The 134,285-nt window shown below is 42.4% G+C and overlaps 2 protein-coding genes across 2 annotated transcripts; one reads left to right on the plus strand and one right to left on the minus strand.

Moving 5' to 3' along the window:
• The first annotated feature begins 10,614 nt into the window (after positions 1 to 10,614).
• vopp1b (VOPP1 WW domain binding protein b) lies at positions 10,615 to 50,245 on the plus strand. Its single transcript, XM_075452731.1, has 5 exons — positions 10,615 to 10,835; positions 28,974 to 29,032; positions 33,915 to 33,992; positions 38,872 to 39,005; positions 44,638 to 50,245. Exons 1-5 carry the CDS (start codon positions 10,785 to 10,787, stop codon positions 44,841 to 44,843), a joined length of 528 nt encoding a protein of 175 aa, XP_075308846.1. The 5' UTR covers positions 10,615 to 10,784; the 3' UTR covers positions 44,844 to 50,245.
• Positions 50,246 to 52,281: 2,036 nt separating this feature from the next.
• On the minus strand, positions 52,282 to 97,358 carry lancl2 (LanC lantibiotic synthetase component C-like 2 (bacterial)). The gene is made up of 10 exons (XM_075452355.1): positions 97,022 to 97,358; positions 96,058 to 96,264; positions 74,800 to 74,917; positions 74,076 to 74,283; positions 72,577 to 72,724; positions 64,072 to 64,218; positions 58,747 to 58,929; positions 57,036 to 57,212; positions 56,082 to 56,154; positions 52,282 to 54,928 (listed from the first exon to the last, which is right to left on the minus strand). The coding sequence occupies exons 2-10, from the start codon at positions 96,220 to 96,222 to the stop codon at positions 54,852 to 54,854; spliced, it is 1,296 nt and encodes a 431-aa protein (XP_075308470.1). The 5' UTR covers positions 96,223 to 96,264; positions 97,022 to 97,358; the 3' UTR covers positions 52,282 to 54,851.
• Between the last annotated feature and the right edge of the window lie 36,927 nt (positions 97,359 to 134,285).

Here is a 134,285-nt window from a genome sequence, read left to right on the forward strand (position 1 = left end):
TATATACATGAAATTATCTAAATATCTAAATGAAATTCTCAATAGCTTGAAAATAAATACTCGTGCCAAATAAACCCTCTGATTAGATAGATAGATAGATAGATGGATGGACAGACAATAATCATAGAACTTGCTATGATGGCATGCCATTCGGTTGTTTACAGTATATTTTTTATTCTCATGGTGGACATCATAACCTTTTTCCTATTCTTCCTATTGGTTGAACACTGATTTAAGTGTTTAAAGAGAAACTGACAAATTAGCAAAGAATACAAAAGTTGTTAAGCTCGGTAACACGCCTAAATGATACTAACTTTCAAGAATATATCTCAACGCTTTTCATCTTGTCTCTGTTTTTTAGGCTTTAGTTAGTTAGTCAGTTTTATATATTTCCAAGACGTCTGTAGAGCAATATTGTCGCCTATATAGTTGCGTATCCATACTTACAGTTGGCTCCAAGAGCTGATGATTACTTGTAGCCACCTTCACGCCACACCCACTCAGGCATGTCACACTAAATTGCAATAATAAAAGCCTGTGTCAAAATATATCAAAGAGTAGAAAAGTTTCTGGAGAGGAGTCATGACTTTGGGCACTAGAGTGGTACTTTGTTCAGCTGAGGGAGGGGGAAGAAAAGGATAAAAACATCTGTTGCATTTTCAGATCTAATTTTCCATCAATGACCGAAATCCTGTGCCAAAAAAAGACAAGAAACACAGAGGACAGAAAAGAAGTTAATCTATAGAATTTTTTTTATTGAAGTGAATAAGAATATCTAAACTCCACTGAGTAAAACAATCTTTAAAGTACAGCTCTCAAATAACATATTGCCATTAATAAAACCTACAAAGAGCGGTGCACCGTCAACACCGTGTATGGTGAGGGCGGGGCTCTGCTGACCTCAACTAGGGATGTCGTGAGTCGGTGGGGGGAATACTTCGAGGGCCTCCTCAATTCTACCGACACACCTTCTGATGAGGAAGCAGAGTTGGGGAGCTCGGACGTGGGGCCTCCCATTTCTGGGGCTGAGGTTGCCGAGGTGGTCAAAAAACTCCTCGGTGGCAAGGCCCCGGGGGTGGATGAGGTCCGTCCTGAGTTCCTCAAGGCTCTGGATGTTGTGGGGCTGTCTTGGTTGACACGCCTCTGCAGCATCGCGTGGACATCGGGGGCAGTGCCTCTGGACTGGCAGATCGCGGTGGTGGTCCCCCTCTTTAAAAAGGGGGACTGGAGGGTGTGTTCCAACTATAGGGGGATCACACTCCTCAGCCTCCCTGGTAAGGTCTATTCGGGGGTACTGGAGAGGAGGATCCGCTGGAGAGGAGGATCCACTGGAGAGGAGGATCCGCCGGATAGTGGAATCTCAGATTCAGGAGGTGCAGTGTGGTTTTCGTCCTGGCCGCGGAACAGTGGACCAGCTCTATACCCTCGGCAGGATCCTGGAGGGTGCATGGGAGTTCGCCCAACCGGTCTACATGTGTTTTGTGGACTTGGAGAAGGCGTTCGACCGTGTCCCTCGGGGACTCTTGTGGGGGGTGCTCCGGGATTATGGAGTGCCGGACTCCTTGATATGGGCTGTTCGGTCTCTGTATGACCGGTGTCAGAGTTTGGTCCGCATTGCCGGCAGTAAGTCGGACATGTTTCCTGTGAGGGTTGGACTCCGTCAGGGCTGCCCTTTGTCACAGATTTTGTTCATAATTTTTATGGACAGAATTTCTAGGCGCAGCCAGGGCGTTGACGGGGACCGGTTTGGCGACCTCAGAATCGGGTCTCTGCTTTTTGCAGACGATGTGGTTCTGTTGCCGTCGTCGGGCCGTGACCTTCAGCTCTCACTGGAGCGGTTCGCAGCCGAGTGTGAAGCGGCTGGGATGAGAATCAGCACCTCCAAATCTGAGACCATGGTCCTCAACCGGAAAAGGGTGGAATGCCCTCTCCGGGTCGGGAATGAGATCCTTCCCCAAGTGGAGGAGTTCAAGTATCTCGGGGTCTTGTTCATGAGTGAGGGACGAATGGAACAGGAGATTGACAGACGGATCGGTGCGGCGTCTGCAGTTATGCGGGCTCTGCACCGGCCCGACGTGGTGAAGAAGGAGCTGAGCCAGAAGGCAAAGCTCTCGATTTACCGGTCAGTCTATATTCCTACCCTCAGCTATGGTCACGAGCTGTGGGTAGTGAACGAAAGAACGAGATTGCGAATACATGCGGCCGAAATGAGTTTCCTCCGCAGGGTGTCTGGGCTCTCCCTTAGAGATAAGGTGAGATGCTCGGTCATCCGGGAGGGGCTCGGAGTAGAACCGCTGCTCCTCCGCATCGAGAGGAGTCAGATGAGGTGGCTCGGGCATCTGGTGAGAATGCCTCCTGGACGCCTCCCTGGTGAGGTGTTCCGGGCCCGTCCCACTGGGAGGAGGCCCCGGGGAAGACGCAGGACACGTTGGAGAGACTATAGCCCCTTTCACACTGACGAATAACCCGCGTTTAATCCGTCGCCTTTCGACCCGCGTCGGACCCTAGTCTTTTTGCCGAGTTTGGTGTGAACGCAATTGACGCGGGTCAGACGTGGGCATGGCGTGACGTGAGGAGTTTAAAAGACAGAATGGAGAGCTGATTCAGAACAACAGCGACAGGTGAGGACAAGTTTTACTCTGTTTTAGCCTACATCAAGTTCGAGACATTTTTTAATATGGCCAACTGGGGAGACAAGGAGGTCCGCGAGCTCCTCAGCCTCCGAGCAGAGGACGTTATTTACCGCCACATTTCGGGGACTATAGTGCTCTTGTATTCTCCGCATATGTTCTTCGGCGGCATCCCACGTTGTAACCATCCACACCCCGTAAAATAACATCTCCATGAACTGAATATACAATTGCAAAAACGAGTCCTCAAGGTGTATCTAACCCTACCTCCGACGCATGGCTTGGGCCTACGTCATTGTACACGCCCAGCATTTTATGTGTTTCGTGTGACGCTCTGCCACTAGGCAACGCCCCCTGAACTCGGCTTCAGGCGACACGGGTCACCAACACGCCAAGCGTTCACATTGCTCGACGCGGGTCGAAGGTGCAATTTGGACCCGCTAAGGTAGCGGGTCGCAGTGTGAAAGGGGCTTATGTCTCTCGGCTGGCCTGGGAAAGCCTCGGGGTCCCCCGAGAAGAGCTGGAGGAAGTGGCCGGGGACAGGGACGTCTGGGTTTCTCTGCTCAAGCTGCTGCCCCCGCGACCCGATCCCCGGACAAGCGGTAGATAATGGATGGATGGATGGATGGATGGATGGATGGACAAGAAGTTTAGCTGTGCGTTGCCGGCATTAAGCATGTGTAATATTTTAGATACACTTTAAATATTTTATTTAATAAATTGATGAATATCAAAGAAGTTGCTCCTCAGGTAAACCAACAAAAATTTCATTTGGGACTTAAATCTTAGAAATGTCTTCTATAAATATAGTATAGTTGGACTATATATCATAGTTGGACACAGATTTTTTTTATAATTTTTTTTGTAAATTACAGCAACAGAATGATCTTATTTTCCCAAAAAGAGAGGATGCAAGAAGTTGCCACTCCTTGCACTGTAATGAATTGTGAGAAAGTTGGCATATTCACATAAAGAAAAAAACAGCCTTTTTTGTTTTTGTTGCAAACTTTCTTCTCCAAAAAGCCTCCATTCAATAGATGGAGGCTTTACTGACTGGAAAAAATGTCTCAGATCTGCTAAGTTCCCACCCCATGAAAGGGTGGGGGGGGCAAACAACTACAAGCCATGCTATTTCAGAAAAACCTCAAAGCCCTGTTTGTACATTGTGGGGCCCATAAACCTAATCTGGTCATAGCTGATGTAGCCGAAAGCTCTAAAGATGCCATAAGATTTTTTTGGGGGGAATCTTGCAGAAGCTATACTCACGGTTTTTAATATCTACACAGAGATGGGCTATCCTTGTAAAGCATGTGACCCAAAGTCACGGTCAGAAATGACATGGTAGAGCAGAGTTAAGGTTATTTAATAGAAAGGCAGGGCCGTTTCTAGCTTTGTGGGGGCCCTAAGCAAGATCCTGTTTGGGGGCCCCTAGTTTGTCAAACTACAATGAAGAGATTCCTAACCATTTAGATGGAACACTAAGATCTATTACACTTCATGAGCAAAACAGGCTAGAGTTTAAACTAAACATCTTAAGTTGAACCACTCAGGCAAGTTAAACTAATAAGAATATATAATACAAAGAAAACAATAAATAAAATATTTTGAGTTTTTTAAAAATATTAAACTGTAATGTACAGCGTCCCTTTAAAGATTGTACCCAATTACAAAGTAGATAGATACTTTATTGATCCCGAAAGAAATTCAAGCATCCAGTAGCAGACATAAAGCAATAAAAAATGTTTATACAATTATAAACACTTTAAAAACAATCTAAGAATTTAAAAAACTATTTAAAAAAAACAGTTTAAAAATCTAAAGTGACCAGTGAAATAAGACCAAAGTGAAATATAAAGTGACCAGTGAAATACAGAAGCGCCATCACTTAAAGCTGTTGTACATCCTGATGGCCAGAGGAACAAAAGAGTTTTGGAAGTTGTCACTTTTAAGAAGTTTCTGCATTTATCTACACATTGTACTAGTTAAAGTAATAAAACTAAGAATAATGATCCAATGCCACAATATTCTAAAATAATCAACAGGATGCCTAATATTTGTATTTCACTTAAAAAACTAACAGTAGAACACTTCTAATTAGAGGCCTATAAATAACACACCAAACTTAGTAAATGAATCCTAAGTAATGCCAAAATCGTGTAAAATACCTGAGAGACAACTTCCACTGAACAATGACAGAGCAGGACAACAACATGCCTCCCTCCCTGCTAGAATCTGAATAAACCAGAGTCAGTCAGTCATTCCCGTGGCAGGACTGACTGTCACACTCATCTTATTTAAGCAAACTTTCATGAGGCAAACACTGAAGCCGAGTTTATAACGAACAAATCCCAGCCAGCTACACAACATTTATCCGAGACTAGCTAGCAAGACAAATAAACACAAAGGTGGGACAAAAAACGTCCCACCTCCAGCTATCCAGCCCACATCACCCAACACATGCCTTACCTTTGTCCTCAGGACGTTTTTCTTCCTCCATTTTTCCACGCCACTAATATAACTTCTTTTTTATGCCATTACGGCGTTTGTCTTGTTAACTTTTCTTGCTTTTTAGGGGAATGATGGGTAGATGTCAATCATTCCCGTCACACCTGTTGGCGACCTGCTACGCCACTCAACGTGTGACAGTGCTGTACTTTACACAAACTCTACACACGGTCGCCAGCATTTAGTAGATTTTGTTCATAACTCCAAACTTTTCGTCAAATCCAATCGCTAACCAAGCCTAGGTTGCTGACGCAATATCACTGAACGTTGGGTTAGCAAAACAATTACACCAAAAACACGAACTTACCAGCAAGGGATGCACGAGCGTCATCTCTCCCTTTTCTTTTCTTTCTTTTGTCAGCGCCAGAATCATGTGGCCTTTTACTTGACATTCTAAATCTTCTTCACTGTTAACGGGCATAACTCGGAAAACGTCAGGTAGGAGGATGCTCCACCACCTCCGATGCGGTAACTTTGAAGACTGTACCATTTCAGGAAGGGGGGGGGGTTATAGAAAAGGTAAACACATCTAATTTGCCCGAATCGAGTAATAGGGCACAGAATTAAGAAAAACGCTGGGCCTGTTCATGACTAATTTATATAATTTCTTTCATGTAATAATATAATAACTATCATGACATTTTTTTTACAACCTTAAATTTGGGGGCCCCCGCCAGGTACTTGGGGCCCTACGCGCTCTGCGTACTCTGCGTATGCGGAGCGGCGGGCCTGTAGAAAGGCAGCAACTGTAAGAGAAGTGTTGCATCAGGTAAGTAACTAAACTCAAGACCTAGTCATGAAAATTTGGGCCCATTTCTTGGCAGTAGGATTATTTTAGTTTTTTCCCTCTAAACTCTTGAGAGAAATACAAAATCTGAGCATTATCAATGCAGTTAAAAATAATGCAACTGATGTGTCATTCAGCCTACTGAAAAATGTTGAAGCTGCTCTACAGAACTACAGAGCCTTTGGCTTTGTGACCTAAGACCTTTGGAAAAAAATACAATGTTTATGCTAAAGAGGCTCAGATCTACAAAGACACATGACTCTCCTGATGACTGCGGGACACCTTAAAGAATTTGGAGGTGACTTACTTTAATGTGGTTGTGTTGCCATCACAGCTCCGAAGGAGGGATTCCAAAGTCTTGGAGATGTAGAAAACAAGTTTTGTTTTCTGACCCACTTTCGAAGTCTTCCTCATCAAGGCATGATCGTCAAAGCAGATGCTCCTCAACACACCTTAGCTTGTGATGTACTGCTTGATTTACATGGAATGAAGCTTGCTCAGGATCTCAAAACCTGCCAAACTTGCCAGCTTGACTTCTCCAGATCTTCTAACATGTATGCATAAAAAGGGGTTTGGAAATGTATCCAAACTTGTGGGTTGCTCTCTGGATTCTGTGGCTTTACCAGTAACCACTTCCTCAGCAGAGAGGAGCTTTTCAAAGCTGAAGTTAATCAAAACCCATCTCAAGTCTACAATGTCCCAGGAACACCTCAGCAGTCCGGCTGTAATCAGTATCAATCATGAGGTTGTCAGTCATGTTTCATATGATGATGTCACAGGGGACATCATCATATGAATATGTTTGCAGCAAAGCAGGCCGGAAAAGTGAAAGTGTAATGAGAAAGACTCATTTGATATTTTATTCAGTGACCTTAAGTCTGTTTAAAAAAACTTCAACAACTGTGTATCTGTTGTAAAATAGCATGTATATAGTTGTCAGTTAAAATCTTATCATTATTCATTTGGCTTGGCAATCCAGTGCCATCTGTGTAAAGTCTGTTAAAATTAACCTTTGGGGATGATGTGTATGGAAGCCGAGAACAGCCATGAATTTTTTTCATTTTTGTGCACCTTTATCTCGTGATAACAACTTATTTCAAAGTTCCGAGAAAAAAAAACGACTTACTATTTCGTTATCTCGATTTAATAAAGACCCTAACTAAACCCTAACCCTACAAGAGCTGCCACAAACGGCTTACATACATACATCTGCTAACAGGTAGCCCCTAAACAAACCCAGTCAAGTAAACAAACTAACGTAAAGTGTAACTTACCGGTAGGCTACAGCCAGTGGCTACGGAAGCCCTTTGTTGCAGCTCTTGTAGGTTGAAATCAGGACGATCACATTAACCAGCGCGCAATCATCAGACTTGAAAATTATCCCACGAAAAAAAAAGTCGAGAAAATGATCTTTGTTATTTCAAGATGACAATATAATAAGTCTTTTTTTTCACAACTTTAAAATAATAAGTCGTTATCACGAGATAACGATGCATAAACATTTTTTTTAAATCCATGGCCGTTCTTGACTTCCGTAGAAGAGTGCATTTTGGGGGGACTTTATTTTAAATTAAATAAGAGTGTGTTTGTGTGCGCGTGGGGGACCACTGAGGTTCGCCTCGGGCTCTGATTGCCTTTGACCGACTTTCACTGACTGGGACTATCGAACTGTGAATTGAACTACTGCATTTAAATAAGGCTACTAATTTAGATAGGCGGGTTGTTCAATAAAACCGAACATTACTATCAGTGTGAAGTGTTGGCAACGTGGGTAATGCCAACAAATGCAATTTAGCTCTTTCAGAGAGGGAGAAATCACAGTGCTGGTTAGTTGTGGCTCTCAGAAATATATCAGATGTTGTTGGACCCACTGGCATTAAGTTAGTATTAAGGCATTATTATTTTTCTTCATGGCACGGGGGGTAGAACATTCTTTTTTTCCCCCATTTATTTCAATGATCTGTCCTTCAAGATTTTTATTTTTTTCTCTTCTTTGAAGACGATGGGTCCACTGTGATTCTTCCAGCTTTAATAATGGGTTGGACAGTCCCTAATCCAGTTTATGTAGTTTCAGCAGTTCCCATGGATGTTTTGTTTTGCAGACCCGTGATTTGACCCCTCAGGGTTGCATCTTTTCTATGGACACAGGATGTGTCCTCAGACATGGTTGTTTCAGGAATAATTGACATAATACCACAACATATTAATCCTAACAGGACATGATAATAGGGCACTGGAAGCAAGCAATAGTGGCAAGCAAAAGACTCTCAATGCAAAAACTCAAAAACAAAAAGCGCTGGAGAGGCAGGTAGATTTAAAAAAAAAAAAAAAAAAAAAGCTGGTTCAAAGATGTGGGTAACTGGAAAGATAAGCAGACAGGCTGAAGAGAAAGAAAGTACAGATGGACGAACAAAATGAGAAGGACAGACAGGCACATGGTTCTGATCAAATACTCCTTTTTTTATTTCTTTTTTTGCTTAAGAACCTTCCTAAATTAATTAAATGACCCAGGAATAGTAAAATTAACTGTTCAAATTTTCTCAATTCTAAAAAATAGATTAATATTATGTCCTTTAGCAGAGGAAACACCTGACCATCCTTAACTTTCAAAGCAACTCTCGATTGATTTAATCAATTTCTACTAACTGTGATTCGTGTGAATAAATATGAGGAAGAGATGGTGTGTGCACAGGCTATGACAGCATGTTTCACTGTTTGGCCTTTTCTTTCCTTTCATGATTAAAAAAAAACTTGTAAAAAAACATTTTATTTTATACTGTATATTACTGTATACTGTATATTGAATCAGATTGTATTAGATTAAGTATCTTGAGCTTTTTTTGTAGAATATTTATGGGCTATCTCTACTTTCCATGCTGCAAGCCTACGTCACAGCTTAGTATACTCTGACTCTCATTACAGCATTAATCTTTTCCTAGTTCCTTACCAATTTCTCCTGCCAAGTTTCCTTAACAACATCTCGTTTCCTAAGGAGGTGAAGGAAAAATACCCAGGACAGGGCAATAAGAGGTAATTTTCTTGACTATTGAATCGCACTGCAAATATACAGACATATGTCTGACATCGAAGGAAACAAAGAAGACAATGACAGGGCTGGCAAGCTGGGAGGTGAAAGCAGATACGACACAGCTAAGAAGAAAAATGACTCCTACAAAATAAAACAGGAAATAAGGCTACTTAGAAAACATAACATGGCAAGATAACAATTAGCTAAACAAAGAGGCAGGAGTTTATTTGAAAAAAAACCAATTAAATAAAAAATAAATAGAATAGAAAGAAAAAATAAACCCAAAACTAAATGAAATTAAATGAAAAATCTTTATTTATTCCAAAGGGAAATAATTTTTAAAAAATGGCAGCGCAGAGACAAACTTAGCTAGTTTTTTTTTGTGTTAGCTAGTTTTTGTGTTAGCTACTGTGAGATTATGGAAACTCAGTTCTGGTTCTTCTTAAAGGCAATTTAGGTGGTTGCACAGGGCGCTTTCTACAGTAGAGCGCTGCTGTAGCGGGTTTAATTTATCCTGACAGGTTTTCAAAATTAGGGAGTAAAAACCATTCGACTCCCATTATCAAAAACAACCAACAGAAGGAGAAGAGAGGTGAAATAAAGACAGAGGTAGTCTGTTTTATGTCAGCTGTTAGCTAAAGTGTTGCTATCTGCTTTACAGGTTCATTTTAATTTGAGAAGAAGTGTAAAAAGTTTGTGTTGTTATTTACATCCTAAACGAGGTAGTTAATTGCACTAGCTCCGCTCATTCCTTTTCTTCACAATTCTTGAGTTTGTTATATTTATTTAGTTGTTCCATTCATTCTGTGCACCAATGTCAACATTAATCAGGGTAATGTCATGATTGGCGTAAAAAAAGATTCATTTGAAAAATGTATGGAAGCCCATTTGTGCCACTTGCGAATTAAAATGCCCACAATGTATCTCATAATTATGAGATTTAAAGTCACAATTCTGACTTTTAATCTAATACTTATGAGATACGGTGTGGACATTTTTGGATTTACAAGCGGCGGAAATGGGCTTCCATATCAATGTGTTTTTAAAACACAAGGATCTTTCCCCAAAAAGTCACATGATCTCTTCGATTTTCACCTTAGCTGTAATTGATTTAATGTCAACTGAGCCATAAAAAACGTTGTGTCGCTGCCCTGTTCTTGACTAAAGAGACGTTATAATGTATCCCAACAGGAAACAAATAAAAACAATGTGTTATAATTACAATACAGACACACATCCGGGACCAGCTGAATGTTGGGATACTGCCCCCTGTAGGAATATATAGTTTGGTTCAATCTGACATTATTTAATGATTATATTAAATAATTCTGAATAAAGTAATTTATCAGTAGCGACACATTATTAATATGTAGGTCTAATATAGGTTTAAGTTGAGATCAGCATTGTGCTTGTTGGGGATGTATCTGCACACAGTGCAGTTGTGCCTCTGAAAAATGAAAAATGAATGCGAGTAAGTCACCAAAGTGATGGAAACCATACTATATGTGTTCTGTGTGTTTATATATAGAGTGCTCTGTGTGTGTGTATGTGTGTGTGTGTGTGTGTGTGTGGTGGAGGGGTCTGAGGAAAATGGGCGTGGAATAAAGCAACATCACAGGCTGATGCAGCCTCCCGCTACACCATTAATCTCCGTCTGAGGACCGTCTGAGCTGCTCTCGGTTTGCTTTCTGTCCGATTCCGTCTGAGAGCGGCTGGCCCTGCGGGTGTCTCCAGCGGCGGGATGAAAGCGTCTTAGGGGAGCAGGAGCATCTCCTCCGCGTCTCTCTCCTCTCCACAAGCGGAGCCCGGCTTCCAGCCTCCTCTCGGCGGAGATATGAGGAACCCACTGGCCGGTTTAGCCTTGACATTGTGGATATTTTTAGAGGTGAGTGTTGCCTGCCATTAAATTGCAGCTGAAGTAACGTCAGACTTTCGACAAGATATTTGGTTAGTCAGAGATTTATCCTGTTTTTTTTTTTTGCGGGTGGGTTCATCAGTCCGCCGGCACGCAGCCTCCATAAGTAGCGCTCCTTATTGTGTTCACCCGCTTCAGTTCCAAACTGTCATCACCCCGACATCCCCTCGCTGGAAGCCCTAACTGCACCCGCCACGAAGGATAAATGTGGCTTTTCGTGACGCGCGTGACACCGCCTGTCAACTTCGGGATGCGAGTGACTCCTCCGGGACGCGAAAGCTCTAAAAATCCGGACTCGCACACGGCTTGACGCTGCGCCCATTTCCACAGATGCGTAGAACATGAGAATAAAAACATATGTAAGATAAACAAGAGGTTTATTTATTTTCTGGTGGGGTGATGATAGCTCATCTTAATGGGGGAGAAGAGGGACGCACATCCCCACTCTGCTTTGTTTGGTGGGAACACACAGAGGGGAGCTACCTGAGATTCCGTCATCCTTTGTCTTTGTGCTCAGACCCTCTCTCCCCCTCAGTAGGTCACTGGGCCTCTAGGACACACACTCACACAGGATAGGGAGATGAATAAAGACCCTTATCCTTTCACAGTTTATCAGCTTACTTAACCCTTCGCCTGACACCACTCTGTTGGCCACCCTTGATTTTTTTCAGAAGCCCATTTTAACTCCCAGCCAGGGGAATGTTTTTCTTTTTTTATTCGTTTCACATCATTTGGGTTTAAAGGATTATTCAGGAGGAGTAGAAGGGCTCTATTTTTATTAGACAGAAAACTGCTCTCACAATCCCTGTTACCTCTGACCAGTCCTGCACCACCGACCCGTGTGTCAGTTCATGTAATATTAACTCTTGTCATTATTATTTTATTTCATTTAGCTTACTTAGTGAGAACATCCATTTTGAATGTGAGCCTGCTGCCGTGGGGGAAATCACGCCCTCAGACTGATTCACTTTGATGACTGGTCCTGAGTTGTGTTGTGTTCCGAATCTTTGACCTCAGACAAAGGACACGCCGAAACTCCCAAAGCAGCACTTTAGACCCCGGGATGTTTTTCACAAGTTAAACTGTCCTAATGAATTAAACAAAACTTTGTTCATCACAAATGGAAACTAGGCGGTTGCAGTGTATGTTATAGTGGATCCAATGTGGGGTGGGGGGGGCATGAAGTTAAATGATAAGAAGAAATTGTAGTTATCTCTGTGGACGGGACCTTATAGCAGCAGAGCGGATGAAGCCTCTGGCTGAAAACACTTCAGCTTTGTACACCTTTAAGAATCATCTGAGTATTAAGGTCTCTTCATAGTCTTCAGTCTTTTGGAATATGCATTCAAACAAATTTCCGTACTGCTCAGATATTGCAAGGTTTTCATCCATCCACCCATATAAGGGCGGCAGAGATGCTCAGACTTTCCTCTACGAGGCCACATTCCTCCTGCTCTCTTGGGTGGACGCTGATTCTTTCCCTTTCTGGCCAACAGCTGTCATCTAACCAGCATACGAGTACCGTATGAGGACTTCTGAATCTGCGTTACACATACTTCATATGCAGATGATTGGGGGGAGTTAGTTATGCAGCTGTGTGTAATCACATCTCCTTGCTGCTAGGAAACCCTTGCAGAGAAAGGCAGTCAATGGTGGAGCTGTGCTTTGTTATCGTTGTCACTGTGATTAAAGGGGAACGAGCGGAAAAAAAACATTGATCTGGAAACGGAAGCGTCTGCACTCGCTTATTGCCAAAAATCAGGTTTGTGCAAAAATTCTCAGCATCACAAACTAAAAACAGCGTTTGATTTGGGCGTAAACACGAAGGAAGAAGCAAATGTGCAGACTTTCCCTCGTTCGGTTGAATTAGCTTTAATCAGCAGAACTGAAAGCGTTTCAGAAATTAAATTAAATGTGCGCATCGGTTCATTAAACATCCTGTGCCTGATTATTTCTACATTCAAACACTATTGCATGTTCAAATAGTCCTAATCATGCTTTCAAAGAGAAGCACAGACTCATTATTTGATGCAAACACGTGTGATCTTAAAGTGGGGAAATCCTCCTCAGCCCAACTCCAGCCACTCCACCGAATCTTTGCTGGAGCGATGCTCTCGCTGTCTGTCACCGGAGCGCCGCTCATCTTATTGTCTGCTGAAGGTCTCTCTGTCTTTAATCGGGTCATTGAACTGCGGCTCGGTTGGAGTGGGATCAGGTGATTCATTCAGCCAGTCAGAGAAACTCCAGCTCTTCACCTCCCCACTGCTTCAGCAGTATTTATAGGACTGTCAGAACAGTCTGTGTATTTCATCTATAATGCACTAAAGTGAAGTGATTATCATGCTACAGCGTTTCTGTGACCCTCTATTCACCCTGTTGTATCTGACGAAGCATTGCACCAGATTTAATGATTACCAGTTATGTTGCTGTAGTGCTGAGTATTGCAACTCGGAGGAGTAGCTTTAGACACACGGTCCATCGGGCGAGTGATCTTTATGTTTGGAAGTAAACGATCAGACGTATGTGAGGTGTTTGTGAGTTTGATATTTTGTCTTTAAAGGTAAGAACTCTGGAGGATTTCAGCTCAGCAAAAACTGGACTCTGAGAGCTTTAATGCAGTTAGCAGAGCAGTGTCGGCTCTACATTGTCAGCGGTGGCTCACTTTTCATTAGTCCATGTGTGTCATCCCTGAACACGCCAACACTTCCGAGCAGAAGATGCACAGACAGAGGAAGCAGCTGGTAAAAATCCCACAGGTAACAGGGAAGATGACTGAGCATCTGTGTCTCCTGTGCGCATCCTCAGAATGTGATCGCACTGTCTCCCATAGCCTCGCTACTTTCTGTTGCATTTCGTTGGGTCGAACCTGCTTGAATATTTTAGTGGTTTCTCTACGGCCTTTCAGAGTCATTATGTACACATGTTTATAAGGAAGGAAAATACAGCAACGATTACTGCTGCATTATTAGTGTATGAGACGTTTAGTTGTTTCCTGGTTTTATTATTTTCCTTTAAGCATCAGTCAGTAGTTTGGTAACAGTCTGTGGCCAGTAAGCCAGACAAAAACCTGCGTGTAAACTGGCTTTTTCTTGGACACGTTTCCAGCTGTTCAACATATCTTAGTCAGGTCTGTGTAAATATCACTGTCTGACTTTTTTTGCAAAAGGTCATAATGTTTTGTAGAGAAACAGAAAAGTGTCTTTATCAGATGCAGAATTGCTAAATAAAGAACACAAAAAGCGGCAGTTAAAAGACAGCAGTCCAGTGGTTTCAGAGGACAAGCAGCATCTCTAAGCAGCTTTTTTAGGCAGAGAACAAAGTCACACATTCAAAATGGGCAAAGACATCCTGAACTTCAATTATGGCAGATGGGAAACATCGTCATTGAAAAATTAAACTCTGCGACTTTAGGCAGTAACAGAGAGGTGTACGTAACTAGGTAAATACGAGTGGGGTCGATCCCACGGTTAAACTTGGTGTTCTATTGAACTTGCTCTGATTCCACGCCGACCACAGAGAAGCAGCGCTCCATATGAAGGATCCACGGTTTAGCCTAAACAGACCTGAGAGCTTCACAAGAGCCACGCGAGGAAGAAAGGAAGACTAAGACGTGCTAAGTGTTGATAACTGACTTTTCCCCGCAGTCACCTGAACTCAAGGTTAAAGGTGCCGTCGGCAACTTTTTTTTAGTCATTATTAGCTTGAACTGTCATGGGATTCTGGAAGTTAGGGTGACCAGATGTCCCGAAAAATTCGTGACAGTCCCGAATTCTAAGCTTTTGTCCCGAATCCCGAATCTGGCTGTACTTGTCCCGAAAATTAAACTTATGCCAAATAATTACTTTTTAACCCCAGGTAAAGTACACATCTCAAACTAATGCTACTGCCGTCTGTGCCACCTAGAGGCTGCTTGCTTGCGCAGCCGCAAATGTTAAGTGGCTGCGTGCTGCTACAATGTATCTATTTTGTTATCTTTAGGACATTCTAATTCCATTCCATTGCAACAGTAAGCGCGAACAATGACCGGCGCGAAAATTCACTTTCACTGACACACAATAGCTAGCGAACTGGCAGACGAAGAGCCACACCACCAAGCAAAAACACAAAAGCGACAATGCAGGTACAGGAAGGAATGGGAGGGCAAATATTCATGGCTTACAAATGCATTGACGGATGAATTTAAGGCGATCTGTAAAGTGTGCAGGAAGGAGTTTGGCGTTTCCCACGGTGGAGAATATGATGTTAAACTGCATGCTAGTAGTAAACTACACTGCACGAATGCCATAACAGTAGGAAGAAACACGCCAATCTCAATGAGATGTAACAATAATCAATGTTTGAATAGCGATATAGCCTACAATTTAATAGGCTATAATGCGTTTTGATGTTTTGTACGTTCAGTTCGTCATGTTAAAAGTTAAAGTTAATTTTAACTTTCATGTTAATTTTATGAACCCCGGAATTTTGGACTATGTACATTATACCAATGCACTGGAACTTGCCATGATATTACCGGAGTGTGCGTCTTTTATTGCAATTATACCCAATCTACACTAGAACACCGACGACAAAGCATTTTATTACTGTACATGTAAGTCAGCCCACCCGCGTGCGCGCGCCCCCGTCCCAAATTTCAGCCAACCTCATCTGGTCACCCTACTGGAAGTAGAATATTAAATAGGCTGTTTAGGAAAAAATCCCGAATTCTGTAGCTCCCTCTGAAGCCTGTAATCGTGCTTGCAAAAACCGAGCGCTCCCGGCTGTTTTTAACCAATCACGTTAGGGGGGAGGAATCGCTACCTGTCAATCACAGCTTGTGCACACGCTGTGTGAACTCGCGTGCACAACCTCGTCCACGAAGGGGAGGGGTTTGGGGGGCGGTTTGGAGCTTGGTAGAGGTTGGGGAGGGACCTGAAAGTTGTATCAGTTCGAATTTTCCGACTTTAGACTCGGAATTTTGAAAACCTGCCAACGGCAGCTTTAAAGAGGATTTCTGGGAAATTTGAAGACGGAGAAAGCCAAACATTCCAGATATCATAAAAAACTCTTTGGAACTTTGTCACAGGGTTCATCAGAATTTGTGGTGCTGTCACATTGCTGTGTGATTGACACTTGAATAGTTAAATGTTGTGTTTATTTACTGGATAGTTAGCTGAGTTGGGACCGAGCTGTGGGGTAGGGAACCAGAAGCAGTTTCTTAGGCCTCTCAGAATAATTGACTAAGAAAGGCTATGGTGTATACTGTTAAATCTGCAAATCCACTTTGAATGGATTTATGGTTCTGTGTTACTCCAATAGGTCACTTATGTAAAAGGTTGTCTTTACTTTTTCTTTACTTTTTATGATGGATCTGCTTCCAACCTGTTGGTATGCATCCTGATGTGGTTAAAGGGACAGTTCGCCTCTTTTGACATGAAGCTGTATGACATCCCATATTAGCAATATCATTTATGAACATTTTCTTACCCCCTGCTGCGTCCTGTGACCCGAGTTCCAGCCTCGTTTTGGCGTTGACGAAGGTAGTCCGGCTAGTTGGCTGGGGCTTAAAAAATAAAAGGTCTTCCTTCTCAAAAAATTAACGGTCTGCGTTCAAAAGAGTAATACATTTGCATCACAAAATCGTTCATCCATAAAAAAATCAGACCTCACAATCGCTTGGCGCTATTTTTGCCTCCCTTCATGTCAATGCGTACAGCTACCTGCCGACAGCCACACCTGTTACGGTGTTTGCTGCTCGGTCTGCACTTCGGTCTGCACGGTCTATACAGCCTGTAGTGATACGAAGGTAGAGAGAAATAGCGCCAAGCGATTGTGAGGTCTGACTTTTTCTGGATGAACAATTTTGTGATGCAAAATCTCTTTTGAACGCATTTTGTTTTGAGAAGCAAGACGCTTTATTTTCGGGACCCCAGCCAACTAGCCGGACTACTTTTGTCAACGCCAAAACTCGGCTGGAACTCGGCTCACAGGACGCAGCAGGGGGTAAGAAAATGTTCATAAATGATATTGCTAATATGGGATGTCATACAGCTTCATGTCAAAAGAGGCGAACTATCCCTTTAAGGTTAGTTCGTGTTTACCGGCTGTGTTAAAGTATTCAGAAATGTCTTATGAGGTGGCACTTCCTGCCCTCTCCATCTTTATTTCAGACAAAATTTCACAAAAGTACCCTCTTGAATTTTGGCCTCCCATCCCTTACCGAGTTCCAGCTGCTACCGTCAGGACGCAGATTTATAGTCCTGAGAACTAGGACCACACGCTATAGGAACAGCTTTGTCCCTGCTGCTGTCGCTCTTTTAAATAAAACCTAACACACTTTAGATTTATTTTACAATTTGTTTATTACTTAATTCTATTTATAGAAACCCTGAGCCTGGTTTCAACCTTTATTTATTGTTCCTTGCCTTGTGGGCAATATCTACTTTTATCCTGTTCAGTGAGCATTGTGAGTACCTGCCATGTCTGTCTTTGTATTGTCTTGACCTGTCCTCTGTCAAATTAATGTCTGTTAATAAGGTGTGGGAGATGCCTTCTCCTATTTTCTGCAGAACAAATCTACCTACGGGTACTAATAAAGTCAACTGAACTGAACTGAACTGAACTGAACTTTCGTGAATACAAGGTCAGGATATGGTAGAAAAATGTAACTAAACTTTAAAACTTGGGTTGAAAAACCTTCAGTTAAAAATACACTGTGCACAGTTATAGCTGTAACATCACAACTCTGCTCATTGAGTCTGATATTAAATGTTGCTGTGACTCAGGGCATCATGCAGTTTAAGCAAAGTTGCTTTCTGTTACACTCCATTATTTTTTAATTTGTTAATTGTCCATCACTTCTCATCCATGTATGTTCAGGTGATGTTGTATTGTAAAGAATAATTGTTGCATACTTATGTGAAATGCCAACACCTGTTCTTGATGGGTGTTGATTTAAATCATTCTAAAGATTGTTGTCTGAAATGCACATCCTTAGTACATATCATCAAATGTATGCACCTAATAAGTGCTTGTAGGTCTATACTGAAGTTGAAGACGGTATGAATTAACATCTACTGTGCTACAAAAAATTAGGACATTGCAGAAACTGTCATGAGTGCATTCGTGTGGACTGGGCAGGATTATTTTGTGTTTATATTGAAGAAGGCTGCTAACATCGCACAAGCTCTGATTAGATTCCATTTATCTTTCTCACTGCACATAATTCCATGATGTAACAACTTGCATGAACAGTTATTGATTCCAGAATAGTGTGTGGACATGTACGTTGAATTATGGGCTTGCTTGTGTGTATCCATGTATCGGCTAAAACATCATTAAGAGTAGCTCTTCTCATGCTTCTCAAAACAGCTCTGACCAGTCAAGGTGTGACAAAACCATCTGGGGGGTGTCCTGGAGTGTGTGGCATCAGGATGTTAGCTACATATGCTTTGGACCCTGTGGGTTGTTGGGTGGGGTCTCTGTGGATTGGGCTTGCTTCCCACAGATGTTATCAGGTTGGTATCTGGGGAGAACAGATGGTATAATCCTGGACCTGTGAAGGAAAAGTTCTGTAACATTGAACTGCTTGTTGTGAGTATACTCCATATTATCTACTGATGAGAGTTCATTTGTGTTATTCTTGTAGCAGTGTATATCACACCCTTCGCTGCTGCCAACGCTGTCTGTGACATCAGAAGCTCAGTAGTTTCCAGGCTACCGGGAGATTTTTCCCTTTCTGCTACAAATCTAACCCGTGAACTGTTTGTCAAATGCTCCACACGAGGAAAAAAAAATTCATTAGGAAGACCAGGCCATGAAATGTGTTTCTATTCAGCTCCGTTGTTTTGTGCCAACCTGAGACCGTACAAACTATGGTGAAGTGGTCTTAGGAAACTGAGAAATCTGTGGTGATACTTCAAGTCCACAGACAGGAATGCCCTCTGTGAGCCTCATGGAGATGACATCACCATAACATGAGTGTGTGACAGACTATTACTCTTTGCGGAGAGTATGATCCCCAAAGAACAATGAGGTGATTCCCCAACTCCAAACTACAGATACAGAAAAAAAGCTAGAAAACAAATTCCAGGAGAACAATGTGAAAGATGTGTGGTCAGGGATGAAAAAGAGGGATGAAAGGGGGTCGTATATAGAAAGCATAAGGAACTGAAGTTCATACGCTCTGTGTCAGCAAGCCAGGTTGGAACAGAAACTAAATGTGCAGATATCACTGTGTGCTTTTACATATAAATTGTGGAACATGCTACTCTTTACTATTGATGTTGTTGTGACTCAGCTGATTCCGCGACGCCGACTTGATGTGGTTGGATTGATAACATATGCATCCAATTCTTTCTATTTTCATAAAATAAGTTATCTTTATTTATTTTTTTACTTCACTTTACCAATTCAGACAATTAAAAAAGAAAAAAAAAGAGGTAGATTTTACTTACAAAAAAATCCACCCAAAATCAATTTACAATACTGGTTGGAACTGAAAAAAAAAAACAGGCCAAACACCTACACAGGTTGGATGTGGCCTGTCTTATCTCTCTGGTTTATAATAAGCACAGCATGCCCCATTTCAGTTTCACACCATAGAGTGAATTTTAACCTTCTATAACAACTCAAACCTTATAAACGTATAAAATTTCGAGATAGCTTTCAAGCTAGAATGCAGATATTTCCATTGGCTCACTTTGGCAGCAGATGGTTGTTTTCTCTGGCACTATATTTTCTCAACAGAAGAATGTCAGTATTGCGAATCGTCATACGAAGATATAAGAGATTTAGAGACAAAATATGAAAACCTATAAGAAAACTACCTTCTGATCAGGGAGTTTTTGCAGAAAATGGTGAAAAAAATACTAACAATTCAATACACTGATGGTGGTGGTCTTTTCTCTACCCCATCTTTCTAAGGGAGCTAGAATTTCATTTCTGTCATGTTTCTTTTGGATTTATCCTGAGCTCTAAGGTATTGTTCAGGGTAGATTAGAAAAATGAAGTCTGATTAAGTTTGAAATCTCCCTCCTTACTAGAGAGTCAGAGCTACCGCACTGGTGGCAGTTAATTTCACAAAAGCTGTCAAACCTGGAAGTGTGGCTCTTCTGTATTCACTCAAAATGTGTTGTTGGACTTTTCTACAAGTGCTCTTGTTTGTGCCTTGGAACATAGTCACTGTGAAGCAATCTGAGATGAATGGTTTATTGGAAACTGGAAGTACGCTTCAGCTGCATTTACTTAAAATCTGTTAAAGGAAAACATTTCTAACAGGTTGTGGGTGTCTTTTTGTGCCTTTGAACAAAACTGCTCTCTAACAATCATAGATGAACATTTTACACCCACCCCCACTAGAGACATTTTACCCTGAAACTCTTTCATTCCTGAAAAGGTTCATGTGATCATACAGCTTTTGTTGCACATGCCATGGGCAGACATTGTAACAACAGAGCACTAATGCATTCAGGCTGACTGGCAAATTATGAGATGTAGTTGTTGTACAGAATGCCTCTCACTTTCCTCTCTTCTACTGTGTGAACACAGATGATGTTCATTGGCTGACTGCTACTCTCTAATATTGGAGGCATTTGTGTGGTCAGCCGAGATCAATAAGACAGGAAGCAGAGGAGGCTGAGTGGGAGATGAAAAAAAGCGTTGAACTATAAAGGAGAGGAAGAGATAAAACAGAATGTTAGAATCAAGGAAAGTAGGATGTTTTTATAGAAAAGGGAATACGGATATGACTTTTGTAAAGGGAGATATTGATTTTGTTGACATTTATAATCTCTCCATGGCTATTTACCTGTCTGGTCCTCATGAATGCATCATTTATTCCTGTTGCCAATAAATCGTTACAACAGAATAAACTGTCTTGAAATCCAGGATAGAAAATAAATATTTTCAAATTTTGTGTGTCGTATGATCAAAATATCCTATTAAAGGGGAACTCCGGGGCATTTGAAGCGTGTTTCCATTGCTAGAGGTTGTCAAATACTGATAGTAGGACACAGAGAGGTGCGTATCTGCGCTCCCTGTGTGGAGATCGCTCTGTCCGCACAGCATGTCATGCGAGGCTAATACGTGGTGGCTAAGGGGCAAGCGCTAACCCTTCCACGTAAAACAACAACTTAAAACATTACAAGAATATTACTGGGCATGTATTGTTGTAATGTTTTAAATACTTGAACGCAGTTTTTCTAGAGAAGATAATTGTTTTGTATATGGGATTATTCTCCATCGACTCTTTTGGGCTTTCACATGCGCGAGCCTACAACCAGCCGGTGAGTGACATGCTGTTTATAAAGTTGTTTTGTAACGTCCCCATGCCAGTAATGTAAGAACCATGCATATGGTTTTGATGGTAAGGCTTGTGACTTTATTGTCGGATGGTTTATAAAGTGGTGTGACGTTTCTGCAGTGTGCAAGTTGTTGTTTTACGTGTAAGGGTTAGCGCTTGCCCCTTAGCCACCACGTATTAGCCTCGCATGACATGCTGTGCGGACAGAGCGATCTCCACACAGGGAGCGCAGATACGCACCTCTCTGTGTCCTACTATCAGTATTTGACAACCTCTAGCAATGGAAACACGCTTCAAATGCCCCGGAGTTCCCCTTTAAGAAAGTATTGTAACACATTTCAAGCCAGCAGTATTACAAGGCACTGGAAGTCTTGCATCCAAATCCATGGAAAGTAATGTTCCTCAGTGTCTGACTTGTGACAGAGGACATCCTCAGTGACGTGTTTCCTTTCTCAGCCCCAACTACGGCATCCTGCAACTTCAAAGGCATAAATGCATCGGTTGCACTGCACAGACCCTTCACACTACTTCCAAAGGTTTAGACTCTGACCTTTTGAACTATTCATCCTCTAAAAACCCATCCGTGGCCAAAACCCAAGTGAGCTGCAGTGGCAGGAAAGCGCATTCTCTGGTTACGTAATGGTCATTTTTGTCCCACGGGAGCACAGAGAGACAGTTTCCTCTGCTGTCAGCTTTCACTGGGCTGTAATTATGGAAAGACAATGAACAGAGCTGGATGGTGACCATTGCTGGCAAAGCACTGGGGACAGGCTAAGTGAAGTCTAAATGAAACTAGATGCATGGAAATGAAGTAAAAAAAAAGTTTAAAACATTGTTTATTTTTATGTTCCTGTTTATGCATTTGTAAGTCGCTTTTTTCCAAAGCGACTTACAAATGAGGATGTAATATTACAGCTAACATCAAAGCTAACAATAAGCTACATAGAAGGAAAACCTCTAGTCAGACTGTCTGAGGTGACAGTGTAGAAATAGAGTGCAGGCGTAGAGGGAAGTACAGAAAGAGAAAGGGAAGTACAGGGTAGGTGCTAGGGTAGGAGATGCTCTCTGAAGAGCAGGGCCTTCAAGAGTTTCTTCAAGTAGATGGGAGCCATTCCATTAAGCACTTTGTAGGCTAATATTAATGACTTGAATTTGATGCGGGCGGCTAAAGGTAGCCAGTGGAGCTCAGTCCGCGCCGTCGTGTTCTGGCCCATCTGCAGAAGTTTCACAGCACTGGAGACCAGTTAGGAGAGCGTTGCAGTAGTCAAGGCGGGAGATGACCATAGACTGCACCAGGAGCTGGGTGGTGTGTTGGGTTAGGTACGGCCTGATCTTTCCTATGTTTAACGATGCAAAGCGGAGCGATGGAGCGACAGAGGTAACATGATCTTTAAAGGTCAACTGGTCATCAATCATGACACCCAAGTTTCTAGCTACCTTTGATTGAGCAAGAGATAGGGATTCAGTTTGGATGCAGATGCTGTGGTGTGTGGCTGATTTGGCTGGGAAGAAGAGCAGTTCAGTTTTAGAGAGGTTTAGTTGGAGGTGATGGGCTTTCATCCATGTCAATATGTCAAAGAGACAGTCTGAGATTCGTCCTGTGGACGTGTGGTCGTCAGGTGGGAATGACAGATAGAGCTGGGTATCATCAGCATAGCATTGTTATGAGAAGCCATGTGATCGGATGATCTGGCCCAGTGAGGTGGTGTATAAGGCAAAGAGAAGAAGTCCCAGTACTGAACCTTGGGGGACCCCTGTGGCGAGGTGCTGCGCTGCAGAAGTGTGACCAAGCCAGGACACTTGAATGACCGACCAGTGAGGTATGATTCATACCAGGAGTGTGCTCTCCCTGTGATGCTCTTGCTAGAGAGTATGGACAAATGGATACCGTGGTTGACAGTGTCAAATGCAGCCGATAAGTCAAGCAGGATAAGTACTGATGACTTGGCTGTCACTCAGGCTTCTTTTAAGGGTTCTGTTACAGCCAACAGAACCATTTCAGAGGAGTGGTGACTTTTAAACCCAGAATGGTTTGAGTCAAGGAGGTTGCTATTTCTTTTTCATTTCTATATTTAAAAGTTGATCTTTCTTACATATACTGCAGGTTTGGTGTGACAACAAATCTATCATTATTTATTGTGTTTACAGTCATATCACCATGCCAGAAGTGACATTCAGTGAGTCATATGAGGTTGTTAGCCTGAATATCGTGTGGTGAGAGGCTCAAGGTTATTGGAATCAGAGGAGAGTGTTCTTTTCAGTGCGTGGGCTCTCACAGAAAAGACTTCAGTCGCACTGAGGCAAGAGACAGCATTTAACAGCAGCCAGTAAAGTGGACACACTGATAGAGAGAGGAAGGCAGGTGAATGGATGATACATTGAGTCATACCATTGTCCTCTGTCAAGTACATTCAATCCTTATGCTAGGGGTGCGCGATCTGACGATAGAAAATCGTGACTGGCGAGGAAGAGTGGAGAATCGCAGGCGATCTACCAAATTACAGAAACCGTATAGATCGCCTTTGCCAATCAGCGCAATGATTTATTTATTTTTTTTAATGCTGGTTCCCGCTGATGCGGCAGACGAAGGGCGTCCTTAACCTAACCGACCAATCATAGCGAACTTTCTTACACGCCTCCATGTCGTGTTTGTAAAAACTTAGAAAACGCATGGACAGCCATGGCTGAAAGCCAAGCCGACGAGCTGGTGAAGAAGAGGAAATCCGCCTCTGTAATTTGGAATTGGTTCGGGTTTTCTTCTACCCTAACCCACTGCTGCTGGTCCACATCAGGAATGGGAACAGCAGCAGCGGCACCAGCCACAGCACATCCATAGCGGCGCACGGGAGAAACTCACGGCCAGCTCTAGCACTCTCGGGTCGGATGAGGAAATCGCTAGCACGTAAGCTAACTACGGTGCAAGAGAAAAGGGATGCACCGCGACCGTGACAAACATTACACAGTTGAAAAGTATTCCTTTAGGGCGCTCTGGTGATGGCAGTGCGTGACTGTGGCTGCAGTAAATGAACATGCAGCGTTGCTCATCTGTTGCTAAATGGCATCATGAGGTGGAGTCAAGTCGTCATCAGTGGTTCGTTTTTCTATTTCCGGTTGCTTCACTCGCACTGTGTCAGATGTCATTAATTAGATCATTATTTTTCATCTTGAATTGGGTTACAGTTGAATTACAATGTGTTGATTGCCAAATTCTTTCTTTTACTCCTTAGCTCTTCTGTGGTTCAGCATGTCGACTTAACTCTACTGTAATTGTTTTGGGTTTTTTTTGGATGGAAGATCGTGATTAAAAAAATCGAAATCGTGATTTTATGCAAAAAAATCGTGATACAACATTTCCATATCGCCCACCCCTACCTTATGCTTATTTAATAAGTGGTTGATGTTTAAGCATTGTGTGAGTATTAGCAGTGTCATATAGATGAGTTTGAATGGCAAAGGCCTTACTGTGTTTACTTTTAGCCATTATGTTTGAGCCATGCCAGCAGCATGGTCCCAGTACTGACATGCAACAGTGTTCAACAAGCACCATAACACCAAACCAGGGAGTAAGACAGAAAGATATTTGAGGTTCAAACTAAAAAGAAATGATGAGACCATTTAAATTCTCGGATCACTGGGAGCTGGAATCAATAGATTTATTTATGAATGAATGAATGACAGTGATCTAATTAGTAGTGGAGGACAAACGTAACGTAGCTGTCAGAGAGGGTTCCTGCAACTCTTACCATTACAGCTGTCATCTACTAAGACAGAACTGAAAAAGAGCAGGCAAGGAGAAAAGTGAGCAAAGGGGGCAGGAGGTCCAGCTATCAGAAGTAATTATTATGTACCAACATAGCACAAATGTTAGGTGCCTCAGTAAGCTGGCTTATTGGTTTTGGTTATGGATAGCCGAACAAATGTAACCTCGTTCAGTGTGTAGTTACATGACTGTCCTCTGGTCTCCATGTCCTCTTACTTTGGTTTTTCTTTTGCATGTTATGATTTTTCTGTTTGACTGATTTGGCATAGATATTATTTAGTTTTCATGCCAAATTATATCCAATACAAGTGCAATACTTTCATATCGCTATTCAAAAGGACAGAGACAGCAAACTAATAGAACAGTGAAATGGAAATATAAGTAATTTAACTCTGCCCCCAGCAGCTTACTTAAACTAAAAACATATTTATGTTTTAATACCTCCCTGCTAAATACACGGCCAAAACCATTTCATATTTGACTAAATAAAACAGTAAGTGGGAAATGCAAAACTAATTGTCAAGGAGGTTAATTCTTTTCAAAACAACATGTGACAGAAAAAAAAGGAGTTCATTGTTGATGTTGGAAATAAATGCGGCTAATGACGTAACCACCGACCCACTGGTACATATTGGCATTGCAAAATGCTTGAGAAACACTACAGCATCTAAATTAACACGAGTAAAGTGGGGCATGTAATGAACTGCCAGTTGTGCCCTTTGATTTTTCTCCAACTGCCACCATCAGGTAAAAAGTTGAGTTGGTCGTCTACTTTAGATTACAACTAAAGGCCAACAAAAAGAGCCCCAAAAAGAGAGCTCTGGACTTAGAAACTCAACTTTGCGTTGAGTGCTAATGAGCAAATGTTAACAAGGTAACACAGAACATCCTGCATTGGGATCAGATCGTCCATGATGCCAATGCGTTTTATGACTAAATCTGATGTGGAAAATATCAACAAAGCTGCTCACACAACTGCAGACATTTACCATGATAATGTTTTTCGTTAGCACATGTTAAGGCCAGCGTGACAACAAAAGCAGAGTGACATCAGCACAGAGGATGTGAGGACATGCTTCCTGTATGCTGGAAAAGATTTTCCTGCAGTTATAGTGGAACACAGTGTGGACAAGCAAAGTGGATGTATATCGTCTTTGTTAGAATTTTCCTTTGTTAACCGTCATCACTCCATCACTCTAATGTGTGCGTGTTCCTGCCATTTTTTCTTTGACCAAGTGTCACTCTATGGTCCCGTTCTCCAGCAGCCGCCTGACAAATAACCTATTGTTGCCATTTCATGAGCCACCAAAACAGCTTGACCTGTCACGCCACCACTCTGCTCTGCTCTTCACTCGGCATAAGGGTGGTGGTTGGATGTTGTCATGTCCCGAACATCTTACTACCTGCAGGAGAGGCTTTCTACTGCTGTTTGGCTCTTCATTCACAACTTCCCATTATTCAAATCCGTTTTTCATATTTAGTGCCTAATTATTATGAAAGTATGAACATATTACACTTATTATAAAATTATATTCAATTTCAATTCAATTCAATGTTTTTTATATAGTGCCAAATTACAACAAATGTCATTTCAAGGCACTTCAAAGATACAATCCAATTCAAGACATTCAGAATTCATTAAATTCCAAATTAGTCCAATTCATATATGCAGAGCCAAGCTAAGGAAACCAACAAATTGCACCGAAACTTCTCTTTAATCCAATCTCCTATCCTGAGCATGCACAAGGCAATTGTGGAAAGAAAAAACTCCTAGCAGAACCAAACTCAGGAAGGGTGGAAGTCTACTTCCACCAGCTGAGGTTTAAGAGGACAGAAAAGAGGGGACAACAAGCACCATAACACCAGACATGGGATACCTGCTGAGAAAGAGCCCCCCAGCAGTCTAGGCCGATAGCAGGCTCTTTTCAGGCTTTTTAGAGATTTTTTTGGACAGCCCAATAATAAAGAATTACAGTAGTGCTGAAGTCTTGAAGTCCCAAATACTGTACATGGACCACTTTTTCTGCATCACTCTGAGAAAAAATGTTCCTGATTTTAACAATAAAAAGGTGAAAGAAGGCAGTCCTGGAAAGCTGTTTTATATGGGAGTCAAAGGATAGATTCTGGTCAAAAATAACTCCAAGGTTCCTCACTGTGGTACTAGAAGCTAAGGAAATGCCATCCAGAATAAGTAGCCAATATAACTAGACAGTCTCTCTCTGAAGCACTCAGGTCCAAAGGCAACAACCTCAGTTTTGTCTGAATTTAGGAGCAGAAAATTCTGAATCATCCAGATCTTTATGTCATTAAGACATGATTGTACTCTAATGAACTAATTGGTTTTATCTGGTTTCATAGATGGTTATAGCTGAGTATCATCAGCATAGCAATGGGAATTTATACCATGCTGTCTAATAAGATTACCTAATGGAAACATGTATACAGTATAGTGAAAAAAATTGGTCAAAGCACAGAACCCTGCAGAACTCCATGTCTTACTCTTGTGCACGAGGGATTTTCTTAATTTACAAGAACCAACAGGAATCTGTCAGATAAATGTGACTTAAACCAGCCTAATGGGGCTCCTTTAATCCCAATAACATGTTGAAGCCTCTGTAATAGAATGTCATGATCAATTGTATCAAATACAGCACTACGATCTAACAGGACAAGCACAGACACAAGTCCGCTATTAAAGGCCAAGAGGAGATCATTGGTAACTTTCACCAGTCTGTTTAGGTTTAGGCATCCAATCTACTTAGTTAGGTTTCAGAAAGGATCATGACGTCAAAGGATTTCAGATACAGTACACAGTATTTGTTACAGACAACCCCTCGGAGGCAAGAAATATCTAATCAATCTCTCTGTACCTTCTAACATCTGAAAAGTTGATTGATGGTTCTGTGATAGAGTCACACATTTCCTCATCAATCAATAAAGTATTCATCTGTCTAGGTCCACTAAAGCCTCGTTTCCACTATGCAGTCCGGTACAGGTCGGTTCAGAACAGTACAGGTCGGGTCGGGTCACTTTGGGGTCAGCTTTGCGTTCCCACTGTACAAAGGGGACCCTCAGGGGTGGGTGGAGTGCGTGCCGAAGCGTAAATAGCAAATAACAGCAAATAACAAATAACATCCATAATTTCAAACCACCTCCAAGCTTCTTCAGCTTAATGCCACACTGGCTCGCGGTCCGGTTGAAACCACTCTCTGCCATTTTTGCGGCAATCAGCTGGAAAACTTTTTTGTTTCGCACAGCACCATCGAGCTCCCGCTGCACAGCCTCCTCACCAACAATGGAGAGCAGAGCCTGGAACCGGTCCTGTGTGCTAGGTACCCCAAGCAGAAGGGTTACAAAAATGGTAACGGGTTCCATGGGACCGGTACGCTTTCGTGGTAGTAGAAACACTGAAATAAGCGAACCGTTGTGAACCGACCCGTACCGGACTGCATAGTGGAAACAAGGCTATAGTGCCTACTTCATACCCCACACAGATGGCGTATGCTGTTGTGAGCATTTCTACATGTGCAACATGAGCTGACCACTAAAATCTGGTTGTTTGGCAGTTTTTTTTTTTTATACCACTGTGTTTAGTTTCTGGAGTTCATCCAAAAGCAGCAGTTACTGGTCTACAAGTACCGTATATGCAACGCCCAAGCAGAAGCTAAGTCATGTTGACAGCATAGGGTATAGTTTGAAAAGATTGTGTGTACAGCCAAGAACCTGCAGATGGGCAAATTCAGCTAATTATGACATTAAGTTTCCATGGCAGAATATCTGTTATTGCATTTACAGTATGAGCAGACCAAATGTAATTACAGCCAGTTATATTTTTGTTTTAGAAAAGCATGACATTTGAGCAAAGCAATAGGCAAGGCGGAAACTCAAGCAAGTGGACCAGTCGCAGTAGGTGCAGTCAGTGTCACTGTGATGTGTCTTTACACCTGGCAGGCTCTGCATTGATCAAACACAGAAGCATGAATCATCTGTCCCGTGCAAGTGTTTCTTGTGTGTTCATTGTATAAGTTTTTAATCACTACTGCAATCTGTCTTCTCTCTTTTACAGTGCGTAGACGCTAAGAAGTACTGCTGGTATTTTGAAGGTGGATATCCCATCTATTTCATGTAAGTTTACTTGATTTCCTTTCATTTGTAATCACTTTTTAACCCAATGAACTTAAATCTTCCCACAAAAACCTTGGATTCAGCTGTTGTGGTCACTAAGCTCAGATGTTACTAGTTTTTTCTTGTTTGTTTATTTTTTTTTAAATATAAAAAAGCTCTGATACTGAAACTATTAACAAAGAATGCTCACATATAAGTCAGAGCAGCCTGATAATGACCTAGCGCTTCTGCACTTCTTTTTCTCAACAAGAAGCACAAAAACTACCATTAAATTCCATCCATCCATTTTCTATACCGCTGAATCCGTCAGTCGGGTCGCGGGGGGGGGGGCTGGAGCCTATCTCAGCAGTCAATGGGCGAGAGGCGGGGGACACCCTGGACAGGTCGCCAGTCCATCACAGGGCCACACGGAGACAAACGAGACAAACAACCATACACGCTCACACTCACTCCTAAGGACATACCATTAAATTACTCTTTTTATTAAAGAGGAAGCATTGTTGCTCTGAAATCTATCAGAGAAGGCTACTGGACCAGATTTATTTTTTTGTGAGCTTAAAGGCCTATTGGATATAGTACACACATCTAGAAGCGCAAATTTCTAATCCAACTTCATAACTCAGTGAAAAATATAAAAAGCCTGCCGTACTGCCCCAAATTGATTAGTCTCTCTTGGACAATTTTGGTAACATGGTAGACAGAGGAGGAGGGCAGTCTGCTGAGTCGTTTCTACACTGGCAGATAATGGCTTGACTGATAACTTTAACAACTGGATTAATTTCCTTTAGAATGCTCAGTCTACTGCATACTAATTAGATGAAATTGAGCATCTTCACTGAGGGACTACAAAGGACAATCATCTAAGCTTTTTAATATTTAATCTTGTTTTTGGGCCACTAGCCTCAGGTTTCAGCCAGGATGTCTGAAGAAATAATACTCTTGTTGTAGAGAAGGAACACAAAATGACCCTTTATGCTGCTGACTTAGTGATATATTTTACCAAGGATATGCCCCTGGGTTCACTTATCTCTGTTCCTATCTCATCAGGTCCCTCTCCAATGGGCACCCTCTAGTTTTGAATAGCAGTGAATGTATGTAACACCCATATATGGTTACTTGTTTAAGTACAGTTTCCTTCCTCGCCAGGACCACTGTAAAGCCCTTTTTAGAGGGAAGCTCACCTTGCTTCTTTCCTGCTTCTTTTTTTATGTTTGTGAAAATAAGATCATGCCAACACTAGTTTGTCTATTAATCGTCCCCTCCGTGTTATATAATCAAAGTCTAAGCTCCCCTATCTGGAGCAAAAGGAAGCCTGAACTTAATATGGATAAACTCCAAATCACTGGCTTAGATAAGGCTACAGAAATGCCAAATGTATATCCATATCCATGCAGTGCATTGGTTTAAATATGACCCAACTTCAGGTCATCTGACCTGACAGTCAATTCACTCCATGCAAATACCCAGTATGGAATTAGCTATTTACGTGATCTGATCAAAGGGGGATTTTATTTATCTTTTTGTCATTATGTCATTATGAAAATGCCACATTAACAACCAGTATTACAAGTTGAAAAAGCTTCACGTGTGAATCTCAAAGTTACTGAGCTACTGTGCTGAGGAGAGTTTGGGGTATGTGAGAAGAAACTTTGCTGTTTTAGGTGTACCGGGGGTAAAGGGAATCCTAAGTGCCTCCTCCTTGATCTCTGCTTGGAGGAATATTCTGCTCTTCTTCATCTGTAATGTTAGTTTTGATGATTAGTTTCATAATTAAAGTCCAATGTTATCATCTACTGCACCCCCTTAATGCCTCTCTTGCACATTATGTGAAGAATATATTGGACCTTCGCTGACATATTGAATATTATTTACCAGCCTAGCTGCTCTCTGCGCTTGTTTTTTTATTTTTTTTTTAACATTTTTATTTTTTTTGTGATTGCAAATGGTGATGGTTGGAGATGGAGACAATGCCCATTTTTCTCTTCTCACGTGCATATATGGTCAGGTTGTGCTTTTGTTGTTTGTATAAAACTTAATTCATATATTCAGATGAAAAACCCCCCAAAACAGTTAGTTTGAGAATTTCAGGGAGTTATTATGATGATTTAGCAAGTAAACTGCATGTTCATATTATCCTAACGTGAACCAGTCGCATCTGACTAATTTCAGACCTACTGGAAGGAGCATCTGCTCTGTTTAATGAGTTTAATGTAGTCTTACCCTTGATTCCTAAATACTTCTTGATGCCAGACCTAAAATGAAAAAGATGACTGATGGTTTATGACCCTCTTCTGCACTCAAGTCAAAAAGTAAAAGGGAAAGTTAAATTTGCATTTCAACCATGTCTTTACCTTAATGCCAAATGAGTTTGTTGTGTGCTGACAAAGTTCAGTTTCATGTCCTTTGGTGATTTACAGTAACTCAGGTCTGTGGTGGAATTATGCATTCACCTGCTATTTTCCTGCAGACTTTTTCCTGAAGATTCGTGGATTCTCTGGAGTAACTTTAAATTCTCTCCAGCCAATTTAAACAGTTTAGTCTGCTTACGCAGGAAGGACACATTATTGATTCCATATGGACAGTTAATGAGAGGTGGAAAACTTCATTAGGCAATTTATAGGTGTGTTTCTATTGGCCTGCTTTGTGCACATTTTGCACATAAAAAAGCTTGTGAAAAGAGAGCTGATGACATCAGGGACCATGTTCCAGAAATGACTTGATTTAGAAATAAATGCTACGGAGGAAAAAATACTATGTCAACTACTGATTTAAGTTAGAAAGAAAAGGAGACTTTTAAGGCCTCAGTTGAAGCAGATCCGTCATGAAAACTAGGATTTATACGTGGCTTAAATGTTCCTGGAATCATATGACACTGTTAAACAAGTTTCATTCAGTGCTTCTCTTTGGCTTCTCTCAGCTTAAAAGCCATTGTTGTACAGGTGTGTTTAACTGTTTCGGGTATTCAGCAGGTTTCTCCAACAGTTCAAAATGTCACAAATTTCACTTTGCTTTATGGATGCCGGGCACACCTAGACTTGTGATAAGGAGAAAGGAAGAGAGCACCACTGAAGAGAGATTATCTTTGAAATAAAGAAAAAAAAACAACTCCCTATCCTCTCCACTCTTCTCTTGTCATCCTCCTCTTCTCAGCTCACAATTTCTGTTTCCCTTATCAGGTTCAAGGACACAGTGTGCAATAAAACTTCTGATGGTGTTTTCGACAATCAGCTTCTCTGAAAACACTTACAGAGGAGGATTAACCTTCATTAATATCAACAAACTCATTTTAAGCAGCACAATGAAACAAATAAAAAGGAAAACTGAAAAGCCTTCCTAAGTATATTATAAGATCTTCTTAGAGTCATTTGAGGGCAGTTTGTTCTCATTTAACAGTGGCTATAGTCATTTTACCAACCTTAACCCCAGTGCAAATAATACTGATGCAGTCTGAGCAGCATGGTGGGGACTGTATGTGGGACGGTGCAAAGGTTCCACATGCTGCAGATCCTGACACCTTCATCTATAGACTATCCATGCAAAAAAAGAAACTATGAGTCTGAGGCTTGCACTGTCATTCCAGCTATCCGCAGCCATTCATCACGCATCTCGCTCTCAGACTCACCCACACACACACACACACACACACACACTGTTATTGTTTCAGCTTTATTAATGCAGGTTTCCTGCTGCTCTCCACAGACCGATCCATCACAGTTGGCCTGGCTTCTGAATATTTGGCTCCCAGGCTGCTGGGTTTGCCATTTAAAATGGAACTTTGTAAGGTTTTGTTTATGAAGCAGAAACTTTGATTAATGCCAAGATTAAAATACATCTGTGTCCATTGCTGTGAGGAAATGTCAATACACCATTGTGAGGCTCTCTGATTTGCATTAAATAGTATAAGCAACTGGAGATTGCTTCTGTGATCCATTCTGAGCTACAGGTGGCTTTGAATAAGTACCACCTGATCTGTTGAAGATGCTTTTTAAGTTAAAGTGGTGCCGAAAGGTGATAAAGATTGTTCATCCAATCTGAAGAAGCCAGAATGGATCTGCAGGAAAGAATGAAGGTGATTCATGAGCAAAGCTGGTAGACGTACCCAAAAAGAATCAATGCTGGGACTCTTGTATGATGAACACTCACATAAGGCTATGATATGAATGTTCATCTAATAGACTGAATTGATAACCAATAAAGGGCTAATATAATAGTTGTTTTGATGCGAGAAGAATATTCAGAAGACTAGGAAATACAAATTCTTTTCATCTGTTCTGCGGAAATACTGTTAGTTCCTGAGGTCCTTCCTCACAGATTCTTTTATAAAAAGATGTTTAGGTCAGAGGTCTGTGAGGACCAGAGTGAAACCTTCATCTTGTTCCATACAGACATCTGCGATATCTGCCTTAAGAGACAGATACCACAGCAGGTGGCATAATTATTGATGGGTGACATGCCTTCGTGTTCTGTGAGGTAGAGTTACAGTTTTCTGTCTGGTGACTTTAAAGACGGTGATACCAACCAAAGTAAATGAGTGTCCTTTAAGCAACGAGCCTGCTTCCTACAACAGAAACTGACAAGAGAGTTTGTGCTCAAACTGCACTGGATAGCAATTTAGCTGGATTCTCCATGAAAAAGAAATTCCTTATTCTTCCGTTTCCCCTTTTCCAAACTGCTGATCCTACCAAATACAATCCTGAAAAAAAAATCTATAACCTTCAGTCCAAAATCACCATCCACGAAAGTTAAACCAACAGCTGTGCTGTTGTGCTGATGAGTCAGAAAGTTAGAAGAAACAGAATGTGTCCCCGACCCCCGTGACGTCTGATTGGTGTGTGCTCGCTTCCTGACTGCATGCACCCTGCGGTGTGTCTTTCTGTTGCAGATGCCGCTCCTATGAGGACTGCTGTGGAACTCGCTGCTGTGTTCGAGCCCTGTCCATCCAGAGACTATGGTACTTCTGGTGAGTTCCTGTTTTTGGCTGAAGAATTACAGAAATAGCGGACTTGCATGAAAACATGTTCATTACTTTGAAATGCTCTGTGGAAAGTATAAATGTGGTCAGTGACTAAAAGCTTTTGAACTAAAATGAACAAAGTTAACTTTGATGAGCAGAGTGATGACCTAACCAGCACTCACTCTGTGTTTCCTGTGTACTCTTCCTGGCATTTTGTCCATCGATACATTCGAAGAGGTCTCATTATGAAAAGAACGGGGTGACCGTCCCTGCGACCTAAGTGATCCATTATCATACAATAATCCTTTCATTTTGTTAAGATCAGATGTGACCCATTTATCTCTTTATGAATCTATTTGTGCGTTTGGTGGGCTGCACCGTGGTGTGGTGGTTAGCGCCATCACCTCAGAGGGTCAGCGGTTCGAATCCCAGCTGGGGCTTTTCTGTGTGGAGATTGCTGGTTCTCCTTGTGCATGTGTGGGTGTTCTGGCTTCCTCCCATCACCCAACAACATGCATGCTAGGTTAACTGGTGGTTCTAAATTGATCCTTGGAGTGAGTGTGAGCATGGATGGTTGTTCTGGGATGGACTGGTGACCTGCCCAGGATGTACCCTTCCTCTCAGCTAAAGGCAGATGGGATTGGCTCCAGCCCCCTCATGGGTATAGAAAATGGATTTATTTATACATTTTTTCATTTTCACTCAGAACATCTGTATTAAAACAATCTACTCCATCCCCCCGCCCTTTCAAGTCAGTGTCAGTCAGTGGGGTTACATGGCACTGAAAGGATCAGATTATTGGCTAAATCACAATAAAATTGAGTTATTAAGTTCATGTAGACACCTTAAAGGTAGGGTAGGAGATCCTGGATTTTGAGTCCAGCGAAGCTGCATTTTGAAAATACACAGGTAAAAAGTCCCAACCCTTTTCTTCACTTTCCCCCCGAAGGCACGCCTCTAGAGTACATGAACGCGCACAAGCACTAAGGTGCACGAGCGCTGTTCTGACAGCAAGCATCGATCGTTGCCGTATTTAGTATTTAGTATTTAGTATTTAGTATATGATAACTATACATTTAATAATGCTAGGTGCTAGCCAAGCTGGCTCTAGTTTAGCTTCCTGCCAAGCTTCTGGACGCGTAATTCGTTCACGGAGCAGGGTACGCGCACAGGGGGAAGGAGGGGGAGGGAGGAGCAGATTGCAGTTTGATAGACGGCATCAGTATCTAATCATTGTGAACGGTCCGTTCACAATGATTGGATACTGTTTTTCCTAGATTGTACGTTCTAGAGGCCACTAAAACTTTTCATATTTGTGTCAAAACTTTTAATTAATTGGTTGCAATGGGGTTGTGAAGAGTATTTCAAGCAATATGTAAAAAAATGTTCCAGAAAAAGATCCCCTACCCTGCCTTTAATCTGACAAGAAATTTGATCGAATCAAGTTACTCGCGATCGGATTAAGACCCTGAGATAACTCGGTTGAACGTGGTGAATTGGACTTTGCGTTCTGCGCATGCTCGAAATTTTTTCCCGGGGTCGTGACCCGGAAGTCAAACTAGACGATATTACTGTTGTTGTCACCGTCGTTGGAAAGAAACAAACAACACGATGGAGAATGCGCCGTGGTGCATCGCGTTTGTGCAACAAGCAGCTCATCACAAACGAAATGTAGAGGGACGTAGCTTCATCTTGCTCTTCGTTCGCCATTTTCTCGAATGCCTGAGTTTGTTGTTGTTGTTGTTGTTGTTGTTGTTGTTGTTAGTGAAGAGGTCAACCGGAAGTGGCTCTATTAGCAATAGTTGAAATGGGTACAGCGCCACCTATCGTATCGGGGTATAACATGCTTTGTGCCTCTGATTCCATTCATTCACCGTCATGTATCCAAGGATAATTGCCCTTTCTCAAATAAGGAGCATAATCCAACTATAGCTATAATGGAATTAATCTCATCATGTAGACCCACTGAGTGGCTCAGGATGTATCAGTCCATACTGTGGCCTACAGCACTGCTGTTGAACAGCAAACCCCTCGGACAAGTTCCCACGATAACCCTCACCATATCTACCACATACAGCCCCGTGCTGTTTAGAGCTAACAGTTTTCCCGAGCATTGCCTTTAATCTCTGTCCTGCCTGTGTTTGGGGCAGGCAGCTGGCACAGCGTTGCCAGTGTGTTGAACAGTGGGGGCCAGAGTGTGCCTGATATAGCTGAAACAAGTTTGATGTGTGACTGAAAGCCACAGGCACAGGGAGAACATGCAAACCAGTCACAGAAAGGCCCTGGATTTGGATTGGAGCTGAGAACCTTCCTGCCGTGACGTTACAGTGTTCACTACTGCACTGCACCACCCTGCTGCAGGAGATGATCAGTTGTTTTATTACTGGATGGCACTGCAATGTGCCCAGGTCCTGCAGCTTGAATTTGGCTGTATGTTTTTGTTGTGATTATGTTAATAATACTGAACTGACCTGAAGAGTTTTATTAGTAACACAATTACCATCAGCACTGAGATGTCACCCTCAACTAAAATGTCAAATTATTCATTCAAAATACAACTCTTGTGGTTTTAAACCTTTTCTCCTGAGATCCTTCTGACCGGGACTGGCAGCAGCTCGATCAGCACTTCACATGCAACAGCACGCACATGGTTTACATCATTCACAAACAACAGTACATATGTACATTGTGTTCACACTGTATTGATAAACGAAAGAGACGGCAACAAAGATGAACATGGAAACTAAGAAGCCTGCTCCTCAACAAAGTAACCAGTATAAACAGTGCATATGAGAAGGGGAAAAGATGGTGTCACTGTTTCTTAGCTCTCCAGCAGTGTGTTCACAAATGAGTTTGGAGCTTAATGTGAAAACCCAGCTTGACTCTGCACCACCATCTGCTAAACGTGTGATGCTGCAACATCTGCTGCTGACATTGCTGTGACTTCAAAATGACTCCAAAATCTCTTCTATAATCGGTAAAAACACACTGAAACTAAAGTGATGCAATTCTACCTTTACTTAAGTAAAGAAAAAAAATCCATTTCCAGTACTGGTGCTAAGTAATCTTTCTATGTTACCACGAGCAGTACACTCTCTGATTGGATTTTACATTGTACTGTAATAACCGCAAGAAAAAAACATCCCGAGGGTTTACTCACTGACATTTTCAGCACAGCTCTTGATGGCTGGAGGAAGCTTAGCCCGGTTAAAGGGGCCAGTTACGTCGCATTTTGTCTTTATCAACATAGGTTATCGATTACTTCACGGTCAATTAAAAGTGAAAGCAGGCACATCTACAATCATATGAAAAAAAAAATCTTTGGAATTTCAAGGTTTTACATATCAGGCAATAAAAACTCCTCACTATGTTTTAAAATGAGACAACTAGCATTTCAGATGAACAACAACACATGGCGTTGCATGTTATGTTCACAGCGCCACGATTCATTTATCAAAAAGCTTTAAGACCTCCTCTATCAACAATAACTCGAAGTGTTCATTTTATGGCTGACGTCATCAGTCTCTCACATGGTTGTGGAGGAATTTGGGCCCAATCTTCTTTCCAATGTTTCTTTAGATCATTTAGGTGTGCAGCATTTTCTAATTGAAATTTAAGTTCCCCCTGATTTAAAAAAAAAAAAAAAAAAAAAAAAAAGAAAAAAAAAAGAAAAAAAAAAAAAAGTAAGAGGATTCCTAACTGCAGCAGCGGGACTTTGAACACTGAACATGCTAACTGGGGCCTGTAGAGTCTGAGATGTTGCGCTTGGGTTTTTGACCTTGGGGTGAACTCGCTGGGACTTCCACTCCTGGGAAGATTGACAGCTGTCTGGGAAATGTTCCCCTTTTGGCTGAAAAAAATTCTATTTTCTCTACTTCGACTCCTTCCCAGATTGATAGGCAGCAACAATTGCTCTAAGATCATTGCTGATGTCTTTCCTCCTTGGCATTGTGCTCCAGACCAGCAAACTGACAAAACTCCTGTTTTAAACCGGCGCTCACACTGGATGATGAATGATTAAACTGCATTTAATCAGCAGCACCTGGCTGCTACTTAACCTCTTAATTGCTACGGAAGCAGTAAGGATGGACGTCGTTTTTCACACACTGTTCGTGCATTTAGGCTTAGATTTTGATAGATTTCATTCGGGGTCATCGGGTCTGATTAAGACCTGATAAGATCTAGACGAGCTTTCTTTTTTATATATCCTGACACATGAACAGAGCACTGTTACGACTAAAAGAGGTTTTTATTTTTTCTACGGCTGCACAGTGAGCGTGGCTCACAGCAATGCTTTCGATTACCTTGTGACATGTTTTTATTTCGAACTCATTGAAGAAACTAGGTCAGTGTTTAAATTCAGTCACCTAAGACCTGAAGGTTTTTTTTATATATACTGTCCACAGAAGCTTTGTTTCTCACCTTCTGAGGAAACTATGAACATGAAATATAAATTATTCTTCAGGATAAACCTTCTGTGTTGATTGTAAATGATACATTTTGCATTTCTGTGTATCGATATTTAGATTTTAAGCATCCAAATGTCGTTTCAGAGGCAGTTCACACATAATAGTGTCAAAATGGGAAATGCAACGTTATTATTTAATTGTGTTTTGTCAGATGCAACAATCCAGCACATCCTCAGTTATTGTCGAGCTGCATGTTTCGGATTCACAGATGAGGAGAGCGTATTTTATCCCAGATAACTACCGTATGATTCTGTTCTGCTGCTGTATGCGACACGCTGGTACTTGGCTTTGATTGGTCACTATGAGTCGGCTTCTTGTGTTTGTTGATCTTTGCCTCCCTCCACCCTCCAGCTTCTGCTCCACAGCCACTGATGATTGGGAGACATGTGAGCTGCGCTCTGTTTTTTTTCTCCCAGGGTGCTGCTAATGATGGGCGTGTTGTTCTGCTGCGGCGCAGGCTTCGTCATTCGCAGAAGGATGTATCCATCCCCTCTCAGAGACGAGCCAGCCTTCAATGTCTCCTTCACCAGGCACCCTGTCAACTCACCAGGTAAAGCAGCAGGATTCAGACAGGAATGCTGCAAAACTGCAGCTCCAACCACCTGCACTTACCTTACATTTAGATTTTAAAGTCTATTTGGTCTTGTTTTTAGTATTAGATACATCACCCGTGCTTTCTGCTGATAATTCTATTCAAATATGATTTGGTGTGACACGATAAGCAACTTGACCTTTATTTTAGTGTTTACATGTCTGTTTATGAGATGTTTTTCACCTGATGTTTCTAGATAGCGTGGTTGAAATTGACCAATGCTTATGTGCATTAGTAGCACATCATAGGTAAATTTCATGTTATGCCAATCCAGCATAAGGACTACTGTCATTACCGTAACACATATTTTTTTAATTGATTGATGGACATGATGTGAAAGACACAGAATCTTTCATTACTCCTGTTTAACTCCCACATCCTCACAGTAGCCGCTTTCAGCAGCAGGCAGGGGTCACCCAGGATGCTCTGACTGCTACACAGTAAGATGCAGTTCACTGTGGGTCCTCACCTTCGATCATAGCCAGCAAGGTTTTTTAACTGTTTGCAGTGGAATCTGACCACAAAGATGAAGCTTTCCCCCTATAATCATCAATGAGCCGTGAGTCTTCTTCACCCAGTCACTGGTTCACCATTTAGTCTTCCTTGGACCATTCATAGTAGGTTTTAATCACTGCGTACCCAGAACAGACCCGATTGAAAGGCCGTCCCAGAGACTTGTCACATATATCAGAGCCCTGTTCCTCAGAGACCTTAGAATTATAGAATTATAGATAAGGTTATTCACGTTCCCCTGTTTGTCGCAATCCTTTGGTGCTCAAAAGGCTCTAGGGCCCTGGTTGACCGTGTAATCCTTAACAATGAGCGACCAGTAAAAGCAGTTTCAATTATATCCTGATAACACGAGGAGCTAACTGAATGGTTGGTAATTTTGACACAAAGTTTGTAAATGTTTCTGTGTCTGTTGAATTCCATGTTCATACAGTTATTAAAGCAGCATGTGCAGTGACACAGCAGTGGGTGGTTTTGCACCCGCGGCCATTGGAACAGGTTCTGGAAAAACTAATCTGACAGGAACAGCCTCTGCTGAAGAACTGAACATATACAGATGAGACAGACTTTCACAAAGAGGATTTTCCTTTTGTGAATGGTACAAAGAGAGAATACAGAGCATTTTCTGAGAGCAAGGCAGTCTGATGAAAAGAGCTAATCAAAACTTACTGAAACATGAAAATTGCGTCTCCTCTTGAAAGTACTTTAGCCGCATCTTCCTGACCTTCAGCATTACTTTGGTTATTTTCCACTTACTTTAAATTCTAATTTTCAAACTGGATTTTATACAAGCAATTCAATTAATTTTCAATTAATTTTTATTTATATAGCGCCGAATACAACAAATGTCATCTCAAGGCACTTAGATAATAAAGTCCAATTCAAGCCAATTGGAATTCAATCTTTGTGAAACAGGGGTCCGTTTCACAAAGATAGAGATTCTGAGATAGAAAACTCTGAGTTTTCGGTTCCAGAAACACTGATTTGAGTGAGTTTAGTCAACTCTGAGTAGGTTCACCTTGAGTTTAGCGCGTGCACCACAACAAAGAGGAGGGGCTACGTTTTTCACCAACCTCGAATTGGAAATCTTAATGCGCTCATACGAGTTTCAACACGTTTTTAGAAATAAGTGCAACACCGCTGCAGCTGCAGCTGCAAAAGCGTAAGTTTAAATGTAGTCCTTTGCAATCACAATAATATTACAGGAGAAAACTGCTTGAATGGTAGTCTATTAATTTATTTAATTTAGATGCAATCCTGCGGGGGAGAAGCGCACTTGGCAGCAGTTTAAGATGAAATATAAAAACATTGTTCAAACAGGTGAGACCTCAGCATGGAGGTTCATTTTGATCATGTTTTACACTGTAAAGTAAATATTAAGTGGCTATTTCACTGTGCAGTTGTTTTATCCCCAACATAATGCTGTTTTCACACATAAATGTCTTCTCATCTATATCATGTTCTGTTAAATAATTAAACCTATTTACACTAACACAGACTTCTACTCAGCCAACAGAAAGAAGGCAGATGCCCGTAAAACGGGTGGTGGCCGGCACCGCCACCTCTAACGGAGGCAGAGGAGCTGGCCCAAAGCCAGAATATTGGAGGGCCAGTGGCTGAGGGAATCCCTGGAGGGAGTCCAGCCCCAAGACACAAGTGCCTTTAGAAAATATAATAGGCCTATATATATATTTTTTTCAGCCTATTCATACAAATATGTATTTGTCTTTTATTATGTATTTCTTTTTCTTTTTTTCTTTTGTCCCAACAAAATTCTGATGGTGCCGCTCAAAAAGATAATTATCTGTAAATGCTAAAACATCTATGATAAACATCTCCCGACGAATATTTAATGCTCTGCGCAATAATGTTGCACCTTCATCCACGGGATCGTTGTCAAAAGGACATGCCATGTTCGTGAAAAAAGTCGCCTCCTACTCTTCCTAATCGGCTTCTAGAACTAGAAGATCTAGGCTACGCCAAAACTCGCTCTGCTGACTGAATGAGGAAATCAAATGGCGTGTGTGGCTGAAAGAGGGCGGAGACAGAGAGAAACTCGAGGTTCCTTAAGTAAAACCTGGTCCCGACCAGGTTAGGTTCATAGAGTCTGTTACTACGGTAACTGACTGAGAGCTTAAGTTACCTCTCTTTGTGAAACAGGCTAGAGTTACCCCTCTTTCTCGGGGCTGAGTTACCTCCCTTTGTGAAAGGGAAAACTCAGAGTTTCCCTCATTTCAGGGTTAATAAACTTAATAAAGTGAAACGGACCATCCTTCATTTTAAACTTGACATATTTGGGGGGGGAAATGGGTCAGCAGATAAAACTGTGTCATAATTACATGAATGATTTTCTTGCTCTGTTATTCAGCCAAGCACAAAATGGAATGGAGGGCCAAGAATAACCGGAGTATAAAAGAATTTTCCACAGGCTGAGTAGATAGCGGGAAGGTGACCCAGAGGAGAGAGTTATTACTAGTTGTCTCCCTCTGATGAACTCTAAAGTAAAGTCATCATAACAGGCTGCTGTTTTAATCATTTTCTGACATTCCAAAAGGATTACTTAAGACTTAAGCCCTTCTAAACTCATAAACCATCACTGTACGCATACCATCGGAACAACTGACCTAATTAAGACATCCACTATACTGTTTACAGTGTGCACACTTTGTGTATGATGTAGCAGCAGAATTAATTCAGAAGTGTGGAGCCACAGTGTAACTGCTGTGTTAGTCCACCAATCTCCCTGGACCTTCATCCTACAACAAAATAATGATTCTAAACACAGTCGGCATCAATCGAGGCTTCAAGAAAGGACGGAACCTGGGAGATTGTGGACTGACAGGCAGTCATCAGAATGAAGACGTACAGGAAAAAAAAAACTTTTCAAACATCAGCAGGAAGACAGTGAAGGCAGTTTCAATGGATGAAATCATAAACACAGAAATATTTACACATGAACTGCATCTGAGAGCACAAACACCCACGACATTCACTGCACAAAGATAACAGCAAGCATCTTTCACCTCTGACCTGTTGCTTTCCACTCATTTGACTGTTGAACATATAATTATCATCAGCATTATTGTCCAGCCTCCCATCCACACCTGCACACATTCTCCAGGCCATAATCGGAGCCATAAACTATTTGCCAGCTGTTTTGATCATTTAATCATTTCGAAGAAAAAAACGTGTACTTTTCTCCAATTCTGCCCTCACCAATATGAAACTGTGCTCAGTTTTAACTCTCTGTAAATCAGTCCAACAACGCACTATCCAGAAAAGTTAAGATGTTGTTTTAATTGTAGATTAAAAACTGCAACAAATTGCAAATCAGTTACATCTGTATTTGATTAAAGGTGGAACAACCAGCTGACGGGCAGTAGAGCAGTGGAAAATCTCTCTGTCTCATGTTGAATCACACGATCCCGCTTTGGGCATGTTGTTAGTGAGGTTATGGACCACTGAACCATTGATGAATAGTAGAATTGTTCTGCGTTTTGTCATGTCATGTTTGCTCAGCACAGTGCTTCCACTGTGGACAGATGGCAGCATGTGTGACATGACAATAAAGAGATCATTACCCTTTGTTTGTTTTTATTACATTACGGGGATTCAACCGAAGCGACTGATCATTGGGGAGTTTTCTTAGTGACTTTGTACTACAGAATTCAACTCCAGTCAACAGAGAAACAAAGATCAATCTTTAAATCAATTCTCACAGTTAATGAACTTGATTATTCATTAGTCATAAACACGAGTTTATGCGCACAAATCACTTATTTGTGTCACAAATTGTGTGCCGGATTCAGTTTGTATCATTTAAAAAGATAAAGATAAAAGCTAACCATGCCATGGAAAAGTATGGTTAGCTTTTAGGTTTAGTAATGCAACAGACAATCAATCAAAGAAACAAAGCTGAAGAAGAAGAAAAATCATGTTTGGGAATCACCGTGTCGCCCAAATGCTGAAGTGAAGAAGGCTGTTCAGTCGAGTCATCCAAATGCAGTTAGGTTTTATCAGTTAGCAAGTTGTTAGCAAAGTACAAAAGTGTTGACTCACGTTTGTAATTGATAACTAACCACCTGTAACTTATATACACATGCTGTGACCATGTGTGACCACAGGCGTCACTAAACCAAACAGGACTGATTCTTTAAAGGGGTAGTTTGCCTCTTTTGACATGAAGCTATATGACATCCCATATTAGCAATATCATTTATGAACATTGACTTACCCCCTGCTGCGTCCTGTGAGCCGAGTTCCAGCCTCGTTTTGGCGTTAACAAAGGTAGTCCGGCTAGTTGGCTAGGGTCCCGAAAATAAAGCGTTTAGTTTCTCAAAACAATATGCGTTCAAAAGAGTAATACATTTGCATTACAAAATCGTTAGCCAGAAAAAGTCAGATCTCACAATCGCTTGGCGCTATTTCTCTCCCTTCGTATCACCGCGTGCTGTGCAGACCGAAGTGCAGACCGAGCAGTCCCCTGCTTCTGAGCAGTAAACACCGTAACAGGCGCGGTTATCGGCAGGTGGCTGAACACATTGATATGAAGGGAGGCAAAAAGAGGGCCAAGCGATTGTGAGGTCTGACTTTTTCTGGAGAACGATTTTGTGATGCAAATGTACTACTCTTTTGAACGCATTTTATTTTGAGAAGCAAAACGCTTTATTTTCGGGACCCCAGACAACTAGCCGGACTACCTTCATCAACGCCAAAACTCGGCTGGAACCCGGCTCACAGGACGCAGCAGGGGGTAAGTCAATGTTCATAAATGATATTGCTAAAATGGGATGTTATACAACTTCATGTCAACAGAGGCGAACTATCCCTTTAAGCCTACAGCAAAGTCGTTTTGGCCTCCTCTTAAGAACCTATGAGAACAGAAAACAGGTATGGTTAGGCTGTGTGTAAAATTCTAAATGGTTTGCTTTTATATTATTTTATTTAAGGATTTATTTATTTTTTTGTTGAATAAATAAAAGCAGAACGGCCCGTTATAGCCCAGCAGATAAGCTCATATTCTAAAAGCAAGTCATTTGATACTAAATGGTCATTTATTCTCTCCCTTTTGTGTTTGCAGTTTCCCAGCAGCCAGGGAGCATGCAGGGCTTCGGGGTCAACGGGATGACGGGAGGCGAGCCGGGGCTTACAATGACACACCCTGCTTACCCTGCACAGCCTGGCTCCACCCATATGATGATGAGCTCCTACCCCCCGCCTCCATCCTACTGCAACCACCCACCGCCATCCTACGAACAAATATTTCAAAATAGCGACAAGAAGTAGCGTCCTCAAGGAACCGAGGAGATGGAACTCGAATTAAAAAGGGAGGAAGGGAGCGGATTGCCATGAAGTGCAGATGGAGCTGAGGAAGAGGAGCATCTGTCAGTTATTTGCAATATAATGAGGACTATTTGTGGATGTAAGAATTGGACAGAGTACTGTCCTATATGGAGGAGAGGCAGAGTTACCAGGGACTCACTCATTTACACACTCTCCATCTCACCCATTCACGCAGGGCCTCATGTGGAACCCGACACTTTCTTTTGCTCCATGTGGATCTATGTACAGTGGTCCTGCCACCATCGTTCAGATGAGGGCAGGTCAAGATGGACCTGGCCAGGTCCAAGTTCTGAGTTCAATCACCGTCACGTCTCTCCTCCACCTTACCCGTGCAGCTGCAGTTAAACCTGTGCAGGCCAACACTGGGAACGCCGTACATACTTACTGAGCATTCACTGCTAATGGCTGCTAATCATACAATAACTGAATATTAGGAAATAGTCTCAACTGAATATCTGACAGTACTTCTAGGAAAAAGGCATAGAATGGACTGTGGGTATACAATTAGCCATTAATGCATTTTGAAGGATGACATTGACTTTCCAGTATTTTAATGAAGCACTGGCTCTTCACTTGATGAGTCACCGATGCTTTTTTTTTTTTAAATCACACAATGTATAGTTCAGTTATGTAATGACACAATGACAAAGGAAAACAAATGACAGTTTTTCACATGCCAGCTCTTTAAGAGACGTATGCTGCTGGCGTTTAACCTGTGGGACGGAACTATTCCAAGTTTTCTGGCAAATTTAGATGGCGGGGTTCCTGCCAAAAACCTCTAACTGCTATGTGACAGCAACTGCCATCCAGTGGCGTCGACAGAGTTAAGATGAGATGATAAGGGAGTTGAAATCAAACAACTGGGTTTGTTGACAGTGCAGTACTGTTCACATTTAACGTCCACATGTCAAACGGTAACTTGAAGGTTTTGGTTTCTGAAGCTCATTGAATTTGGTTTTTTATTCGTTTCAGCACTCTAACACAATGTGTCCATGTTGACATAAAGTGGACCACCACAGGCTGGGTATTTTCATATGATGGGAAATACCAGTTCTAGACTTTAAAGCTCTGCAACCTAAACATGGGGCTGAAGGGTAAAATCATCGTACATGGTTGGTGAAAAGTGTAGCGTGTCAGTAAGTAGCTCACTGAGGTAGGATGCTTTGGACCTGTGTAAAAATACAAATGATTGACTGGTCGAGGGAGAGGAAGGGTTAGAATCTGTGAGCAGCATTTCTTCTGATTTGCTTTCAGCTTGGCACACTCAGAGGTCTGTCCTCAAGCACAAATATTACTCAGCTTCAGATGTCTCGCTCCATACGTTGTGGAGATAAAGTCTTGTTCTTATCTGACACATCGAGTTAACTGCAGTAGAAAAAGATGGGATTTTGGTTAAATGAGCCCCATTTTTTTAAAACTTAATGTGGACGTTCGTCCACGGGGCTCCGGGAACTTGTTGGGTTGATACAAACCTTTTAATCTCAGGCTTTACTTGATCCAGACTGCCGTTTTCTTGGCGGGAACCTGTGACCTCGCTTTATGGTATTTGAAGTGGAGCGTGACGTACAGAATAAATGAAAGTGCATCCAAACGCGTCATTTTGTACTTTTGAATATTTGCAACAGAGAAATCCGATTCAATAATCATTTACATGGTACCTGTATCTACGGACATGTGTGCACATATTTCTACAAACAACCTTTAGATAAAATCCCATCATTTTTCAAACATATTGTATATGGTCGTCGGCTGTGTTTAGACTTTGGTACGGACATACGTGGGTCACTAAAGGCTTGTTTTAATAAGAGACGTTGGTTTTACTCTTCAGTCCCACCGCTACCTTTTTGACCGCCGCATGCTCTGTTTATTTAAGCCGGCTCACTTTACAGTCAGAGCCGGTGAATGCAGGTGCACATCGGCACATGAGAGGCCATGTTAACAAGCCTCCGGTTCTCGGCTCGTGTTCTTGCAATGTGGCATATAAAGCCAGAGCCAGAGTGGTGAATCATCACCTGTTTCTTCCTCACAAACATGATGAACTACTGAGGTCAGTGTTAAATACAGTGAAAGAGTGCATGGTTGAAGGAACATGCTGCTGTAACTATATCGCATATGTCCATTTAACGGGAGTTCGGTTGAGTTTAGAGGAAGGGGACTGTGCTCTGTAGGAGCTGGAGCCGAGTGTGTCGGTTCAGATCAGCCGCGTTCTCTACTGAAGAATTGATTTTCATTTGCAGCTGTATTTAAAAAGAAATAGATTGCCTTGTTCGACACCACAAATGTACCAATAAATTGAGCTGTAAAATAGCCTAAATTACTGAGATTTACTTACTACTTTGTTATTTTAAAAACATTTAGAGTTTGTCGTGCACCTCTTTGCGTATGTAAAAAAAAAAAAAAAAGGCATTCAAATCATTTGTTCTTGTACTAAGTGGGTGTTACTGTGAACATACTTCCACCGCTGCGTGATGGTGGATTACAGAATGATGATCAAACCCAGGCGATTTATACACACACGCGCCATTGTTCCTCAGTTTTAAATGATTCACAATTTTTTTGCATAATTGTGTTTGTATGAGAGTGAGAGGAAAATCTGTTCTCTGTTTTAAAGGATATTTAGTTTGGCTTTTAAATCAAGAAAGATTTTCCTCTAAAAACAAAACAAAAACTAAGTAGGATCCAAATAAAAGCACCAGAGGCCGACATAGTCAGACTTTTACATCAAAGCAGGGTTTTGTTCCAAGAATCCTAGATCCTACACCTCCCATAATGCAACTCTTCTGAGCCACCCTGACTATCATTTGAATTACATGGTCAGATTTGTGCTGTGGGCTTTCTGTCATATAAACAATCCCAATGAATAATCCTGATGACACCACTGGGACATCATGAGGATTATTTTTTCTCGCACTTAACAATGCTTCTCCAGTTGTTTTCACTGCATGTGTAAGCGTGTGTACTTCACTGCTGCCGCAGATTTAAGACGCTGCGGCCTGCCGCTCTGCATCACAGTCGTGCAGCGCCATCGCTCAGAGCTCGGGCAAAAAGATGTGACTGAGACTCTGGTTCCCTTCCGCTTGTGTTTATGAGAAGATGGCACATTATCTCCAGAGTTTACAGAGTGCTGTGTCATTTAGCTTGGGAACAGAATGGCTGCCCCAGTGGAAAAAGTTGTGCGTTTGGTTTTTTGTTTCGCTCTCTTGATGCTCCAGTAATAACTTCATCAATGGAGTCCATAGAATGTGTGTATAAGAGATGGAAAGAGCCAACATTTCAGCTGGTGGCTCTTTCCATTTCAGTGTTTTTGGAGCCCAAAGTAGCCAGAGCTGCGGAGTAATACTGGAGACGTGATTAGACAAAAGTACATTTGTTTGGGGCCTGATATTTATTTTCAAATGGAATCATATTGAAAACAACCACCAGCACTCTGACAGGAGGAGTAAATGTAATTGATGACACCATGTTGTGGGGAGAATTTATTGAAGTTGACACTCTGAAGGGGAGTTTGTTGGAGTCTGTGGCCATCAGTGGTATCGCAATTTAAAGCACTTCTTTGTGTCTGACCCTGAACGACTCCATCCATCCATCCATCCATCCATCCATCCATCCATCCATCCATCTTTTAAATATAGTCTATGAAGGCATGATAGTTTCAAGAGATAGCTGAGCTCATCCTTTAGCCTCAGATGCCACCTCACTGACACTCCCTCAGCAAGTGGCATCAACCCTGAAAAAAAAAGAAAGAAACTAGTGACTGCATCCTACAGTTGTCCATATGGGACATTTAGTCGTAATGTTTGAGAGGACAATCGTCATTGTGGGCTGAGGACTACACACTAGATTGATTCTACTGTTTGTTGGAGTGTTATAGGGCTCGACAAAACCTCGGGCACAGACAGGCAACAAAGTGAGGGAATAACCTGAAGAAAGGCAGAAACACTGCATGTTCCAGTGGAGCAGCATCCCATCGTATCATCTCTTAGATTACTGAGCAGGTCGAGTTGATTCAGGATTTGTATCTGGAAGAGTCATTGGAAGAGTTACAAATGGCCTCATGATTAACAACGAGGTCTGGGAGAACCTTATCTTCCTGTCGGAGTCATTTTACAAACAGAGTCATGCAGTAAGGTTGTAGTGTGGAAATCCCTCTTTACAAAGATGAATGAACGTTTGAAAATAGTTGGAGAGAAAGAGAACGGGCACTGGTCTACAGAGATGTGGGAAAAAAAGAGCCATGAGTGGATGAGTCATGGTTTATATTCTTGTCTCTTGGATGAGAGCGTGAGTGGCCTTCCCACGCCAGGCCTGACCGCAGTGCAGGATGTTTGGGTCCATTAGGAGAAACATTGTTGTTCTGATTGACCACTTTTATCTGATGATGAAACAGTTCGATTCAATACAATTTATTTATATAGTGCCGAATCCCGACAAATTTAATCTCATTCTCGCTGGAATGATACAATCCAATTCATGCCAATTGGAGTCCAATTTAAGCCAAATCCAATTCCATCCTGGTGGGTGCGGTCTCTCCCAGAATTGCATTTGAAGGGCATCAGTTGATATGATATTCACAGTCAGCAGATCTCAGTGCAACTGGTTTTGGACCTGTGTTAGTTAGTTCTGTTGGCATGTGATGGCCCAACGACTTTTTTTCAAATGGTCATCCATCTTAATTGACATAAAAAAAAAAATTTTGACCCAGGTATGTTTCCAACTTATTTTGGCATAGTTCAAAGCTCAGTTCCTCCTCATTATAATCAGTGTATTATATGTTTTAAGCCTACTTCCTGGTGAACTTATTCAGTATCATTAGATTTTTTTGCATAGAAGGTGGTGTTTTTTAACATCACCTGAACATCTGCAGCACACAGAACTGCAGAGTGCTGGGATCCTAAGAGAAACCAGTCTTTGGTATTAGAATGAGACCGGGTTTGTTTTGGTCTCAGGCGTTTGGATCGGGGGATTCACGGCACAATATAAACGGTGCTGATTACTGATATCAAAACTATGCAAAAAGTAATTGATGACCCATCTTCACCCTGTGTTCCTTGTGTTTTTCTCTCCTCTCCAGTAAATCTCCTTTATTTTTTCTGTTTTCCATTTGCTTTGACGCTTTGAACATAAACGATGATTATACATTGTGAAATATGTAAATAAACTTCACTTCTGACAACACCGGATACTGACTAATCTTTTTTTTTTTTTTAAGCTTTCAAGATCTCCGTTGTGACTACCGTCGAGAGGCATTTTTCTTTTAAACACCATCTCTGGCATACATTCAAATCCATTAAATTCAGGTTCAGTGGAACTCAACTCTAACTGTTAAGTAAGCCCACGAATGAACTGACGAAGATCAACTGATTTATACTGATTATTCATTGAAGATTTTAATTTAACTGTATTGAATTGAATGATACTTTATTAAACCCAAAATCTGAGATTTTTATTTTTATTTTCCAGCATTAATAAACTCAAAACCATTTGTAGCTCTCATTGTGTAAAGTTATGCACCTGTAACGTTCATTTTTTCAGCAGCGCTGTAGGAGCCTCTGACTGAACACACTTCACTGCTCTGCAGAGGGTGGGCAGTGTTGTTCATTATGCTCATCAACCTGTGCAGCATTCCTCTTTGTATAATCAGCTCCAGGGACCCCAGCACGGAGCCAGCCTTCTTTATCAGTTTGTTCTGCTTTTTTTTTGTTTGGTTTTTTGAGTCACTGGCTCAGATGCTGCGGCCCAAGCTGATGGCTTCAAAGCAGACTGCACTTACCCCCACAGACTTGGAGAAGATGTGCACCATCCTGCTCTAAATATTAAGGACTGAAACTTATTCAAGTCATCTTTGTTCGTTATTATAGACGTTCCTCTGAGTTCCAGTTCAGTCCGTGGTCGGGTGAACACCCTGATATCTGTAGTCCTCCACCACCTCCACCTCTTCTCCCTGCATAAAACTAATGTTCGGCTTCATCGCCGGTCCTCTTAAAATCATCTCCTTTGTCTCGTTCACATTCAAGATAAGCAAATAGATGATGGCACCTTCAACACCAACACCAGGACAATAAGCAAACCACAGTGGTCCCTGAAAGATGTTCACTTCCTTACTAACCAAGTAACCATTTCTCACAACATAACAAGCTTTTCCTGATGTGGGCGTCTCCCACGCTACTGGAACTTCCTCCTGGCTCAGGCTAAAGTTGAAGAGGTTCTACACAATCCCACATAGCTGTTCAGTGCATGCCTTCAGGACCCCGCTCAAATCTAATGCAGGCATTCGTAACTGAATTACAAATAGTCATATTTCCAGTTCAAGATTCAGTCTCAACAGTTAAAGATATCTACAATGACTTAAGAGATCTTTAAAAAAAAAAAGTTTTTTCAAATGATACAAAACGACATTATGACACCTTTAACTGTCATTCTCCCATGTCAAGCACATCCGATCTGAGTTTAAGTTCCATAAGAATCAACAGTAAGAAGGAAGCAGGGGCTGGAGCTTGTATGATGTAGACTATTAAGGATGAGAAACTCATCCATGCATTCATCTCCAGTAGACTCCATTACTGTAACGCTCTTTTAACTGGACTTCCCAAAAGGAGCATTAAACATCTGCAGCTCATCCAGAACGCTGCTGCTAGAGTTTTAACCCGGACTAAGAGATCTGAACACATCACACCAGTTCTAAAATCTTTACACTGGCTTCCAGTCAGTCACAGAATAGATTTTAAAAGTCTGCTGATGGTTTACAAATCCCAGAACGGTTTAGGCCCAAAATACATCTGTGATATGTTCAGAGAATATAAAGCCAGCAGAGCTCTTAGATCCAAGGACTCAGGTCAGCTGGTCCAGTCCAGAGTCCAGACTAAACATGGAGAAGCAGCATTTAGCTGTTATGCTGCTAACAAGTGGAACAAACTGCCAGTGGAGATTAAACTTTCACCAAATGGAGACATTTTTAAATCCAGGTTAAAAACATTTCTTTTCTCATGTGTCTATGCATGAAATCTGCACGCTATCTTTTAATTTATCTGGACTGTTGCTTGTTTTTAAATTCATTAAATAATTTTATTTGATTCTCTTTATGTTCTTTTATGTATTTTTAATGCTTCTTCCACTCCCTGCTGCAATGCTTTTATTTTATGTAAAGCACTTTGAATTGTTTTGTACATGAAATGTGCTATATAAATAAACTTGATTTGATTTAATGTTTAGTTGTTCTTACTTTGTGCATGCACTACTGAAAGTGCTGAGGTGGGCCATTTTGATTAGTTAAGTTTATCTACAGTACATAAATGGTACTGGTCATGGCTGTCTGAAAGTCCCTGCCTGAATAAAAAGATTTTTCAGAGCACATGCAAATAAACATGAAAGACAAAGGAAACCATTCCATGAGTTGAAGCTCTGTTCAACTTTATTTTGAACAAGATCACACTTTGCATGAATTCAGTCACTTTGAAAGCACCGACTTAAAGCAGGTTTCAGAACATTGAAGACATCTCGCTCATCCGTGCTTTGTCGTCGAACCTCAGGACGTCACAAGGGAAAAAACAAACACACACACGCGCGCACACACACACACCCAGGCCGGCACGCCGTATCAGCCTGAAGGCAAATCACACACACAGGCATGAACAAAGGACAAACACGTCACATGTCACCTGTAATGGCCACAAACCACCACCTAACACTGGGGTGCAAAGCAGGCCTGGAAACACACCGACAGACGAGCACAAACATTTTTCCATAAGACGGTTTCCTCATGCAATGACATTTATTGCAAAATCTGGAAAGTTAGGCATTAAATACGCATTCAGCTGCCGTCTGCATATCTGGAGGAAGCGTACAGGCGGGACTTTAACTCCATGTCCGTACAACACTGACCGAGAACTGAACCACATCAATGTTTGGTTTGGTTTTTTTCATTTAAAGTATTTTAAAAAAACATAAATAAAATAAATCTCAGTGAATTTAAAAGAAGAAAAAAAAAAAAAAAAAAGCAAAGCAATCAGGTAGTTTAATCTTGTGCGCTGGTAATAATTAGCTCAAATTCACGAGTCCAACCGTTAACCAAGTGTCATTCCTGTGAAAAACTGGCAGATTTTTTAAACCTGTTTATTTCTTTCATGAAGGGACTTTTTAAAATTCACACAGAACAGGCTGCCTCAGGTGGAAGTGACCACAGCTGGGAGATCGGCCATAACATTAACACCACTGAAAGGCTCTGCTGGGGAAACCTGCATCCTGGCATCTACTTTCACTCCTGCCACCTACTTGTCGACCTGCTCACCGTTCGGCAGGTCGTCGTTACGTTACGGCTCATTGGTGTAAAAGAGCGTCCCAAACGGGGTGGAGGAGGTTTAAAAAAAAAAATTCCACTTTTGTGGACTTTTTTTGGCTAACATGATACCAGCTTATTTCAATTAAAACACCAAGGTAAGCTAAACTTTTCACTTGAATTTCTACCAGGCTAGCAGCATGTTAACTAATTTGTTGGGGAGGTTTTTTTATTCCAGCTTCCCAGCACGCAGCTCAGTCTGCGAAGGCTTCGTAGCGTAATCTATGTGAACCCAACACCAGTGGGAGGAGTTTCAGACAGACGGCTCTCGGTTCCTCATACATACAGAGCTGTGTGAGAAAGTGGAAGGCCACCACCACCAACAAAAGTAGTGGGACCACCGAGAGTCCAAATCCATGTTTGATGACATCTACAGCTCTATTATTATTAAAGCTAAAAGCTACTCAGAAAAGGGCCGTGAGAAGAGCACAGTTTTGGCTTCGAGCAAATTTACTGAATAACTTGATTGCATTTACAAATGCCGATGTGGTGTGGTGTACGAATAAATGAGTCCCTTTGCTAAACAGCACAATGTCTGCGTAAAAATATGTTGTTCTCAGGCCAACGTCTGAGCAGCTTTAAACTATGTTTTCCCAACAAATGTGACTCTAAATGAACACCATTTATGATTTCAGCACTTCGTTCCATTCGATGGATCTACTGCTGATGAGCCAGTGCTGGGAGTCATTTCTGTGGATGTACTAACAAGGAAGGTATGAAACCTTTTCTTAAAGAAGGAGCGGGTTACATGAAACGATAGCGAACTGTGGTCAGCGGCACAACGCGGAGCCTCCTGTTCACACTGCAGCGGGAAACAACTTCACAGCATGCATTTCACCGGGGAAATGATTCACATTTACTTGACGAGGGATACATTGTTCAGCATGACAAAAGTAGCTGGATTATTAAATCAAAGACGACAGAGACATTTCTTCACTATGTGACAAACATCTGGAGAGCCGACAGCTCGAAACAGGGAGAGGAAATTATTACACCGACAGGAAATGAGGCACCAAGAGTCAATAACAGTGAGCATGCAGAAGCACAGACACAACTCTTCTCATGCTCTCACACACACACACACACACACACACACACACACACACCCTTTTTCTTGGCCTAAGCGCTTTAAAAGGCTGAGGGTGTGGTTCCTCCTCGTCCGTGCCAGCTAACACGTCAGTGGGTGACGAGGGCACATGGGCTCCATTCTTTCACCCCATCACACCGGAGGATGTCAGGAGCACAAAGATGCACAATATGCGATGGCGTTTCCATCACAGAGACCCACCGAATAAATGTCCGCCTTCATCAACAGAATCCTCCGTCCAGATCATTCCCTGCGGTCCACCTGCTGCTTTTCATTTTCTCTGGATTAACAACAGTCACTCTGTTGTTTTGTCCATCATTTATTCATACAGTTTGTTTTTAATCTCCGAAAGCAAACCAGATGTTTACTCTGTTTCCGCCATTTCCAGTCCGATCGTCCCAAAGTCTCTGAGACTGATTGTTATGTTAGAGCACGTCCAGCCCAGAGTACAAGTAAAGGTTTGAGTTGACTCCCAAATTATGCTTGTCCTCGTCATCCTCCTTCATTATCCTCAGTCCCAACCACTGGCAGGTCAAAATTCAAAGGCAGGGAAGCAGGAAGCCTCGGGCTTTGCCATCTCGGACAGGTAGTGGATGGCCCCTGCCATACCTGCAAAGAGAAACATCCGTTACAGCCAGCTACATATTTCAGTGTCACTTTGTGGTTCGTGCTCCTCAGGCTACGTGTGAGAAAAAGCACTGCTGACACATTTATTAAACGGTCTCATCCATCGGACATACAGGAAACCCAACAGAATCTGGTACATATAGGAGAGAAGACATCTCTGATGTTTCCAGCATACAATACTGTCTCATAGCCGTCTCAAAAGGGAAACCGACAGTTTCTTCTTCTAAAAAAAAAAAAGAGAGAGCAGAACAGACTGAATAACCAGAAGCTGCTGGTATGGTGTGAATAGCAGCGTTAATTATGAGACTCACACAGGCTGGCTGTGTAGTGTGAACAATTCTACAACCCGACCATACAACAATCAGAGGAAAACCTTGGAAACTTGGCCTGAGTGGTGAACAAGTCTGTGTGCAGCATGCTGTATCCATAACTACTGGGCATCTGCACGGTTAACCCCTGCGTGTGGATGATAGTATAACCCATTAAGTTTGTTCAGTGTAACTGCACCTCAGGCCTGCTCTGTCTGACGTGCATACAGACGCTACACAAACAACCTGGAAGGATATTCGCATCTAATTTTCAAACACGGCTCACATCTGCGTGGACCAGTAAAGAATTTACTGTGGACAGATCAAGTTAAAAAACAACTGTTTGTAATAACATGACGCTACAGCTGAGCTGGCGAGCTGGCAGCCGGGCAGCTGACGAAGGAGCCTCTGATGATGAGGCATGAACTAAGCAGCCGATGCTGATGGAAACTCATTTGTCTACTAATGAGCATCATTAGTAGACAAATGAGTGGAAGTGCGTCAGTGTTCAGCAAGAAGAGGAAATGATCACTTTCAAAAAAACCAACTGTCTGCCAGAGTTTAAAGGCAGTCGCTGGCCCTCTGCCTCTTTGGTAGAGTCAGGGTCATCGCTTCCGCTGCGTGGTGCTGCGTGGTGCTGCCCCGTCAGGCCCGCGAGTGTTCGCCACAGCTAAGAAAAAGGGCCGCTTATACAGTTACTGAGGCAGGAGCAGCCTTAATGTCAACTTAGACAAATTAAACACGGGGGTTCTGCCAGAAAGAAACTACACCAAAGCAGCGTTTCAGTCCATGTGGTGAAGAGTTGAGTAAATATATAAGTATGCTACCTTCAAACAGAGAGTAGGGCCGGTCTGGGATGCGACAGCCGTGAGTCCCGTAGTCCAAACACCACTCAGCAAACTAGAGGACAGTAATAACAATGTGATGTTAAGTACACGATTCTATGCTCCCATTAGCAATCAGCATATTCAGAGCGTATGGAAAAGTCCTTATTTCTTTTCCAGAAATAATAAGTTTTAACCCGGACTAAGAGATCTGAACACATCACACCAGTTTTAAAATCTTTACACTGGCTTCCAGTCAGTCACAGAATAGATTTTAAAAGCCTGCTGATGGTTTGCAAATCCCAGAACGGTTTAGGCCCAAAATACATCTGTGATATGTTCAGAGAATATAAACCCAGCAGAGCTCTTAGATCCAAGGACTCAGGCCAGCTGGTCCAGTCCAGAGTCCAGACTAAACAAGGAGAAGCAGCATTTAGCTGTTATGCTGCAAACAAGTGGAACAAACTGCCAGTGGAGATTAAACTTTCACCAAATGTAGACATTTTTAAATCCAGGTTAAAAACATTTCTTTTCTCATGTGTCTATGCATGAAATCTGCACGGTATCTTTGAATTTATCTGGACTGTTGCTTGTTTTTAAATTCATTAAATAATTTTATTTATTTCTCTTTATATTCCTTTATGTATTTTTAATCCTTCTTCCACTCCCTGCTGCAATGCTTTTATTTCATGTGAAGCACTTTGAATTGTTTCGTACATGAAATGTGCTATACAAATAAATTGGATTTGGATAACTAGTTTCTTTATTGTGTGACCCTGCAGCCTTGTGCCTCCTCAGTCAGTGTAACACTGATGTATTAATCCCATCTGTTGGGAGGAGCTCCGACCCAAACTAGTCTCAAAGCAAAGGGGAGCCCATTATTTAGTCATAAAAAGAGGAAGCCCCTCTTCGAACAAAAACATTTATTTTATTATTTTTGCTAACCAACGGTCTTACCTTCTGGGCGCGATACAAGTATTTCTTCTCCTGGGTGAGCTTGTAAAGGGACAAGAAGGCGTAGCCATTTCCGGCGGTGCCGTGGCAGATTCCGTCACCTTTTCTGAGCAGGCCCCGCTGCCAGATCACCTCAGCACATTCTGCAGCCTCCTTCAAATATTTCTCCTCTTTAAACACCTGAAACACAGGCGAAGCCACGAGGACAGTGAGACAGAGCAGCTTCCAAAAGCCACTTTTACATGAAATGATCCAATCAGCATAAAACATGCTCCTCAAAACGAAACAACTGGCAGGAATTCCTTGTGTCAGTCAAGCTGTGGAACACACAAACAAACATCCTCCCAACAGGCTGGGTGGAGGGTGTGTTCCAGCTCAGAACAGATGAGAATGTTCCCACAAACTCAGCTTTCATTAGTCCGTAACAGATCTAACGTAGAACATCACAAGGTCATTTCATAACTGAGCTGACAGATGACCTATCACACACAGGGCGGGCACAGTGGAAACCTGACAGTTGGTCTGATTAGATGTGATTTTATTAGCCATCTGCCTACAGCTGTGTGAGTCGCCCACGGTTTCAAACAGGAAACGCGTCCGGAGCCTGTATTCGTGCTCCTCCTGAGCTGCTGGGCAGTGACAGGAAAGCACAGAGACAGGCGACCCTCTTCTCTCCATCATCTCCCTCTCGGATGACGGCATTAAAACAGTAAAACGCAGTGATGGCAGTAAAACGAGCTGCTGCTCCTCCGTTTCGATCCGTGTTGTTTTCGTGGTCGCCTGCCAAGCTGCAACGACAGGCAGGAGGTAGGCAACTGCTTTAGGCAGTGAGAGAAAACTAAAGTTTCTATGAACAAAGCTGTTAAATTTCCTGAGATTATGTTGCCCTGCACTGGTGAGTCGAACTGAGCAAAAAGCAGAATGCATCAGAACTGCACTGACCTTTGAAATGAGAACATTTATCGTACCACAGATCACCCCTTTGTGCTCACTTAGTAAAATAATCTCATCAGTTTACCATAATCTACGGTAAATTACTGAACTCGACAAAAAACTGTTTTGGCTCCACCTGCGACAACAAATTGCTGTTGTGTTGTGTGCTCTGGTAACAGCGAGACGGTGCAATCTCCCATTGTGCTTTGTTCTCTGTGCCGAGGCCCTCTGCATTAGTGAGAGGAATGAGAACACCAGAATGTTAGCACACTAGCTGCCAAGTGTCTCCCTGATGGAACGAGAAGAGAAGAAACGAGCTGCTACAGCGAGCTGCTGCAGTGAGGGTGTGTATGTGTGCACCCACAGGCGGGCTGATGAATCCAGTATTCAGGTTCGACATAAAGGGCAAAAAAACTTTATCAATGGAACGTGCTCCGTAAATTGCATTCAATCTACCACGTAATGAGGTGCCGGGCAGCCAGAGACCAGAGCTCCTCAACGCAGTCAACCCAAGTTTGAGTCCTTGCTACAGGTCTGTCTCTGCACCCATCAGGCAACTTTTGAATAAGGAGGTCAGAATGCTAAAAAAGTAAAAAAAAAAAAAAAAGCAGCATAAATATACCACAACAGATAGCAAAACATCCCACTCAGCCATGCAGTGCAGAGCCCTGCCACCAGGGGTCAGTGTTGTGTTGAAGATGAGCAGGGTGTGTGTGCTGCAGTGTCGGCTCCCTTCACACACAGGCTGCCGTTCACAGCACAGAGAACAGATCGGTCTCACCTTATGTGCCATGATGAGCATATGGATGACGCCGGGCGCTCCGTGGCACCAGTGCAACAGACGGTCGCTCTCGTTGCTGAGTGATGACGGGAAGTTCCCCGATCGAAACCTCTTGTGGCGGACGTAGTCGATACTGGGACGCACCAGCTCTGACAGCATGTCTGGGTGCACCTTTGCTCCAGGCTGAAGAGAAACATAGAAAGCTCGATTTCACCACCACACCTAATAGAGGGAGGGGATTTGAGGAGCCATCGTCCACTCTGACCCCCGGGACCACTAGATGAGTTTCATCAGCCCTGTGTCACCTTCTTTTCCCACCATCTCAGATCGTGGAAAAAGCAGGTTCTTTGTTGAGCTGCTTCATCACTCTGATTGGCTAAATGTTCCAGAGTTTTGACACTGGTGACGTAAGATTGATTGATCACCAGGCCAACTGATCAGCATTCCGTTTCAAGCTGACAAGGTGCTTTTCTCTGTTGTCTTGTTCTACTTTTTTCAGATAACTGATCAGCATCCGTCTCGTTTTAATCACTAATAAATCCCTGGATTGTCCAATAACATGCATTCTGTGTTTCTCACACCATCCCAACACCCGGGCTGGCTGTCCAAGTATATCAATGGCTGCCAAAAAATATTTGGCAACAAACTATTTTCAAACATTTTCATTTTTTACGTTACGGCACTTCGATTCAGCCTCCCGCCAACTAGGTTAAGCAACTTGTAGACGTCTTCTCTGCACCTTTCAACCTACTAAACAAACCTTAATTACTTTCTGTGCACCATCTGTCCCTCCCTGCTTCAGGCACAGAAAGGCATTACTAGAACTGGACATCTGGGGCCCCAAATGTTTATTTAATAGCCGAGGATCGAGTGAAGAGTGGCGACTTCTGCGATGTCATGTGTATCGGCGCACATGAGCTGGAACCGTGTTGCCTCCGTCACTACCTCCCTTTGTCAGTGGTGGACGAGCTTTGACCTCCTATTCCACTTCCCGACTTTCTACGGGACTTTCTACAGACCATCTTTCTAGCAAAATATGCACGAGCCCTGGCACAAAAAGGCATCTTTCAGTGACAGACAGGAACGCGCATTTGCGTAGCACAAGAACGTGAAAGAGTGTGTGCATCATTGTTTAGGACAGAGATCAATCCGTTGTGTTTTGAAAACTAGAAGATATGTTTCTAGTTGGAGAAGAAGTTGGTGCTCAATAAGAAGAAAAAAAAAAGATAAATAAAAGAAAGAAAAAGAAGAGCCTTAAAAGGATAACATTTGGAAATAAACAGTGTGAAAAGCTGAACAAAAAGTAGGAGTTGAGCTGAAAACATCCTGAATGACATTTATTTGAAGGCACTCCTGTGGTTGCGTTTAAAGAGTTGGGAAAAGTCTGAGTACGTATATAATAAACGACTTTAAAAATGTGTTTTCAGGCTCTGGTTTATGGGCTGAGGATGGATTTCACCATTCGATTAGATGTTATAGCATTCTGAGGCCACTTGGGAGCAGTCTCGTGAATATGTGGAACAGTGAGCCGTGGGCTGCTCATAGCTGTGTTAGTCCTTTAGCTTTGCTCTGCTGTAAAAGACGGACGGGGTCAAAAACCTGCTTTTTAGTAGTGAAACTAGGGATGTCACGATACCAGACATTCAGTAGTCGATACCAATACCAGTAAAATTACACGATTCTGGATACCTAATTTGATACCACGGTAAAAAAAAAAAAAAAAAAAAAAAAAAAAAAGAAGAAATTCCATGTACTTCAACATGCTAATTTATCAAAAACATTTAAAAATTACAAAAAAAAACAACAGTGGCACTAACATGTAGCCCTCAAGTAATGAATAAAAAGAATACACTATTAATATTACAAAAAAAATTAAATAAATAAAAGAACAGTGGCATGTAGCCCTCAAGTAATGAATAAAAATAAACCACGATTAACATTTGAATTGGGATCAGGCAATATCAGAACCATGATAGTGGGATATTCTATGACTTAGTCATTTGAAAAGATACCTGCTTAGTGCCTATCGCGCATGTGCTTTAGCTCACCGGTGGACAGGTGATCTGCCCACGTCTTTTGAACACAACTTTAGTCGTTGTAATGTAAGCAGATAAATTATTTGATCCATTTCAAAACTGGATACCTGCCGTGTCACAGAGAAACATGGAGTACTTTCAGAAAGGGTACTGTTTATTCTGATATACGGTGCATTGTGCAGTGACAGGGACGTCGCGAAGACATGACTTTGTTCTGTTTGTTTGTCGTCTTCATAACGTGATTATTTTGGTATGTACAGATACTCTTTGCAAAGCTCTGTTTCTGCTGTTTCTTGTGATATGCGTGTCATATCTATGCGATGGGGAGTTCGTTCAACGGAGGACAATGGGTGTGAATTTGCCCGCAAAGTAAACATTAACATGACTTGAAACTCACTCGCCTTGAATTCTTTTGAATAAATCTGGATGTCCATCTTTGAGGTGCTTCGCTAAATTGGAAGCGTTTCCTCCTTTCGTCTGAAAAGCTCTCAAAGCACTGTTTGCATATAGGTTTTTGCAAATCTATTATTAATCCCTGATCATCTGGCTCAAACGCAAAGTACTTCCAGACACGACTCTTACTATTTTTCTTTTATTTTCGACGAGTCGAGGCAGAGCTGTTGCCGTGTTCCTTTGGCATTTAACGGCACACTGGAACACTTGTAGGTGTATATGGGGCCCACGTTACGTCCAGAGGAATTTCCTCCCCGGTACCTGCGGTACTGTAGAAAAACGAGTGCCGTCATGTTTTTGAATTGTGGCATCGACTTGGTACCGAAGTATCGGTTCTTGTGACACCCCTAAGTGAATCTACTGCCGTCTGTAATTCGTGTTTGGCCCGACTCTTTGTTCAGTTTACTGTACATGTTGTGTCTGTCATTCCTGAAGAATCATGAAGAATGCCAATTAGAAACTGCACAATGGGAGACATCCAGTTTTCTTCTGTTGATTAGTGAAAAAACATGTTCCAAAGCACATTAGAAACATTTTCATTTTGAATCTAATTGGTTTTCGCCATTGTAAAGAAAAAAAAAAACCTCCATTGTGAGAAATCTTGGGAGAAACTTTTCACAGATGCTAAAATGCACTGCCTGGCCAAAAAGACTCGCCACCTACAAAAAAAAAAGTCACAAGATTTATTTCCATCCAGTGTTGCATTCATTTTTCACCATGATCTTGTAATGATGATGGGAGAGTCAGACCACTGCGCAGAGCCTTCTCCAGCACATCCCAAATATCCTCAATGGGGTTAAGGTCTGCACTCTGTTGTGGCCAACCCATGTGTGAAAATGATGTCTCATGCTTCCTGAACCACTCTTTCACAATTTCAGCCCGATGAATCCTGGCATTGTCATCTTGGAATATGGCCGCGTCATCAGTGAAGAAAAAAAATCCATTGATGGAATAATCTGGTCACTCAGTATATTCAGGTAGTCAGCTGACCTCATTCTTTCAGCACATAATGTTGCTAAATCTGGACTCATCAGACCACATGACCTTCTTCCATTGCTCCAGAGTCCAATCTTTATGCTCCCTAGCATATTGAAGCCTTTTTTTCTCAGATTAGCCGAACTGATTAGTGGTTTTCTTAGGGCTAAAAAGATGTTCAGTCTCAGTCCCAGTCCCAGTCCCTTGAGTTCCCTTCGCATTGTGCGTGTGGAAATGCTCTTACTTTCACAACATAGCCCTGAGTTCTACTGTTGTTTTTCTGCAATTTGATTTCCCCAAACGTTTAAGTGATCGCTGATCAGGATCAGTTAGGATTTTTTTCCCAACCACATTTCTCCCTCGAAGATTATGGTTCCCCACTATCCTTCCAGTTTTTAATAATGCGTTGGATAGTTCTTAACCCAATTTTAAGCATTTTAGCAATCTCCTTAGATGTTTTCTGCCAATGATTTGACCTGTCTCAAACAGACTAACATCTTCTCCACGACCACGGGATGTGTCTTTCGACATGGTGGCTTAAGAAATGAGAAGCTACTCATTGCATCAGTTGGGGTTAAATAACTTGTTGCCAGCTGAAAGATCACTGCCCAAGCAGTAATTGTCCAATAGGAGGCTCTAACTTATTTGCTTGGTTAAATCCAGGTAGCAACTTTTTTTTTTTTTTTTTTTGGCCAGGCAGTTTATTTGTTTGTGCATTTGTCTCAACAAAACTGGAATCTCTCCTGTAACAACATAGTTTACCTAATTCAGCCATTACCCAAATGTCATATGCAAAATGCTTCGGTCAAAAAACCAAGAAAGAAGAGGGAGTTTGATCACATCACCCTGCTAATATGAGGGTCAACAAGAAGACTGAGATCCGCTTCAAAGTCATTCGTAGGTCACAGTTTTATAGCTTCTCACAGAAGAACGGCTTAAACTCAGGAGCCAATCACACTGGTGTGATGTCTGGTTGTAGGAGTTTGAAGCTCCTCCACCTCCTCTCAGCCCAACACAGTAAGATGCTCCAAATATCAGACATGCCAAGACAAAAATGTTGGCATGCTTAGAATTCTTAATGCACTGTGTACTGGCATGTGCCCAGTTATTCAAAAGAAGGCTCTCTGACCAAATACCGAAGCTAAATCATTGGAAAGTTTTAGGTTGAATGTTTGCCCAAAACTGTGACCAAATTAAACCCCTGTTGACAAATTGTAAAGGAGTCTTTTGCCAACAGATTTTCTAAAGGTGTACAGGGCGGCTGTAGCTCAGTCGCCCACCAATCGGAAGGTCGGTGGTTCGACTCCAGCTTCCCTGGGCTACATGTCGAAGCGTCCTTGGGCAAGACACTGTTGTTGTAAGAATGTGTGTATGAATGGTTAGAAAGCATGTTGTTATGTACAGACTTAAGACATGCCGTATGAGTGTGTGTGAATATGGCATGTAGTGTTAGCTTTGAGTGGTCAGCTAGACTAGAAACGCGCAGTAAAGCTATACAAGTACAGTCCATTTACTTAACACATTAATTTATGTCAGCCGAGTTGAAGCAGCAATATGAAGAAATAAAAGTCATTATTTCGGACTGATTAGTGGGATTGATTAGTGGGAAAATTAGTGCCGCATTACCTTCAGGGTAAGACTGTCATTCCCTGCTCTGCTGTTAAATTCGTCAGGACATTCAACGACTTGTACAGGTTTAGTGTTGAAATGAAGTTATTTGAATGAGGCAGACAAACACTAGAAGAAAAGACTTTTATGGACTATAATACAGTTAATGCACGGCTGCTATACTGACCTGTACTGAAATGTACAGCCATACCGCTACAAATCCAAACAATTGAGCGTTTTGAACTCCTCCTACCTGCATCAGCATGTAATAGATGCCAGCCAGACCGTGGGCAGCTCCGATGTACTGCTTTTTGTGCCATTCATAAAGTAGAGGGCAACGATCGGTCTTCTTCTGCTCTGCTGACAAGTTCTTCCCAGATTCCACCATGGCCGTCACCACCTATGGTTTGGAAAGTTTGGAAAAGGTAAAGAGGAGGTCAGAATGTTTTCTTGGTTCTTCCAATCACTGAGACTTAATTCATACAGATTCACACTGGTAACCAGGAGAGCACTGAGAATCCGTTTCTACCACATGAGCCGAAACTTTGTCTCAGTTTTGAATACTAATAAGTGAAAGTTGTGCACAGCTGAGTCGAGCTACGGTTAAAGTTCAACCTAACTGAGCCCCTGTCTAGTACAGCACATGCATGGAGTGATGTGATCAACCACATTATCTGGGTGTCTTAGTCCACTTCTGACAGGCTCAACATTGTACATTTTTTGGTTGAACGAACATGTTTACATGCTTTGTCAAAGTCAGTTCTGGTTGGACAGATACAATCATTTATTTTTTTGTGCTTTTACCCGTTTTATGCTTTAAAATGGAGGATGAGACCATAGCCGACAACTGTGCTGCTAGTCATTCACTCTGCTCCATTAAGCTCATTAAATATTAGCAATATTCTGTTATGTACCAAGTCAGTCGGGAGGTCGGGACCACACAAGAGATGTGAGCTCTAAAAGCTTTTACCAAGGTCTCAGGGTTTTATTTTGACTATATCTACTCTGATTCCATAAACATTGCCCCAATAATAAGCAGCCACAGGCTACACTAAACAGCTTAAAAATGCCCGGAAAACAGGAAAAAGGGGTCATAGTGAGATGAAAGCTTTCCATGTCACGGTGCACTCAGTTTATTAAGTGTAAAGTGACATATGAATATACAAGTGATGAGTCAACTTTAATGAAGCTAGAAAAAAAAAAAAAAAAAAAAAACTGGTTCAATTGGCTGTGCATTCTAGTGTACAGAACAGATGTTTTAAATTCTAAATCACTGTTTGAGGATAAAGTGATGAGCTTCTGTTCGGCTGTAAAGGTCACACTGTGTGTTTCAGCCATTACTGCTGCCTTAGCAGTACTGGTTCTCTTCTCCCCACAAACAAGAGCTAATCTTGATCATATAACCTTCTGTGTGGAAAAATGACCTTACATTCAACTGACACCCATGTTTTTACACAATGTGCACCATCCACTAAGCTTCCTCTTCCCTCTTTCTCCTACACAAGGAAGCCTCGACAAGCGATCGTCTGTCTTCATGAGGAGAGAAAACTTAATTCGAGTTAAACTAATCTTTTTAAATATTGAATTAAAGCCGCAAAACAAACAGAAGGCGTTAGGATTTGATAACAAGTGATTTGAACAGGCTGCATGTACCAGAAAACCTCTGTTTTTCAATTATTACTGTGATACTGGACCCAAAAGAAATGATTTCATTCACTCCATCTGGAGTGGTGTCAATATAAACTGTCAAACTGTGGACAAGAACAAGGGAAGTGCTGACATGCACTGTATGTCGGTATGGAGCTGAGAAAGTAGCAGAGTCTATATCTTAAATCCATCAGTTTCACAGCTTATTTGGCTAATATCAAAACAAAATGTATGAATACAAATCAAGTCAACAATGGCATCCATGTTTATATTCTTCCGTTTTATATAAGAATATTCTATCAGAAGAACTAAATCCTGTTTACCAGACTTTTCCAACTTGCACAAATCTATGACAAATCTTGAATTAATTGCCAAAAATAATGAGTTTCATTTTGCAGCTTAACTCAGATCCTGACAGAACTTGTTGCACATTCGTAAAATAAAGCTACTGCATCAAAGATTTCCCCAAACAAATTAAAATGCACCTACTATTAAAACAGTCGTGCTCCCACTGATAATTGTTTTTTTTTTAATCTTATTTATTTATTTATTTATTTTAAATCAGGCTTCTTAAAGACTTTTTTAAAGAAAATATTAAATAAAATATGAATCAAAATGTATAATTCGGAAATGAACAAATTAAAATGATTAAAATAGACCCACTAGTAATTAGGTTGTTTTTTTTAAATAAAGAAAGGAAAAAAATTATAATGATTGTACTCCTTACCCCATCCCCCTTTAAGGACTACGGATGGAAAATAGCACTTCTGCTAAATCTGATGTAACCATCTTGTTGTTGTTGTTCATGAAATGGCAATGATTTATGGTATTGCATGCTGTCTTTCAAATAAACTCCTTCATTCATTCAATGTACTGTGTGAATGCAGAGATCAATTATTAGAACTGCAAAAGTTCAGCAAATATTTTAAAATTAGACACTGATCACTGAAGACTGGTTTGGATTTTTTAACTATCGATGACAACGCCTATGTAACGGAGAATTATTACCAACATTTGGTATGCAGCGATGACGATCAGATGGGTGCTACGTCTCAAAGATACCAGACACCCAGGGCTGCCATGCATAACACAGCACTGGAACAAAAGTGTTTGTTGGGCCGCTGAGCTACGACCAACAGGTAGTTATGAGCAAATAATCATCCAAAATGCTGCTTGAATCTATCCGATCATCCTGCTCTTTCACACATCGTTACTACATGTGAGGGCTGGAATGTAGATGGACGTGTAAATCCAAAGCTTTGCCTTTCAGCTCAGCTCCCTTTCATCCATAGCAGACCACTGTAATGGCTACTGCCGATGAGCCTGAATCCTTCTTTATTTCTCACTCCATCCTACCGTTGACTTGAAAAGGAATGCCTTTTCCACGAGTACATCTCAGAGCACGGTACCTTTTTTTCCCCAGAGATGTGGTCATGAAAATGTGTTTTTGGTGTTATGGGCAAGTTGACCCTCTTCAGCTTCCCCAAAGACCCAGAAATCTTGGATCAGTGGATGCACTTTGTTTTTTTCTGGCAGGCTACTCAGTCTGGAACAGATTTGGATTTGTTTGCTACGCTTCATAGGCAGCAGTTTTATGAACAAGAGCCAGAATGATGCTGGCTTTGCTGGGATGCCAGAGCTGTAAGTCGCGTCTGTGTCTGTGTTGTGTTGTGTTGGCATTGGACGCATGAATGTAGTGAAAAGACAGCTAATGGGGCTCACGGGGCTTTTAGGGACAAATTCATACTCAAGACAACTGGACGTATCCATTTGACAGAGTTACTCACACAATTCATCTTGTGTTGTCATGCTTGAAAACAGCGCATTTATCAAGCTCCTTCTTGTTTATGTGCTGTTGTAGCTTCCTAGCTGCTTCCAAGTGATCACGAGTCACTGTCATCCCCTTTCCCTCCCCTTCAGCAAACCTCCAAGAATCAGAGGACACTTTAGGCAGATCCTCTCATTCTGAAGGGGAGGCTTCACCCAAAAGAAAGCCCTCTCTCGTTCTAAAAACTATTTGGACTTACCTCTATGTGCAAAGCTCATAGAGGTGATCTACCTCTATGAAAGATCTACCTCTATGTGCAAAGCTCATAGAGGTGCCCAAGATTAAAGCAATACAATGTAACTTCTCAAAAAGCCCATTATGGACCCCCCCACCGGATTGGAGGTAATGTACGGTTATGGTCTCTTGCTTTGTCGGCCTCTCTCTTTCTCTTCCTTGTTTCATCAGTCAACGTCTTCTTCTGTTTCTTAGGTGCCTCTGCCATGATGATCGTACTGACAATGTTGCGCTAGCTTAAGGGCAGTGTATACTCTCGCAGCAGTGTGTCGCAGTGAGCTTGTCGCAGACACGACGCAGTTATTTTTGATTTATGCCTACTTTTGAAGCGCTGTCTGCGCTATGTTAATTCCACGCCACAACGCAAGAGGGACAATCACGAACAAGCTAGGATTGTGGGTGTTACGGTTACGGAGGTCATTCAACAACAATGGCGACTGGACGAATGCACACTTTGATTGAGATGCAGCTGATCGATCTAGAAATAGAAGAAATATTGCTACTACTGGAGCTGGCAAAGAGGCGAAAGAATCGTCACGGTTAGCGTCACCATTAGCTGGTTAGCAAACCGGAAATACGCATAGTGTAGAGCGGATGTAGAGTTGACCAATCAGAGGCCTCCTTTCTCTCCTCCCTGCGGCGATGTCTGCGGCACTGTCTGCGGTGAGTTACAATTTTGGGGAGGTGCACCAGAGTGTCTGCGTAAGGGGCGGGGGCATGTCTGCGTTAACTGCGACACACACGCAGACGACCTGGTTTCCGACCATAAATCAGCCTTTAGCCTTATACCTGGGAGCGTGAGAGGGGTCTATTTGTTTTTGCGGTAGGTGTGCCAGAAAGCAAGTCGAAGTACTTCCGCTCAGCTCCCGGGCCGGTCCAGCAAAGTTACATAGCGCAGTTTTTCCAACTCAGACCCCCGAAGGACATTGGAGACAGGCCAATCGTAATATTAAAACTCATTCTAGCAGCACAATTTTTTTCAAGCTGTTATTTTAAGGTAGAAATGTTACATAGTATTACTTTAAGAATTAAGTTGTTGGAAAAGATTATGTTTACTTTAAACTCCTCCATGAGGCAAAGACCTAACCCTGACCAAGAAAGAGTACTTTACAAGTTGAGAATCATGGCCTCTGATTTGGAGAAGGAGAATGTCAGCTCTGGTGGTCGTGGCTTGAAGAGCGAGACAGAACCACATTATCAATGAAGAACACGGATCAACAATGAGGTTCCCAAAGTAGATGAAATGAAAACATACTTCATTTAACCCAAAAGGAAATCATATAATTGCAGTCTTTTTTTTCTCAAAGCAATCATTAAAAGCTTTCATTATAAACACGTATTGCTGCTGGCAGGAAGGACCTCCTGTAGCTTTCTTTTTTGCATTGAAGCTGAAGAAACCTCAAACTGATCGCTCTCTGTTGTTTCACCACGATGTTATGAGGACGATGGCCAGTGCTGTTCTTTATATTAACCAACTTGTGCAGCATTCTTCTTTTAACAATCAGCTCCGGGGGCACAGAGCCAGCCTTCTTTATCAGTTTGTTCAGTTTCTTTGAGTCACTGGCTCTGATGCTGCTGCCCCAACGAGTGGCTGCAAAGCAGGCTGCACTCTCCACCACAGACTCGTAGAATAAATGCAACATTTTGGTGCAGGCCTTAAAAGACCGTCGCTTTCTCAAGAAGTACAGCCTGTTATGTCCCTTCTGTTAGACAAGCTCAATGTTGTGTATCCAGTCCAGTCTGCTGTCCAGTTATCTGAACCTCCAGGTATCTGCATTCCTGAACCACCTATACCTCTTCACCTTAGATGGAAACAGTGTCCAACTTACGCCTGGTCTCCTGAAATCCACAATCAGGCTGGATTAAGGAGATTTCCAAATTGCTCCTTCCACAGCTCGATCATGACCCCAGTTTGGGTCGGCGGTTCTCACACCCGGACCAAGTAACAAGCACAGGTTTGTAATAAGCCCCGCTTTAACCAAACAGCTTGTCATAACTTCTTTGAAACCACTGAAATTCTGTCTCCAAAGGTTCTCTGAATTCCTTCCATGTCCAAATTGTAGCTTGCGCAGCCACCATTTTGGCCACAGTGTTCGTAGCCGCCACCAGACAATAGACAATCTATGACTCAGACAGAGTCCAAAAACAAAATATCATTGGTGTTCACATCCTCTCATTGGGCCTCATGCAAGAACATTTTCATATTTTTATTCTAAATTTCTCTTACTTTTTTCGTACGAAGTTCTCGTACGAACACGCCACGTCAGATTCAACAAGAACTCTTAACTTCGGAAAAAGTGTGTAAACGACCTGCGTAAATGATGAATCCCACCCATGTGTATTAAAGTGCACGTGCACGAGGATAGTAAATTTGCATACTCCACGCCCAAAATGATACCATATTAGGAGCTGTAGTCCCTCGCTCCTGTGCCAGGAAGTGTGAGTGTTGAGTCATGAAAACGGCATCAAGCCGCAAAAAGAACAACTTTACGGGCGCTGAGACTGAAGTTCTGCTTCCAGAGATCCAGAAAGGAAAATCTGTCATTTTTAGCAGTGTCAGCAGTGGAATTACAGGACCTGCTAATGCGAAGAAACGGAAAGCAATTACGAGTGCTGTTAATACCATGTCACCTGTTCGTAATGTCACCGAAATAAAAGAGAAATGGTTTGATAAAAAATAAAAGCTGTATCCAGACACCCACCTGGCCTTCAGCTCAGTGCGCTCCACAGCAGCACGGGTGCTTTGATGCGTATGTGTGTGAATTGCTCCGATTATGTTTGGCAGTCCAGCCACGGGATGAAAGTCCCTCATAATTTGTACTTGTTGGACAGCGGTGTATGGGAATTTGATGTACCATGGGTGAAAAACTGATGAGAGTTTTGATGACCAAGGGGAGCGCACGACTCACAGAGGACTGGGACACCCCCGATCTGTCTCCAATCTCCCTCTGAAAGGTTCCAGTGGCCAAAAATCCAAGGGTGGTGAGGACCTGGGCGTGTGGTGGAATTGGGTTTGATCGCCGTGTTTCTCTGGAGTTGTGGCCCTAACAAGCTGCATATTTACAGCAGCACAGTCCTTGGCAGTCTTAATCGCGATGTCAGCCATTTTTCTGTCACCACATGGGCATCTACACGGTCTCTTCCAAGACGTGCTAAGGCATCCAAAAGTAGCCGCTGGTTACACTTCCCATTGACCTACTATACAGAGTCAAATTAAGCTTCAATTTGTGCATAATTTAAGTCAAACAGAATAATTAGTCAATAGTGAAGCAAACATGATTGGAATAACAGCGGACTATTTTACGAAACTCGTACGACAGCTCTGGATCACTCGTAAGTTCTGTTCGTACCTGAAAGAAAACGTAAAATACGAAAAGATTGGTGAATGCGCAAATTCTCTTAAATCACTCGTACGGACGATTTAAGAACAAATATATGCGTACGAACGGTTGTTGTATGAGCCCCATTGTTGTAACCAGAAATTATCCACTGGACTTCATCTAATCTGTAATGTTGAATGACATATTCATACACATAATATACAGACAGCACATATATTTGATCTTATGTGGTCTTCGAGGAAAAACACATCTAAAAATTACTTAGATCTGCTATGCCGCTGTAAATAACAGTCAGCTCATTCATTTATTCAGCACAGTGTGGGTAGGACTTTTAATAAACTAATCTCACAGGGTTTTCTATCAATTTTAGAAACAAAAGCAAAACATTCCAAACAGCTGAACACAGCAGAAAAGTTGACAGCTGGGTCAGCATTTGCTGTAACACACACACGCGCACACACTCTTTGTTTGTTCTCATGCTTTTCGGAGCTGTCACAATCTAGCTGTGACAGTTGACATTCTGCTGGTAGAAAAACAAGCTTCAGAAACTCAACCTTTCGTCTGAAAGGTCTCAGCACAGAGCTTCTACACAGCAAACTGTCAGAGATGAGGGATGCAAAGAACTTTTCCAAGCAGAAGATTTTGAAGTATTAGCTCAACAATGCAATGTGAATATGAGAATGAAATCAAGAGAATATCTTCAAGAAGAAGAAAAGGACACTACAGCTTTGAAGCCTCCCATTTCTATTCTGTCATGAGTCATAGTACTACTTCCATCGAGCAGACACATATGTGAGCCCACCAATCGCTCCGTCAAAGACACTGTATGTGCTATTTTTCCAAAGAAGACAGCTGGTCCTGCAGTTTCTGCACTGAGTGTTTGCATGCTTAAATAAACACAAAATAATGTGTGTGGAGGGATTATCTGTGATTGGTGCTTTGTCGTCTGTGCTCTGGTGAGAATCGACTAGTGCTCTTGCTCTGTGTGTAACAGATGGCAACAGAGGCAGCACTGGGTTGGGCTTGCGGATGATACCATCATGCATCCATCATCCATCCATCCTTCAGCATCCGATGCTCAGTTCAGCTCTGGCCATCCGACACAGTCAGTACTTAGTAACAACCTTTCAGCGAGGATCATCTTTCGTAACTGCTAGAAAGACACTCCATTTGCCTAAAAAGTATTCTAGTTTTAGATTCTTGAGCCTCCACACACTATGAGGATTGCTTCAGGGGATTATGAGGGCTGTTCAAATGTTGACAGCCTGTTACTGATAACAAATTACTTGTATTGACAATGAGAACAGTCATGAACTCTGTCAGACTGAAAGACGAGCTGCTGAAACATGCTCAGACAGCTCTTTATGGTGTCAACTCAATGGAAATATGAGATTCAAAATGCTTGGTCAGTGAAATAGCATGCGTTTTAATCAAAGTCAAAATAAGACTGGGGCGCTGTATGGCTAAACTGCTTATGCTGGCGCCCTCAGGCTCCAGAACACAGCTGGGCCAGGTTCCAGTCCCGGCCTTGGCCCCATTTCCTGTCTACCTACTTTCATATAAAAGCATGGTGCCCCCCATAAAACTTAAAAGATTCGATTTTTTCTAATACTAAAATTAGTGGTTAACAGTGTTTGATCTAAGGCCAAATGTAAAAACGGGAGTAACGAGTCAGTGACGGCCTATGGAATCAGTGAGTGTGGCTCACCTTTGTAATTGTGCACTCGTCCACAGTATCGGCTCCAATCTCTTTGTTAACGTAGAGCAGAGCGTAAAGGTAGCCGGCCCGGCCATACAGCAGCTCGTCTGGCATCTCGATGTCTGGACTCAGAACTGAGCGCTGCAGCTGGAGAAGCCTGACAGAGACACACGGGCCGGTTACAAAAAAAAAAAAAAAGTCAGTGTTTCCCACAGACAGGACTGCCATGGGATGTTCCACATTTAACTCATCAACAAACGAGAAATCTCACGAGAAGATGCAAACAAAAATGACAACATTGAAGCCTCATATATCCTATTTTTTTGTGTCCCATTGTTTACCTAAAACATACTTATAGAACGAGATTTAAGCAATCCAACAAGTCGACTGCAGGCAACACTGTGCAACATGGATCTTGTAGAGATGTCGGCCATTAGTCTGCTGAAACAACCCACAAAGTCACAGTGTATATTCAGCTTAAAAGTATTAAAAACACATAAGTGAGGAGTGACATTACAAACATAAACAGTTCCTTCATTACTATGAGGATGAAAATGTCCAAAAGAAGATATGCATCTATGTCACTGCTCTATCTAGACGACTGAAAGTTTTAACTGATGACCCCTGAGAGGTAAAACATTTCTCATGGCTATCCGCAGGATTGAAAGTATAACGATTTGTCCCTTAAACTAAAGGCTGCTGACTGGGATCTTTGCCACCTTCCAAAGAACATTAACATCTGTACAGAAATGGGTTTTTTGTTTCTCATTTCTACTCCAGGAAACTTCCCAAAGCAAAGCCTGAGAGCGTATTAAAGCCTGCGCGCCTGGCCGTACTTCAAAGAGGGATGTGTCACCATAAATAAGGTGGCTTAGGCCCAAACTGACATCGTGGTTGTATGTGGGCAGGTTCATACAAACAGTTTTGATTTTTCAAAATCTTAAAACTGTAATCCCAAAATTTTAAGACTTGTGAGACATTTCAAATGTTTTGTGGGTGCTCGTTTGGTTACTTTACCGTAGTCTTCCTTTAGCTTTTCCCATTACCTAACAGTAATGCGTTACTCCCACCACAAGGTGGCAATAATGCACAGAAGCTTTTCTACAGCGCTACACTTCTGGCACTGTTAGCTTAGATGGCAGTCCGCAGCCATCCGACGCTTCTGTGTGGAACTCAATACCAAATTAGAGCGTCGTCCAGTACAAAGTCTTCCAGGTAAAGCTAGGAAGTCAATAGTTTACCCCATTATTACATGTCATTAAACCGCAAAGCTCCCAGAAAAAGCTTGTGCCAAGTCTGCCAATGTATGATGTATTCTAGCTACATTCATTTCCTGACTAAAGAACATGGCGGCAACAGTTGTGAATGCCTGTGCATGTGCGCATGCATGTGTAGCAGGGGAGGGGCTGTTATTAGTTGGAAAAAACGGTGAGTAATGCCCCGGTGATTCTGAATAGCGTTTTCACTTGAAATGTGTTAAACACACAGCAGCATTCCCAGTTCCTCACCTGGATAGACATTCTTTACTGTCGGCAGAGTTGTTCAGTTTGTGGTGGACAACTGCTCCAACAGCCAGCGGCCCCGCGTCACCGCACAGAAAAGTAACTTTGCGGCCGTTCAGGATCCTCATGGCCCTCTTCACATAGTCCAGCGCCCTCTGCAGGTGGGAGGCCTCCTGGGACACCCGGTGCAGCTGCATGTACAGTAAGGCGATGCCTGTAATGAGCAGAGCACATATGCGGAAATGCAACAATTAGAACTGCCACGCTCATTACATTTTAGGTGACAAGTATGGGCCATAAAAATAAATGTAATTAACAATGTAATTGTATTATGCTCCACACTTTGAGTTTAATGGTATTGCTGCTTCTGAGTTCTTTTTTTTGGCTCAATCTCCAAGTGATGGTGTGGCTTCTGGCTAAACCAAATCCATAAACCAATAGATGCTCACTGAAAAGCAGTTGGTTGAATATTAGACGTTAAGCGACAAGCAATAAAAAGGCTGCATCTTTAAACCGCATCTTAAATCAAAAAGCAGATGCAAACGGTGGCAAACAGGAAACAATAAGGGAAAAGACATTTCTGTTTGCCGACACGTAAATGTCGTGACTATTGCTTCTGTGCGATGGTCGCGGTCAGCTCAGATAAACGCATCAGAAAATGATGGAATAACTGTGATGAGCGTCGCATCAGTCGTCAATTCTTCACAGTTTTACAGTGACTGGGACAGACCTGTCCAGCCGGTGTAAGTGGAGAAATCATGGGGGTCGGCTGTCTTCAGGCCCTCCTCCATCTGCTGGAGGAGATCTTTAATCTTACTCTGGACCTTCCTCTGGAATGCTGCACTAACCTGAGGACAAATGAGAAAACATTCAACAACTATGAGCAAGAAAGGATCCAGTGATTGTCAAGTAGCATTGTTTCAACTTTTTCTGTCACAGAATGTTTGGAAAAACATTGGTTTTGAGTATTAGTAATTACCAAAACCGTGACATACGTAAGTTAATAGGACACTGAAAGAAAAACCTGTGCAGAAGAAGCCCTACATTCAGCTTTTTTCCCTCATAAAAAGAAGAATGACAAAGAGGCTTATTGGTCGTATACAGGAGAAAATCTATTCTTCTTCTACGTTAAAGCTGCAGTCTGCAACTCTTTTTCAAGTATAATGCCTGGAACTGTCCGGGGATTCTGAAAGTAGTACATTAAGTACCCCAATACAAAAAAAAATGAGTTCTCTAGGTCCCCTATATGTCCCGCTAGGTCCCTCCAAAGCCAGCAGGTTTGTTTACAAAATTGCAGACCGGACCGGTAAAAGGTAACCAATCAGGTTTACGAGCTGGGCTCTGCTGCCTGTCAATCACCGATTGTGCACGCGCGATACAAGGTATGCTCGTCCCCACGCTTATTTATCTGGACTAATGAACTTCATTACGGCTAGTCTACTTACTGTGTCTTCCATGATCGCAAATGACAGGTGAGTTGATGAATGAGGAGCCGTGTACGCGAATCTGGCGTGCACGAGTTCTCATGTGTTTTGATGGGGCGGGACAGGAAGTTGAATAACTTTTTATTTTTCGGTTAAAAAATAAGCATTTCTTGCATTTTGCTACTACGGAGGTCACCGTTTTCAACTTCAAGCGTTCTGATAGATCACGTAAACTCTTAAAATGCCAAAAAGTAGGACTTTACGTATGACAACAACAAATCCTGCAGACTGCAGCTTTAAGAAGTTAAAATTACTTTTAATGGTACTCCTTCTCTTAAACATACTGCTAAGCAACAGCAATATAGATACACTTTCTGCGGGCTCTGTGTACCAGGAGTCGCTTGTCCATTTAAGCAGGTAAAACAGTACTTAAAGGTCAAATGGTTATGCTGCTCTGAAGCTGCCTGGCTGATCCGTTATAAACACCATCACAATCGTTACTCAAAGCTTTAAAAAGAAGATGGACTGGTCCGTATATGTATGCTTTAATGTTTTCATGCAGAGGGAACTCATTTTATTCAGTGGGCTAAAACTTTTCATTCACGCCTCAAAGAGTGAAAAGGATTTTCTTTTATGGTGAAATTCTCCAGGCAGAGAGCTCTGGAGCATGCACATTATCCACTGTGAACGTTTTCCGAAAGTGCCGTTATCAAGGAACGAGTGATCCGCAGGTACTCTTTCAGAGCACAGTAGTTTTTTTTTAATTTTGCCTTAGAGATTTGTGCTTTTTGTTGTGAGGGCCACTTGACCCCTTGACTCATGGAGGACGGTTTTATGAACAAGCCGGGCGGTTTCAGCACTAAAAGAAAACAAGCCTGAACCACATACGAAAAGATAAACTGTTTCAAATGTGTGTGTTGCCTTTGTGTTAAAAAATTTACACACAAGACTCAAACCAGCAGGTGCTGAGTAGACTGACCAAACAGGGACATCCTGCTGTAACCTTCATCATGCTGCTCACCTTCACGTTCAAGAACTGATTGCTGGACATTGCACCGAGAGAAGCGACCACTGGCCAAAAGCAAAACCATCTGAAGCACAGATTTTCACAGCTCAATAGCTTTCAAATGCACCGATGTTTGTAAAGAACCGATCCTCCTTGCATGGAACGCTGACCGACCATCCTCTTCCCTATAACTTTCTCCAGTTTCCGTGGCATTAAAATGATTCAAAATTTTTTCCGTGCCATGTGAGAGTGTCCACTCTCACATTAACGTGAACAACAAGAGCTTTGCATCATCACATTTACAGGAATAAAGACAACATCCATAGATTGTACTTACATAGAGTTAATGGCAGTGAAAGTTCTCTGCAGTCTTATTTATGTGCTTAGTAGTCAGTGGTGGAACGAGTACCCAGAGGCTTTACTGAAGCAAAAGTGCCAACAACACTGTACAAACAGGTCCTTAAGTCAAAGTGGTACCCAGTAACTCTTGGACCATTGCATTCAGCCACACTCATTTAATTTTTTTTGATTATTATGAAAATTAAAAAAAAAAAAAAAGGCATCCAACTCAAAGAGACGAACGAGTGTTGTGTGTACACATAACAGAAAGAGAAACTGATTTTACCCACCCCACCACCCCTGATTCATTTAAAAACGCAGCATGTAAACCTCAACTGAACATCATCCACAAAGAGCCCTCACCCACCTCTGTCCAGAACACAATTCCACCCTTTTACTGCCGGCACCGTGCTACGACGAATGTTGCATCTGATGAGTGAAAGAAAATGTTGTAATGCAATCCGGCTGAGAGAAACAAAGAGCCGCAGGTCTACATGTGCTTTGCTATTATCAGAGCTCATAAAAACCCTCAAAGCGTGTCCTGTTACTCTGCCTTCTGTGGTTATTCTAATTGCTCAGACATCACCCAAAACACTGCAACACAAGGTCCTCACAAGGATTTATCTCAGCAATCATGGTGCATTTGATCATTTTCCACTTCCCCTTTATAAATTCAACACCATGACCGAACCTTTAATGCCGGTTTAATGGTTGAAATTAGAGTCCCATCATTCTCTGTAGACACCATTCACACGCAGGCGACAGTATGAAGCATATTATTAAAAGGAAGAGCTCGGGCAGCTTCCCCAAAGCTGTTAACTGTTAATGCACATGTGCGCCCGGGGGGGTTGACGTTCCTATCGAGAGATTGTAATGGCGGTATTGTGAATATGGCTCAGTAAAGTTTGAAGTTCATTTAAAACGAGTGTCGTCTTTGTACACTAACATTGGTAGCAGAGGATGTCGGCACATAGTTACAAAGTGCCGCCTCCGTTTGACGAAAACAAGTCGGATTATGAAAGTTGGAAGAATGAAATCAAGATCTGGAAGCTAGTTACCGAGTTGGACCAGAGGAAACAGGCGCTAGCGGTAGCCCTATCGCTAACTGGAAGAGCAAGGAGTATAACACTGGAAATATCCGCGGATGACTTGAACAAAGATCAGGGATTAACAACGCTTTTGGAGAAATTGGACACGGTGTATTTGAAAGAGGAAAAAGACCGTCAGTACGATGCCTACACGGAGTTCGACAACATCAAAAGAGAGAGGAATGTTACCATGTTGGATTACATCGTTGCATTGGAACGAGTATACAACAAAATGAGTAAGTTGAAAATGAAACTACCTGGTGCTGTCCTCGCATTTAAATTACTTGATACCGCTGGACTTTCAGTTAAAGACAAACAATTGGCTCTTACCGCTTGCTCCGATGTAACATTCAGTGCCATGAAATCAGCTTCGAAAAGGATATTTGGCGATAATTCACCGCCAGATGGAGCTAGTGCATCAAGTGATCCTGACTGTGCGTACTTCACCAGATTTACTGGAAAAAAGTCAAGTTCTCAAAGTCAAATTCCTGTGCCACCTGGGTCAAACCCATTAGACAAATATGGAAGAAGATCACGTTGTGCTATCTGTCAGAGCACTTACCACTGGGCCAAGGACTGTCCTCACAAAAACGAACAGGCAAAATGAACAGAAAATGTTGAGAGCCACACAGAAAATACTGATGAGTGTCACATCACTTTGTTGTCAAAGGAAACATTGTCTGAAACAGAGATATTCATGGTGGAGACTTTAGGGTCAGCTGTCATTGACACTGTCTGCACCAGAACAGTTTGTGGAGAAAAATGGCTTGACAACTATGTTGATGGACTGAAGCAGAGTGAGTTTGAGACCCACACCAGTACCAAAGCATTCTGATTTGGAGATGGTAGAGTTGTTCATTCCACAAAGCGTGTGACAATTCCCGCTGTGATCGGTCAGACTAAATGCCATCTAGAAACAGAAGTTGTGCCAGTCGACATTCCCTTGCTTTTGAGCAAAACATCACTGAAAAGAGCAGGTGCAGTCCTGGACATTGAGAATGATAAAGCCACTATGTTCAAGCAGCCAGTGAAACTTGAGCTGACCTCCTCAGGTCACTATTGTGTTAACATAAAAGCAAACAATAATTCAGAAGACAATGACATCCAGAATGATGAAGAAGTTCTGACTGTAACTGAAAACTATGACAAAACAGGATATACAGAAGGTTCTGTTAAAACTACACAAACAATTTGGACATGCTTCTGTAGAAAAGCTGAAAAAATTGCTGGACTGCGCAGGCAACCATGATGACGACTGCCTTGCAATTCTCAATGACATTGTAAGCAAATATGACACATGCATACGATACAGCAAGCCAAAGCCAAAGCCAAAGCCTGCAGTGGGCCTACCCATGGCCTCAACCTACAATGAGATAGTGGCTGTAGACTTACATGAGTTGGAACCAGGGGTATGGTATCTCCATGTCATTGATTACTTCACACGTTTCAGTGCAGGGAGTATTATGACAACCAAGAAACCCAAAGAAATCGTGAAGCATCTCATTCACTGCTGGATAAGTGTGCATGGACCCCCACATAAGCTGTTTAGTGACAACGGTGGTGAATTTAACAAGGAAGAAATGAGAGATATGGCTGAAAATTTCAACATTGAACTAAAAACCACTGCAGCCTATAGCCCATGGAGCAATGGCCTTTTGGAAAGGCATAACCACACCCTCACTGACATCCTGTTGAAGGTGAAAAAGGAAAATGAATGCAGCTGGTCAATGGCTCTAGACTGGGCCCTGATGGCAAAGAACTCATTGCACAATGTGCATGGCTACAGCCCACACCAACTGGTGTTTGGACAAAATCCCAACATGCCGTCAGTTCTAACTGATAAACCACCAGCACTTGAAAGTCCTACAATGAGTACCTGGATGGCTCAGCATATTACAACTTTGCATGCAGCACGCCAAGCATTCACAGAAGCGGAGTGCCTGTGTCTGAAAGGATCAAATGATCCCTTCGCAAACAACTGCGAGCCAATGATGATCGATACGAAACTGGGGACAAAGTATACTACAAACGAGCTGACTTCCCACAGTGGAAAGGTCCAGTAGTGGTCATTGGCCAAGATGGTGTGGTAGTCTTTGTCAGGCACGGGGGCACCTATTTCGTGTGCATCACACCAGACTGAGAAAGATTGATGCCCAACAAACAGTGCTAGAAGATATGGACATTCAGCAAGAGGTGACTGACAAACAAACATTGCCGGATTCTGGACTTAAAGCGATACTCCGGAGTAGATTCAACCTGGGGTCATTTGAACCGTGATATCCAGCCAAGTAGCCCACCCGCAGTTTTTTTGATATTGGCTGAACATCAGCTGAGTTCCTGAGTTATCCCGAATAGCTTCGTACAAGGGTTAATGGTTCCTGGCAGTATCTCCAAAATTACCACACTAAAATCACATGCCATGACACCAAACTTCTACAGTAGTACAAATATGGTCTGTACTCACAAAATGATGCATTTGGAAGTTTGAAAATAGTCCAGGAGTTTATTATTATCAACACAAGCCTGATAGCTTTTCTGCTGCTAAAGCTGCGTCGACGTCACTTCTGGGAGCTGGGAGCTTCAAAGTAAGATGAGGATTGATCTACTACTGTAGACAACAAACCAAGGCTGCTCAATTTCTCCATTGATAAAATAATGTCACAACTCTACAACATAAAAATTCATAAAAAAAAACATGTAGAATATAGCATATCCTTTGTTGTCTACAGTAGTAGACAACAAAGTCGTTCCTACCGAGAGATTTTAATAGCGGTATTGTGAATATGGCTCAGTAAAGTTTGAAGTTCATTTAAAACGAGTGTCGTCTTTGTACACCAACAAAGCCACAACACAGATTTTAACGAGTTTCTTTTACCGGAACAGATGGGAGTTTTTAAGAAATGCAGGAGCGATTACTACCTTCACTTCACCATTAAAATGAACCGGACTGTCGGAGAAGGGGATTCTCACTTCTGGCCAATCACTGCAAGTCAGTTATTGACAGTCTGCTATTGGAGGTGCGTCTGCCTCTTTTTTTTTTCTAAATGTAAAATTAAATGTTAGGCTGAAAAGTTCAAATAGTTAAAGATCCTATGGCATGAAAATAAATGGAGGCTTTTATGTATTTTTATAGGCTTTAGTGGTCCCCTAATACTGTATCTGAGTTTTTTTCTCCCAAAAATCTGCCTTGGTGCAGAATTACAGACAGTCCCAAAAATGAGCTTTCCTTAGGATCCCCAGAATGAGCTGTTTGGCACGTAGATGGCACGGCAGCCCTATGCCGTAAAACTAGCGAAACATGTTGAAATGAGCTTACTTTGACAATATGACGAACTAGTTACTGAACAACTCTCCTAACACAGTCAAACATCAAGCAAGTGCTACACAAGACAGCAAAAAAGGCGTGCGTGAAGGGGAAAGTAGGAGTGAGGATTTTGACAGTCTCAGCTGATTACGCTGGTTTGCAAAGATGCACGTAGCACGAGTCATTTCAATCAGGGGAAATGCAGATATTATCGTGCGCGCCTTAACACCAACAGCAGGACGGCTATCAAAACAACAAATAAGTACACAACACTCATGTTACAGTAAATCAGGTGTCCACTTGCATACCTCATACTATTTACATTAGCGACAGTGACCGAGCTATTAGCTGCAGAGCTAACGACACAGACAGACTGACCGTTTTGACTGGAACCATGAATAAATCATTAACCTGATTAGGGCTGAACGATTATGGAAAATAATCTAATTGCGATTTTTCGCGCCAATATTGCGATTGCGATGCGATATGCGATTATTTTTTAAGGTCTTTGTCTTCTGTATTATTAAACAAAGACAAGCAATACATCATAGAGTATGGCTAAAACTATATTGCATTAATTTTAAACTGTTCTTTCCTGGAAGACAGACCTCTGTTATGATGACATGAGGTGATGCATGAATTGATGACTGACATTTTTATTTAACAAAACAGTATATTTGAACATACACAATAGTATATTTTGAGCTTACAAACATCTGCGCATAAAGTGTTGACAAGGAACAAGGAAACGCATGCCATGAACCAAACTTCTACAAGTAGTACAAATACGGTCTGTACTCACAAAACGATGCATTTAGAAGTTTGTACATAGTCCAGGAGTTTATTATTATCAACACAAGCCTAATAGCTTCTCTGCTGCTAAAGTTGCGTCAACGTCACTTCCTTGATCTGGGAGCTTCAATGTAAGATGAGGGTTGATCTACCACTGTAGACTACAAAATATATGCTATATTCTACATGAATTTTGATGTTGTAGAGTTGTGAATTTATTTTATCAATGGAGAAATTGAGCAGCCTTGCTTTGTTGTCTACAGTAGTAGATCAACCCTCATCTTACTTTGAAGCTCCCAGAAGAGCCCAGAAAAGCTATTAGGCTTGTGTTGATAATAATAAACTCCTGGACTATGTACAAACTTCCAAATGCATCGTTTTGTGAGTACAGACCATATTTGTACTACTGTAGAAGTTTGGTGTCATGGCATGTGATTTTAGTGTGGTAATTTTGGAGATACTGCCAGGGTACGTTAGCGCTTGTAGCCTACTAAGCTATTCGGGATACGCTAACTCGGCTAATGTTTGGCCAAGATCGGAAAAACTTCGGGTGGGCTACTTGGCTGGATGTCACGGTTCAAATGACCCGGTGAATCTACTCCGAACCATCACTTTAAAACCAAAATAGTCCCACACGACTGATGTGCAGTTCCTCTTTGAAACTAGCATCCCCGCAGGGTCTGGTTCTGTTGAGCCTGAGGCCATTGTGTAGGTTACAGCTTTGCTTGCGAGTCCTCTCCGGTAGACTGTTTCATAACTTTACTCTCCGTGTCACGTGACCAGAGTGCAGCCTCTGTGGTTAGACAATCTCGTTTGATCTTATCACATGTTTTACTCGCGCATGTCACGTGAACAGAGTATAATCGCAGCTTTTTTTTTTTTTTTTTTTTTTTGTTAATAATCGCAGCCTTTGCAATTAGAAAATTCTACTTGGTCATATCGCGATATTATCGCAAATGCAATATATCGTTCAGCCCTAATCCTGATGAAATGCACTAAATTTGCGGATTCATTCTTCTTCAGGAAGTCGGGGGTTGAAGTCGGGGGTTTTGGTCTAAAATGAGCGAGCTAACCATCTCATGGGCATGCAAACACCTCCAACAGCCCAGTTGGCAGAGATAAGAGCTTGCAGATGCTATTAGCTGCATAGCTAACCGTTAGCTAACGTTAGCTGCTAACGATACAAACCCTTTCCTGTGGTAACAAGCTATGTAACTATACTGTACATACAGGAAAGCAACACAATAAAGCGTTAAATTACTTACTCGGGAATGAGATCCTTCCCCTAGTAAGGGGGCGAATGGAGCAGGAGATTGACAGGCGGATCGGTGCTGTGTCTGCAGTGATGTGAGCTCTGCACCGGCCCGTCGTAGTAAAAAAAAAAAAAAATAAATAAATCAGCTGAGCCAGAAGGCGAAGCTCTCGATTTACCGGTCAATCTATGTTCCTACCCTCACCTATGGTCACGAGCTGTGGGTAGTGACCGAGAGAACGAGATCGCGAATACAAGCGGCCCAAATGAGTTTCCTCCGCAGGGTGTCTGGGCTCTCCCTTGGGCTCGGTATTAGCCCAAGTTCTGGAAACATTCGTCTGTGAAATATTTGGCACACACACTGGCTCTTTAGAGGTTCTGATGCAGGAGCTCTAAACAGATTTTTTACATCCATATACAGCGCAATGAGCTGGCCAAAGAGCTGTGGGCGGGGAAAGGCAGTTTATTGTCTCTGGGTTGAAACAACCTCCACGTCATAAGCGGCCGCACGTCATAAGCGGCGGCTTTCCTGATCAAGCCATCTGCATGGTCACATTTCCAAAGGCGGAGAATAATTTCCCGTGCATGGTTTAGGTCTATCGTCATTTTTAGCCACTGGGGGACCGCAGGCAGGCTAGAGGAACTCATATTAATGTTAAAAACCCTTAAAAAGTAAAAATTTCATGCCATGGGACCTTTAACAAATAAATTAACAACATATAGAGCCGAGGTTCTAATGGCGTGTTCAGACCAAACATGCTGGGAACTGTCCGGGCAGCGCCATTACACATCAAGTTTATGGATCCTAAGAGTTTGAATAAGGGCAACCGGACTTTTTCTTTTCCGAAAGGCGGAATCAGGAGATTTATTTATGAATGAATGTAAGCCATCTACTAAATAATGGAGGACAAACTTAACAGGGATCCTGGAGACCTACAATTACAGCTGTCATTTACAGAGACAGAACTCATCAAAGAGCAGCATGGAGCCAAGTGAGAGGTCATTTATAAAGAGGTGTATCTGCCACTAAATTTCAGTTGCATGTGTAGATACGCGACTGTCCTCTGGTCTCTACGTCTGAGTTTTTTCTGTTTTCCTCATTTTTACAGAAATATTAGTTTTAATGACAGATAATTGTGTATATGAAGGTTCATCCAATCTTCTACCAACTTTCATCTGTAAACTGGTATGTTTGCTGAATAATGGGTTATCGGTATGCAGCCCTCCAGCGTTACATTAACGCACAGTCTCTATTTGTATATATATCTAGATTCTGTATATACATCTATACTGTCTGCACCAACTATACCACATCAAATTCCTTGTAAGTGCAAACTTACTTGGCCATAAACTTGATTCTGATAATTCCCCTTGTTTGCATCCATACAAGTTAACATATTTTAGGGGCGTCACGAAACTACAATTTCAAACTTGCCAATACCGAAGAAAACACTTTCTGACACCACAGAGGGGCAAAACGGCAAATGATTCAAATTAACTTTTTAAGAGTTGTTTCTAGGTGTTTAAGGTTGTTTCTATGAGCACCACAACAAGGAGCAATGGGAAATGATTTGGTCACATAATGCAAAAAATAACTCATTTCTTTTTTATTTTAAAGAGGAAAAGTAAAGCTTTACAGAAAAATAAACACATTAAATAAAACAGTTTTTGGTTTATTTTTTGTTCTAGTAAAGGCCAGATAAATAACTCCTCCCCATAACAGGATTTCCCTCCTTTAAGTTAAAAGCATGTTGGCGTTTTTCTAATAAAGGAATAGGATTCAGGTGTAGTGGAGGTCAGTGGTTGCATGAGCTACATTGTGTCACCTTTGCAGACCGATCAGCTGATTCCTGCCTTTAAAATGCTGCAGACAGACTTGCTGCACTTCAGTGCGTCCATTTCTGCAGAGTTCACATAAGTTTGTGGGCGAGTCAGCAAACTAGTTATATTCTCAAATGTAGGACCTGAGTGATAGCAGGACATGGAGTCCACAATGCTCCCTTCTTTGCAGGAATTTGACCTTATAAACTCTGACCACTTCATGCCAGTAAATATAGATCCTTGTCTGTATGGAGTAAGACGGCTTCCAAAAAGATGTATCCATGATTCTAACCATTCGCACTCGTAATGATAAAGTTGTACACAAAATTCTACTGTCTTACACATGAGTCTGAGAAATTGTTCGGGTTAGGAATGTTTTTTTTTTTTAATGGGAGTATGAATCTAAAAGCTGTGAGTGCAAAGTCTTCAACGACTACGAATTCTCCAATTCAAGTTTGTGGGTACGACTAGAAAAGTGTTGAAATGACATCACATAGATCACAGGGGAAAGTAATTGAACCCCGATTGCGTCTGTGAAATCAACCTATCCAGTTAGGAAGCAACACTGATCGTGAATCAATTTCACCTTCTGTTGTGCAAATGGAAAATGGAACAGAAAACAGGTGGAAATTAGAGACAATTAGCAAGACAACCCATATAAAGGAGTGGTTCTGCAGGTGGGGACCACAGACCATTTCATGGCACATCAATGCGAGCTGGATGGAGGAGATACCAGGAGACGTGGAGGGAGCCGTAGGAGGGCAACAACCCAGCAGCAGGACCGCTACCTCCTCTTTTTTTTTTTTCCTCCAAGGGACAGTTGGCAACCCTACCTCAGAGCCAGAGCCCTGCAAAATGACATTCAGCAGGCCACCAATATGCATGTTTCTGCTTAAACTGTCAGAAACAGACTCCATGAGGGTGTTATGACGGCCCGACGTCCACAAGTGGGGCTCGTGCTTACAGCCCAACACCATCCAGGGTGATTGGTGTTTGCTAGAGAACACCAATATTGGCAGATTTGCCATTGGCACCCTGTGTTCTTCACGGATGAGAGCACTGAGCACATGTGACAGACGTGACAGAGTCTGGAGACGCCGTGGAGAACGTTCTGCTGCCTGCAACATCCTCCAGCATGACCGGTTTGGCGGTTGGTCAGTAACGGTGTGGGGAGGCATTTCTTTGGAGGGCCGCACAGCCCTCCATGTGCTAGCGAAAGCTACCCTGACTGCCATTAGACTGCCATCCTCAGACCCATTGTGAAACCCTATGCTGGTGCAGTGGGCCCTGGGTTCCTTCTGTTGCGTGACAATGCTAGGCCTCATGTGGCTGAAGTGTGTCAGCAGTTCCTTCATGATGGAGGCATTGATGCTATGGACTGGCCTGCCCATTGCCCTGACCTGAATCCAATCCAGCACATCTGGGACATCACGTCTCGTTTCATCCACCAACGCCACGTTGCACCACAGACTGTCCAGGAGTTGACCGATGCTTTGATCCAGGTCTGAGAGAACATCTGCCACCTCATCAGGAGCATGCCCAGGCGTTGTAGGGAGGTCATGCAGGCACGTGGAGGCCGCACACACTACTGAGCCTCATTTTGACTTCAGGAATTTCCACTGAAGTTGGATCAGCCTGTAATGTGATTTTCCACCTTTATTTGGAGTAGGATTCCAAATCCAGACCTCCATGGGATAATAATTTGATTTACAATGATCATCGTTATTTTGTTCTCAACGCAGTTTAATTAATGGTCCGGACAGGTAGATGACGTTAGCTTATGACAGAGATGCAGGCTCTCACTCAGACAAGGCAAAGCATCACATACACACTCATAACTTCCCCGCCTATCGTTTCCATGCCTTAAAAAAATAAAAAGACGGCACATGTGTCAAAGTCAAGCTGGTGCACCTCGTTGTCATACTGTCTCCAAAACTGGAGCTCTTAAAATAAGTTTCATCATAATCTGCAACAGCTCAGTGTTGAGCTGCTGGACTTTCAGTATCGATACCACTGCAAATGTCATCAGAAATCCCTTTTTAGGGTTGATTAGTGTCAACTTGTTTTAAAACCTTACATAAGTGTGATTTTATTTATCCAAAGTCAAACTGAGCTACAACTTAGATGTGACGGAAGGTGGCACACGGAGTTAATGATATGGCAGTCTGCACGTAGCTTGTTTTTTTTCCCCCTCAATTACTGTTTAAATACTTTATTTATTGTCCAAGAATCAATTGACAGAGATGACTGCTTTTAAAAACAAAAAAAAAAAAAAAAAAAAAAAACAGGCATTTGTGCTGGCATATAGATGTATTTTCTTTAGGGCTGGGCGAGTTAACGCGATAATAACGAGTTAACTCGTTAATTATTCAACGCCGACAAATATTTTATCGCACATTAGTGCAGGTTTTATTATTTATTTTATTATTGTAAAAGTCTGTTGCTGTCTTCTGCGGAACCGGAAAAGAAATTTATTGGCGGATCCACCAAACATGTAACCTGACTCCTGCCCTCTGGTATTCGCATACCATCTGGGACGAGCCCACAACCGACATGATTTCAAATGGGGCTGTTTTTTCTAAAACTCGTGCATGTGATTGGATGAAGAATCTGTCCGTCATCTTGACTGACACGCCACTTCAGCCACTCCCAATGACTCAACCCGTGACGTAGCTCAGAGCGACACCAGGACCACTATGCAACCAGCTAGCTAACAAACACCATGGCGGCAGATATGAAACGGAGCGAGGAGCGAGCAGTCAACGATTATTGTCATTTGTGCAAGGAAAATTTGAGGATTAAAGGCAACATTTGCAACAGCCAGCGCATATTTGACGGAGTTCCGCACGGAAAGAGGATAGACCAGCGTCTTCCAGAACTTGATCTAAAGTTGGTAAACATCCCAGAAAAGTCATGTCGAATATGCCAGAAATGTATTCGCTTGGTGGGTAGACACGAGACTACCCTGGCCACAATAAGAGGATGGCAAAAAGCAGAAGAGGAACCGAGTGCTGATCAGACTGCTAGAACTAGTTCTACAGAGACATCAGTATATGCAATATGACAGTAATATTGCACCATCATACCAATTGAGATCATCTGTTTTTAGTTGCCTTCTTACTGAAAATAGGCGTCTGCTGTACATGCCAATGTTACCTCTATCACTCGATGCAGTTAGTCACTCAACCCTGCTACTGCTATGCACTTGTGTTCCTTCAAGGGTTTACACAAATTGTATTGTCTATGTATTTGTCAGTAGTATACTATTAGTGCTATGTTAGTTTTATTATATATGTTATTGTAGTGCAAACATCATAATACATGCAAGCAACAAATGTATTGTACATGACAACTTTTCACTGACTACATGATTTTGTGTTGTGTTACAGGTGGTTATTCATTATCCGTCCAAGCCAAAGAGTGACAGGATAATTTGTCAAGACCACACAGCAGATATTGTGGAAGCCATGGCGAAGCAGAACTGGAGCCGAGCTGCCAAACAGATAGCAGGACACACATTACTCAAAGGACCTCTGACTGAAAACATCTTCCGCATCATAGAGGAAGAGTGCAAGAAGCTGTGCAGTCCCTTGTCAGATGTCATGTTGTCAAAGACATCAGCAGAAGATCTGAAGCAATTTTCATTCGAAAAACTACAGGCAGATTTCCAGCGTGTGTCACCATTTTTGTTTTCAGTTTTTTTATGCATAACAAAACAGTCTCCTAACCCAGCTTGTGCTGCTGCGGCTGTAGCTTTGAGAGGCCGAGACCCCCGCTTGTCTGCCTTTTCACAGTATGTGAACTGTGTCCTACAGTATGGTGGAGTGAAGAAGGCAGCCTTTAAGTGACTTTCCAAGTTATGTATCACAACTTCCTACAGCACTGCTCTTAGGAAACAAATGGAACTGGCAAAGACCTGTGGAGAGGATTTTCAACTACTGAAAGTAGCAAATGAAATATTTCTCAAGGAAGAAGACATATCAGGTAAGAAAGGGCTGATCTCACAATTGTCACATTTGCTTTCATTTTAGCTGCTTGTAATCTTACTAATGATTTATAATATTAACGCTATTTGTCAAAACGAATATTCACAGTCCATTTTCAGTCTGTGCTTGGTCAACACACTTACGTCCCATTTCTGTTAAGGATTGGTAACTGTATTTGATGTTTATTTTCCCTGGGTTGTATTTTTTTCTCACAGACAACGCAGCGCAAAGCAGTCCGAAGAGTACCAATGTCACAGAGCAGACTGGCACCACCACTACTCCTCCACAGATGGACCATCTTCTGGGGTCTGACAGTGTTGCAAGCCGCTAGCATCAGTTGTGATTAATCACATCCCTCATCAATATTCTGCTGAAATGTCAGAGCCTTCGACCCACGTAAGTATTAAATTGACTAAAATCAAATCAGTTTTGGCTTATTGTACACCTGGGGATTTGAATATGAATAGAACCTCATAATTGAAATTTGGTTTGTATCTGCCAATTCCACAAATGTTAATGACATTTCAATTCCTGTATTACATCCTCACAGCACCCACTTGGACTTCTGTTCAAGGATGAGAACCAGTCCTCAGAGTTAGCTGATGTTCTACACCACATCCAGAACGAGCAAGTTGGCTTAAGTGGGCAGACGATAGTTATATGGTCAGCTTGGAAAGGATATTGATTAATTAAGCGTTGGAAACCACTTGATGTGTCATATAGGTACGTTCCAAAGGGCCCTGATGGACCAGAATGCATTCTAGTTGGTGGTGACAGACTGACGGAGGGGAGTAGCCGCGGCTTACAGTGGGTGCAGAAGGGGAAAATGCAGGCCAACGACTTGAGGGCCTTGTATTTAAATTCGAGGATTGGCATGCCATTAAAAACCTTTTTGAGGTGAGTGACCTTACAAGAACAATACAGCAAATGTATGAAGGACACCTGTACCCTTATCATGCTTATTAAGAATTGTGACCCCTCAACCAAATGGCCCGTCAACAGTTCAGCCCTCTCTGGTTTATTCCACTGCTTATCAGGAGCCAGCCCATGCTGTGCATATAGGGCTGGGCCACAGGTCACTGCTTAGACCACCCATAGAACAGGGACGCTCTGTCAATTTAATCTGGGATCCCTCTTTTTCTTGTTCTTGGATGCCTCGGGATCTCTGCGTCCTCTTTGTATTCTGTGCGTCCCTTAGAGATAAAACCACGGTTTGCATTCACACCTTTGTTTGTCTGACTTCATTGGACATCTTCCCACTGTTCTGGCCGGACAGCCTGTGGGATTTGTTGTATATCTGAACCAGCCCCTTTACAGTCCGTTCACAGTTTATTTGGTGCTACGACCCAGATATACCAATTTTTCATGGTCCCTTTGACCCACTTTTTTACACTTATCTCACCGCCACACTCCTCTATGTGCCTAAGGTTTTGGATTTCAGTGCAATACTTATAATCATACAGTATTTGCGGTAGTCACATTTGGTCACATTTACCACTTTTTCATTAATTACATCATGTGATTTACTGTTATCATTCCTCTCTAACTGACTTTCTTATTAGTGTATTGTGACATGAATTTCATTTCATTTTAGATCTATCATCGTGTCTTCTACAAAGAGGGTTCAGCAAAGGATCATGGGACACTTCTTGCCAATATGAACAAGTTGAGGTATGTACAGCCTATCAGGTCTAGCATTGTAGCATTGTATTGTCTTTGGTATTCTTTCTTTATTCCAGTATGACATATCAATAATGTGGGCAGCCATGCCCTAGTGGTTAAGGAGCTGTGATTTAGATGACAGGGTTGCAGGCTGGTATCTTACCCTTTCACTCCCCGTCTCACTCCATGGCTGAGGTACCCTTGAGCAAGTCAGCTAATCCCACACTGCTCCCATTACCATGCACTTAGAATAACTGTATATAAAATGTAAATAAAAGTTCTTTAGGATGAAACCTGTAATGAAACTACATGTAATGTAATTTGATGTGATGTTTTTAATGATGGCAATTTTAACAAAACTCCACTGCAACTCTATTCAGGTCTTTAACCCTGTTGATCCTGGGATGGGAATCAGCACCTCCAAATCCGAGACCATGGTCCTCGGCCGGAAAAGGGTGGAATGCCCTCTCCGGGTCGGGAATGAGATCCTTCCCCAAGTGGAGGAATTCAAGTATCTCGGGGTCTTGTTCACGAGTAAGGGACGAATGGAACAAGAGATTGACAGACGGATCGGTGCGGCGTCTGCAGTGATGCGGGCTCTGCACCGGCCCGTCGTGGTGAAGAAGGAGCTGAGCCAGAAGGCGAAGCTCTCGATTTACCGGTCAATCTATGTTCCTACCCTCACCTATGGTCACGAGCTGTGGGTAGTGACCGAAAGAACGAGATCGCGAATACAAGCGGCCGAAATGAGTTTCCTCCGCAGGGTGTCTGGGCTCTCCCTTAGAGATAGGGTGAGAAGCTCGGTCATACGGGAGGGGCTCGGAGTAGAACCGCTGCTCCTCCGCATCGAGAGGAGTCAGATGAGGTGGCTCGGGCATCTGGTTAGGATGCCTCCCTGGTGAGGTGTTCCGGGCCCGTCCCACTGGGAGGAGGCCCCGGGGAAGACCCAGGACATGTTGGAGAGACTATGTTTCTCGGCTGGCCTGGGAACGCCTCGGGGTCCCCCCAGAAGAGCTGGAGGAAGTGGCCGGGGACGGGGACGTCTGGGTTTCTCTGCTCAAGCTGCTGCCCCCGCGACCCGATCCCCGGACCAGCGGAATATGATGGATGGATCGATGGATGGATGGATGGAAGGAACCCTGTTGAACTCCAGCAACTATGAATTAAGGCTTGGTTGTTCATCACAACTCCGCTCTGCCCTATGAAGGGTGATGCTGTTTTTTGGTTGTTCATCACAACTCCGCTCTGTCCTATGAAGGAGGACGCTGTCCAGCCACCATGAATTAAGGCTATCAGTATGTTTTTTTTCCTTTTTTGAGTGTGCCTGTGCATGTGCGCGTGCGTGCATTCTGTGGCTCAGATAGGATGTGTGTGCATCCGTGTGTGCGTCTTTTTGTATGTCTTTTTCTTTTTTTTTTTGCATGGCTCAGTAGGGTGTGTGTGTCTGTCTGTATGTCTGTCTGTCTGTCCTCTCTCTATTACAAAATATCAGCATCATTAATAACAAGTCCTCTTTTCACAGATGCAGCAATGCAAAGCCCGGTCCGCATGCTGCATTCAATGCCTACAAGGACTTTTTGAAAAAAGACACGACAGCTCTCTTCCTGGCGGCAGCTATGGAGCACCTAGGGCTACAGAAAGTGTCAGGTACATCTGAAACAAAGCTCTACATTGAAACGAATGTATAGACCCAGTTAAACCGGGTGCCATGAGTCTGTACACCTTTGCATTTCTTTTAATTGAAAGATTATAGCTAACCATACTGCACCTGTCACTTTGTCTTTTTTTTATGTGTCTGTAGATGTCCCAGATGGCATTGTACCGGACCACATAATCACAAGCTCCGAAGAGGACAAAAGGAACTGGCTACATTCGGTAGTGGCCCAGGTGGTGGACAAATACATCACCTTCCGAGACATTGCAGATATAGTGAGTGGTGTCACCGACCTAGCCGGTGATCAACCCACACAAAATGAGGTCAGTTGTCGTGCAACAGGTTGCAACAAAGAATTTAAGTACCCAAAGGCCAGGGAGAACCATGAGAAGAAAGTCCATGGTTTGGCTGTGTCTCCCAAATCCATTAGATGCAGACAGTGTTACAATAATTGCAGACCACAAAAAAGAACATACTGAAGCCAGGCTGGGTTTTGGGTTCTTTTTGGCTAACATGCGGGATGCAGTCAAGGAGGGAGATGGAGAGAGGCTAATGCGACTCTACACTGTAGCCTTACTTATATACAAGGCCTATGGGCATACACAATTTGCCTACAGCACACTGCTCCTAACCTTGCAGGTAAATTTCACTCTTTCATCTCGCTTAGCCCACAGCCTGATCTGGAATAGGTTCTGGAATGGGAAGGGGGGATTAGGAAGCAACATCTCTTTAGACTTGCACCTGGAGCACTTGAACAACTTCCTAAAGTCGTTTTTAAAACATAGTGGTCCCAACCTCACCGAAAAAAAAAAATCAGCAGATAGGGTCAGCAGGTCCATTGGGATCCTGCAGAAAATGCTGGAGAACACAGACAGAGAACTGCAGGTGTCGAAGTCCACTGGCGTGCATCATGCTGTTAATCACAACGGCACATTCTCCATCGCGGTGTTTGTTTCTTTCTGACGGCGACAACAACAGTAATATCGTCTCTTCCGACTTCCAATTCCCGACCCCGGGAAAAAATCTCAAGCATGCGCAGAACGCACAGTCTAATTCACCACGTGCTTCACCGTCTACAAGCACGTTTATTTTGACTTTCAACCGAGTTATCTCGGCATCTTAATCTGATCGCGAGTAACTCGATTATGCCCAATTTCTTGTCAGATTAAGGTGTCTACATGAACTTAATAACTCAATCTTATTGTAATTTAGCCAATTATCCGATCCTTTCAGTGCCATGTAACCCCACTGAGTGATGAACAGCATGAGACCGTCCTCAAGCCCAAACACAAAGCTACAGGCTGTTTGCTTTTACAGACAGAAACAACCTCCAACCACGTTCAAATAATGTGACCAGTAATTCAATGTCTACATGCTTCCCCATCTACACATCAATTGTTTTTAACCATTTGCTTCTTAATTATCACTTAATTATCACATCTTGCATTCTGGTCCAAGTGTGAGGTGACGGCCAAAAGGCACCCAGAGATCAAAGCCAATTTCCTTGGGGCGTTTCCTCAGGTATAAATGTTTAGATCTTCCTTTGTTCTAAGTCTTTCTTCACCGTAACCGCTGAGGTGTTGGCTGGCCTTTTCGTCTGCAGAGAAAATAAAACTAATTGCCGGCAAGAGAGGTCTCAATTTCATTTTTCATTTTTCACCAGAGGTAATAGGAAGGAAAAACTTCCACGACAGACCTCAGGTGGGCGTGAGAGCACCTGCATGTCTCACACACTGATCAATGCTGAAAAGCAGTGTTTAATCAGATATTACTTGTGTTGCCACGGTAACAGTGTCATCTTCATCTCCAGTTGACACACAACTTCACAGCACCACTGCAGACCTACACACAGCTGGGGTTTTTTTTTTGGCTGTATATGTATGACATGCCATACAATTTAAAACTTAAACAGACAAGAGGTCACCTATTAAACAGGCCTGTCCATATCCAGTCAGGTAGCGTGTCCTGGTGAGACATGGGCTGCTCACCTTCTGCTAAGCATCATTTTAATGAGAGAACATTTGAATAGACTGGCGGTGCGAGCATGAACTTTGCAGAGAGGTCTATAGAGAAACTAGGATAGGAATTTGAACAAATGAATATAGTTATCTTACCATTAAGACAGTTTTGAGCATATATTCACATAAAAATGCAGAGAAATTTGAGTTAAGTGCCATTACTTTTCATTTCTGTAGAATCAAGTTTAGAATGGATTTAGGGTTGTATTGATCACGTGCAAATATGCATTAGCAACTTTACATTCAGTTCTAATGTGATCAATTTTACATGATCTTTAGCTGTTAAAAGTAGGTCAGAGGGACAACAACTTTCCCCTTCACAACAATTTCAGGACCAGGTACAAGAGTGGAAGCTTTCCTACATGATGTTGTAATGAAATGTAGACGCAGCGTTAACGCTGTCACTGTTACCACCAACTGTTTACAGCCTCTGTAACCTGTCCTTCTTTTCCTGTGGGCTCATTCAGAATGAAAAGTCCTGCTGCTCGTTTTCGCATAAACTCAAACTGGACCGCTGCGCTATCCGGTGGGTCGCGCGGGCTACGACATTAAGGCTGATTCATACTCGGCGCAACCTCGCTCATACTAGCTGGTCGCAAATGGCGCAAACGGTCACGTGTCCCAAAATTCCGCCACGCCCCCCGTCGCAAGCTAGAAAATCCTCGCGCGGCGCAAGGGCGCGCACACAACTTTTTTTCTGACTTTGCGCGCGCTCCACCGGAAACAGCTGACCAAGAAAAAGAAAACATGAACACTGCAGAGACCGCGGTGACTGAGAGGATGCGCCTCTACAAACATCTGTACGACACGTCTATGAAGTTACACTGGGACAACGTTTGACAAAGTTCGTCTTGTTGCAAAGGACGAACATCCCACCTTCTCTTCTGTTTTTGCCGCAGCCGCTTAGCTCTGAGATACATATACAGTTCTACACCCAGAGTAAATTCATTCCGCATCAGATGTGCCAGCCTCTGCTGACGTGACACCACAGGTGGCATTGTGTATGCTTTCTTCGTGTGCTTTTCAGCTTGTTTCCTCAACAGTGACGCTCGCTGGTCTGGAGAGAACTGCAAATGTGACGCATTCTCGGCGCAAACTGCGCTTATGAGCTGAAGGAACTGTGAAGGGGCTGGCGCTTTCGATGACGTCATTAATGGTTCTCGAGCCAGAACAGTTGCGCGTTTGCGCTGAGTATGAATCAGCCTTTAGATTAGCACGCGAGGTCCAACTGTTTCCGTGCGGGACGTGTTGCTTCGGTTTTGGTTCATTTATATATATCTATATATATATATTTACTTAACTTTAAATTCCGGGTTCTTCAGACATGCCGCTGACGTCCATACATTCACGACGGCGAACAAAATAGGCACAGACGATGCAGTTTGTCATGAGCTGGCCAGTCTAAATTAAGATTCTCATGTTTTCAGCGTCCCAAAGCAAAAATGTTTGCCAAGACACGGTTACGGTGCCACCACGCCATTAACGACACCCATCAGAAAAAAACATTCAATAAACGGTGGCAGGTCTTAGCTCCTAACTTTGACAAAAATTGAATTGGAAGCCAAGCTAATTCTAGTTTTCATTAGCCTGTCAGTGTCAGCACGTAGTTTCACAAAAATGCAGCCGGTGCTAAAACACTCACGTCTCCTTCTGCATCGAATGGCTGATTGACATCCACGTCTGCTCCGGCGTTGGAGGCGAGGACTCCATGGTCCCAATCGGGGTATGGGTTTGGAAAAGAGCGCTCCTCCATCTCTGCCTCAGTAGCTGAAACCAACTTCAGCCGCTTTGACACGTTATCTCCCATAGCTACGGCGGCTCGGCAGGGATAAAAATCCTTGGCCACACTCTAGGCCAATTTAGGGAGAAAAAGCAAACACGTTACAGAAATGTTTCATCTTTGGGCTTTATTTGAAGCAAAGCAAAGTGACAATGACTTTATGACACTAAACTCGAATGCAGTGTTGGGACTGCATTTGTTGGAATGCAGAAAGTGTCAAACTATTCATGGATTGACTCACTTTATACAGAAGAAGTGTAAAAAAAACCGCTTGAACGAGGATCATGTTTTCATGTGTGGAGTTAGTAGGCTACCCAAATGTTGTCTGTCTATAAACTAATCATAACTTGTGTAGCTTAATGATCGATTGTTTCACCTTACGTTAATCATTTTTCCAATGTAGGTTGTTGCCTAAACTTCTGTGGAAACTTTTAAACAAATAACCAACAAATGTAAAACAAAATTAACGATTACCGAGGCACTAACTCTGAAAGACAAAATGTAAAACTTAAATTCACTGAATGTCACCTTGAATAAAGGTATGCTTCCAATGGGCCTGCACTTGTATTAAATAAGAATAAATGAATAAAAAGGAAAAAAAACTTTTAGGCTTTAACAGCCAATTGCCATCCCATCTCTTGTTTAGGTGTGGTACCTAAACAACAGAGGGGTAAAGTCAGAACATTATAGCAGCTCAATATTCTTCAGAAGATGACTAGAACAAATGTCGCTGCACTGTGCCCGCTGCTGTTGAGGCTACAATAGATAACCGTCAGCCTCAGCAGCAGTTCCAACATGCCGCAGGTGGAGCCGGGATCGTGCTTACCCAAACGCAGTGTGATCAGCAGGTCTGTGGTCCTCAGAGCTGGTCTGTCAGGGCTTGCTCCTGGTCGGTGGTTGCAGCAGACAGCATCCGAGCAGCCTCTCTCAGCATCCCAGAGTCCAGCCTCCCTGTTTGAATGGAAAGTGGCAGCCGCAGTCAGCGCGTGCAGGCGGTACAGGCAGCCATGTGTCGCCGCATCAGTGTCTCTCCCTCCCCCGCATCCTACCCGCTCCGCTTTGTGCGCACTGAAACGATGCTGCTTAGTAAATCGGACGCACCTACCCCCACCTCCGCCCCGGTTTGAAAGAAGGACGCTGTTGTAGGTTCACGGGCTGCAGGAGGTATCCCGACCACCTAACCAATCCAGCGTGACAAACTAGTGCCCGCCCCTTACAGGCAGTAGGCTACCCTTCAGCATCCGGCAGTCTTGTCACTGCAGCTGACTCCATATGTAAATGGTGACAGATGGTGTTGGTGTGTGATGCTGTGCCGCCTGGATTAAACAATATACAAATCTCCCCCATATTTTCCACACCGCCCCCCTGTGCGTATCCATTCTCCTGGCCCTTTCTGTGCCTGATTCGTGCGTGTGTGTGTTTAACTTGACTTAATTATATCCCATCTACACTTTTTCAAGTACATGCAGCAGAACCACTGAAACCGATGCTGCCTTCCAGTGAAGCTTTCATTCTCTTAAAGTTTCTGCTGCCACTCTCAGCTATGAAAGTGGATGAGGCATCAGTGACTATGACGAATAAGAGGGATTTAACTGCATAATAATGCTTTCAAGCCAATGATTGTGTCTGACCTCTCTGCTAGTTGTATTTGATATGATCTGTGTTTCTTTTGACAGCTACATTCTTGAATCCGGGCAGTTTTTCTAGCATCAAATGCAGAAGAAAAAGACTGCAACAGTGATAGGTGACAGTTGTGGTTGATTTGGAAAAATTAAAGAAGTCCCTGCAGTTGCATGGAATAAATATGTAAAGGGCTTCACTTCTGTTACTTATGAGCCAGAAAGACTGCATTGCATTCATTTTTTCACAGTCACAAGTACAAAGCTTTGACTGATTTAAAATCATATGAATCAAAATGGTTGATTGTCATAAACAGAATGTCAAGGCTGAACACTATGTTCAGTACTGGCTCTCTACATCCCATGTTTACTGGAGATTCTTTATAAATTCATGAATCATAATAATTGTGTTCCAACCCCTTGGGGATGGCACTGAAGCCATGTAAATGTCCTTGTAATACCCTGTGTCCGTGAGAGTCCCCTCAGCTGCAGCAGTCTTCAGTCAGACATGGAAGCTGTCTTTCTCCATTGCATCATGTTATAGGTTGCCACACGGCGCAGCAAGAGACAGGCGAAGAGGTGACGTGAAATGGGGAAAACAGAAAAAAGATGTGTAAACTACACCATGTGAAAGCAGCTGGGTGCTCAAGTTCCCAGATGGATGATGGATGGGAGTGAGGTCGTACTGACTGGTCAGTTCATCATCAGCATGGGGTCAGCGCAGGGCAGGAGCAGCCCGAAGGTTGACAGAAGCAACTTATTCATTATTCCAATGCACTCAAAATGTCCTCCACTGCTGCCTCTTATTTTTTTATGCTTAAAATTGTAACTCCATAGCGGCCAGACAGTGTGTTTGCAACAAATAAAAAAGGATTTAATAAGAAGTCTTTTTGTCATGCTATAAAAAGGCAGCTGAATTTGACTGTCACTCCTTATTAGATTGTACATAATCTCCCAGTGCACTGTGATGGACTGTCGACCTCTCCAGGGTGTACCCTGCCCCATGCCCAGTGACAGCTGGGATAGGCTCCAGCTCCATAGATATAGATAATGGATGGTTGGATGAATAATCCGCGTCTGAAAAATGAAGCCAATGCAAGAATGAAGCCAAGTTCAATGGCCAACTGTGGATGACTCCTGTGCCACAAGAAGAAAATAAATACTACTTCCATCTATTATGTGACCTCAGAAAAAGAAATTCTAATAACTTTATGGTCAACAATTTCATCTGATGGAGAGAAAAAAAAATAGAAAAAACTGCATGGAATGAAAATCCCTTTGTTAGAGCTGACGAGACGATCTGTGTATCTTTTATGATCAACTGAACTGCACTAAATGAATTCAGATTGAATTTTTTTTTAACTTTATTCATCCCACGGAGGAAAACTCTGCTGACTGTTAAAAAGGCCTCTGAGTGAACACACTTTGTTATAGGGTGCACAGTGGTGTCCAATATGTTCAGCCATTTGTGGTGCAGCATTCTTCTTTGCACAAACAGCTTCAGAGCAGTCCCCTGCACAGAGCCAGCCTTCTTTATCAGTTTTTTCATTTCTTCGAGGTCGCTCGCTCTGCTGCTGCTGCCCCAACAGATGGCTGCAAAGCAGATTGTACTTCGTCACTGACTTGTAGGATATATTAAACATCTCGTTGCTAACACTGAAAGCCCTAAGCTTCCCACAGAAGCAGAGTTGGCTCTGCCCCCTGTCTGTTTTTTTTTTTTTTACATGTAAACCTAACCATGTACATTAATTCTAACCCTAACTATGCACTCTTTACTTTTAACTGTAACCATTAGACCATAGGACCAAAGTAGAAATGTAGAGAACGCATTGTGCAATTTCTTAGCCTATATTGAGAAATTCTTAAAAAAAATTTCCACGAACTAACAAACATAGTTTAAGATCTCTCATGAGACTGCGATGAAACATTGTTTTGCTCAATCCCAGTCTTCCTAAAATCCATAATAATCTCTTTTCTCTTGTTTCCATCCAGATGAGGTGATTGTTCCCACATCATGCCACAGAGTGATCGACCAGTTCCTGTGCTTAACTTCCTTTCCATCACTGATACGCCAAACTGCAGAGTCATCACTGAAAGTCTGAGGTGTACAAAGTCAAGAGAAACAGTGAGAGTACAGTCCCTTGTGGTGCTCCTGTGCTGCTGACCACCTTCTCAGACACGCAAACCTTAAGTCTAACAAACTGTGCTCTACATGTAAGGTAGTCGATAATCCAGGCAGTTGTGAAGGAAGAAAACCGAGAGAAGATGCAAACTCCACACAGAAAGGCCCCTGCTGAGAGTCAAACAGGGAACGCTCTTGCTGTAAGGAAATAGTGCTCAATAGAATAAAATACACTTTAAAGAAAATAAAAACTCATTTAAACAAACTAATTTATGAGAAGCCTCCACAGGCAGTTTTCTTTTCCGAGTGTTCCAGATTGAGCCATTAGTGCAACTGGAAACAGTTCCAGTTTATATGGTTTGGGATCACTAATGTCTTCGAATTCTGCTTCAAGCGACTCTTAAAGTAAAGTATTTCAGTTGGATGTCTTAATCATGTGTTCAACATTGTATTAAACCAAAGAGGAAGAAACTCAGCCGACAACCATCTCTTGTGTCTTACGTCCCCCCACCCGCTTCACACACACCTCTCAGCAACTTGTCAATGTTTTATCCTTTCTCGAAGGCCAGAGTTAGGCTCAGGACTGGGGTTGAAGTTATAATCTAATCTTTTTGCTCTGAGGATACAGCTGGTAAACCATTGCACCAAAAGCGATGTCATGGTGGGTTTACCAAGACTGTTCTACAGTTCAACTGAGCAAATCGTGTCCACCTCTCCCATCTTTAATATATGGGCTAAAAGCACCTTTGGCTGATACTGGAAGCAGAGCTCTTTTGACTTATCAGACTAATTTATGGTGATATTTGAGTTGTTATTCAGTCACCTCCACATTTCTATTTTAGCACTAAAGACAGGAGTTCCATTCTCACCCGTTCTCCTCTGTCATTAATAAACACTTGTGTGTCATTTCCATGACAATTACAGCTCTAGCACTGCAAAGGGCCAGAAGCTCTCAGCTGAGCCATTTTTCTGTAGAGACGATCTGTTTTCCGAATAACCACAGAGATTTCCAGCCTGTCTCAGCTCAGTATTGATGAGCATTAACTCATTTTGCTATGTGTTATCTGATCCAGCAGAATGGGGATTTGGAGCTCAGACATATGCAGTAATTTGAAAAATAGAAATATGGCAGACCTTGAATTTTCTTATTACCTTGCTTTACTGAAGGCTGATTTGTCAGGCTGTCTCACCAAGAGCAGCACACACAGTCATACCTGCCAGGCCAAACGTTTGCACACAGTAAACAGCACATAGGTGTATGCGCTATTGCTCTTTTGGATGTATGTGTTTAACAGGACGCTGTTCAGAATGAGCCAAAATATTTTATTTTCCCTTCTCACAGGGGAGAGGCAGTCTTAGTCTTTCTGGTGCATAGGGGAGTCTGGGAAGTGGCTCTGCTTGATTTCCAATACTACTACTGGGCAGCGAATATTAGGGCCATTTCAGACCAGGGCGGCAAAGCGTGGCGGAACGGAAGCGATTTTCACCGGCGGAGGTGAAAATACATGGAAACAGATCTGTCCTTGCACACCGACGCGGCGGTAGTCGGGCGGTAGCGGCGCGGAGACGCCTCCGTCCCGCGCTGCTTTTGGAAAATAGAACTCGAGCGGAATTTGGACGGCAGCGGCCGGCAGCGGCCGGCGGTGTCCCGTTGAAATGAATGGGGAATGCAGACAGGGCTGGAGCAGAACTACCGCGGTCGCGGACTGTCCGGTGTGAAAAGCCAAGTTGAACACACCGCCTGATAACCGGCGTAAGACTGCCGTCGTTTCGCTGCCGCCACGCCACGCTCTGGTCTGAAATCGACCTTAGGTGTTTGTTATTTTGGAGACATTTCCATCTTGAACCTTCTTCCCCAGGTTGGTTGACAATGGAGGTCTGTGCTAGTAACTCCTTACCTGCCCTCTTAGGCTTCCACTTGCTTCGGATATTCCCGAGAGCAACCCAGGAGTTAAACATTCCTTGCTAATCTGGGGCCAATTTGGGAAAAGTTTTGGACTACAGCTTTTTTCACCTAATAGGCCAATTGCTGCTAACCACCTATTTGCTCCTTCAATGGCTGATGGCGCATACAAGATTTGGCACAGAGAAGTTTTTAGATGCTTTCAGGATTGATACATTGATAATTGTTTTGAGAGCTTTTCTCAACTAACAGAAAATTTTGGCATTGCCAAACCCCACTTTTTTTCTATTTTTTTACAAATTAGGAATTTGATACGGTGCTTAAAGACCCAAAGTCCTTATGAACCCCCAGTCAGCCCTGTTGATATATTTCCTTCTGTTAACCCCACTTCTAAAGGTTTCATGTCTAATCCATATAACCTTATTTCCAAACTGCGCTGCCCTTTAATGGCAGCTATAAGAACTGCTTGGCAACAAGACCTAAATTATACCTTTACAGAGGACACACGGGACTCAGTGCTTGATCGGATACACTCCTCTTCTGTGTGTTCTCGACATGCACTTTTGCAATTTAAAGTAGTGCATCGTATCGAAATATCAAAGAACCAAATTAGTGCGAATGTACCCTGATGTCCACCCTCCATGTGATAAATGTAAAGGCTCACCTGCCTCGCTCTACCACATGTATTGGACATGTCCCTTTTTAGTTAATGTTTGGACATCGGTTTTCCATGCGTTATCAGAAATCCTTCATCATTGAAGTGAGCCCAATTCCTTAACTGGTATCTTTGGCATTGCTCCAGATCTGAACTTACCTAAAGCTATGCTCAACTTTCTGGCTCTTGCTTCTTTACTAGCCCAACGAGCTATTTCACTTAAGTGGAAGGACCCAGCTCCTCCTTCCTATTCACATTGTCTCAGAGACACGATATCCTGGATGAATATAGAGAAGATTACATACACTATTCGGGAATCAGAGAACAAATTCTACAAAATATGGCCAACTTGGACTTGATAACACGGCTGCTATGCTCCTTGGTGTTGGTGTTGGGGAAAAAAACAGCTGCAGAAAAATTCAAGAGGAGTATTTTTTAGCCACAGAGGGCAATAAGAAAGGTGAAACAAGTTAATACATAAAAACACAAGTGCAGTTGTCTAACCTGCTGAGTCAAAGGCTAGAAAAGTATTTTTTGAAGTTTTGTTGAGGTATAATGTACATACTTTAAGTTTTGCAGTATTTTAAGAGATGCGTTAAATGAACCAAAGTCTTTGCCAGAACTGCAGGGTCTGTGTCTAAATGAAAGATTCTATTATAAAATACATTCTTCTCTTTACACATCCAGCAGATGTGGAGCAACCTTTTTGTTCATGAGTCTGTACATGCGTCCATCTGACATATGTGAGTTTTGTTTTGTTCTCTCGCAGCTCCTGACAAAAGGTCTGGCTCTATATTAGATGAATGCCTCGCCACTTTCACAAGCAAATAGATTAGTTGTTTGGTACTGGGTTAGCATTTATAGTGAATGTAGGCATTAATCCATGGAACAGTCAATAACGGTTGACTGTTAAACGCTGAGAACAACTGCTCCCATGTGACAACAAAACAAGAATTTTGATAAACACTGGATGCTGTCTGCATAATTAGAATGAATTACTTTGTTTTCTATTGGCTAGTCAGACCGTGTAAAACCAGAGTGAGTGACAGAAAGCTCCATCTGTCATCTTCACGCAAACGTATAATACAAATTAAACATCCTGCAACTTCTGTGCTGCAAATAGAATTCAACATAAATCCACAGCACAGTGCTGACATGGATCTTCCCTGGTGTTACACTCTACATCCAGTTGAATGTATTTACTAACCGTGAGGTCGAGGTCAGTCATTTTCCTTGAGGACTTAGACAATGTCTTAGTTCACAGGTTCCATTCTTTTTTCAAACCTATGACATAAAGAGAGAAATCGCACTTTATGTACCTCAGCCCATCACAGAGGATGACAAGTCATCGAGGCATTTGTTGAGGTTGAATGTGCTACAAATCCAATAATTCTGTCCTCAGATGCAGTTTCTAAAACTGCACACACTGCTTCAGTTTTTTAAGGCCAACAGCATCTTGATTTCTCATCATAAATTCAGAGGATGTGGATTTATTGAAGATCCAGGCGCTGCTCTGTCTGCCTCCTGACCAGCTCTCAAACCTTCTCTCACCCCAGACTGACACAGCAGCCTCCACGCAGAGCTCAGGGAGCTGACTGTTGTCTGGAGGCTTTAACCTTTCGGTTTGATTTGTTGCTGTCAATAGCAATATCATGTCCTGTGTTAAATACCAACCGCTGTATCACTCATGACCTTATAAAGCATCTCACAGTAATGGATAATCTGAACTCAGTTTGTTTAGTTTCCAGCAATGAGCCTGTCCTGCCCCGCCACCTTCTCATCATCGTGATGATGTAAACTGCAAGTACAGGAGATGAAGAAGATTATCACCATGGCAACAGCTCTGGCACCATGATGACATGAGAAGTGATCTGTTTTGCAGGGATGTGTAGCAGCCTCATAAGAAGATAACCCGTCTATTGCTGCTTTTATGCACGCACAGACACACACGGGGGAATTAATCAGAGGAAAAGTAGATTGCCTGCAAAGCTAAAAGTAAGATAAAGACCTCTGGCCAGCAGTCACTCTCCAGGCCAGGACATTTATAAACAGGCCTATTGAGGCCTTTCATGACAGCAGCTCAGTCTGTGGTCTCAGGCTCTCCAGCGGTTCCGCAGGGCCACAAAGATGAGATTACTTTCAATGAATTCCACGACAAGTTCAAAACTGACAGTGTGCGTACGGTACTCTGAGCTCCAATCACACTGATGATGTTGAGCATCAGAACATACAGAACACTTTACATATACAAGGTACAAAGACTAGATATCTCAGTGTAACTGCCTCCAAAGACAGCTGCTCGTAATTCTTTCATCAAATTGAAAAACAAGAGGAATTAATCTAATGTTTTTTTATTTATTATTTTTTGGGGCTTTTTATGCCTTTATTAGATAGGACAGTGAAGGGAGACAGGAAGCAGGGGGCAGAGAGAGGGGGAATAACACGCAGCAAAGGGCCGTCCAATGCGGGATTGGAACAGGGGCCAGCTGCAGCAAGGACTACAGCCTCTGTACATGGGGTGTCTGCTGTACCCACTACGCCACAGAGCTCCCCGAATTAATCTAATGTTGATTGAATATTTGTCACAGGCAAAATCTTTGGCACATGACCTCAAGGGGGTTATCTGCCCAAAGTCCTGCATGTGACGCACACACAATCCTCCTGACCATCAGTGGCCAGGTTCTGGTTCCTGTGTCTGTTGAACCTGGATGACAGAAGATAAACACATGGCTCCATTCATATGACAGTTTACAGTTTAGTATTTTTTTCTTTTGTCTGTTACAAAGGCAACTCACATTGTCCCGCTCATGAAGAGCTGTAGTGCAAGTGATCGAAAGCATAGCTTCTTCAGTCAGTATTGACATACCAACTTCTAAATTCCCTCTGAAAACCATCATATTCAGCAGTGTGCTGCAAGTTCTTTAAGTTTTTAAAGGTCCTTCTCTCCAGATGATTGGCTGCTCCTTGCCTTGTGTAATTCCTTTGTTGGGCTCCTTAATTTTCAACCAGTGGTAGAGGCAGAAGTTTTCATAGCGGTGGCCAGGCTGAGACCTACCCACACTGAGGGTGAATAGAAACTGATGACACATAGTTTTCTCCACAACAATTAGCTACAGCAAACTAAGTATCTAAGAGCAGCTGAAGCTTCTGCTCTTTTTCTGACCATGATATTAGCATCCAGCTTGCACTGGTTGTGCCACAAAGTAGCGGTTGATGAAAACACCTTTTCCTCGACTTAACGTCTATCGTGACACCGTTGAATAATTCTATACTCAGAGAATCCATTAAAGTGATATCACATGTTGTTATGAGGAAACTTTGACCCTACAAAGACCCCTATATTATACCACACTTCATGAACTATCCAATCTTAAGCAAATCACAAATATCCCACCCACACTGTGGGTCTCTCCGTCACTTCCACAGGTGTGTCTGAATAAAGAATGAGTAGCATTGACGGAAAAGTGAACAGTGTGTGAATGACTGAATGCCATCGCTTTAACAGAGTGATGCAGCCATCTATGTGTGATAAAGGCTAAAGAGAAACTACTGTGGCAGCAGAAATATGACATTACCAATGTGAAGCCAGTGGTCAAACAAAACTACTCTCTGCATTATGAAAACAGAGTTATATCCACTCTTTGGTGCCTGCATGTAACACTGCTAGCACAAGCGAGAACAACAACCCTCAAGATAAACACATGGATACTGAAGGTGTTTCCCACCACAGCTTAGACACAAATCATGGAGGTTAAAAGCAGTTACAGCTTTTATTGGGTCTATCATTGCTGAAGCTTTACAAGCTTGTGTTGTTGTTGAGAGAAGCTGCCTTCTCGACATCATACTAAGAAAAAAAGAGAGCAACAGATCATGTAGAATATTCTTTTAACACAACAAAAATGTCCCAAGCAGTCTAGGCCTATAGCATCTTAACTATGGGATGTTTCAGGATCATCTGAGCCATCCCTAACTATAAGCTTTGTCAAAAAAGAAAGTTTTAAACCTAATCTTAAAGCTAGAGAGGATATCTGTTTCCTGAAGCTAAACTGGCAGCTGGTTCCACAAGAGAGGGGCCTGATAACTGAAGGCTCTGCCTCCCATTCCACTTATAGAAAGTCCAGGAACCAGGAACTGACCTGCAGTCTGAGAGTGAAGTGCTCTGTTGGAAAAATATCCAACTGTGAGATCTTTAAGATATGATGGAGTTTGGTCATTAATTGAATTATTGACCAAGCTCCATCATCATCATCACCAATTTTAGACCCATCTCCAAGCTGCCTTCTCGACATCATACTAAGAAAAAAATACTTGTGATTTCCTGGTCTTTTCATGAATATCTCCAGTTTAATTGGCATTTTGCCACAATTATAGAAAATGAGTTATAAGAGAAAAATATTGTCTTTGTTAAAGAAAAGTGTAGAACTGTATCAGGCTGTTTAATAATGAATCACCCCTGAATCACATTTCACCATAGGCACCTGGGTATATATTGAAAGATCTTATAAGGGAGAGAGTCAAACACCAAAGTGATATGTTTTGTGTATTCTGAGGCACTCAAATTTGGTACAAGACTAGAATAGAGCAGGTAAAACATGGTCACATAGTGTGTAGCGGGCTTCCTGTAATCAGTCCACAGTATGACCTCTGTTGGTGGGAAATGCAACAGCACTGATAGAGCCTATTGTTTTCCTTCTCTTGCTTTTTTTTTTCACTTTGCCCTCCACGGGGCAAAATAGGGGGAAGGAGAGCTGGGCGAAAATTCCATAACTCCATAAGATGATGAGCTATTACTACAGAAAGACCATAAATGGAATTTTGAAAGCCATATAAATCATGGCACTTTACAACATGAAATCACTGAGGCCCTGAAACTGATGAATGACCCCATATAAAGCCGTACATTATTAGAGGTAAGGTCTTCAACTCATCACAGGGTCCTTTTGAGGCATAACTGAAAAGGATACTTAAATATACAACTTGTACGTAGAAAAAAGCTAGTTTGATGCCGGTATTGTTTTCCCAACCGACATCTTCACCGAACACATGCTATTTGTATCATTTACAAGGCTGCAGGCATAATTTGAGAATTAGTGTTCATTTCATCCATCAGTGATGATTAATCAGTCTAATGCAAAGTGTGGTAACAATTTTGAGGCAGAGCTCCACAGGAGAAACGAGCTTCAATTTAAAATTAATTCAATTCACAACTAAAGCCATCTCAAAGCGCTTTAAAGATGCAGTCTTAATTCAATCCAATTATAATTGGATTAATTGTAATTCAACTATAATCCAATTAAATCAAAATGAGTCCTGCTCATAAAATGCCAGCCATTGTCTAGCTGAGGATACCAACAGATCATGCAGAATATTCTTTTAACACAACAAAAATGTCCCCAGCAATCTAGGCCTATAGCATCTTAACTATGGGATGTTTCAGGATCATCTGAGCCATCCCTAACTATAAGCTTTGTCAAAAAAGAAAGTTTTAAACCTAATCTTAAAGCTAGAGAGGATATCTGTTTCCTGAAGCCAAACTGGCAGCAGGTTCCATGAGAGAGGAGCCTGATATCTGAAGGCTCTGCCTCCCATTCTACTTTTAGAAACTCTAGGAACCAGAAAAGTTCATCAAGTCCTACCTGGCAGACAGAACCATGTGGTTCTGAGTCCTGCTTTGCTCCGCTGTCATATGGGGTTCCACAGGGTTCAATTTTAGGGCCCCTGCTTTTCTCATTGTACCTGCTGCCCCTGGGTTCCATCCTGAGAAAGCATGGTATCTCTTTTCATTGTTACGCTGATGACAGCCAGATCTATGTGCCACTAAGGAAGAAGGATGCTTTCTCTCTGAAACCACTTGTGTTATGTCTTGAAGACGTTAAAGCCTAGATGTCCTTGAACTTTTTAAAATGCGATGAAAATAAAACAGAAGTGACTCTTGCGAACCCCCTGTTGACTTGGGCACCTTGGTGTAATACAGGAAGCCAACAGTCTCAAACTTGGGTTTTAAGATGGACAGTGATTTTAAATTGGACCGGCAAATTGGTGCAATAGTGAAGTCCAGCTTTCTTTCTTTTTTTTTTTATCTTAGGCAGCTGGCAAAGGTGAATCCCTTCCTTGCACATACGCACTTTGAAACAGTAATACACGCCTTCATTACATCTCGGCTGGATTACTGTAATGCACTTTTTCTTGGAGTCAGCCAGTCCTCCCTCACACGTCTCCAGTTAGTCCAAAATGCTGCTGCTCGCCTCCTAACTGGAACACTTAAGAGGGACCACATTACTCCCAATTTAGCCTCCCTCCACTGGCTGCCTGTGCATTTTAGAGTCCATTTTAAGATTCTTTTAATTGTTTTTAAATCTTTAAATGGGCTCTCCCCACCTTTCCACCCCATTTTTAAAACTCGTCTTAAAACCCATTTTTATTCCCTGGCTTTTAACCCAGCATGAGACTCTGTTTCTGTTTTTGCTTTAACGTTTTTAATATTGTTATCGTTTATTATTGTTTTTATATTGTTCTTATGTTTTATGTCTTATACTTCATGTTGTTATTCATGTACAGCACTTTGTTTCAGCCACGGCTGTTTTAAAGGGCTTTATAATAAATAAAGTTGAGTTGAGATCAAAAATATATATACATATTTGAGTTCTTTTCCGAATTCAACAGGGAGCCAATAGAGAGAAACTAAAACTTGAGAAATCTTTTCTGTTATCAGAACTGGCTGCAGTCTTTTGGATCAGCTTTTCAGAGCAGAAAACAAGAATTACAGTGGCTACACTATTTAGCTCTTAATGAATGACATTTGTTAATACAAGGTAAGATTAGAAAATTTCACGAGGTTTAATAGGTTAATTGTTGAAGCTCACACATAAAATATAAAAGGCTTCGTTCCTGTGATATCAACGGTCATAAATTTGAATTGCCCGCAATATGAAAATACTAAAAACTGTTCTCAAGGCTGTTCTTATTCCTTCACTGTGTGCCCATTTGTCTCCTCTGTCCTTCATCTTCCTGCCAGAGTTCAGTCTCAGAAAAATCTTCTTGAAGGATGTTCATATTCTTGAAATGCACCTGGGGGAGAGCAGAGGCAGCTGTCGGAGCAATGAGTGAGGGTGCACACGTGTGCCCTCACTTACAGCTCTTTGAAGTGTTTTTGACATTAGAGGTGTATAAATGTGGTGCGATGCAGTATTGACAAATTGGAGAATTCCATCAAAAGTAATGAGAAGAGCGACATCAGTGTGAAATGTGAGCGTTTGTCGTCATGGCAACACATCAGCGTTTAACTGGATGCATGAACATAAGGATGAGGACAAACAGCAGGCATTACACACAATGTATTGAATCATTTCAGTAAGAACAATTCAAACTTTAACACACCAAATATCATGAACATGGTCTTTGCTTCTCTTTCCCTTGGAGTGCCCACGTCCTCCATCCTACCTTTTTTTAAAGGTGGTGGTCAGAAATTGTGGAGTTCTGAGCAGGATTCAGCATAAACATGGACCATGCCAGGGTTCATTTGTGTAAACACGCCCACCTGGGGAATTTGTACCTCCTGCACTGGAAAAAAATCAAAGTCTTACCAAGTATATTTGTCTCATTTCTACTCAAAATATCTCATTACACTTAATATAAGTGCCTAACAAGTACTATTTCAGCCAGATATAGGGACATGTTTGAAGACAATATATATGGAATATCTTGTTAAATGAAAAAGTCTTCAAAACAAATTGTTTTGAGTCTCATTTCATATGAAACAATCTTTTTTTCTTTTTACATTTGAAGAGGTTTTTAAGCTAATTTCAAGATCACTTTTATCTCAAAAGTCCTAAATATCACATCTTATTTCAAGAAATCTTGACAAGCCGATTTTCACTAGTTCCATTGGCAGATTTATTTTGCTTATTTCAAGCAAAAACGTCTTGTATTTGCTGTTTTTTTACTTATTTTTGGAGGGGCATTTTTTCCAGTGTGGGAGAATAGTTTGATCTGGATAAGCTGTGATCCTGATAATGATGTGAATTTTAGTCGACTGCTGAAGAGCATCAGATTACATCTACTGCCATTAATTCATAACATGGCACATGAGACGACTCGTCACGAAGAACAATGTGGGAGGTCCTCCATCCAAACTGTTCGGAAAAAGCAGGCACGTGTTAAATATCTAGCAGGTAATATGGTGAAGGATGCAACCACCATCATCAAACAATGAGTCAACAAAGCATGATAAGAGAAGCATGTCTTTGAATAGGAGTTGACATCGTTGCCCGTGTTTATATTTGAAACCTGCCTGTCGCTGACAGTAGAGGATGCTGACTGGTCTGAACTTCCTGAGTTTCCTGTAACTTGGCGTCATTGATTCTCTAGCAAAGATCTGACAAAAATCCAACTATTTTGTTGGCTAATTCAATTCAGGCTCGAATCAAATTTGAATATAAATGCACTTAGATTGGTTTAAATGGGTTTTACTTTAATTTCCGGCCTTTATCTTGAACTTTGGTCTTGAGTCTGCTTCTGGACACCAACCTAATGCAGGTCTCTCAGAAGAGAGCGGCCTGCGTGGACTCCTCGTGTATTTGCTGACCTGGTGAGATTAAGGCACACGCAGTCCAGCCACGTGTTACATTCACCCAACATTGTTGACTCCAGCAAACAGAGAGAGCAGGGAGTCTTTTTCCAAAAAACATTTATTTATTTATTCTTAATAATTTGACCACTTTGCTGTTGCTGAACTGCTGCTTCAGTGATGTATCTCAACAACTTGGATTTATCAGACATACATTCCATATGGAACTTGTCTTCACTTAACTCAACCAAATTAGCTCAATTAGCTGAGATTTAGCACATTTTTGCTAATGATCGCATATCTTCTGCTGTGGTGGGAATAACCAGGTTTTTATCCTCAGCTCAGCATCCATCCATCATTGTGTCAGAGGCAGGGATGCACCCTGGACTGTTGCAAGTTCCACAGCTCGCACTTCAGTTAAATGTGTTTAAATTTTGGCATTCATGCGATTCTTATTCAGCCAGAAAAAGTACAAAAAGCCTTTGTGAAAATGACAAAATTGACCTAAAAAAACATTGTTTAGAAGCGAGCCATAGGTTTCTCTGTTCCACCTTTTTCTGCTGTCTTTGTGCCGTTTCTGTGAAGCACACTAATACCACTGGTGATTAAAAATGGGCCACCGTCACTGAACATTTTCATCTCTTCCATTTGCATGATTGTTTACCGCAGCTTCCCCCGGCTGCCTCAAACTTTACAGAATTAATAAACACAACAAGAAAGAGATTTACAGCGCAAAATGACTCGGGAGATCATTCTCCTCCGTTCCTGAACTGATTACAATCTGTATCAAAGAGATTGGTGAGCCATTTGTGCTGAGAGGATGTTTGAGACGGAACACTGCAATTATGGAAACATTTCCAGGAAGCACGTCTCGGGTCTCTTCAGACAGAAGTGGTCTCTCAAGTAATAACCAATGACATTGTTCCTGTTGCGTCATCACATTCATTCTCATATTGTGCTGTTACAGAGCAGCACACACACACACACACACACACACACACACACATACACACACACACACATACACATACACACACACACACACATACACACAAACACACACACACACACACACACACACATTTTAAACGGAGGATAAGTGGTTCCTCAGTATTTTGTGATCAAGAAAAACGTGACAAAGAATTCCATCAATATATTATTTACATATTTCCAGACCTTCCTTCAACAATACCCAGTAATTGTTCACCTGTTACCTTCTTTCGTGTTATTTATCAAAGCAGTATGTGCAAAAGAATATTCTGCTGGTACATGAGCGTAAACAGAATGACAGTGGGTTGTGTTGCGCACGCAGCTTTAAAAAAAAAAAAATGTCGTGGAGGAAGGAGAGAGAAAGGTAGAAGGAGATTGTAACTCAGTTTACTTCTCAGGGATCAATGCAGAGCAATCAATTCTAATGTGGTCCCGACCAATCCAATCAATTACAGAGGGGAAGGCAAAGAGGTGAGTGCAAGTGGGGGGTTGACAAGCTGAGAGGATCCGAAAAGAAGACCTTCTTCAATACAGGTGTAATTACTAACATCAATAACGGTGGTGTGCATGTGTGGGTTGTTTCCGATCACTTCGGCTTCCTCCAACAATCAAAAACATGCACGTTAGGTTAATTGGCGATTCTAAATCAACCCTAGAAGTGAGTATGAATAGTTGTTTGTGTCTGCGTTGGCCCTGTGATGGGCAACCTGTCCAAAGGAAAGCCTGCCCGATGACAGCTGGGATAGGCTCCAGCGCCCCCCAAGACCCTGAACTGAATGCAGTGGCTATACTGTAAAAAAAGAAAAAACAATTAAATAGTTCATAATCCAGCAGCTGGGGTGCCAGAGAATTGCTATTATATATATATTAGGTTTGACTTTTTCAGTTACGGAGACTCAGAGGTAACACATGGCAGGGAAAGGTGGTGAGCAGAAATCTCATAGTGTCATCTCAGAAGGAGTGGACACAGATTCCTTTGCCAAAGTATTTTTCTCAGTTCCCAAACCATTAAAAGATAAAAGAAAGAGTGATAATGCCGGCTGCTGCAGCTGCTGTTCGGTTTCCAAGTGTTCTCTTAGCTGGAAGCAGCTCTTTTATAAGAGCACCGAGTTAAATGATGCTGCATGTTTAAACCTCCACACCAGCTGTTAATTGGCCTCCATAGCCTTACAGCCATCTTTCCTGTGCTATTCTAGGGCTCTGCCATTTGTGCTCCTTCATGAAATCCAAAGATGAGAAGTGGAACCGCAGTAGGGAGTTTCTGCAGCGCTGCACTACAGCTTGTGCTCACACTTCATTAACCCAAGTGCTCCCCACATTTCAAGTCTTATTTCTCAAATAATGATTTAGTTTTTGGGCTCCAATATGAACTGGGAGTGCTAATGTAATGGACACCAGTGCCCCCCGGTGGATACTTTCTGTAGCTGCAGTTAACCTGTGAACACGTTCAGACACCGAAATGAAGTCGAGATCATTAAACCCAAAGCTGAACAGTGATGAATTTCCCACTGTATGTTCCTGGTAGTGTCATTTCTAACATGTATTATTGAACCTTTAAACTGGCATTGAAGCAGGCATAGTGAGCTCCTCAACGGTGTCCTGATGACAGTCTACAGGTACATGGAATCAGAGCAGCAGCTTCTTCTTGGTATTGGTGCTTTGGCGGAGAGACAAAAAAGAAAAAAAAAAAAAAGGACTGACTGATGAGAAAGATGTCTGCAGTCCCTCTAAAAGTAATAGGTGCAGATAACAGCTCAGTGTTGTCCATATTCTGCCTCTGAAAATAACAGCTTAAACACCTTGTTTTTAAAAAAATTGGCAATTTTCTCTGAAGAGTTTTCTCTGCAGATGAAGCACATCAAACAAACCTCAGCAGCCTCAGTGTTTATAAGACAAAGCTCAGAACTTAACCAGACTTCAACTCACTGAACCTTTTGTCTTTTACATATTCTTAACTTTTGTCATTAGTCGTTTTAGTTTTATAGCTGATTGTCTAAACATTTGACTGCGAGTCGCTTCTCTAAGCGTTTTTTAGATTTTGTTGGCACGTCTCCCTTTAACCGCTTCATAAAGCAGAGAGTTTTTTTTGGTCTTGTAACAAACACTTTCCTCTCGTGAGGAACCCCTCGGCCTCCTGAAAGTCTTCCTGCCGTCTTCCACCAGTTTTTCATTTCAGGAGCTCTTTTAGAGGTGAAGATGCTACATCAATAGCTTTTATCTCTCTTTAAGTTTCAGGGCGAACGACCACAATTAAAAGACCATTTTTTCAGAATTTCATCACTCGGAGCAACTCTTTGTTGCCCTCCGACCTCTTGACTAATGTAAGAATTAGCCTCCATCAGTCGAGATTGATCAAGTTCGATGATGCGCTGAGAACAGTTTATCATGCGTAGATCAGAAAAGGATTAGTAGAACAATGTGTACAATGTGTACAATGTCTACGTAGATTTTATATTTCATATATATTTTAATCAAAACATTATGTAGCCTCATGTGGTTATTTGCTTCAGACTTCTAGATCATCCTTAGTTTATAGACATGAAATAACTAAACGAGTGATCCATATAACATGATTTGGATCCATATTGTTGAATTTGGGGGCTGATTTCTCAACATTCATAAGGTCAACTGTGCCATCAAATATATAAACCAAAGTACCAACAGCCTGACAACTACTAGTTCACAGGGTTCTTTTTACATCTGAGAAGGACAGGATATTAATAGAAAACCACGCTGTATCAGACGAGAAGAAAGTGCGATGCAATAAATGAGGTTGACCTTTTATTTTCCCTGCATCTAAATTTGGATGGAGATGGGTGTTTGTTTGTTCTCCTGCAGAACAATTACCCTGGGTTGGGTTACAGACTCGTTGCTGGGCCTGAAACTGCCCGGGAGCACCTGGAGGCGGAGATAACGGCGTTCGCAGCCGTGGTTTCCAACACAGCACAGGAGTATCACTTCACACACTCTCATCATAATGAAAAAGGAGAAAAAAAAAAAAAAACACTGCTGCAGATGCAGCTATGGCCCAAACAAAGCTGCCAGAGGAAGAGGGGATAAAGACATCAAACACCAAGTAAGAGACGGGACAAGATCAGATTAGATTTCATTTCTGGAAAGGGAGGAGAGAGAAAAAAACAGGATGATTGACAGGTGCAGTTTGCTTTGTTGTTGCCGTCTGTAAGGAATAACTGAAGTGGTCGTGTTCACTTTGCTTGTCTAAAGCTGGTAAAGCTGCAGAGGCGGGAGTTTATAGTCATGAAAAGATATAATAGGTATGTATGTGACGTTACCATGGGAACCATACTTTCAGTTGGTGATGCATAATGTGATAAAAAAAAAAAATCAATGTTTTTACATCTTGAACTGATTTGCCAAAGAGTCTGTCATATGCACACAGACTAGAAAAATGAATCGTACATATTGAATATAACCAATAATTCTCAGATGGTACTCAGAAAATAATAAATCAATCACCAATTGCTTCAGGTTATTATAAGTCCAACCTATTAAGGTGCACAACTGAACAAACAACAATATTCTGGCAGCATTCCTCTTTTCTTAACTGCAGCAACAGTTTTTAATGATCTTTATGTTTTCCACTCCCTCCATTCATACAACGCACTGCTGTTGGGAATGAAGTGTCAGGCGATCTGCGTATTTTGCATTTCAAAAAAAGAACGGCACGTGAGCCCACAGAGAGGCTGAAGAGGAACACACTAGTTTACAAGGAAACATCACTGGTGTAGTGCCCTTTATCCCTGAGAGAAGATTCAGCTTTTATCATGCAGCCCACACAAAGGAAGCCTGGCTGCGTTGCACAAACATAACTGCTCTGAAATGCGGAAGTGGATTGATACTGACAAATGAATCCGACCATTGACAAATGAATCTGCTCCTAAACTGAATTTCTAATGCAACCTGTACTACGGTGTTGGAATATATATGAGCGAGTTTCGAAAGTCTTCTAATGGATTCAGTGCAGAAAGTGGAGAAGATGCAGCATCATCGGAATGTTTCTGACTGCCAGCAGCTTTCCTCCGGCACACAACCCCATCAAAAAAAGAAATGATCCTTTTAAATGATTATCAATGTATTAGCTGTTGTAGCATCAGCTGAACACCTCATTTATTTAGAATGAGTTTTACAGCGAGGCTTCGGGCACCGGTCCTCAACTTGCTGACACATGCTGCACACTGTGTGTACAGCAGGAGCAGCAGCGGGCCAGAATCCATACATCACTGTCAATCTGCAGAGAGCCTGTTGAGCTATTCTTAGCATCCACACAAACACAAACAGAGACAAACACGGGACCACTCCCTTCTGCTCAGGCAACCGAGCAAAAAAACACCCACCCTCCCGGAGGCATTTTAGTGTTGCAGCGCCATGAGGGTGAAAGATCACTGTGGCCAAGAGCTGTCAGAGCCGGACTCAGAAGAGCAGGAGTGGGTTACTGCTGGTGCCATAACTGTGCTGTATGAGGCAGTGGGAACAGTCACATGGACTGCACTCAGACATACAGCAGACGCACACAGGTATGCAGATGCGTCGGAGTGCACGCCACACTGCGCCGTAGCAGTTTCCAGTCTCTCCTGGGAAAATCACTCCAGCATCAGCAACACAACACACGTGCTGTACAGACAACGCCTTATTTATAGTCCTCCCCGGGCTCTTCTTGAGTTTGTACTCTTAATGTGGACCTTGAGAAGCGTTTGCTGCTCATTGGGTCCTGCGCAGTGTTTGCACTGCAGCACGGCCGTGCATTGTGTGGGCGTGCAGACAGCAGCCGCATGATTCACTGCATTGATTTCTTCATTTTGCAATTGATCTTCCGTTCCCACTGCTTTCTTAAAGCTTCCACTTGTACTCTCAGGAAACGACTCGGAGGAAGAAAACGTCACAGGATTCAGCGTACAGTGGGTTAGAAACTTCTGTGATGTTACCCGTAATAAAAGAGTATACGCCTTTTTAACCAGGATGTTATTTTGTGTACAGTGAGCCTATGGAAACGACGAGACGAGATGTCCTTACATGCTCAAGAAAGAACATCTTATGCTCTAAATTTAAATGCCGTCTGTTCTTAACCCTCATTCTCAATCGATGGAAGCTGTACCAAATTAGTTTCAGGGTAAACAGCCATCCATGGAGATTATGTCTTTAACTGAAGTATTCTTAAGTGCGTGCATAAAGGTGAATAGTTCTCCAACCTATAACAAACTTAAGATGGCTGTGTTTCTTAATCCAAAGTGAATGCTACAGTTACAGGACCCACTGCAGTTTGCTCATTCTGTGAGCCCACAGTCATCTGAACAAAGCAGGCAGCGCAGTGAGGATCATGTTCTTTGATTTCGCCAGTTTTAATACAATTCAGCCTGTAGTGTTATGTCAGGAGCTGGCATAATACCTAATACCTACCCCCACAACCACCTTAACTACCTCACAAGAAGACCAGTTTGCTAAGAAGGTGATCGGCAGCACAGGAGCACTGAAAAAAGTGACTTTTTGGTGAAGTAAACTCTATTAGAGTAACTGTCATAATTTCTACCTAGTATTTTTAAGATTCAGTAAGAACTAGAGCTTCTTAACCCTCATAGGTTCCTCGTCTTTTTGTTACACAGGGAGTCCTGCTGGGTCTGGTGGACCCATTGCTTTTTGGGGGCTTTTAATTCAACATAATCAAACCTTTTTTTGTTAAAATACTCTGCAGATGTTTACTCCATCCCAATTGCAAGTATTATAAACAACACATGTTAAATTTTTTCCCTTTACCTTTGTTAAATTAAATTTATGAATAAAAATGCCACTCGTTTTTGTTCATTTTCTTGTTAAAATGTAACAAAATAAGGAAATGCATCATAAAACAGGCAAAACTGGAAAGTAATCAACAAATGTACAAATGAAGCAAGTATTATTTATTTTAATTTCATTAGAAATTCAACCTACTCAGGTCAGTTTACACAACATCTGTCTGAACAACACATTAGCCCCATTGAACAAGGCTATTTTCATACCAGACTATACCACACATGAGGGGCAGCGTTTCACTGTGTGTGTATTGCATATGTACTTCTGGCACTAGGTGCATGTATATTGTGTTTTTCTGTCCTTCTTGGGCCCACACACTTCACAGCTCTTCTTTTTGTTGTTGCCGGCCATCTAGAATAATGAAAGGATAAGGATCTTTACTAACACTTCTCTCTCTCAGAAACATGAATTATTATACTGCAACAGCATCAGCTGCAGAGATCGGGGTTCTTGGAAGATGTCGTCTTCTCTCAATCTGAGGTCTCACCAACATTTTGCCCAATTCCTCAAGAAAGAGACGCCTCTTCTGCAGCTTTCCCCCATTCCACTCTGGGCTCAGTGACATCCAAATGACGAAGGTGTTGTACAAGGAGATATCCAACATATCAAAGAATATCACCAGAGGCCATCGTAGGGTCTTCCGTTTGCAGCTGTAAGCAGTCACCAGCTTATCGAGGTTGTCCACCCCTCCTTTTGTGGTATTATGGTCCGTGATCCTCAAATTCTACTTCCTCTGCATCACCATCAAACCCCTCTGTCTCTTCAACTATCAGCTGTAAGGCAGCCAGCCTGAACAAAGAGTCGCTTTGCCCATGGGCGTCGCACCCGTGGGGGATGGGGGTGTTTCGACACCCCCACTTTTACAGCAAGATGATTTCATCCCCTCCACATTTTTCAAAGGTAAACCCGTTTGCCCCATGGATGTATTATATTAACGGTTTGCCCACCCTCGTAGTGCACCAACATACAATGTGTTTTAAAGACTCTGTGCCCTCTTTAGAATAATTCCATCCAGATTTGAGCAGTCTAACTATTGTAGTTTCCATACAGGACCTAGTTTAGGGTGATGAGAATAGAAAAAAAAGCATTAAAATGGCCCTGTTCTGCATTTTCACAAATCAGAAAAAGGTTTCACAAATCCCAAACAAGGTTTTAATAAATCTACAGCCTCTTTAGAATAATTCCATCCAGATTTGAGCAGATTAACAATTGTAGTTTCCATACAGGACCTAGTTTAGGGCGATCAAAATGCAGAAATTGCATATGGGCGTATGGGCCTTTTATGCCCATACATTAAATTCGCAAATCGAATGCCAACTTCAGCGTCGTGTCTATGGGCTCATGTGGCGCTCATGTGTCACCCCTGGAACACCCCCACATTTAAAATCACTGCTCCACCCCTGGCTTTGCCATCTTGATCAGTTGTGGTATGGAACCACGCTGACAGAGCTATTTATAGTGTCAGGTCCCCAAGATTGGTTCCCGCAAGACAGAGGGTGAAATGTGTGGGAATCTGGGTTCAGACAGTGTTGGGTGCTCTAATTTTGCAACAAAGTTGGTAAATTACCAACATACACACACACACACACACACACACACACACACACACACACAGAGGCCCAGAGAGGAGTAAGGGAAAATATGGGTGCACAGGACCTATGATTTCCACACTTTCACTAGCCCCGGGTCCAGTGGACCCGAAGACCCTGTATGTAATATAAATGTGAAGGGGGGGGGTATACAGGGGGGGTCATTGACATTTTTTTCTGATTTATGTTCCTCACAGAAAATGAGCCAAGGCCAATGAATCTTAGTTTGAAAAAAATTATTAGTTGTATCATTTTTATTAAGCCAAAAACTGAAAATGGGTCCCAGACCCGAAGACCCTACGAGGGTTAAGTAAAATTAAACATTTTATAAACGTAATACATGAATTATGGGGTAAGAGTAAGTTTTACTTTGGTTTCCTCATACAATTTAAATGTTTAATAGTTGTATGTACATAAACCTAGAAATACTACATAAACTTTACTCTGAAAGTGTATAATTAAAATCTACTAAGTTACTTCATAACAGCAAATACTACAGATATATAAAATTTACTTAAAATTTGGAGTAAAATTATGTTCCTGCCTATGAAAAACAAGTAGACTTTACTTAATTTGTTTAACTAAATATAACTTAAAACTTAGATGTAATTAAGTAAATGTTACTTAAAGGATAAGACCGGTTTTTTGACATTGGGCCCTTGATTTCACATTATAACATGATGTTCTACTCACCCCTGCTTGTTGTTTGTCATTTGGAGCTGTTCCGAAGATATTCGCGAGGCGTCTGGCTGCTCTCTTGAGATATTCGGCCATGAAACGGTTTCCTATGGGCAAGCTCATACAGGCACAAACTATGCTGTTTATAATTTATTAATTACTCTACACTAGAACTGATAACGTGGAGGTGCGTCGCTTACTTAAAAAAATCCGGGTTATTGTAATTTTGATTTTTTTGTCGTAAAGTGGGTGTTACTGACGTCCTCGTCGTGCTACTGCCACAGACAGCCCAGACCTGCTGCCTATTTATTCATTCGGCTAAAATTCAAAATTAGTAACCCGGATTTTTTTAAGTAAGCGACGCACCTCCACGTTATCAGTGCTGGTGTAGAGTAATTAATAAATTATAAACAGCATAGTTTGTGCATGTATGAGCTTGCCCATAGGAAACCGTTTCATGGCCGAATATCTCAAGAGAGCAGCCGGACGCCTCTCGAATATCTTCGGAACAGCTCCGAATTACAAACAACAAGCAGGGGTGAGTAGAACATCATGCTACAATGTGAAATCAAGGGCCCAATGTCAAAAAACCGGTCTTATCCTTTAATATTTTCAAAACTGTTGTGTTTTATAGTAAGTAAAATTTACTTGATATTGCAGCATTAAATCTTACTTAAATCATTTGAGTGCAAATACTTATAAAGGGTTTTTTAAGTAAATCTTATGAGTTGTTTTTTTCAGTGTTCTCTTTTATAAGCCAATAATAGCCTCTCAGGCTGTGAGATGTGAGGGAAACTGGTGAATATTCACTGACAGTGATTGGATGAGATTTTTTAAGGTGGCATAACAATACATAAACACTTCATGTAAATGATCAGATGCAAGTACTTGATCTTTAATCAAAGGTCTCAGAGAAGAGGTCGGCCTCTAGGTCGTCCTCCGGGGGGGCAGCGGCCTCATCCGTGACTCGGATCTTCTGCTTGACAAGGATGGAACTGGTCATGAGTTTTCTTCCAGTCTAGAAGAAGAGAACATAAAAACCTTGACACTTAGTACAGTTTTTCAATTACTGAGAAGGAAAATTGATCAATTCCTTGTGTAGCTTTTCCCCTGTTTTAGTGGCCCACATTACATGATGAAGATTTGCTCATAATACAAAACACATTTTATCAAGTGGTGTTCTGACAAAATCCTGACCATTTTCTTGACCTCTCCCAATGATCTTTCCAAGCACTTCTTCAGCATTTCGTTCTGTTTCTCCCTCTCCTGTCTCAGGTTTTCTTCTTTCAGCCTGGATTGAGAAAAAAAGCACACAAAAAGAAAGAGGGTTTCCATGTAAAATGTCTGAAAAAGACTGCAGTTAACATCTAAGTTTAACAATTAGAAGCGTTTTCTTAGAATGATCTAATACCTGGACAAAATGGGCTGACTTAAATGGTTAACATACTGTATTTAATATACTAACCTGCTCTTCCTTTCACATTCCTTGACATGCATCAGTGCCGTGAAAATTTCTTCAGGGATGCACTCAACTTGCTGTTGCAGAGAAGATACGCAGGACTCAACGCTGCACAGCTTCTCGAAGGTGTCTAGATTGGTAAACCGACTTTCAAAGTAGGAGGAATATACTTTTGCCACATTCTTACGTAGAGCATTCAATATAATCTCCTGTTGGCAGAAATGAAATTCGTTTACTCTCTGCTGTTCTCTGATGAGCTTTTACCCTTTGGGTCTACTATGAAATTTCTTTTTTGATCTGAAAAAGGGTAAAAAAGAAAAAAAAAAGAAAAAGGAGGCCACATGTGCAGCACTGTCTGCCTCCTTACATGGTCCTCTGATTTTGATAGTTCGTGGAGCTGAACCCTCTTTCTGAGCATGACAGCTCTCTTCTTTTCTGTGTCGAGTCTGTCCTTCATGTCATTTATTTGCAACATTAGCTTCTCTTCATCCTCTTTCCTTCACACAAACACAAGTTAACATTGAACATCTGATAACTGCCATGTAACCTGTTTCAGTCTTAAACCCTTCTGGATTGTCACTGATCTTTTGTTTTTGCTCACATTCTTTACAGCCACATGTCTGCGATTTTCCTAATTTTTTTTTAACTTAACATAAACTCGTTTGGCACTGCCAGTTACAGTAATCAGTGCCTTAAGATTCTCACATTTTATTCCCGGTGAACTCAATGGTCTCCTCCAGCATCTTATCCATCTCCGTGGAGTTTTGAATCAAAAACATGATCTGATCTCTCAGCTCCGACAACAAATCCACAACCTGCGAGGGATTAGAGAAGTATAGTCCCAGCTTCTCCTGGAAAAAGAGGGTGAGTGACGCCACACCGTGAGAAAACACTTAAATGGCAAAAGACGTGTTGATCTAGTGAATCTGTGGTTTTAGATTTAGGAAATCTGACCTTATTCCCATCACTGTCACTATCCAGATGGCAATTTGTGACCCTGAAATGCCAAAGAGATCAGGTTCAGGAGAAATGAACATGTAGTGGCAGAATATTTGACATATCTATAGCCTTTTGATTAGTTATACTGTCTGCACTGAAGCTCTTAACCAGTTCTGTTGATTGAATGAAACAAGTCAGCTGTGCTGCTGCAGGGTTGGAACAGAAACCTGCTGCCACACCGGCCCTTTCACGGTTCAGTTTGAGACCCCTGATCTAACACTATATATTCAAGTAGAAGTAAATAAAATGCACATATAATATATATAATATGTTGAGGATTGTGGGTCGTGTTGTCTTCTCACTCTGTGTCGCTGTGGGTTGAGGACTGAATGGACTCGAAGGTGGAAGTCACTGCTCGTTCTGCACTGGACACCAAACCTGTCTCCACACCTGTCACAAATAACAGAATTCACTCTCAAAGCTGAAAACACGTGAGCCTCCACCCTTTCAGTTTCAGCTTTGTTGATGTTTATCAAGGGGAAGTTTGAAAGAATTGGTTTTCTACGCATACAAAGTCATGTTGCTCTGAGCAGATCTCCTAAAAAGTAGGGGTTGAACCGAGGCTGCTCTGGTGTTTACCTAAAACAGTTTTTTAAACCGAAAGCATCCCGTTTAAACAGATCTTTTAAGCCAATTAAATTCTTTCCCACTGCCAGTGTTTAAGCTCAGAGCTCTGATGGCTGCAATGTAATCACAGAACTGCCTCCGAGACAAGCCCATAAGCCGCGACAGTGAGAGAGAGGCATTATACCCTCAGCAGGACTGAGGGTGAGCTGCCAGATATTTTGCAAACAGATAAAAATCAATTAATCGCCGTTCCTCTTGTTGAATTGTTGCAGTCGGAGACTTCATGTGAGATGTTACAAATGATAAACGTGACTTTCTGTCATGAAAAAGTCACTTGTGCTCACTGCTGGAGCCTGAGTTCTGCACTGTTTTCTGTGGCTATTAACGCACATCAGAGCCAGAGCATCATTTGACCAGTTGAATGCCAATTTGAATGCCTTCACCATTTCCGTCTCCGCTCAAAAGTCAAATGTTATCAAGTGTTATCTGGTTTTTAAAACACTGTATGAAGGGGCTAAACTCATGCTTTGAACACTTACCCATGCCAACTGAAGGTCCCTTAGGCTCAGAAATCTGCTCCTTCTGGGCATTTCTAGCTTTCAAAGTCTTTGCTTCTTGAGCCTGCCGCCACTCCAAAGGTGACAGCTTTAACAGTATGGTCCTGTAACACTTATAACTATTCAAGACATCCTCAATCTTGTTGAGCTCACTACGAAGAAGAAAGAGCGGGTTTAGATTCATATATAACAGGCTAAAGAAGTTCTTTAAATTAGCAAAGTTTCCCACTTATGGACATTGCAAAGGTATTACGAGTAATGATAAATGTTTCCTCAAATGACCTCTGGATGACGTCACTCTTCTCCTGGTTGTCCTTGAACGCTTTTTCGAAACTGACATTCAAGACAAGAATTATTACAAGTCTCAGAAAATAATCACTAAGTCTCTGTTTGGGCATATCAACCAGAACTTCACTGATGCTCACCGGGCTTCGGTGTCCACAGGTTTCCTTTCAATCCGGGTGAGCATCTTTTCCAACATGGATTTATTTGCATCTCTGTTTATTGGAAGCAGTTGCAATTGTTGTTCCTCTGCAGTTATCAATTTTTCAATCTTCTTTATCTTGGACCTTTCATTTTGTATATATATCTAAGGATAGAAGTAAAGGCAGCATTACACACACACATACATACTGAGGTTTAAAGCCAGAGATGCAGAAAACTGGCATAGAAATAAAAGGAAATTCTTGATTAAGCAACACCAACAAATAAAATAAACTACAAGTTAGGAGTTGTTTGACTTGCTTTAAGTCTCTCCCAGTTTTTTATGGTTATAAGTAATCAGTAATAAGCTTTTCATTCATTTATCTGTAAGATTATGATTTGAATTTCGAAACTTCTTCTACTTCTCGGGGTTTTAGCAAAAGCTAAACTAGTTGGTGTCACTATGGTGCTTGGTTGTTGTGTTTTGGATCCGAGCAGGTTTTCCTGAGAGCCTTGGGCGCAGCCTGGATTGCTCCTGCCACCACACCTGCTCCTCGTTGGTACTCATTAAGACGTCCTATAGGAGCTGCAGGAGCAACCAGTCTTTGCCAGATATTCTCACTATCCTTCGTGGTAAATCGTCTCTCTATATGATTCTTCGCAGAGTTCTCCAAGTGTCTCTGACTACTGCCTTTTCCTCTAGTGTGCCTCGCCTTACCCTGAATATCCCAGCCAGCCATTACCAACAACCTGCCTGCTCGCCTCACCGTGTCTGGATCCCACCCCGACTAAGCTACCACAACCATCTTAGAAACTTTTTACCCTTGTATCCCATTCAGTCTGCAATTGTTTCCGAATTATTTGCCGCTTGTTCTCAGGCCCTGACATATGGACCGTGTCAAACTAAGCGCATCTTTTTGAAGCGAAGTTTGGGTTTCATTCAAGTTTTTGGTGTTTCAGTAGAAATTTAGTCAAAAGACATCTGAGAAAACAGGTCTGTCAGGACGTTACTGATTATTCTTTTGGCCACAAAGAAAAACTGAATATTTGGCAGAAATAAGTGTACAACTTGTATTTTCTGTGTGCTCAGGATTATTTTGTAGAGACCGGGCTGCCCCATATACACCGAGAGAAACTTCGGATTTCACATTGAACTCATTTTACCGATGAAAAAATTCTTTTTTTAATCTGTGTTTTGATTTGATTCAAATTTTTTTTTTTTTTTTTTTTTTTTTTTAAATCAAATAGAATCTTAATCCCATGGCCAATTTAGGGCCTCCACTGATCTGCATTGTAGGACTGCTGTGTCCTGCTGTGAAAAATGTCCTTATCTAAACAGCGTTAGCTGCACGTTTTAGGAATACATAGAATAAAAACGGCCTGAATATATCCTCTTCTTCTTATTTAAGAACCATTGCACTTTGACACGGGGCTGCACGCTGGTGTTGTGGTTAGCAGAGTCGAGAGGGTTCCAGGTTCAATTCCCAGCTGTGAGGAGTTTGCATGTTCTCCCCGTGTATGCGTGGGAACTCCGGGTACTCCGGCTTCCTCCCACCGTCCAAAAACATGCATGTTAGGTTAATTGGTGACTCTAAATTGACCCGAGGAGTGAGTGTGAGTGTGGATGGTTGTTTGTGACCGGTGACCTGTCCAGGGTGCACCCTGCTTCTCGCCCAATGACAGCTGGGATAGGCTCCAGCCCCCCCCCCCCCGCAACCCTAAACTAGAATAAGCAGGTATAAAAAAATGGATGGATGCACTTTGACAGGTGAAAACAGTTGTTAAATTAAGTTACTAAAAGCAATACTAGAGAATGTTGCACTACGTTACCTTTTACTGTGACACACAGAAAACAGGAAGTGGAAGACATATCGAAGCCATGCCTGACAGCATTCAGGGACATGTTGATAACATGTTTGATTATTGTAATTTCACTGCAATGACCCATTAAAGCAACGTGAACAAATGGAATATTGTTCCTATCTATAATCAAACATCCGGACTATATCAAACGGAGTTCGCCAACGTTGGAATGCGAGTAACAAGTGAGTGAACAGCAAATACATTAACGAGTGGCTCACCACCGCTGACTTGTGAATGAGTGCATCGAAAGCAAAGAGAGTGAGATATAAACCCCTAACCGTAAGACCAAAGATGAGCGTACGTTGCCATATCGAGAACTGTGAATACACGGCTGCACACGCAGAGGCAGCAGTGGTGGCAGCAATGCTAAACATTCATGCGGCCACTCACACTGCAGCCCCCAGAGAGCCGCACACGAATGCTAAGCCAGAGAAGCTCAAGCGACCCTTCATTGCGTTAGCGGGAACGGCCGAGACATGGTCGTACTTCCTGACCCGCTGGAACGAATATAAGAGGGGCACGAAATTGACCGGTTCTGACGTCGTCACGCAGCTGCTCGAATGCTGCGAGGAAGATTTAAGGAAAGACCTCACCCGTGCAACAGGCTAGAGCCTTGTGGACAGTGATGAAAAGGACGTCCTATCAGCCATAAAGTCACTTGCCGTCCGTGCTGAAAACACAACGGTGGCCCGAGTGGCCCTATCCAATATACGGCAGGGACACGAGGAGCCCATCAGGTCATTCCACGCTCGCTTGAAGGGGCAGGCAGACACATGCAAGTATGAATTGAAGTGCACTAAAAAGGCCTGCGACCAAATGAATGACTTTACAGAGGAAATATTACGTGATGTGATTGCCCGAGGCATAGCAGACCAAGAAATACAACTTGACTTACTGGGCGAGAAAAATCAAAATACGCCATTAAAAGACATGATAGAGTACATTGAAGCCAAAGAGTCAGGCAAGCGCTCAGCCTCACGCCTGCTCAATCCCCAAAGCACAGACTCAATCAGCAGCTCATATCGGCGAGAGAAAGAACTGGACATTCGAAACAAAGGGGGACAGAGGACAGAAAAAATAAAGGTGAGACCTGAGGGGACCTGCATCTATTGTGGTGAGATTGGCCATGGCAAAACACCACAGTGGCGCATCCGGCGTGCTGAATGCCCTGCATATGGCAAGACATGCCGGAAATGCAACCGCCAAAATCACCTCGACAAGGTCTGTCTGGGCGGCCGCTCATCCAGACACCCACCAGAGGACGTGCGAGGAACAGCAGACAGCAGCATTCGGCGAATTATGCACACTCACCATGGACAGCGCCAACAGAAAGCTATGCACACTGCCCCTAGCCCACCACCTGTATGACGACATGTGCGACAAGTGGATGAAGCGCTCGTCTAATCCACAACCATTCATCCATCTCACCCTCACCGTCGAGCACGAGGATTACAAAGCACTGGGACTGGCCCTTCGGAAACGCACCCACGCCGTCACCCTACCCACCATGGCTGACACGGGTTGCCAGAGCTGCCTGATCGGTGTCAAGGTTGCCCAGCAGCTGGGTCTGAGCACAGACAACCTCATTCCTGTGTCCATGACCATGAGAGCCGCGAACAATGAGGGCTTACGCATCCTTGGGGCCGCCATCGTCAGGTTTGCCGGCAGCAGCAGCGATTCCCGGAGGTTGGAGACGCGTCAGATCGCATACGTGACGGACACCTCAGACCGCATATTCCTCTCTCGGACGGCCTGTGTGGACCTCGGCATGATATCGGACAAGTTCCCAACACTCGGTGAGGTCAACCTGGCGACCTCAGACCCATGTGACTGCCCACGACGTGCAGAGCCCCCAACCAAACCCACCACGCTTCCCATGTCAGCCACGGAGGCCAACAGGGAGGCTTTACGGTGGCACCTCCTTAAGCTGTACGCTCAGAGCACATTCAACACATGCCCCCACCAGCCCCTGCTGAGGATGTCTGGTCCACTGCTCCGCCTCATGCTGGACGACGACGCAACGCCAGTGGCCCACCACACACCCATCCCAGTGGCTATACACTGGCAGAGCGAGGTGAAGGCTGGCCTCGACCCAGGATGTTCGCCTCGGCGTGCTGGAGGAGGTACCCGTTGGCACACCAGTGACATGGTGTCACCGCATGGTGATATGCGTGAAGAAGAACGGCAAACCACGACGCACTGTTGACCTCCAAGCCCTGAACAAGCATGCCCTCTGTGAGACCCACCACACACAGTCCCCCTTCCACCAGGCAAGGCAGGTGCCCAGTGGGAAATACAAGACCGTGTTCGACGCCTGGAATGGCTACCACAGTGTCTCGCTGCATGAAGATGACCGCCACAAAACGACATTCATTACCCCATGGGGGAGATACCGATACCTCTCAGCCCCACAGGGGTACATAGTATCGGGGGACGGTTACTCCCGGCGCTACGACGAGGTTGTCGCGGACATTGGCAACAAGACTAAGTGCGTGGACGACACATTGCTGTTGGCTGACACTATCGAGGGGGCCTACTTCCAAGCAGTACAATGGCTCGACATCTGCGGCAAGAACGGCATTGTCCTCAACCCGGACAAATTTGTCTTCTCCTCACCCACAGTGGACTTCGCTGGCTTCACCATCACCATGACTGACGTACGGCCGTGCGGCCGTTACCTAGAGGCGATCAGAGACTTTCCCCGGTCGCGAAACATCACCGACGTCAGGTCCTGGTTCGGTCTAGTCAACCAGGTGGCCTACGCATTCAGCATGGCTGAGCGTATGCAACCATTCCGGAGGCTCCTGCAGAACGGTGTGCGCTTCGAGTGGTCCTCGGAGCTGGAAGACTTCCGCGAGTCCAAGGAGACAATCGTCCGGGAGATCGAGCATGGCGTCCACATCTTCGACAAGTCCAAGCCCACATGCCTCGCCACAGACTGGTCGAAGGAGGGGGTCGGCTTCTGGCTGTTCCAGAGACATTGCCGGTGCACACCAATCAAGCCACTCTGCTGCACTGATGGCTGGAAAGTGACCCTAGTCGGAAGCAGGTTCACCCACACAGCCAAGTCCCGACACGCGCCCCTAGAGGGCGAGGCACTCGCTGTCGCCGATGCCTTGGACAAGGCCCGCTACTTCGTGTTGGGCTGCAAGGACCTCATCGTGGCGGTAGACCACAAACCATTGCTTAAACTCCTCGGCGACAGGGCACTCGACGACATACCCAACCCTCTCCTCAGGAACATCAAGGAAAAGACCCTGCGCTACCGTTTTCGCATCATACACGTTCCAGGCATGAAGAACAGGGCAGCAGACGCCATGTCGCGCAGACCAGTTGCAACGCCTTGCCCATCGCCCATGGTCCTCCCAGATGACAATGCCGCCATGGTAACCCACCTCTCGCCCAGCGCACACACCGACGTTCAGTCCCTCATACGTCGGATGGGGCCTTCGGATGACGACGACGATGGTGACCTGACCTGTATATATATATATATATATATATACATATATATATATATACACACATATATACATATATACACATATATATATATATATATATATATATACATATAATTGTCATGAGATCCACACTCCTTACCAGTTGGTTGCAGTAATGCTGCTTTAAGTTGTTTGCCAACCGCCAATAAGAAAACGAAATAGAGAGAGAGCTGCAGCTAACATGGTACGGATGCAATACGGAGGACTGGGATTTTGAGAAGATATGGCTCGAGCTGGGGCGAATTGGTGGTGCCTGTGCTCTCTAACTGTGCGCCAATGGACACAGAAGAATGGACGTCTTTCTGTAAAGTAAGTTTGTTTTCTTTGTTACTATGTCAAGGAGTACTCTTGCTAACACGCTAACGTGGCATGTTCATTGCACAAATAGCTTGCAGTTATGCAAGCTACTATGGCACGCTAGGCTCAAATGCCATCACTCACTTTGTGATCAATGTTTTGTCTAGACAATTTCGTCTAACAGCCTACCGGCACTTTCTTGAGTGGGTCCTGCAAGGAGAGAGATTGGGCAGAGGGCGTCGTGTCGTGCAGGCTATCCGCCAGAACTACCCAGCTCCAGACGGCCAGTACTGCGGGCACCAAGAAGCTCAGGAGGAGCTATAGTTTCCTTGTTTTATATTCATTCAACAGTTGTATTGTTTGTATAGTTATTTAATTAAATGGTTAAAATGTACGTTGTTGTGGTTCTTTCTTAGTAATGTTGCTCCAAGTGTATTCGAGTTATTGAACGACCAACATTTCAGAACTGGAACTACCTAGCTACTGTTACCTCAGATGACAAAACGACAGAATTGTGATCATAGCCTACCTACAATTACTATAAATTATGAAGCATTACAAGTATACATTGCATTATAGGTTTGTTGCAAATCAGTTACCTCCTTCCAAGTTTATGATGCTATTCTAAACTTTGTTGAAGGCAGACAGGAGAGAAGGAGTGACATTTTGTTTTTTAATTCACAAAATAAGAATTGTCATGAACATAAAGACACACAAAACATTATCCACACTATAAAAAAAGAGGTATTGACCCTGTGATTGAGTATACAGTAAGGTGCTCGATGGAAGTGCAAACAGGTAAGGCAGTGACATGATTTCCAGGTAGCATAGAGTTGGGTGGAGAAACTACTACACTCTCGTGGAAGTGGCCTGCGGATCTTGAGCATTACACTATGGGGATTGTTGTCTTTAATCCACAAGCACAAAAAAGTCATTTTCTGCCTTTTCTCGGTCAAGAAGGCACCAAATTAGAAATTTATGCTACTATTCTACTACATATTTGGCCCACTTTCAATACATATTGATGTCTCCACTGGTGGTATGTTCCTTTAATACTACAAAAACACAAAATTAATTAAAAAAAAATACCTAATACTGTGCAGTATTCGCTGTATGTTATTTGAATTTTTTTTATTGTTATTGTTACCATATTGTTATAAGCTACTATGCGAGTGCGAGCCACCAATTAAAGCTTGAGGAGCCGCATGTGGCTCACGAGCCGCGCTATGAGTATCTCTGCCTTAATCGGACAAGAAATTGGATCGGATCGGGTTACTCGCAGTCGGATTAAAACCCTGAGATAACTGGGTTGAAAGTCACACTAAACCTGCTTGTAGACGCTGAAGCACGTGGTGAATTACACTTTGCGTTCTGCGCGTGCTCCAGATTTTTTCCTGGGGTCGTGACCCGGAAGTCAAAGGAGACGATATTCCTGTTGTTGTCGCCGTCAGAAAGAAACAAATAACGCGATGGAGAATGCTCCGTTGTGCATCTTGTTTGTGCAACAAGCAGCTCATCACAAACCAAATGTAGAGGGACGTAGCTTCAACTTGCTCTGCGTTGTCCATCTTTCTCCAATGCCTGAGTTTGTTGTTGTTGTTGGTGAAGAGGTCAACAGGAAGTGGCTCTATTAGCAATAGTTGAAATGGGTACAGCGCTACCTATCATACCGGAGTATGACATGCTTAGTGCCTCTGATCCGATTCATTCACCGCCATATATCCAAGGATAATTACCCTTGCTCAACTCATTCTTATTGTAATTTAGTCAATAATCCGATCCTTTCAGTGCCATGTGACCCCACTGACTGAGTCTGATGCTGCCACCTCTATAGATGGCTGCTAAGCAGATTGTTCTCTCCTTCACAGAATTATAGAATATTTGCAACATGTTGCTGCAAATGTGGAAAAACCTAAGTGCAACCTCGATTTTGCACTCCCCATTTGGTCTGTTCTCCAAGTGAACACCCAGGGATCTGTAGTCCACCACCACCTCCATCTCCATCTCTCCCGGGATGAAGATGGAGTCGACCATATTCCTGCTCCTTCACTGAAAAAAGTGACTTTTTGGTGAAGTAAACTCTATTAGAGTAACTGTCATCATTTCTACCTTGTATTTTTAAGATTTAGTAAGAACTAGAGCTTCTTAAGTAAAATTAAACATTTTATTAACGTAATACATGAATTATGGGGGAAGAGTAAGTTTTACTTTGGTTTCCTCATACAATTTAAATGTTTAATAGTTGTATATACATAAACCTAGAAATACTACATAAACTTTACTCTGAAAGTGTATCGTTAAAATCTACTAAATTACTTCATAACAGCAAATACTACAGATATATAAAATTTACTTAAAATTTGGAGTAAAATGATGTTCCTGCCTATGAAAAACAGGTAGACTTTACTTAATTTGTTTAACTAAAAATAACTTAAAATGTAGATGTAATTAAGTAAATGTTACTTAATATCTTCAAAACTGTTATGTTTTATGGTAAGTAAAATTTACTTGATACTGGCAAGTGAGTGTTACTTGATACTGCAGCATTAAATATTACTTAAATCATTTGAGTGCGAATACTTACAAAGGGTTTTTTAAGTAAATCTTATGAGTTGTTTTTTTACAGTGTACGTCTGACTGTGCGCTCACGGTTTCTCTTCACTCTGAAAAACCTCAGACTTCCACAACAACTCAAGAGTCCTGTCATCTGCTGAAATACTCGGATGACTCAGTAGTTATTGGATACATCATACATGGACAAGAAGCTGCGCACAGGGAAGTGCTCGATCACTCTTTTTGCATTACAAATAAAAGCAAAGAGATGATTGTGGGTTTTTGGGGGACCAGGAAAAAACCCAACAACCATTTCTGTCCTGGGAGAAAGGGTGGAGGAAACACAGATGTTCCCCCGGAAAACAGACTGAACTGCAAATGCAACACTGAGGCTGGTTACATAAAGAGACAGAGCTAACTCCACGTGTCGAGTAATCTCAGGTCGTTCAGCCTCTACACTAAGATGCTGCATATGTTTTATCGGTCTGTGGTGGAGAGTGCAGTCTGCTGTGCTCTGTAGCCATCTGTTGGGCAGCAGCATCAGATCAGAGCCAGTGACTCAAAGAAACTGAACAAGCTGAGGAAGAAGGCTGGCTCTGTGCTGGGGACTGTTCTGGAGCCCTGGGAGCTGATTGTTAAAAGAAGAAACATAATGGACAACACTGCCCACCCTTCACATAACAGTTTGTGATCAGTGAGAGGCTTCTTCAGCTCTACTGCATCACAGAATGGTACAGGAAGGCATTTGCTGGCAGTAATAATATCATGCACAAGCTGGCAATGATCGATGAGATAAAGAATGCAACGTTAGCTTGGGATGAATACATTTTTCACTCATTTTCTTTCCATTTCGAAAAGGCTCGAAGCCGTTTGCCTTGATTTTTTTTCCCTCGGAATTGTTTTGTGCCCTCTCCACCTGAGTCTACACAGACCCACAGAAAAAGACTGAAATCCATTGACTTTCAAGGTTGTTTGAGTGAAAGCCCCAAAGTCCTTGAACGCACGATTACTCACCAATACAAGTTCTTCTCTTTGCTTCTTTACTTGATCAAACCGAACCAAACAGACTGAATAAAACATTCTGCTGATGAAACCTTCAGAGAACAAGAAATAGTTCATCACTGTGCTGCATTCCACATGCCGTTCAAGATTTTCCAATCACTGCGAATAAGAATGGTCTATTCACTGGAGAATGCATTATTGACTGTACACAACCTGCTCTTTGAAGCCAAAACCAACAACACATTATTGCATATTTTCCATTCTCCGACTCACAGATCCAAGCCCATTGTCCCTCACCGAAGTCAGATATCTATAAAAACAGCTTTTAGCAGCAAACCACTCAGAATCCACTTATTCATTTGTTTTGCTTTTGCTGTATTTTTAGTGAATGCCTCTCAGATAGGAGCAAACACAGGCATTGTAAGGGAAAGGAAATAGACTGAAGGTTGATTTTCTCTAGAAATGCACCCAAAACTTACATTTCTAATTTGTTCATTCGTTTGGACCCTTATGCAACAGGCAATTCCATTTCATCCCGCAATCCAAAAACACACATATTGGGTTAACTGGTAATCGTTAGTTGACTTTAGGAGTGAGCATGAGTGTGCGGGGTCATTAGTCTCATTGGTCTGTGTTGGGCCTGTGTACACCCCACCCGACCCTGAATGGAATTGATTGGATATGGAAAACTGATGGATGGATAATACAACATCCGTTCACAAAAACGTTTGAAGCGAGGCAGAGGACGGGACGGGGCCGTGTTTCACTGCTCTGTGCCAAACTGCATCAGAAAACCATGGATCAGTTCAAATGAAACTATTTCTCAATGCAAAATTTGCTTTGTGGCACAGACGGCAGGTTAAGATACAGCTAATGTAATGCAAGATATACAGTCACATTGTTGGGTTGTAAATTTCTATTTATATGCTTAAAAGTGACA

Source organism: Odontesthes bonariensis, chromosome 20, assembly GCF_027942865.1.
Source record: "Odontesthes bonariensis isolate fOdoBon6 chromosome 20, fOdoBon6.hap1, whole genome shotgun sequence".
NCBI lineage: Eukaryota > Metazoa > Chordata > Actinopteri > Atheriniformes > Atherinopsidae > Odontesthes > Odontesthes bonariensis.

Excerpts from the sequence above, each read along its gene's own strand:
- vopp1b (XM_075452731.1), top strand. The coding sequence starts at position 10,785 with ATGAGGAACCCACTGGCCGGTTTAGCCTTGACATTGTGGATATTTTTA. Across the intron at positions 10,836-28,973 it reads CATTGTGGATATTTTTAGAG|TGCGTAGACGCTAAGAAGTA; the intron begins GTGAGTGTTGCC and ends TCTCTTTTACAG. Across the intron at positions 33,993-38,871 it reads CAGAGACTATGGTACTTCTG|GGTGCTGCTAATGATGGGCG; the intron begins GTGAGTTCCTGT and ends TTTTTCTCCCAG.
- lancl2 (XM_075452355.1), bottom strand. The coding sequence starts at position 96,222 with ATGGGAGATAACGTGTCAAAGCGGCTGAAGTTGGTTTCAGCTACTGAG. Across the intron at positions 56,155-57,035 it reads ACTTGTATCGCGCCCAGAAG|TTTGCTGAGTGGTGTTTGGA; the intron begins GTAAGACCGTTG and ends ACTGTCCTCTAG. Across the intron at positions 54,929-56,081 it reads GCCCTACTCTCTGTTTGAAG|GTATGGCAGGGGCCATCCAC; the intron begins GTAGCATACTTA and ends TTCTCTTTGCAG.